Below are 120,827 nucleotides of genomic sequence, written 5' to 3'. Positions count from 1 at the left end.
CTGAATGAAACAAGTGGTGCCCAGCCAAAGGACATAAAATTGAAAGCTGACTAAAACACCTGAGGAGGGGAAGGAAGGTCTGGAAGTGCCTTTCCCCTCATTTTCTCACCCGTATTTGTCAATTTTGAGACACCCCACAAAGTTGAGGGTGCAGGTTACCACCATACATGTGCTGGGCACAGTGGGGGGCCCTTTGGGATTCACTGGAAGTTATGTCATTCTTGTTATTTTTTAACTTACCTGATTCACCTGGTTGAGTCCTTTTCTTCCTTCCTTCCTTCCTTCCTTCTTCCTTCCTTCCTTCCTTCCTTTCTCTCTTTCCTGCATGGCTGTGGGATCTTAGAGCTCCAACCAGGGATCAAACTCGGTCCCTCTTCAATCCTAGCATTTTCAAACTTCTTTCTGGGGTCACTTTTTTTTTTTTCCCTCCATGGAGAACACCTTCTAGTATTTCATTTGGTATGGGTTTCCTGGTGAAACCAGGAAACTGGATTCTGCCAGGTTTTGTTTCTCTGAAAATTTTTCTGTGCATTCTTTATTTTTCAGGGACATTTTCACTGGGTATAGATGTATAGGTTGGCATTTATTTCTGTTAGCATTCTGAGGATGTTATTCCATTGTCTTCTGGTTTCCATACTTTCTGTCACTCTTATTGTCACTTCTTTGAAGATGACATGTCTTCCTGGGTACTTTAAAGCTTTCCTCTTTATTCTCAGTCAGCAGGTTTACTATACTGTGCCTGGATGTGTTTTTCCCTGTATTTATCCTTTTTGTTGCTCACTGTGCTTCTAGAATCTGTAGCTTGATATCTTTCATCAGTTTCAGGAAAGTCTCAGCTCTTATTTCTTCAGATATTTTGGATGCCTCGCTCTCTGCTCTTCATCTAGAATCAATTAAAAATATGCTTGAGGGCTTCCCTGGTGGCGCAGTGGTTGAGAATCTGCCTGCTAATGCAGGGGACATGGGTTCAAGCCCTGGTCTGGGAAGATCCCACGTGCCGCGGAGCAACTAGGCCCGTGAGCCACAACTACTGAGCCTGCGCATCTGGAGCCTGTGCTCCGCAACAAGAGGGGCCGCGATAGTGAGAGGCCCACGCACCGCGATGAAGGGTGGCGCCCGCTTGCTGCAACTAGAGGAAGCCCTCGCATGGAAACAAAGACCAAACGCAGCCAAAATAAATTAATTAATTAATAATTTTAAAAAAAAGAGTAGCTATAAAAAAAAATATATGCTTGAGGGCTTCCCTGGTGGCTCAGTGGTTAAGAATCCGCCTGCCAATGCAGGGGACAGGGGTTCAAGCCCTGGTCCAGGAAGATCCCACATGCCACAGAGCAACTAAGCCCGTGTGCCACAACTAAGCCTGCGCTCTAGAGCCTGCGAGCCACAACTACCGAGCCCGTATGTCACAACTACTGAAGCCCATGTGCCTAGAGCCCATGCTCCACAACAAGAGAAGCCACCACGATGAGAAGCCCACACACTGCAATGAAGAGTAGCCCTCCGCTCGCCACAACTATAGAAAGCCCATGCGCAGCAACGAGGACCCAACCCAATTTATTTATTTAAATAAATAAATAAATAATAAATATGCTTGATCTTTCCACCGTACCCACACGTCTCTTATGCTTTTTATTAGATTTTATATCCTTTGGCGCTGTTTCGGTCTACATAATTTCTTTTGACCTGCCTTCTGGTTCACCGATTCTCTCTTTATCTTTAGATCTGCTGTCAAAACTATCCATTGAGTCCTTAAATTTAGTTATTCTATTTATTTCTTTTAGAATTTTCGTTTGTTTGTTTTTGTTTCCAGGTCTCCCCCCGCCCACATCTGTTAATCTTGCCTTTTGCTCCTTGAGTACATTAAATGTATTTCTTTTATTTTTTAATAATAAATTTATTTATTTATTTTTGGCTGCGTTGGGTCTTTGTTGCTGTGTGCAGGCTTTTCTCTAGTTGCGGCGAGCGAGGGCTACTCTTCATTGAGGTAGCTTCTCATTGCGGAGCACAGGCTCTAGGCACACAAGCTTCAGTAGTTGTGGCTCGCAGGCTCAGTAGTTTTGGTGCATGGGCTTAGTTGCTCCGCGGCATGTGGAATCTTTCCGGACCAGGGTTCAAACCCTTGTCCCCTGCATTGTCAGGAGGATTCTTAACCACTGCACCACCAGGGAAGTCCAAGTGTATTTCTTTTAAAGTCCTTGTCTAATAGCTCCATTATCTGCACCTCTGTTGGGTCTGTTTCTATTGCCTGTTCTTCTTCATCACATCTTATTTCCTGATAATGCCTGGTTACTTTTGATTGAGTGTTGCACATTTTATATTTAAGAAATCATAAAGAACTTGATGATTGGATGACACGCTGATGATGTTATCTTCTGTTGGAGCAGACTGCCAGGCTAGGAGCACAGGCAATAGTCAGGTCACCTTCGTCCTGACGGGTTGGGATCGCTTGAAGCTGAGCTTTGCTTCTTACGGGGGCGTATCTCCTTCCTGCTCACTCTGGCTCTAGTGTATAGCTCTTCCAGGGTCCAACCCGAACCTGAAGGGTTCACTGGCCACCCTTCTTACCACAGCCCCTGGGTTCTGTAGCAAGTTTTGATCAGCTTCTCAGCCTCACAGCTGCTGTCTCCAAATCAACAGACACTCCTGGTGACTCGTCTCTCAGACTGAGCCCTCTTCTGGGTCTTAGCCCCACAATTCCTCACTGTCTTGGTAGGAGTTCTAAGAGGTGTATGGGTTTTGTCTTGATACTGTTCCCAGCTCTTTACTTCTCAGCAGAGGGTTGACCTGAACCCTCTATTCCACCATCCCAGGAAATGGTGCCACCTCCCTCTTTTCAAGAGTATGAAATGCAACCTGTACTTGGGTTTATACTCCAAGCCCTTGGGAAGCACAGAAGTATTCCTGAGAATAGATATGACCACATTATCTTTGCATGTAGGAGTTCCTGATTTAGAGTTAGCAACTCAGAATAGACACCAGGTATGCAGGCTGAGATACCCTGCCCTCTTGGGGAGAAGACTAGAAAAGAGACACAAGGATTTACTGGAGCTGTTAATGACACCAATGTGTGAGAAATATTACATTGACTTACTTTTTTAACTGAAATGAGATATGCTCTGAGATACCACTTGCCCACTTATTCAGTGGCACAGGGACCACTCTGGGCTCCAGGTGCAGCATGGCCGTGATGAAGGTCAGTTAGGGGGCCACGTGGGGGATCAGGGCAGCCCCCCAAATTGGCATTGGGTGGGAAGGAGGAGGGGAGGGAGGCGGAGCCAGGTGTGGGGTGGCTGGGGCTCCCTGGAAGGGGCGCTGTGGGAGGGGCCGGAGGTGGAGGCGCAGGAAGTGTCCAGGATGACCTCACATTATGGGGGGGCGGGGCAAGGGAGCCCATCTGGGGGAAGAGGAGGAATTGGCTAAATTGACTGGCCGTCTGAGCACAAGGGAATTAGTGGTGTGGCAGCGTTGGCAGAATGGGGGGCAGTGCTCTCTGAGGCTCATGTTCTGCCTTCACACCGGCCAGATCCTGAACTGCGGCTGACATCACAGAATGCCCACTGCACAGAGGCTTACCCAGAGGGACGTTTAGCATCCTCATCTAGGTCAGGGGTGGACACCATCTATGCTGCCGTAGTAGCTCAGGGCTGGGGCAGCTGTAGGATGGCCATGGAAGCTCCACCACAGGCCCACGGCCCGAGGCAGAAAGGAGGAGTCGCCGAGTGGAGCAAGACTCCCTCTCCTGCATCCCCCCGACGCGGACTTCGAGGCGCACACCTGTTCCCCCGGAGCCCCCCCAGCCCCCGCAGTCCCCCCTCCCCTCAGAGCCCCCAGCACCTGGGAGCCCCCTTAGTTGCAGCAAGTTGTGTGGATGGCCTCGTGGCCCCTGGAGCAGGGCTTAGGTTCTATCCCGAGAGCAGGAGACCCATCAGGGGTAACTGTGGAGGTGGTCAGGCGAGGGTGTCCAGTGGGAAGAGAAGGGCAGGAGTCACGGTGCTCTGAAGGCACAGTTGACGAGCGTGGTGACAGGCTGGCTGTTGGCGTGAGAGGAGGGGTCACTCCGGCGTCAGCCTCAGTAGCTGAGTACACAGTAGGGCAGCTTATGCGGGGGTGGGCTGAGGAAAGACCACCTTGCAGTGGGAGGAGTTATTTTGGTGATGTGGATTTGGGGGTGCCCATGAGACACCCGGGGATTTATTGAAAGCTTCGAGATGCCTGGGTGGAGGGAGGCCATGGCAACCTGGTGCGTGTTTAAAGCCGTGGGGAGGAGGCCCAGGGCCGACCCTGGACAGATTCCCACCTTCATGGTCAACCAGGTAAAGGAAAGCTCCTTAGGGGGTCAGGGTCAGCTGCCGAGGGGCCGGGGGCTGGGGGAGGGTGCCAATTTAGTGTGGAGCCTGGCACCCCTCACTCACCTGAGCCCCTCCAGGCGTCAGGAGGGACCCTAGCAGTGGGTTTCTTCAACATGTGTTGTAAGATTTGTCAAAACAAAGCATTTTAACTCCATCAGCCTCTTCCCACTCCAGTATCTCCCTATTATGCGCCCCCTGTGGCATGGAGCACAGGCAGCTGCGGGCATCACCTGGCATCTGGCTGTGGAAGAGCTGAGTTAGGAATATGCCATCTTAACTGCATTTGGACAGATGTTTTGCAATATTTCAATATAAGTAAAAAATTATATCTTCCTGATTTGCACAAATATGAAGCACATTGACTTTTGCCACCTTATATTTATTTATGTTTTGGCTGTGCCGTGTGGCATGTGGGATATTAGTTCCCCGACCCAGGATCGAACCCGCACCCCCTGCACTGGAAGCATGGAGTCAACCACTGGACCAGCCAGGGAAGTCCCCCACCTTAAATTTACTTGTTAAAGAACTGGGGGAAATTTTAAATACTGAAATATGAAACAAAAGTGCTGGAGATGAGCATTGAAATCAACAGAAATTATTCAGACATTGAGGCACGAAATACAACCGAAGAATGTTGAGATCACACTGTTCATTAAAAGGAAGAGACCATGTCAAGTAGAAGTCACGGACAGGCTCTTGAATTGTCAGGTGATTCAATTAATGGAGACGGGAGAATGAAGAGAAGAGTTGTGGTTTCCTCCCAGATCTGATCACGAGGAGGAGTGAGGCCGTGGCACCACGAGGGCCTTGACGGCCTTGATGGCTCAGAGCGCCTTGTCCACAGATCCTTGAAGATCTTCAAAGACTCGTCACTTCACAGGAAAGTGGGAGCTCCTCGTACATGGAAGAAACTTGACAGAGCACTTCCCAAATTTACAATGATTCAAAAATGCATGGGCATAACCAATAACACGTTATAAATACCAATGATATAAAAGTGTTAAATTGTGGTTGAGAGTCCACCTGCCGATGCAGGGGACACGGGTTCGTGCCCCGGTCCGGGAAGATTCCACATGCCGCGGAGCGGCTGGGCCCGTGAGCCATGGCCGCTGAGCCTGCGCGTCCAGAGCCTGTGCTCCGCAGCAGGAGAGGCCGCAACAGTGAGAAGCCCGCGTACCGCAAAAAAAAAAAAAAGAATTGAAAACATACCTGTAGTATGACATAATTGTATTAAGCTAGAAATTGCTAACAGAAAGATACCATGAAATTCTCCAAACACTTAGAAATTAACCTGTTCACTTCTAAATAGTTCATAGGTGAAAGAGGAAGTCTCAGGGGAAATTAGAATGTATTTTGAACTAAATAAAATGTAAAAATTTATGGGCTGCAGATAAGGCAGTGTTTACAGGGAAATTTATAGCACTAAAAGCCTACATAACAAAAGAAGATTGGTCTCAAATGAATTAACTAAGCATCCACCTTAAGAAACTACAATGGCGACCAAAAAATAAAAATAAACCCAAAGCAAGCAGAAGGAAAGAAATAATAAAATAAGCATACATATCAACAAAATTGACAATAGCAGAGAAAAATCAGTAAAACCAAAAGCTGGTTCTTTGAAAATATCAAAATATTGATAAATCTCTAGCAATACAGACAAGAATAAAAGAAAGGACATATTTTACCAATATCAGGAAAGAGAGGGTATCACTACAAGCCTCAAAGACATGAAAAGGATAAGAAGGAAACACCACAGACAACTTACACACACACAAATTTGACAACTTAGATGAAATGCACCAATTCTTCCAAAACTACAAACTGACAAAACTCACTCAAGATAAACTGGATAGCTGGGGTAGTCCTTAGGGTGTGTGTGTTTTTCACACCACCAAAGACTTGGTTCTCACAGACCAGGTGTCCCACAAGTTTAACTGAATTCTGACTCTGTCACCCTGGAGATAGCACCAGCTTCCACAGGTTAAGGGCTCAGTCCCACAAGACTGACACCACTTCAGCCGCCAATCCAGGTTCATCTGTGCTTCTGACGAACTGACTACAGATCGGAGGTTCCCACGACCCCCTCCTCAGGTTGGATTCACTTGCTAGAGCGGTTCACAGAATTCAGGAATCCAGTTTACTTACTAGATCGCGGGTTTATTATAAGGGATATTAGAGGATATGAATGAACAGCCAGATGGAGAGATATGTATATAAGGCGAGGTTTGGAAGGGTTCCCAATACAGGAGCTTCTGTCCCTGTGGAGTTTAGGGCCTGACACGTGGAAGCTTTCTGGTTCACCAACCTGGCAGCTCTCTGAACACCCTCCTTTTGGGTTTTCATGAAGGCTCCAACCCTCTAATTATGGTCGGTTCCCCTGGAATATATATATATATATATATATATATATATATATATATATGGGGATAGATTGTTATATCCCCATCTTTAGGGGATTTCCAATAGTCACCTCTTACCATAAACCCAGTAGTGGTGGAAAGAGACTTGTTATGAATAACAAGACACCCATTTCACTTCGTGGCTCTGAGGGATTTCAGGGACTGAGGCCAGAAGACCAAATATTGTAACGAAAGATGCTCCCGTTACCCTTAGGAAATTCTAAGGGGTTTGGGATGAAGACCAAAATATATATTTATTATAAATCACAATATCACAGTCCTGTGACCATAAAAAAAAAGAATTTGTAGTTACACTTACTGAAAAAGAAATCTCCAGGCCCAGATGGCTTCAATGGCAAATTCTACCAAATATTTAAAGAAGAAATAACAATAATACTATGCAGTCTCTTCCGGAAAACAGAACAGGAGGGACTATGTCTGAACTCGCACTTTGAGAGCAGCATTATCCCGAGCCCCACACCTAAGGATGCCAAAAAGAAAAAGAAAGTTACCGACAATAGCCCTCATAAGCCAACTGCAAAAATCTTCAACAAAATATAATCAAATCAAATCCTGTAATATATAAAAAGAATAATGCATCACAACTTACTGGGATTTATCCTGGGAATGCAAATTTGCTTCTTTAGTTGAAATCTGTCATTACAATTCATCATGTTAATGGTCTAAAGAAAAAGATCACACGCCATGTCAATTGATGTGAAGAAAGCATTTGACAAAATCCGACACCCATTCATGATAAAAACTCTCAGTAAAATGGAACAGAGGGGAACGTCCTCAACCAAATAAGGGTCATCTACAAAAACCTACAGCTTACATCACATGTAATGGCAAAAACTGGACATATTCCCCCGAAATTAGGAACAAAACAAAGAAATCTACTCTTACCATCCTTATTCAACATCATACTGGAAGTCTTAGCGACCCCAGTGAAAAGGACATAAAAATACAGAGATTGGAAGGGAAGAAATAAAACTGTCTTTATTCACAGATGATCTGATTATCTGTGTAGAAAATTCCAAGGACTCTGTAAGAAAAACTTGTAGAACTAATTCACAAGTTTGGTAAGGTCTTAGCATGCAGGATCACAACAGAAAGATCATAATTAGAAACCAGAAAATTTTAAAATAGCATTTACAGTAGCGCCAAAAATCAAATACTAGGTATAAATCTCCAGAAAACATGCACTGGATCTGTATGTTGAAAACTACAAAATCCTGAAGGAAGAATTTTTTTTAGCTTTTTAGAATTATTTTTTTAATGTTAAAAATTGAAGTATAGTTGATTTACAATATTGTGTTAGTTTCAGGTGTACAGCACAGTGATTCAGTTATACATATGAAGGAAGAATTTTAAGACAAATAAATGGAGAGGCATACCATGTTCATGAACGGAAAGACTCAACATAGTAAAGATATCAGTTCTCCTTAAATTGATCTACAGATTAATTACAATTCCAACCACAATTCCAGCAAGACTTTTTGTAGACAGAGACAAGCTGATTCTAAAATTTACATGTACAGATGGAAAAAACGAGAATAGCTTAAACAATTTTGAAAAAGAAGAATAAAGTGTGAGAATCACATTACCCAACTTAAAAACTCACTCTGAAGTTGCAGTAATGAAGACAGTGTGGTATGGGTGAAGGATAGACACACAGATGGACAGAGCAGATTAGAGCCCAGAAATAGGCCCTCACTCCTTTGGCGAACTGATTTTGACGAGGGCACAAAGGCAGTTCAGCAGAGAAAGAATCGTCTTTTCAATAAATAGTGTGGGAGCAACTGGATATTGATGTGAAAAAAGAAAAGAATTTTGATCTAAACCGTATAATTTATGCAAAGATTAACTTTAAATGGGTCATAGGTCTAAACATAAAATCTAAAAATATAAAATGTTTAGATTAAAACATAGGAGAAAATCTTACTAGCATGGAGTTAGGTAAGGAGTTGATAGATTTGACATGAAAAACAAAATCCATCAAAGGCAAAAATATGTATCCTAACGTTAGTAGCACTGTCAAGAGGGATAGTTGTTTGGAAAGCAGTCTGACAGCATCTGGCAAAATTGAAATGATATATGATCTTTGACCTAGAACTTTCTCTCCGGGGAATTGGGCCATCCCACAGAAAGGAGCATCCATGCTGAGGATGCAGGGAGAAGGGTTTAGCTTTGCCTGCGGTGGCAGAAACGCGGGGCCACAGGAATGGCCATGCAGAGAGTGTACTGGACATCCACTAGCATGGCCCCAGAACCGCATGAGGCTGACCCCAAGCTCTACGCTCTGGGAACGCAACAGGGAAGCTGCCCAGGTGAGGAGGGGGCAGAACCGTGTGTAGTAAAGAGCCGTGTGATGAACCAGCGACAACCAGTATGTGCACAGGCCAAGCGCAGCGGGCTCGAGGGGAATCCTACGTAGATGCAGGAGGTGGGTCAGGAGAAACAAGACACCACCTCACGGGCTTTCTTGGAGGGGGTCCTGCTGCAGAGGTGGGAGAAGTCAGAGTGTGGAGCCACAGAATGGAAAGGCAGAGGCCGTGGGGTTTTTTGTTGTTTGGGTTTTTTTGGCTGCGCCTCGTGCGACTTGTGGGATCTTAGTTCCCTGACCAGGGATCAAACCCAGGCCCTCAGCGGCGAGAGCTCAGAGTCTTAACCACTGGACCACCAGGGAAGTCCCAAGGCCCTGGTTTTAAAACCACAGGAAAGATCACACTTGGGCGTATCTGCAAATGCACATGTATGGGTGGGCACTTGTAACGGGAACTGATGGGGAAGACAAGCACTGGGCAGGGCGGGTGCTGGTCACTGAGGCATGGCGGCCCCTGGCTCGAGGACATTGCGGGTGCAGGTGGGGGTGGGGATGGGGGGGCATCGGGAGCCCAGGGGGCCTGCCCACTCCTCCTAGGTGGTCAGGCCTCAGGCCGTGGTGCCCTCCGGGGCCTGCCAGGTGGGGTCTGCTCCAACCACAAGGACCTTGGTTCTGCCCAAATCCCCTGAGGCCTTTAAGAGGAACAGGGTCTTTTAGACTAAAACCCCCTCTGTTTCCATAGTCAGTGGGTCTGGACACATAATAGCAGGTGGTTAATAAATGTAGCGGAATGAGGGACACTTAGGGTGTCATGGTGTTCCGGGCGCGGGGTGGCAGGGGGAGCCCACAGGAAGGCGCCACGTGGCTGAGGGTCCACGAGAGGCAGCACAGGACCCCCTGTGGACAGGGCGCGGGGACGGCCACCAGCAGCACAAGGAGAGGTCTGGAGGCCGCCTGGAGAGCAGAATGGCCACCAGAGCCAGTGGAGCACTTGAGAAAAGCTCCTTGTGTCCCCGGGCGCCGGTCCTGCACGCGGCGGCCTCCCCGTGCCCGGAGGCGGACGTCCCGTCCTGGGCAGGCTGCTGGGGGCTGCTCTGCTCCTGGACCTCAGGACGGAGGGCCCGAGGCTCTGCTCCCAGACCTCAGGACGGAGGTCCGCTCGGGGGCCGCTCTTTTGCAGCCATTCAGCACCTCCCAGCCCTTGTTTCCCTAACGGCTCACGTTTGGAGACATTGCTCTTCTCCAGGAGGCTATAAATAGAAAACTTGTCTTGAGCTCCTGGCTCAGCCTGACTTACTTCTGCCTCAGAACTGCAGGCGTCAGTGTTGGATATCTGCTGTGAACGCTGGGTTTTATAAACACGGAACCTGGGAGGAAAGACAGTCTTTTTCCTCCTATATCGCTGTTTGAGGACATGACCATGTGGCCAGTGAGTCTGGCCGGTGGCCAGCACTGAAGGACCAGGAGTCCGTGTGCCCGCGATTACCTCCAAAACAGGACACTTGGGCAGCTGTTTGCCAAGACGTGGTTTAAAGAGGTCCAGAACTCGGTCGGGAACGTGGTCTAGAATGAAGTCTTTTATTCCTCAGACTGTATTAGTAGTTGTCTCCATAATTCTGTGTCAACCAGTGGGAAGTTAAAATCTGTAGAGAAAAGTTATAAAGAGAAGAGGACGGACGCTGGAAAGTGTGTCATGTGCAGGCAGGACGGGGCTCCTCTGTCCCCAGACAGGCCTGTGAGAACGCAGCCCCACAGGGGAGTTCCCGGAGCCCGTGCCTCCGGGGAGCGCCGCGGGCATCCTGTCCACGAAGCGGAGCCTCCAGGGCAAGGAGGGGACAGGGGTGCTGAACGCATATGCCAGGGCTGGCCTTGCAGGCGGCCTGGTTCAAGTCGCTGCTGTGTTGCGGCTGTCGCCGCCCTGCTGCCGACGACAGGGCGGTGGCGGGGCTGGACCACGTCTGCGCCTCGTCCCCACTCAGGGGCTGTTGGGAGCCAGGCTGCTGTAAATGTTGTGCTCTCATTTCCCTGGGATGGACGCTGGGTCGTGTTCAACCAGTGAGAAGCCGCCAGGCTGCTCTGGGGCTGGGGTGGGGCTTGCAGGTTCCTGTCCCCGGGCCGCGGTCCGTTTTACCTTAGCCAGTCTGATGGCTGTGGAGGGCATCTCGTGTGGCTCTGAGCTGCCTTCCCTCACAGCTGATGACATGGGCGTCTTTCCTCGAGCTTCTTTGCCAGCTGTGCCCATCTTCAGGGAGGTGTCCAGCTGTGTCTTTTGCCCGCTCCCTAACTGGAATATCTGCTTTACTGTTGAGTCTCCGGAGCTCTTTCTGTGTTCTGGAACTAACCCTTCGTTGGGTTATGTGCTTGCAAATATTTTCATCCGCTCAGCAGGGTCTTTGGCGGAACACAAGTTGGGAGAGCTGGCACGGTTACCACGTTGTCGCCCAATCTACGAACATGCTGTCTCTCTATTGGGGCTTTTGATTTCTTTTATCAGCATTCTGTAGTTTTCAGCATGCAGTTCTGTCTACATTTTGTTACGTTCAGTCCTAAGTGTCTTATTTTCCAGGGCGTCACTATAGCCGGGGTGGTGTCTTCATTTGGTTTCCACGCGATGATTGACCATTGTGAGCATGGAGGCGCCTGCTGACGCATGTGTGGGTTTGCTGAGCCCACTCTGTCCTTCTACACGTGCTTTTGTTGATACCCTGAGATTTCCTACGGTCAGCCATGTCCTATGCAAAGAGGGAGCTTTATTTCTTCCTTCCCAATAGGTCTGCTTTTCCTTGCCTTATGGAAGCAGCTAGAACTCATAGGGCTGCCCTGAAGGGAGCAGAGAAAGCAAACTCCTGGTCCCACTGCAGCCCCAGGGGAAAGGCTCACGTGTCCAGTCAGGCCCCCGGGGCATCGGCTGGGAGGTGAGCTGAGGCCCACCTCACATGACTCAGACATGGCATCGAGCGTGATTTACGACACAGGGCGGGTCCTTACCAGCAGTGACAACGATGCAGCTAGCTCCACGGATGGGAACGGACAGTGAAATTGGATGTGGCACCATGGGACCAGGTAATGAGGGCTTGACGGCCAGAGTGAGTGACCTGGGCTCAGTCCAGCAGCTGGCGGAGTTCAAGACAGACGGAGAGAGACAGAGACAGATGGAGAGAGACAGACGGACGGAGACAGGAGATGTGGCGGCAGAGGGAGTCTTCTTTTGTGACTCTGTCCCTTTAGAGTGTGACCTGGGGGGATACTCGTACTGACCAGCCGCAGCCGAGCCTCTGGACGCGGGGCGAGAGTGCCTGGGGCCTGGGCTGTCCTCGTTGGGTCTCACACACCTGAGGCACCAGGTTCCTGGACTCTCGCCAGGGCCACGATAGGTGGCACACGGTGCCTGGCAGGGCTACGCACTCACGTCAGAGCTCTGGGGTCAGGACGGAGTTCCTTTGGTTTAATTGGCACTTTGGACTTCCCAGGTACCAGAAGCTCTGAAGTGATGTATGGTCACGGAGATCTTCGCTTCTCTTAGACTTGGTTTTAGGGGTTGAGAAGCAGCAGGCATGTCCTCGGGACCTGCTGTCCTGGCTGCAGCTGCGACCCCGGCAGGGAGCGGACTCAGGAAGCTGGGCGGGGAAATTGCCACGTGGGAGCTTGGGCCTCCTGCCCATGCTGGCACCTCTGGGAGGGACCGAGCAGGCGGAAGGGAGCCTCTGCACCTCTGGACCTTCCCCGGCTTGCACCCTCGTCCCCCCCACCCCTCTCCTCGCCAACACCCCTCCTCAGCAGCCCTGACCCCGGCCGCACCCCCTCGCGGCCGCCTGGCCCTTGGGGTCCTCTCTTGTAGTTTAAAAATAACCTCCTTGCAGAGCCTCCCCGAAATCCAGCCCCCCGCACTCTCTCCAGAACCCCAGTGTCCAGCCGCCTGGTGGCACCACACGCAGACATCCATGCAGCTCGTGATGAGCTCAGCGGAAACCAACTGTGAGGACAGGCCGCCCCGCGGCGGCGAGGAGCTCCAGATGGGCTGCGTCCCCGGACGCCCGGGCACAGCTCTCGCCTCGGCCCTCCAGGCCCCGCAGCTCAGGTGAGGAGACGCGCGGCCTCCTTCCCGTGCTCTCAGGGTCTGTCCCCGCACCGTGGGTCCCCAAGCTGATTGCTTGCCAGTGGATAAGCTCGTGGGCTCCAGGCCTTTGGAAGGACCAGCCCCGGGCCCTCCTGTGTCCTCCTTCATCCTCTTCCCTCCGCCCCGAGGCTCTGCCCTGTTCTGTGTCCAGCCTCCCGAGTCCATGAGCGGCTCATGGATTTCCGGTGTCTCCTGTGACTCCATTAAAACACGTAAAGGCTCTGCATTTCTCCTGAAATACACTTTAGCTGCTTCCTGTGCCTGTTGGTATTGTCACGTCTAAGTATTCCTAATTTCCATTATGATTTCTTCTTAGACCCATGAACTATTTAGAGATGTTTCCAAATGTATGGTTTTTTTTGTTGTTGTTTGTTTTTACATCTTTATTGGGGTATAATTGCTTTACAATGGTGTGCTAGTTTCTGCTTTATAACAAAGTGAATCAGTTATACACATACATATGTTCCCATATCTCTTCCCTCTTGCGTCTCCCTCCCTCCCACCCTCCCTATCCCACCCCTCCAGGTGGTCACAAAGCACTGAGCTGATTTCCCTGTGCTGCGCGGCTGCTTCCCACTAGCTATCTATTTTACGTTTGGTAGTGTATCTATGTCCATGCCACTCTCTCGCTTTGTCACAGCTTACCCTTCCCCTCCCCGTATCCTCAAGTCCATTCTCTAGTAGGTCTGTGTCTTTATTCCTGTCTTACCCCTAGGTTCTTCGTGCCATTTTTTTTTCTTAAATTCCATATATATGTGTTAGCATACGGTATTTGTCTTTCTCTTTCTGACTTACTTCACTCTGTATGACAGACTCTAGGTCTATCCACCTCATTATAAATAGCTCGATTTCATTTCTTTTTATGGCTGAGTAATATTCCATTGTATATATGTGCCACATCTTCTTTATCCGTTCATCTGATGATGGACACTTAGGTTGTTTCCATCTCCTGGCTATTGTAAATAGAGCTGCAGTGAACATTTTGGTACATGACTCTTTTTGAATTATGGTTTTCTCAGGGTATACGTCCAGTAGTGGGATTGCTGGGTCATATGGTAGTTCTATTTGTAGTTTTTTAAGGAACCTCCATACTGTTCTCCATAGTGGCTGAACCAATTCACATTCCCACCAGCAGTGCAAGAGTGTTCCCTTTTCTCCACACCCTCTCCAGCATTTATTGTTTGTAGATTTTTTGATGATGGCCATTCTGACCGGTGTGAGATGATATCTCACTGTAGTTTTGATTTGCATTTCTCTAACGATTAATGATGTTGAGCATTCTTTCATGTGTTTGTTGGCAGTCTGTATATCTTCTTTGGAGAAATGTCTGTTTAGGTCTTCTGCTCATTTTTGGATTGGGTTGTTTGTTTTTTTGTTATTGAGCTGCATGAGCTGCTTGTAAATTTTGGAGATTAATCCTTTGTCAGTTGCTTCATTGGCAAATATTTTCTCAAAGAGCACAGAGGGGACAGACAGCGTCGTTTCCAGGTGGGAAGAGCATGAGCTTGGAGCCCTCCGGCTGCATTTGCCAGATCAGAAAAGCATGAGTGCCTGTCAGTGCGGGACTTTAATAACATCCTGATGGACCCACGAAATGCACATTCACAGCCATTAACAGCAGACACACCTAGAAGGTAATCATGAAGATTTTGAAGACTGGTAAATGAAAAAGACACTCAGTGACGCTGTGGGCGGGGGAGTGGGTAACTGTGATACAGGACCACCTGGAGGCGGCTTGGCTGGACTCCGTGAGGATGGGCCAAGGGATGGCGGGAGAGGGCCAGGCCTCCCGGCTGAGACCTGCATGGTGACAGGACCCTCCCCCGAAGGCAAGAGACCTTCGAGGTAAAGGGCTCGGTTCTGATCCTGACCTCTGACCCGGGCAGCGACACCGCAGTTCTGCCTGCTGCCCGGCACCCACTCTGCTTTGTGTCCGTAGGCAGTTGGGAGCCCTCGTGGTCTCTGACCTGCTCTGACCCTCGCCCGACCCGACCGCAGTCCATTTGTAGAGACCAGGCGCCGCTCCGGCAGTTGAGAGGCCGGAAAGGTGAGCATCACCTGCACCCTCGTCCCTTGTGGCCACGTTGGGGGTAGAGGTCACCAGATGGGCGGTTCCGTCCTTCCTGGATGCGGCCAAGACGACGCTGACCCCCCAGCATCGACCCTGGGCCGGGCCCCTGCAGCCCCTTCTGCCTCCGTGGGGGGAGGGCTGCTGCCAGAGGTGCCCGTGTCCACGTGAGGAGCCCGAGGTCGGAGCTTAGACACCTGGCCCCGAGGAGGAGGAAGGACAGCAGGAGTGGGTGGAGAGGGTGCAGGAGGAAGAGCAGGGGGAGACGGACAGAAGACGGAGCCAGTGGGGAGGTGCATGCAGGGTGACGGAGGGAGGAGGAGGTAAGACAGGAAGAGGGGGAAGGACAGGAAAGATGGATGGCGGCAGCAGCGGAGGGCGGCGGGACGCAGGAGCAGTAGGTGAGAGTGGCTGAGTGGCTGAGGAGTAGGTCTGGGTGTCGGGAAATGGGGAGAATGCAGAAGGAAGGGTAGAGGCGAGTGGCCAGTGGGGACAGTGTAACAGCTGACGGAGGAGGGGGAAGGATGGAGAAGGGATGCAAGAAGTGGGCAGGAGGCGAGGGTGCAGGAGGAGGTGAAGGGTGAAGGCTAGGGGTGCGAGGGAGGGGAGGGGAGGCGTGTGGATGGAGGGGAGGCGAGCGGAGCAGGGCAGGGTGCGGGGAGGTGCTCAGAGCTTCGGAAGCCCCACAGCCTGGCGCCCTCTCCAAGCCCTGCGCTTGTGCCCTGCGTCCTCGAAGTACCCTGTCCATCGTGCCCCAGATCAGGGGCACTGCCAGGTGAGGACGTTTGTGATCGGCCTGTGGGCCGGGCTGGGACACGGGGCCTCATCCTGAGCAGTGCCCTGTCCCAAGTCCTCTTGACGTGTCACTGGTACAACACATCCCAGCCGTGTTCCCGATGGGTTGGGCCTTCTGCAAGTGTCCGGGAACGAGTGGGTCCCTCTGCGTGAATGGGGACCGTGAGGCCCTTCCCCCATCGCCTTGTTCAGAACTGTGGACCGAGAGACGGTCTCAAGCAGCACAGAGGCTGCCTGAGGTCAAACATGTCCTCCTCTCCCCAAGCCACACCCTCCTGATCAGCTGCGGTGTCGTCTGAGCTGATTCACCAGCCAGCACCAGCTTCAAGTTCAGTCAGCTGGAGTAGGTGTGAGCATCTCGTCCTAGAGACCCCCGGTCCCCAGTCCCTGCTCTGCTTCCCAAGTGGGGCCATCCTGGGTGGGCGCCCGGTCCTGGGAGGAGCCTAGTGGGCAGGAGCCCAGGGCCGCCCTTGACCAGGAGCGCCCCTGCCACCTTCAGGGTCTCCTGGGGCTGAGACTGTGGGGAATCGGGCTCAGAGAGCTCTTTTTCTTCAATTCACACATCACCAAATTTAGCTGTTAAAATACACCGATCAGTGGTTTTCAGAGTATTTACAAAGTTGTGCAAGCGTCACCACTGTGTCCACATTTCACCACCTCGTAACAAAGTCTCGTATCCATCAGCGGAGAACCCCCTAGCCCCTCCCCCAGCCCCGGAGACCACTGATCGAGTTTCTGTCTCTATGGATCTGGCGATGCTGGACATTTCAGATCAATGGGATCACTGTGGTCTCTTGTATCCAATTTCTTTCACTGAGCATCATCTCCATCCATGTTGTAGCCCGGATCAGCATTCCTGTCCGCAATACAGGAGGGTTCTAATTTCTCCGCGTCCTTGTGTTACTGGTAATAGCCATTCCGTGGGTGAGGAGTGGTGTGTCCTGTGGCCTTGTCTCTGAAGCTGGGTAGACTTCGGAGAAAGGTCTATCCATGTCCTCTGTCCATTTTCTAATTGGTCTACTTCTCTTTATTGAGTTCGGGGTTTTTATATATTCTGTATACTACGCCCCTTATCAGGTGATTCACAAATATTTTTCACTTTCTTGATGGTGTCATTTGAGGCACAGAAGCTTTTCGTGTTGATAAAGTCCAGTTTATCAATTTTTTTCTGTTGCTCGTGCTTTTTTATTTATTTATTTTGTGTGTGTGGCCATGCTATGCAGCATGTGGGATCTTAGTTCCCCGACCAGGGATGGAACCCGTGCCCCCTGCAGTAGAAGCACGGAGTCCTAACCGCGGGACCGCCAGGGGAGTCCCCTGTTGCTCACGCTTCTGATGCTTGAGCAAAATGTGATTCCCGCAGGAGCCCCTCTGCAGCCGGCAGCCACCCTCTCCTCTCCTCAGCGCCCAAGGCCAGGATCACAGCTCACTGCGCAGCTCAGCACTTCGCCTGGGCCTCCTGGCCCCCTTCTTGCCCCTCATCACCTCACTGTGACAGGATTTCCCAGGCGGCTCGGAGGGGAGTCTGGAAGCGGAAGTAAGTGTTACGAGGTGTGGGTGCGAGCCATGACCCGCCACCCCGGCGGCGTGGTTTTCTCCCCTCATCAGACAGACGGGGGAGCTGCCGACAAGGAGCCAACTTCAACTTGCCGGCCCTCTGGAGCTCTTTAGCACACTGGGATATTTGGATATTTTTGTCTTGTAGCGTCGCACACGGAGAAGCCGGAGACCCTGCTGGCCCTGGAACGAGCAGAAATAACAGCCAAACACAAGTAGGTGAGACCCCGGCAGGGACGGTGAACACGAAGAGCAGGTGCAGCCCAGGCAGGTATCAGAGCCAAGGACAGGCAGGTGAGGCCCGGCGGGGATCAGAGCAGGTAGATCAGGTGAGGCCCAAGTGGGTATCGTCACCAGTCGGAGCAGGTACAGCCCCGGTGAGGATCGTAGTCACCAGCAGCAGGTGAGGCCCAGGTGGGGAAGCATAGCCAGCACAGCCAGCAGGAGCAGATATGTCCCTGGTGGGATCAGAGCCAAGGAGGGGTGGGTGAGGCCCAGGTGGGGCCCATCGCCAGGTATGCGCAGGTGCGGCCCGGTGGGAGCCACAGCAGCAGGAACAGTTATGTTCCAGGCGGGGATCCCGGCCAAGGCTGAGAAGGCAGAACCCAGGTGGGTATCCTCACCCGGAGGGGCGGGTATGGCCTGGGTGGCGGTCACAGCCAGTGGGACCAGGTGGCCCAGGCAGGATCCTAGCCAGGTACGAGCAGCTCCCACTCGGGCAGGTGGGTCTCGTGCTGTGCTCCTGGGACGCAGGGCAGGGGAGGTGTCCTGCCCCTCCTTTGGCCACACCTCTGGCCTCTGTGGGTTTCAGGGCCAGGCAGGGGCTCCGGTGGAACCCGGGGAAGACGCTGATCGCTCGCTGTACAAAGTTGCTGACAGGCTAGGTTTTCTGCCATGAAACCTGATGGCAGGTGTCCCTGCCATCAGGATGCCCCTCCTTCCCACCTCGGGGCAGGTTTCCTTTTGCAGAAAGACCTCTCTGGAGGCAGGACCCATCGCCCCAGCTCAGGGCCTCGACCCCCGGTGGCCACGGCGGGTCAGGGTCTGCACTGGGCTGGAGCTGAGAGGACTCGGGGAGGCGGCGGGGGCAGGGCTGGGCGCTGGTCCAGGCCTGGGCCTCAGCCGCGTGGCCTCCATGCCTGGCCCTGGCCTCTGCCTCCGAGGTCAGAGGGAGGCTCAGCCTGGTTAGCAGACTCTGCAGAGCGTGGCCACAGGGTAAGGGGCGCCTGGCCCACAGGTCTCCGAGGCTCTGGCCCGGAGGACAGTGAGAGGTGTGGCCTCAGGCGCTGCAGGGACGGGCAGGGGGAGCAGGCAGGACCGGCCTCAGAAGCTCACGGGAAGGAGACAGACGCAGGCGGAGTTTGCAGCTGAAGACGACCTGACCCCTCGGTCTGGGGCTGGGAGGAGACTCGGGGTAGAAGGCCGTGCCGGGCCACGGTGGGGGAGAGAGGAGAAGACGTGCATGTACCTGGACGGAGCTGGTCTGCAGCAGGGCTAAGGGTGCTGGGCTCCTGGACGGAGGCATCCACTCTGGAGCAGGGTGGGGTCCTGGGGAGCGACTCACCTGAGAGCCCTGAGCGGGGGCCTCTGCGCTCCAGCAGGGCAGGGGCCGGGAGGGCATGGAACAGAGTGGGTGACCAGCATCGGCAGGAGGTGGGGCACCTCCTGGGGCTGCTGTGGGGACGCAGCCCATCCCTGAGCCAGCACCCTCCTGGGGTCAGCCCTCCCCTCCGCAGTCTCCTGGGCTGACACCTGGGGGTTGATGGGGGCAGGTGGGGCCTTCTGGGCACCCGGCCGGGTGCAGGTCCTCACGCTCTGCTTCTCTTGCCTTCCAGTCAGGGGAGCTGCGTAGCCTCAGCATCCAGGGCCTCAGCATCAGCGGCTGCAGCACCCACTCGGCGAGGGTAAGAGCCATCCATGCTGCACCGGCGGGAGTGGGGAGGACGTCGTGGGTGCAGCTTCGGTTCCCTGCCGCCCTGACCCCAGAGCCGTCAAGGGGTCCTCGGGCTGAGGGGTCTGCGCCTTTCCTGGCCCTTTTGAGGTCACGCCCATCAGGGCCACCCTAGGAAGCTGGCAGCTGGGCCAGCACCACCATTTCCCATTTTCCAGCAAAAAGCCCAGGAGATCGGGCGCGCTGACAAGTGGATGAAGATGCTGACGGATTGGAGTAAATACCAGGGTGGCGAGAAGGCAGCAAGCTGAGCATCCTGACCCTGAAGGGCGCTGGGCTGGGTGCCCCACAAGGCCCGGGGAGAGTCCGGTGCCAGGGCCTCAGCCAGCCCAGCTGGGGACCCCGCAGGAAGGGAGCGACGGGGCCACGGCCCGCTCTTCCTTGTGGCAGACCCAGCCCCTCCGGAGCATCCTCCAGACGCCTCTCGTTCTCTCTCCTCCTTGGCATCCCCTGCGCCTGTCTCACAGCTGGCTTCTCTCCCGGAGATGCGCCGGCGGGTCTACAAAGGAATCCCCCCACAGGTGCGAGGTCAGGTATGGTCTCTGCTGTTGGACATGGAGGAGGTGAAGGTGGAGAACAAAGGGAAATACCAGGGCTACCCTGGTGGTGCAGTGGTTAAGAATCCGCCCGCCAATGCAGGGGACATGGGTTCAAGCCCTGGTTCAGGAAGATCCCACATGCCGCGGAGCAACTAAGCGCGTGCGCCACAGCCACTGAGCCTGCACTCTAGAGCCGCGAGCCACAACTACTGAGCCTGCATGCCACAGCTACTAAAGCCCGTGTGCCTACAGCCCGTGCTCCACAAGAGAAGCCACTGCAACAAGGACCCGCGCACCACAACGAAGAGTAGACCCCGCTCGCCACAGCTAGAGAAAGCCTGCACGCAGCAACGAAGACCCAATGCAGCCAAAAATAAATAAATAAATAAGTTTTGTTTTTTTTTTTAAAGGGACGACCAGGTATGGCCCCTCCACCTGTGCGAGGGCCGCACCAACAGGCCAGGACATCAGGAGCTTGGGGGGCTGGGCCTCAGGGACCCCTTGCCCATTCCCAGCACTTTCCTGGCACCTCCCAGGCTTGCAGGCCCTGAGGCCCACCTGCCTGGAAGGCCCCACCCACCCCCCTGCTGCCCATCCCACTTGGCCCAGTGCAGACACTGTGTCCAGATACGGACACATACCACGTGGAATCAAACTAAGCGCTCCCAGACAGTTGGGGGGACAGAGTCACACGGCAAGGGATAGAAACCAGGGGGAAAAGAGCAAGGAGACACCCACAGAAGCCATGAAAGGAGAAAGCAAAGCCAAACCAGATGAACGACAGGCCTGCGTTCAGCTGAACAGAAGGACTGAATCCCGACAAGAAGCAGGTCTTTTCCCATGGCCCCAGAGAGGTCCCTACACCTGGCCTGTTCCCACAGCCCAGCAGCCCCTCTCCACCAAGGGTACCCCCAGGTCACATTGCCCGGGGAGGGCGCTCTGTGTGCCCAGACCAAGTAAGACCGGCAGGGGAAATGTGACAGTGGTCATGCTTCCACAAGCAACCCAAGGACGGGTAACCCACGAGGCTAAGAATGTGGCGGACACCCACTAACTGTGGGGCCACAGCCGGCGTCACGCTCAGTCCGGAAGCTCTCAAAGGGCCCCCGGAAGCCGGGCAGATACATACAGAGACCAAGAATGTCCCTCCGTATGAACATAAAAAGTTCTGAAACGGGAAACACGCATGTCCGTTAGGCCTAAGGGAGCCCCAAGGATATGTTTTTCGCCTTCTTAACCAGGGGTCTGAGAAGGGGGGGTGTCAGGGCCGCGGGGCTCTGCATTCCTCATGGGCTGTTTTAGCGTCTGGGTGTTGGGAGCCCGAGCCCCCAGCAGCCCTCCCGTCCCCGTCCCCGGGGGCCCTGAGTCAGGCTGGTGCCAGATTCACTCTTGGGAAACAAGGCAATGAGCCGCCCTTACTGTCCTCGCCTTGCCCCGCCTCGCCCCGCCTCACCCCTCGTGTCCCCGCCTGTTGGCGGTGGGACTCCGGCGGGGGTCAAGGAACAGAGGCCCAACCGCCCTCTCCGCCTCCCCACGCACCTGGGAGCCGCCTCCCTGGGGCGCTGTCATCCTGGGAGGCCGCACGCAGCGGGCGGAGGAGGGGTCCAGCTGGCCTGGACGGTGCCTCCCTACAGGGCGGGGGTCTGGACCTTGGACGTGGGCGTCACTCGTGACCCGCCCTGGCTTCAGAAATGCGCACAGTGAGGCTTCCGCAGAAACAGCTCAGCTCCCGCCGGCCTCCTCGCAGCGCGCGCTCTGTCCGGCGGTGGTGGTCGTGGGTCCGGGCTCCGCCTGACGCCTGCCCCGCCCCTTGGCCCCGCCCACAGAGCCCGAAACCGCAGGCCCGGCTGTACTCCCGGGACCTAAAGCAGATCGACCTGGGTGGGAACCGCGCCTTCCGAAACCGCGTCATGTTCCGGGAGCGCTATGGCATCAAGCGGGTCCCCGGGGCCCCGCGAGGGGAGGCGTGGGCCTGGGTCTGAGGCTGAGATGGCGGGTGCCCGACCCCCGGCCTGGCGGTGCCGCCTGAGCCTCGAGGGGCGCGAGTGGGCACGTGAGGAACGAGGGCGGCGGTGTGGGGCACGGGGCGGGGGGCGCGCGGGGAGAGTGGGGACCGGTCTGGACTGGCTCAACAGGCCCCAGAGGGCTCCGCGGGAGGGGAGGGGCTCCAGGCAGCAGAGACCAGGCTGGACCCGAGCCCAGGTGGAACGAATGGAACGAATGCGGGTCGGCGGGGTCAAAATGACGCCCCATCTTGATGTTTTTAGTTATATATTTCTGCTCTTTTAGACAATTTCCATCATTTATTTTTTAAAAGTGTGACGAACACCCAAATTCCATCACCCAGGTCCAACACTAGCGACACTGTCCTGTCCTGCGTTCACCACACACTTGACCAGCACAGGTGTTTTACAGAGAACCCAAGATGTCTGGCCTCACCCCGTCCCTAGGTTCTCAGTATGCATTTTAAAAGCAGGGATTCTTGGGCTTCCTGGTGGCGCAGTGGTTGAGAGTCCGCCTGCCGATGCAGGGGACGCGGGTTCGTGCCCCGGTCCGGGAGGATCCCACATGCCGCGGAGCGGCTGGGCCCGTGAGCCATGGCCGCTGAGCCTGCGCGTCCGGAGCCTGTGCTCCGCAACGGGAAAGGCCACAGCAGTGAGAGGCCCGCGTACCGCAAAAAAAAAAAACAAAAAAAAAAAAACCAGATTCTTGGGAACTCCCTGGCGGTCCAGTGGTTAGGACTCGGCACCTTCACTGCCGAGCGCCAGGGTTTGATCCCTGGTTGGGGAACTAAGATCACAAAGCTGAGTGGGATTTTGCCGGGGGGTGGCGGGTGGGGACGGGACGGGACGCGAAGACACAGGGATTCTTATGAGTGCCCTTGACCCTGTTGCTACACCTGAAGCATTTACCGTAATCCCCTAATATCCAGCCCTAGTGGGAGCCCTAATATCGCGTCTCCCAACGCTCCACTCCTTTCTGAACAACCTGTTCCAATCTGGGTAACTGGGTATGGGGCAAAGACCCTGCCGGCCGGGGAGACCTTGTGGGTGGGCAGGAGAGCAGGTTCGGCCGTGACAGGTTCGGGGCGTACATGAATAGCCAACAGATCAAGCTCGCTCTGGACCAAGAGATGCTCTTCAGAGCCCTGACCCCGGAGAGAAGAGGGGTCTGGCCAAGACGGCGCCGGCAGCATCAAGGCAGGCGTGGGCTGTGCTGCCCGAGCGGTCGCCCTGGACCTCCCACGCTCCTCTCGTGACGAGATTCCTCTACCGAGGAGACTCCACGGGCCCGAAGCTGAGAAGCCCCACGCCTGCCTCGGCCCGGAGCGTGGCTGTGTCTCTGCTGACCTCCAAGGCCGGGCCCAGGGCGAGCCAGCCGCCGCTGGCCCTCAGAACCTCCATCACCCCACAGTCCCCAGGCTGCAGGCCTCACGCAGACAGGAGCCCAGGGTGTGAGGATAAGCCCGGTGAGCCCCACCAACCCACCAGCCCTGCCCATCTGCAGGCCTGGGCACAGAATCAGGGAGGTTTCCTATAATGCACCAGATCGTAAATATCTTAGGCTTCAGGCCCAGCCACTGCTGTCTGAGAACACAGCCTATTGGATACACAAACGAGTAAACACGGCTGTGTCCCAACTTCTGGTTCCACCTTAAACCTCTGGCTTGTTTGCAGGGCAACTCACTTGTTGCATTAGAAAACCAGAACGCCAGGATGGGGTGAGGTCATGGACACTGGGAAAGAGGCCGGTTAGGTGAGAGAAAAGACACCTATGAGAGAAAGAACTATAACTAAATGTAAAACTTTCATTCTGCAAAAGATGCTGTTAAAAGAATGAAAAAGCTACAGAGTGGGAGAAAATATTTGCCAATCATATATCTAATTAAGGACTCATGCAGAATAAGAACCAAAGTGCTGGTAAGGATGTGAAGCAACAGGAACTCTCATGCAGCCCTGGTGGGGATGCAAATGGTGCAGCCACTGTGGGGGACAGTTGGGTGGTTTCTTACAAAACTACACATATTGGGACTTCCCTGGTGGCGCAGTGGTTAAGAATCCACCTGCCAATGCAGGGGACACGGGTTCCATCCCTGGCCCGGGAAGATCCCACATGCCGCGGAGCAACTAAGCCTGTGCACCACAACTACTGAGCCTGCGCTCTAGAGCCCACGAGCCACAACTACAGAGCCCGTGTGCCACAACTACTGAAGCCCGTGTGCTCTAGGGCCCACGTGCTGCAGCAATACAGACCCAATGCAGTCAAAACCCACTACATATACTCTCACCATGTGACCAGCAGTGATGCTCCTTGGTATTTACCCAAATGAGCTGAAAACTTAGACCCACATAAAACCTGCATGCAATATTCACTGCTCTGTTCGTGATCGTTAAAAACTGGAAGCAACCAAGATCATCTTCATCAAGGGAATGGATAAACTGGGGGATTCCATGAAATGGACTTTGATTCAGGGACACAAAGGAAGAAGCTATTGATTCACTCAACAGCATGGATGAGTCTTAGACATATTTTGCCAAGTGAAGGAATCCAGACCCACATGTGATTCCACTCACAGGGCGATCTGGAAAAAGCACAGCCCCGGGAGGGGGAGGGTCAGCGGCCGCCGGGGCTAACAGGGTGGGATCTTAGGCCGGAGCACGGATGCGGCGGCCCCGCCCGTGTGCGAAAACCCAAGGGGCTGTACATCCCCGAGACTGAACTGTGATGTGTGCAAACAGAAAAAATAAAGAAAATAAAAACTTGTCAAACTGTATACCTGGGATATTTATATTTCATTGCATGTAGACTTTACCCCTGAAACTCGAGTTTTGATCCTAAAAATGCTGTATTATTAATCAGAAACTTGGCAGGGATGAAGGTTCCCAGTAATCAGAACTCTTGTGGGGCCCCCAGGGAGGCAGCTCTGCTCCACCTGCTCTTTCCAGAACATTCCCTCGAGGAACACCAGCTGAGAGGACCCCACGGGCTGCCCACAGTGGGGTCTTGGGCCAGCCCCCTGGCCTTGTGCTCTCCCAGGTCAGGCACCCCAAGCCTGACCTCACGGCAGGACCTCCAGACTGTGCCAGGCCCCATCGCCCCCCTCGCCTCGTCTGGGAAAGGGGACCCAGGACGGCGCCCAGAGCCTCCGGCTCGGGGCTGCTGTGGTGCTGGCGCCTAGCTTGCTCAGGGGCTCTCCAGCCCACAGGGCATCTCAGGGGGCCCTCCAGGGCAGTGTGAGCTCGGCCAGGCGGGAGCCCATCCAGGAGCTGAGGTGGTAGTGTGGAGGGGGCAGAAGAGGCCTCCGGGTGGGTCCTCCATGCACATCTGGCTCTTGCAAGAGGTGGACACTGCCAGGGCATGAGCCAGGTCATGGCGATCCTGCAGACGTTCCTGGGTGAGGAGGACGCCTTCTGGGCGCTGGTCCAGCTGATGACTGACGAGAAACACGCCACGCATGGTAGGTGACCACCGAGGACAGCCGGAGTGCGTCAGGGCCAGGGGTCTCCCTGCAGAGCTCCCCCAGCAGTGGGCTGGCGGGGACCTGGGCCCAGTCTATGTCCCCATCAGCGAAGGGCACGGGCTTCCCGTGCTGCCCTCTGGGTCCTAGAGCCATGGCCCTCAATCCCGGCCTCGTCCAGGCAACTCTCCCTTCCCTGCTGGTCCTTCTGCCTCACACCTGCCACCCCCCAGCACCCTCCGAGCCCACGGCCAGACGAAGCCCCGGCGGCAGCAACACCCCCTCCCGTGCCTGCAGCCTGGCTGCCAAGCCTAGGAGAGGGCCAGGCACACCCCCGTCATCCACCCCGTGGGCTGCACTCCCTGTCCCTCTGTACTGGGTCCCCCACCCCCCGCTGCGGCCAGGGCAAGTGCCAGGGCCGGACGCCTGCCCACCCCTCAGCCCAGGGTGCCAGCCGAGCTGGGCCTCCAGGAGCAGGGCCTCTGCCCCGGCCGCCCCGGCCTCACAGGCTGTCCTGCCTGGGAAGGGCGTGTCCAGCCAGGGCTCAGGAAGGCCCTCTGCACGCTGGGGTCACCGCCGGGGGCGCCTGCGGTATTCCACCCTCGCTGGACACAGCTCTGATTTGTGGGGGTCCGGGGGCTCCTCGGGCTTCTTCATCCCGGGGTTCCCAAAACTGCTGAGACTCCAGGCCCACGAAGAGCACATTCTAGGCAGAGCCCTCCCCCAGCTGCAACGACACCTGGTGAGTAGATGCATCGCCCCCGCAGAGGCGCTGTCCCACAGCCACCGCAGGGGCTTGGCCTCCTGCAGGCTTCATTCTCCTTCGCGGGGTGGGGGTGGGGGGGTGAGCGGCGAGCTCGTTTCCAGCCGAGCACGCAGGCCCTGAGCCCGTGCCCTCCATCAGGATGAGGAGCAGACATCCACGGGCACTGACACCATCCAGTGGTTCTTGCAGTGCTTCATCGACCGGGCAAGGCTGCCCAGGAGGCTGAGGCCCGGAGGTGCTCCCTGACCCCCTCCTGATGCCTGGGGAGGACCCAGCCCCACACCCCAGACGTGCCATGCCCCTCCCGAGGGGCGTCCAGGAGCAGCCCAGAGCATCTCGAAGTCCCAGCCGTTTCTGCTTTGGCTGCCGTCAGAAGGCTGGGTCAGCCCGGGGGTGGGCAAGCCAGCGTCCTGCTCCACAGAGGTGTTCCCACCGAGCGTGGACAGGCTCTGTTGCCCCCAGACTAGGGGTCGTGCTGGCCAGATCCTCAGGACCTTGAGTCCAGGAGGCACGGCCCCACCGGGACGAGCCCCACCAGATGAGGAGCTGCAGGAGCTTGTCTGATGCAGCCCGGGCGACTGCAGGGGCCGGAGGCCGGTGGCGGGTTCTTACCCTGTGCTGGGACCACCACCGTGCCCTGCTCAAGCTGCCCCTCCTGGGCCTGCTGTCCCCACAGACCCCCTCTGTGCTGACCCTGAAGCTCTGGGATGCCTACATCATGGAGAGCAAGTCCTTAAGGTCCCCGAGCGTGGCATGCAGGCCGCAGAGGCAGGCTGGCCAGCACAGGAGCCCAGAGGTCGCCCTCCGGAGCACGCCCTTGGCAGTGGCCCTGCCCATGGCTCTCCCGGGCACAGCAGACCCGCAGGTGTGGTGCCCAGCGGAACACAGCCGCCGCCCACGGGAGGTGCCCCAGGGTGGGGGGCTGAGTCTTCCCGGTGGGGCCCCCGCTGGCCTGATGGCATCCACACCCCCAGAACGCCCCCTGAAGCTGCCCCTGGAAGGCCTGCAGGAGTTCCTGCAGGACACACTGTCCCGGGCCTGGGCCCTGGAGGACGACGCGGTGCTCAGGCAGCTGCAGGCCTCGATGGCCGAGCTACGCAGGACGAAGCGGGACCTGCTTCCCTCAGGGGCACTGAGCAGCGGTCTCCTCCGGAGTCACCCTCTGGGGCAGTGAGCGGTGGGGCGAGCCCCAGGCCTTCCTCCTCACCCCCTTCCATCTGCTCTTCTGCTCTAAGACTCGGCCGACCAGGCCAGGGCTGGGCATCAGGACAGCCAGGGGTCAGCAGCCCGGAGAGCTGCTCTCAGTGTTGGGCTGGGGCGGCCACGCAGGGTCCCACCGGCCCATCCTGTGCAGGCCGAACGGCCTGGTCGAGAAGCTGACCTGGTCTGTACATTTCCAGCAAAACCTGAAGAGTTCCCCACGAGGCCCCTGGGCCTGGAGCGACCTGCCCCAGCCCCCAGGCCTCTCCTTACCCCTCCCAGCATCAAGACGCTCCCCGGAGAAGATGGGCTGGCTCTCCCTGGCCCACCTGCCCAGCACGAGCAGCCCGGCCCCTCGCCCGGCCCGGCCATCCTGAAGGCCAAGGAGCAGTGGCACGAGGGGGCCACGGCCGCAGGCCTCCCGCTGGGGACCCCGGAGGCTCCAAGTCTGGCCTGCCTGTCCCCAGCCCAGGACAGTCCTCAGGATCGGCTGCAGCCACAGTGATGGAACTCCCTCCCAAGCCTCTCAGTGAACCACGAGGCCACAGGCAAGTGGCCCCCAGACAACGGCTTTGAGCCGGAATGCTGGGTCCTCTCCCCTTCAACACCTGCCTGGGCCACCCACAGGGCCGCACGACAGGCACGGCCCTGCAAACCCACTGAGGTCCCAGCCACTGGCTCTGCCCAGCCCACTGAAGATGGCACTTCCAGACCCACGACACCCCACAGGGCAACTGCAGCCAGCACCCCTCCTGGGGCAGTGACCAGCACGGCCGCGATGGAGCTGGGGCAGTGCCCCAAGAGCAAGCCCCGCACGTCCCCACAACCCCCAACCTCTGCGTCCACAAGGAAGCTGGACATTCAGGGGCCTCCAGAGAACAAGGTGACTGTGAGCACAGTGACCCCGAGGCCCTGGGAAGCCAATGACACGCCCTACTTCTTCACGCCGGCCTTCCTTGAGGACAGGACCCCCTCACACAGCACAAGGCCCTGACCCAGAAGCACCTGGCCTGGCCTGATTTGGGCCCCGGGAAGGCAGGGGCGCTGTGAGCACCCCGACAGTTGGGATGATGACTAAAGGGGCCGCCCTGGCCAGTCCAGAGTTCTGCCCAAGGCAAGGTGAGCCCTCTCGGAGCTGGATGTGGCCACCTGGGGCCTGGATGGGCCCCACAGGCCGCTTTGGTGACCTGAGGTGGCCCTGGGAGCAACAGGCCACCTCCAATGAGGGGATGGCAGGGGCCAGCGGGCCACCCTCACACACATAAGGAGGCAGGGCCAGCGAAACGCCGGACCCCATGCAGCCACGTGGTCCCCACGGGGCAGAGCAGAGGGTGCCACTGGACCCGACAGGCTGTGTTCCTCCCTCTGCCAAAGTCAGTTACTGCCTTCCAGGGTCCCCAAAACTCAGGAGATACGACCCCACCGGGAGTCTGAAGAAGCTCCCCGCCCCCCAGCCATTCCCTACGAAGGCCTCCCTCCCAGGGAAGGGACAGTCTTTGGTCTCAGTTTCCCCTCTTGCTGGTTAAAGGTGAATAAAGTTTCGTGTGCTAAGTGGTAGACGGGCTGGTTCTCACAGCACCCAGAGGTCTCCGGAGGACGCACCCGGGGCCCCCAGAGGCAGAGAAGCTGCCGGATGCACGAAGCTGAGGTTCCCGCATGCCTCCTGGGGCGTCACTCGCACCGCAGCCTCCCGACCTCAGCCAAATGCCAGGGTCAAGACATGAAATAATTTACTGCGACTCAGCCTGTGCCCAGTGGGCCAGGACGGGGCTGGAGGAGAGTGACAACTGGGGGCCGCCGGCGTCAGTTCACGACAGTCTGTGCAAAGCGTCCCGGGAGGCCCGCGGTCACTCTGTCCACCGACCTGGGCTGGCCAGGCTCTGGCAGCACCTCCTTCCTTCCCTGCATCCTCAGCCCGCGTCTCATCTGGCACCTCCGCCGGCACCCGCGCCGCTGTCAGGAGAGCAGGCACCTGCAGCTCAGGCAGCCAGGGCCGCCCTCGTCAGGCGGGCTCAGCTTGCGCGCCTTGTGCTGTCGGATCTCGCGCACCAGCGTATAGAAGGCATCCTCCACGCCCTGGGAAGAGGAGGCCAGCTCAGGGGGGGACCACTGCCTCGGCCTCGAGCAGAGCCCCAGCCCCTTCACCCCACCCCGCACACGGGGAGCTGGACCCTGCTCCTCTCCGGCCCCAGGGGCCACCCCGTGGAGGCCCGTCCTCAGCAGCTCCCCCGCGGCCCACTGAGGGGCTGGGGCTGACCAGGACCCGTGGGGCAATCTGGGGGCACAGGGGTGGGGGCCCCAGGGTCACCGCTCCGGTCTGGCTCAGGGCAGCTCTCTCCGGGGACCTCCACCTCCCCCGGGAGCTGTGTCGGCCCAGACCCGGGCCCTGGCCTCCCTCGCTGCCCTGCCATCCGGGGAGACTTACAGCGAGAGGGGCTGCTGGGTCACAGGGGTCCCGGAGGGTCCCAGAGGGTCCCGGAGCTGGAGCCAGAGCCAGAGCGGCTGCCCTGCGTCAAGGGAGAGGGGGCAGTGAGTGCGGCTCCCGGGCGGGGCGGGGCGGGGCCCTGGCTGGCTGCGGGGGCAGGGGGCCTGCTCACCTGGCGCGTCTTGGCCGACGTCTCGATGTAGGGGATGCCGTAGCTGCGGGCGAGGTCCTGGGCCTGCCGAGACTCCACGGTGCGCGCGGCCAGGTCACACTTGTTCCCCACCAGCACCATGGGCACGTCGTCCGAGTCCTTCACCCGTTTGATCTGCTCCCTGCAAGGGGGAAGGCGTGAGCCGGCGGGCAGGCTGCCCGCGGCCCCTGAGGGAGGACAGGAGGCCCCTGAGGGCTGGCGGGCAGCTCACCTGTACTGGTGGATGTCCTCGAAGGACTTGGCGTTGTTGATGGCAAACACACAAAGGAAGCCCTCCCCGGTGCGCATGTACTGGTCCCGCATGGCGCTGTACTCCTCCTGGCCCGCCGTGTCCAGGATGTCCAACAGGCACGTCTCCCCATCGATGACCACTTGCTTCCGGTAGGAGTCCTGGGGAGGACACTGCTTAGAGACAGCAGGCCCTCCGGGGACGGGACCCTCCCTCGCTCCTCTCGTGCCCCCCAGGACCTACGACGAAGAGACCCCTTCCTGCAGAGCAGGTAGAAGACAAGCCCGTGCCAGGAGCCAGGCTGTGGACAGGGGCCAGGCCAGCTCACCTCTATGGTGGGGTCGTACTCATCCACAAAGTGGTTCTGGATGAGCTGGATGGTCAGGGCGCTCTTCCCCACGCCTCCAGCGCCCACCACCACGAGCTTATACTCCGTCATTGCTCCTCAAAGGACCACAGCACAAGGCACTGCAGTGGTCGCTTGTCCCACCTGCCGAGGAAGCGGCACTCAGCACGGCCAGACCACGCAGGGGAGGCCCGCTGAGCTGCCTGGGCCAGCCTGCCCAGGCCCAGCCTGCCCTCTGGGCCCGGACATCCAGTTAACAGGGGCGGCAGCCAGAATAGTGGCCCAGCCGCTCACCTGTGGCACCTCCAGCCCAGAGGTGGGAGGGGGGGGTCCTGCCTCCAGCTGCATTTAATGACTGTGTGAGAGAAGCAGGGAGCCGGCCCCCCAGAGGCAGGGCTGACAGCTGAGAGCGTCTCCCAAGCATGCACCCGAATTAGAAGCTGCTGGGTAGGCAAGAAGCCTGAACTGGAAGCGCCGTGGGCTGACGTTACCAGCGCCCCCATGAGAACAGGCCTTGCCACAGTGGCGGACACAGCAGCGTGCCCAGACAGGCTGGTGGCAGCCAACAACCGGCTCCAGGCTCCCCCACCCCCGGGCATGCTGGTGCATTTGACAAGTATTCACTGAGCACCTACTGCATGCCAGGTACTGCTCCAGACACACGATAACGAGCAGACAGAAAGTACCCCTGCCTTGGCAGGTTCGGGCTACGCTCCAAAGAAAACATCCACATAAAGGAAAAATAAAGGGAAACCCACGGGGCCCCACTGCCAGAAGAACTTTGGAGAGCATGAGGAAGGTGAGGAGGTGGGCAGGGGGCCAGGGCTCCAGGAAGCAGAAGCCGATCACAGGAAAAGACCCAAAGGAGGTGTGGAAATAAGGAGACAGGTGAAAAAGGAAAAAGGCTTGGGGCCAAGGCCCCTAGCTGGGGTGCCCCCAATTTGTGACGCTTAAAGAAGGGATGCTCTTGTGGGGACAGTGGGCAGTGACTTCCTAAACCTCAGATTCGTCTGGTGTATGTGATGGCCGCCCGGTGCCCGAGCTCTTCGCAGGGGTCCTTGGGTCTCCGACGGGTGGGAGACCCCGCCTAGCGCCATGGTCACGGGCGGGCCTCCGCTCGGGGACACCCAGTGCACTTGTGGGGCCCCGGAAGACAGTGCCCGGGACACGGAGCCGAAGGGGTTGGTCTGGGTGAGGCAGAGCGGACCAGCCGCCGCCCGCAACCCCCGCCGCAGCGCCCCGCCCGCCGACGCCCGCGGCTCACCTGCGCCCCCGCGCGCCCTGCGAGGACAGCAGGCCCCCTGCCCGGCCCGGCCCTCGCCGCCCCCGCCGCACTCACCGCTCACTGGCACGACTGCCCCCGGGGCCGGGGGCGGCGGCGGGGGCGGCGGCGGGGGCCGGGGTCGGGGCACTTGGCTCGCCCGGCGCATGGGCTCCGTCCGCGGCGGGTGCGGCTCGGGCTGCGGGCGGCGGACACCCGACCGGGCCGCGCACGCCCCGCCCCGCGCCCGTCCGTCAGCCCGGCACAGCCTGCCATTGGCCGCGCGCACCGGGCCCCGCTCTGCCCCACCCCGGTTGGCCGAGAGGCCCGCCCGTCAGAGGCCTCGGCCGGGCGGGGCTTCCGGGAGCTGCGCGGAGGGCGGTTCCCGCCCGGCTGGGCCTCATGGGGCCCGGCCTGAGGGGTTGGCTCCGCTGGGGACGGGGTCCGGGGGAGACAACTTCTCCGGAAACTGCCCGGACTCTCCCGGGAACAGTCGGGACTCGCAGTGAGATAGAGACCCCGCGGCGAAGCGGGTCCGCGGCCGGGTGTAGACTGGGGCGGGGTCGCCGATGTCCGACTCGAGCCCCTGCGCCGCTCTTGGAGCCCAGCGCCGGGCCCCTGGGCACCTTCACGGCGCGCACAGCTGTGCCCACGCCCCCCTAGGCCGTCCCTGCGCCGTGCCGCGCAGCACACCGTAGGGGTTCCGGAGCGGAGGGGACAGCCCGAGGGCTGAGCCTCAGGGAGGGTGGAGCCCGCGGGGTCAGCACCGCAGACTCCCCCGGACCCGAGGCCGGGGAAAAGCGGAGGGGCTGCCGGGACGCGGGTCAGGTGCAGGTGGCTTCGGAAGGGGCTCCTCCCGGCTCCCAGGACACCTGGCAGGTTCGGCGGGGTCCTTGGGCGCGGCTCAGCCATGCGCCCAGGGCCAGGCGGCGCAGGGCGCCTCGGCTGGGCGGGGACGTCTGAGCCCGCAGAGCAGCGAGTCCGGCTCAATCTTTTTACCCAGTGCGGGGGGTCTTGTTTTTCACTTACGTAGTGCGCAGCCCCGCCCCGAGCTCCGCAGAGGGCCCTTGTCCCGCGCTCCCTGATCTCCAGCTTCCCCCAACTTCGGCAGGCCCTGCCAGACTACCCGTCCACCCAGCTTCCCCAAAGCCCGGAGCCCAGCCCTGCAGGAGCTCACCCTGAGGCCCAAACGGTACCCAGGAAATCCAACCCAAAAGCTGCCATAGGGGGTTGAAGACTCCCCCACCCCAAGCATAAATATGCACATTGTACTTCCTTTAGAGATTCTCAGAAGTACATGATTTAACATTTAAAAAATTTCAAAGTAACGCATAAACACATTCTCCTTGTTTATAAGAAAGAATGGTGCATTACACGTAAGGCCAAACCTCCCCCTCTGCTCAGCCGGCACCCCCTTCCGTTCCTACCCGTTCCGCGCCGTTCGGCCCCCTCCCGTGCCAGCTCCGTGCTATTCCCCAGGAGCTCACCCCACTGCAAGCCTTGACCTCGGCGGGCCCCTGGGGGGGGGGCCGCCCCCGCCCCAGGCACGGCGCCGACCCCACGTGCCGTGGCTGTGTCCGGTTTGCCGTCCCGCGCACTGCGCCGCGGCCACGACGAAGCCCGGCTCGCGCCTGACGCGCGTAGACGCGAAGTAAAGGCGGATAAGTGAAAACGGGTGACGGCGCCTCTCGCCGGCGCGGACACTCTGGACTCCCCTCCAGGAGTCCAGGTCTGCATTTCCCTCGTCTTCTGAGGGTCCTTTCCCAAAGCGCTTCCTTTAAATCCCGCAGGGCCTTGGCCTCAGGGACGACCCGACACGGGCGCCTACCACCTGAGAAAGGTGGGCGCGAGTCTCCACCCCAGACCACCTTTGCGGAAGCCGACACCTCGCCTGCCTGCGCCCCGCCGTCTCGACCGCGTCTCACCTCCCCAGCTGCCCTACCGGCCCCGGGGGCGCTCCCGCGCGTGCGGGGCGGGACACGCGCGAACCTCCCAACCTGGTTGGCCGCCGCCCCGCCCGCCCTCCCGCCGGCCCTAGCAACCGTTGCTAGGGGGCGTGGCTCGGCCTCGCGGAGCTGGAAGATTCCCGCGGCTCATGAATATTTGCAGATTCAGAGAAGGCCCCGCCCCCGTTGCCTTGGCGCCCAGGCCCCTCAACCCCGCGGCCGGAAGAACAACCCCAAGTCGAAGAGAGCGCCTGGCGAAGGAGGGCGCCCGGGACCAAGACCCCGAGGCTGGGGCACCGGGGCCGACCCCTCAGGTGAGAGCCGAGCGCGCCTTTGGGTCCGGGGCCGCAGGCCTTGCTGTCTCCTCCCGTGTCGGGGGGAAACTGAGGCCGGGGATGGAGCAGAAAGACAGTGAGGTCCCAGTGATGCCCCAATTGTCAGATCTGGTCCCCTGGGGACCCATCCCACAACCCCTGGCCCTGCTAAGGGTCTCGTGGTCACCGGGACAGGAGGGACCCCAAGCCCTGCCTAGGGACCCACTCTGGGAGTTTCCATGATGGGGACCTAGGAGGGGAGAGGCCCTACCCTCAGAAGGGATAGCAGGTGGAGGGGACCCAGAGAGGTGATGAGCCCGGCCAGGAGCTGGTGTTAGTCTGGGCGGTGGAGAGAGAAAGGCCACCACATTTCCAACTTCGGGGGCTCACGGAGTGGCAGGGCAGGATGGGATCAGGGCCATGAACAGTGTGGACGGGTCCAGGCCAGTGAGTAGATGTGAAGGGATAGTGTCTCAATGGGAACCTCAGCCTCCAACCCAGGCCCTGCTCCTTGGACCCCAAGACCTTTGGCTAATCTGGACCCATACTCTGGGCCTAGTCATGGGCAGGACCTCAGGTCAGCTGTTCTCAGGCACAAAGGGAAGAGGGTGGCCCACTGGCATCGCAGGCCACAGTCTGGCCAGACCATCCCTTTCCCAGAGCCCAAGGCTAGCAGCCCTGGGGAAGGTGGGGGCAGCATCTTCCTAGGGGGCCTGGTGCTGGGGTCCTCCTTTGAGGCTTAGGGCCGTTCACCAGCTGGAGAAAGGCAGGCAGCAGAGGAACTTTCGGAAAGAAATCCTGGCCAGAAATTCCGTGAGGCTCTTCATGAGGCTCCCCTGCATGGCCTTCACCTCCTTGGGTCCTTGGTGTGTGGTCACTTTCCAGACAAGGGCACGTGGAGCCCGGGCAGCTTGTCCCAAGGCCCAGCACTCCCTCCCACCCTCTCTGTCAAAGGCTAGCTGATCACCCCCGCCCGGGGGAGGATGAATCTTGACCATCCACAGGCGGTGACAGACAAGAACAGTGGCCAGAAACTGCATCTGCCACATTCACTGATTTTGGGGGGGATATTCTTGAGCCCCTGTTCTGCACACTGGACATGGCAGGTGAGTGTCCTGCCCACACAGAGCTCACTTGCTGTCTCAGGCAAGGCACTCGCTCAACTGAACTGAGGGCTGTAGAAGGGGGTCGGTCTTATCAGGTAGTAAGTCCAGGAAGGTCGGGAGGGAGCACAGGGGTAGGGGTTGGCGAGGCCCCGATCCAAGGTGGAGGGAAGAAGCCAGGATTTCCATACAGACTTCTGGCTCTACCCTCAGAAATGATTCCAGGGTCTGGGGCCAGGCACAGGCATCTGTGTCTTTAACGAGCAATGCCAGGTGAGCCTGGTGCAGGTGGACCACCTCCTGTGGGCCTGGGGGTAATGCCCAAGAGGGACAGGGTGCCTGGGAGGCCAGCCCACAGGGGATGGTCCAGAGCAACAGGCCGGGGACCCCTTTTGGAGAGGGTAAAGTTGGGGATGGAGGGAAGTGGGGATTTGAAGACCAAGCATTTGCATTGGATGGACCCAGAGGCACCCTAGCGTCGGTCACCCATATGGCTGTCTTTCCAGTCAGCCAGGCCAGGTGCCCCATCAGGATGGTTGAAAGGACCTAAGGGCCAGCGCCCAGGCTGGCATCTGCTCACTTCTGGGCCCTGTGGCCTTGGCCCAGCCTGTCCCAGGTCCCTCGAGCATGGTGACCTGGCCAGGAGGCCAACCTGACTGTCTCTCCCGCAGGTGCCGCCTGGGACCACATGCTGCCCTCTTGCCTAGATGTTTGACCCACGGTGGGAAAAAGCAGCTGCCTCCAGGTGAGGGGGTCTCAATGGGCTCAGGGGTAGGGGGGGAGTGCCTGAGACCCTGGTCCTGAGCCCCCCAGGGTCGGAGACCATCAGGTGGAGAAGGACACACAGCACAAGGCCTGAGGCAGAGGCTTGCTGCTGGTTACAGCAGCAAATGGGCGAATGGGACCTCGAGGCAGCCCCCCTCCCCGGCCTACATGGGGCCTCAGAGGGCAGGCCGGAGCTGGCACCCCACGTGGACCCTGAAGGACGGGCAGAAGCACAGGGAGGGTGGCCTGCCCAGGCCAGGGGTGTGAGCCCAGGCTGAGGGAGGAGACGGCAAGGCCCCCGGGCAGGCTGGGGCTTCACCATTACAGCCTTCTCCGGGCCAGAGGTGGGCTCCGGCGGCTTGTTGTGTGCGTGCATACATCAAGGGCTGCACGGGGTCTCGGCTGGGCTGTGGATCAGAGGAAGAGCAGAGGCTGATCAGCTTTGCCCTCTGCCTACACCCAGCAGGTTGGATGTGAATGGACCAGGCCTGGGACAGAGCCCATGGGCCTTGGCCAAGCATAGCCAGTGTCCAAGTGCGGGCGCTGAGCTGGCAGAGCCGGCACAAGCCCCGCCCCAAGAGCAAGGCCCCGGGCAGCCGAGGCGGCAGCCACAGCAGGCGACTACCAGAGGAGCACCTGTCACCTGCCCGACTGGTGAGTGCGGGGGGGCTGGGCTCGGCTGCAGGGGCCCGCGTGGCTGACAGATGCCCTCGGCTCGCTGGGGCCCCTGCGCCTGCTCCACCCTTGGGCCGACCCCAGGTGCTTGGTGACACAGACGTCCCCCAGGCTCTCAGGCCGCAGAAGGGCCCGAGCCAGGCCCAGCCTCAGATTTGCTGAGCCCCTACCGTGCGCTGGGCTCCAGGGACCCCTCCGTGAACCAGAGAGAAGGCCCCTCATTCCCGTGGGAAACAGGGTGACAGCCCATCCAAGCGCGTGGCGCACAGACAGGGAGCCACGAGCAGAGGAGGGAGCAGGCCATCTGCAGGGCGGGGCATCCTGGGGTCCCACTGACCGCATCTGGCGCAGTTGTTGAAGCCTCTCTCCCAAACCTGGGGTGCGGTGGCAGCTGCTTCCCACCCCCACACTGGGACCCAGCAGGTTCTGCAGAGCCCTCTCGCCTGCAGGTTCCTGCCCAGTGACCCCAGAGAGCAGCCCTGCACCTCCTGGTGACCGGACCCCTTCCCTTTCTGGCCATTGCTCTCGCCCGTCATTGGCCACGCTAAGGGCCAGGCGCTCCCCAGCACCCCTCCAGCCCGCACAAACACTTGCACCCAGGTGAGGGACCCTTGGAGACCCTGGGGTGACGCACCCACCAACACTCGACAGAAGGAAGCCTGGCTGCCTGAGGTCCCCACGCACTTTCCTGACCAACTCGGAGAAGGGTCCACGAGGTCTGGTCACTGCAGGTGGACAGGACACTCCCGCCGGCCCCCTCCCCACACCCCCCAGCAGCCCCTGTGTGTCCGCCCTCCAGCCAGGCCTGCAGCGCCCACAGTACCCAGGGTCCTGGTCCAGCGTGGACCCGTCACGTCAGGCCGCCGGCCCCCGCTGCTGCATGGGCTGGGTGCTGGGGACACGCCTTGATCAGAGCTACTCCGTCCACCCTGGGACCTCCCCCTCCCCCACCCAGCTCCTGGCTGGGGAGAGAGCCTGCCTGTGTGAGCGTGGCCCAAGCACCTCAGGACCACCCTTGCTTCCTAACATATTTGAGTCCGGTGCCCACCATGCCAAAGCATGGCTGCTGAAGCATTTCCCTCGGTCACTGGAACCGGGGGTCTCAGGCCTCTGTCCTCCCAGACCCTCTTGCATGTAGTCAGCATGTGGCAACTGGTTTCTCCCTGAGGCTGAGTCTTACTGAGTCATCCTAACTCCAAGCCCTTCTTCATTTTTTCTTTTACTGGTTTGAGCTGAGAAGCCATTTTATTTTCCAAGCCACGAGTTCCAGGACCCCTGGGCTCTCTCCACCAGCTCTGAACTCTGCCTTGTGTAAAACCTCATCAAATGCAGTGAACTGTGGCCAGCTCACTCTGCCCACAATTGCCTGGCACCTCTCCACCCCCATCACAGGTTCATTGTGTGCGTCTTCTGCCATCCAGGTTACTACAGGAGACCCTTTTACCAAAAATTCCATTGTCACATGACCTGGGTCTCCATCTTTCCAGCTTCAGTAACACTCACGTCACACGCCCCCCACCAGTTCCCATCCAGTGTCACATCGTTTCATCATTTTTGTTATGGTAGCTATTGGAGCTGCACCTAGATCCCAAGTTTTGTATGAGTCAGCTATTGCTATAGTGATGCTACGTAACAAGCAACCCCCAAACTCATCAGCTTACAGTGCAGGTGTACCGTCCATGGGTTTGAAGGAGGCTGGGGCTCGGCCACGCTGAGCAGAGCTGGGCTCCCGGCCCCAAGCTGCACTGGGTCTGTTCCATGGGTCTCGTTAGGACACCAGCACACCTCAGGTCACACCCTTCTCTGGCAACGGCCCCACCAGCCACACAGGATCACAATCTCCACTCCTGTCACATCACACTTATCGTCCAGCTGGAGCCAGTCGTGGCCACAGTCAACATGGGGGAGGCAGGGAAACGCCTGCCCCCTGCTCCAGGCTTGCAGCCAAAAGCAGGAGTTTCACTGGGGGGCGGGGCGGGGTGTGTGTGACTTCTGTCCAACTCTCAGGGCTGACTCCCCACCGACCCCTGCAGCAGGCCCTGGCCCAGGTGGATGACCTCCGATTGGTGAGCGTGCTGGAGCTGTGTGTCAACACCCATGAGAACAGCCTGGGGAACTTTGGTGAGAGCCCCTCCCCATGCACACCCTCCACTGTCATGGCCAGGCCGTGCTTGAAGGCTCGGCCTGCTCGGGCCCTGCCCACCAGGATCTGGTCTTTGGACCACTGCACCCACAGACCTGCCCTGCACCCCACTCTCCAGGGACTGATAACCCTCTCCCGGGGCCCTGGGAGCACGGGACACTGGCTGGGGGGGCTGTGCTCTGGAGCCCAGTGTGTGGTCTGGCCATGCCTGCAGTTCCCCGTGGGAGGCGGCCCGGGGGCAAGACCCCGCAGAGTCCCGTGGCCCCGTGGCCTTCTGTGTGCCTCTGCCCCCACGGGGTGCCTCCTGCACCCTCCCCTGCTGGCCTGTGTCATTCACACCGGGCCTCAGACGTCAGCATGTGGCCCCAAGGTGCCCCTGGGCCTCAGAGCAGCCGTCGGGCGGCAGGGGCCGAAGGGCGCTGACGCCTCTGAAGGTGCAAAGGGCAGCAGGGCCTGCGCTGACCTCTCTTCCTGTGGCCCCACAGGGCTGCACCTGCCCAACCTCAGCCAGCTGAAGCTGAATGGCAGCTGCCTGGGCTCCCTGAGGTGAGTGTCCACCCCCCGCGGCGGTCACGGGGGAGGGCGTGCTGCCGGCCTGGGTGGGGTCCTGAGCATCCCACTATCTCCAGCTCCCGGCCCTAACGCCCACCCCTGGTCACGTCGCCCACCCCTGGTCAGCTGGAGGCCCCCTGAGGGTGACGCCAGCCACCCGGAGCCTGCAGTCAGGGTCAGGCTGGTCACACCAGGTTTTGTGGCTGACGAGGTCTCCAGGGACCTCCCTGTGGTGCCCAGAAGGCGCCCACTGACCTTTGGCAGAGGACCCCCAACCCGCGAGCCTGGGCGGCTCATCACCGACCAGCTTCTGGATTTGGGGCATCCCCCCACCCTTCACCACAGCCCAGGGCTGTGTCCCCGTGATGGTGGGGCCGTAGCTGGGGGTTGAGCCGGCCCCCATCAGCGCAGCAAGACGAGCAGAGGAGCATGGCCGCTACTGCCCAGCCGGACCTCAGGCCCCACGTGAAACACAACAGCATCTTAATAGCTTAAAAGACAAAATGCAAAAATCAGGACAGATTAAGGTTTTTGCTTACTTCATTGGGCTGGAAAGAACAAAGCTGAGGTAATATCAGAGTTTATTGGGTGTTTGAACAAAATGGGTGTCAGGAAAACCCTGCTGGGATTTTTTTTGTTTGTTTGTTTTTATAAATTTATTTATTTTTGGCAGCGTTGGGTCTTCGTTGCCGTGCGCGGGCTTTCTCTAGTTGTGGCAAGCGGGGGCCACTCTTCGTTGCGATGCGTGGGCTTCTCGTTGTGGTGGCTTCTCGTGTTGCGGAGCACGAGCTGTAGGCGCGTGGGCTTCAGTAGTTGTGGCTCACAGGCTCTAGAGCTCAAGCTCAGCAGTTGTGGCACACGGGCTTAGTTGCTCCACGGCATGTGGGAATCGCCCGGACCAGAGCTCGAATCTGCGTCCCCTGCATTGGCAGGCAGATTCCTAACCACTGCCCCACAAGGGAAGCCCAGCCCTGCTGGTTTTATGCGGCCAGACAGCCGTCTTGGGGCAGTGGGAGGCCAGTCCCAATTCTAGAAAGTTCTCCTGATGTTTTAAATGGGCTGTAAGTATCCAGTCATTTCCAGAGGAGATGATAAAGGTATTCATTAAGCAGCCTTGCATGGTTTTTCCTATTTGTACTGCTGTTTGTCAAATAAACATCAAAAAGAATTTGAAAAACACCTGAAAGCCTAGAAGTGGAAGCAAAGAAGATCAGAGGCCGCGTGGCCCCCGTAGGTAGGGAGAAGCAGGCGGATGCCAGCTTCCACGGCTCCTGCATGGCTCCTGGGCCTGCAAGGAAGGGTCTGGAAAGCAGGTTCTCAGAATTGCCTTTAGTACCTATACATGGTTCAGCAATATTCTGACAGAGACGTCAATACTTCAAGTTAACAAAGACAAAAAAAATCATATTTACTCCTTCATTATTAAGGCTTACAAATTAGCTCAAAGAACAATAAAATATACAGAAAACATATAAAGGATGGAAACTACAAAGAGAAGTGGAAGGTTAAAATTAAGTATTTGTTACCATTTGTAACAAAACAAAATATTTGATTTCAAAAAAAAAATCAATTCCAAGAAAAAATTAAATCATTATTCATATAAAACATGTGTTCTGTTCCTTGATAACGACAGTGAAAACTGTAAGGAATCTTTAAGTTGTCTGTTAGCGAATCCTGAAACTTGGCCAAATGTTGTTTGCAAATCTCCACGGAGTGACAGTAAACAAATATTTGTAAAAGGAAGCTAATTCAATATGACAGTGCAATGAAGTAGTATTACAGCTTAGCTGATGACAGAGAGAGTCAAGACATTAAAACGTCAGGCAGCGTTATGAGGACTGGAAAGTAATTTTCATGTGATGGCTGTCACTTCATCCGAAGCTGAGAGAGAATTCAGCCCCTGAAAGTGTCACTGACGTGAGGACAGATGGGGCTGGTTTCCAGGCCAGCCTGCATCTGACAAGAGCATCCTTCACCAGGACCACTGTGTGGGGAAACCACAGTAACAATCTCTGAAACTCAACAACTAACTTGGAGATCATTAAAATGATTGAAGGGACAGTTCTCACTACAACTTAATTGTGTGTGTGTCCCCTGAAGACTCTCCACCCTTCCTCCTCCCGTGATCTCAGACCATGGTGGCTTTCACTTAAACAGAAACCCCTCATTTTGATTTGTTCCAGCCCATCAGTTCTGGCTGGTATAGTGGGTGTTTTTTAGGAGGTTTGTCTGCACCCCAAGGTCTTGGAGATATTCTACTTTTTCTTCTATTCACTTATGGTCTCACTTTTCATTTTGGGGTCTTTAATCCTACTTATCTGTGAGGTTGCTTCCACTCCTGATATGAGATGGGGACCCAGTTCTGTTTAGCACCACCTGGTGAGTTGGTTTTCCCAGCATCGTCTACCCCAGGCCCACGCGGACACGCTGGCGGAGTGAGGAGCTCTCCGTCATCACAGTCTTCATTGGTGCGCCTTTGTGTTAATCTGTAACATCTGTTACCCTCATCGTAGTTTTCCTTTTTCCAAACTGACCTAGCTATTCCTGAGCACTTATTCTTGCATTTGAGTTTTACGATCAGTTTGCTGGGTTTCACACACCCTTATCTTTCAGGATTTTGTTTTGTTTTGTTTTGGAATTTTAAAAAGGCACATGCTCATTTGGGTTAATTTTTATGTTATATACATCCATGAATATGGTATAGCTCTCCATTCATGTGTGCTTTAATGTTTTTAATAGAGTCTTTAAACTTCTTCTGTAAAGTCTATAGGTTAGAACGCTTTCAGCTGCAAGTTACAGAAACCTGCAGCCAACCGGCCTGAGCAGTGAGAAATTGTTTATCCCTTAAGTGCCTAAGGACCACGGGGCAAACCCTGTTCTAAGCACAGAGGATATGTCAGGGAACAGAACAGGTGAGAATCCCTGTCTCTGAGGGCACACAAGGAGCCCGGTGGCGGCTCACGCAGCCGGTGGCCCCCATCCCCATGCCTGGGGCTGCTGCAGCCACGTTGGTGGGCTGAGGGAGTGTGGTAGCTAGTCTTCTAGGGTTGCTGAACAAAGCACCACGAACCAGGTGTCTTGAACAGCAGAAACTGACTCCCTCAGGTCTGGAGGCCACGAGTCAAGATCAAGGTGTATCTCCTTCTGAGCCAGAGGGAGAACCCAGCTCACTCCTCGCTCCTGGGGCTTTGCTGGCCACCTTTGACGTTCCTTGGCTTGTAGACTCATCACCCCAATCTCTGCCTTCAGCTCACGTGGCCTTCTTCTCCCTGTGTCCAGATCCAAATTCCCCCTTTTTGTAAGGACACCAGTCATATTGGATTAGGGCCCACCTCACCTCCACCAATTACATCTTCAGAGACCCTGTTTCCACGTCAGGTCACATTCTGAGGTCCTGAAGGTTAGGACTCCAACATATGAATTTGGGGGGGGGGGGAGGATGCAATTCATTCCATAACAGGAAATGTGCCTTCCTGTGTCCATCAGTAAGAACAAGAAGGTTCCCAGCATTCTTCTGTGTTTCTTTGGCCAGAACTGTATCATGTATACACTCTCTTATACCAACCACTAGCAAGGGAATGGAATTATGATTGGAGTGGGCTAACCAGGACCCCCACCTGTGCACCCTGCTGCCACTTGGGACAGGGCAGGACACCAGCCTCCTCTGAAGGCAGGGCTCCCTGAAACCAGAACTGAATTAATTCCCACGTACTTATAGTATTTTTATAATCATGGATGAGGGCCTGATTCTGCTGTATTCTGTTTGATTGTTGCAAATTTAGAGAAACACTATGCTGATTTAGAATAGATTTAAAAATTTTTTATTTTATTAACTTTTATTGGAGTATAGTTGCTTTACAATATTGTGTTAGTTTCTACTGTACAGCAAAGTGAATCAGCTATATGTATACATATATGCCCTCTTTTTTGGATTTCCTAGAATAGATTTTTTAAATCAATAAAACAATTGATTTTTATAAATGGGTCTATTACCTCTGGCAATAGTGTACCTTTGTTTTGTATTTAACATTATTGCCAAACTGTCCTATTAATTCAAGTAATTTGTTAATTCAGATGGGTTTCCATACTGATGGTGATGTTATCAGCAAGTTGGGAGTGCTATCTTTCACTCAAATCCTCCTGCTCCTTTTTCTTGTCTTATTGCTTTGGCCAGGATCTACTAGCCAGTACGATGTTAGACAGCGGCAATGACAGTAGCAGGCATCCATGGTTTGTTCCCGATCTTAACGGGTATGTGTCTGGGTTCCTCTGCATCTATTGACATGATCATAAAATGATATTTCTCCTTTAGTCTATTTATGCACTGGATTTCACTGACAGATTTTGTGATGGTAATTCATCCTTACATTCCTGCAGTAACACTACTTGATGAGTTATTTTTAAATCACTGTAACCTTAAAATAATATTTGCTTTGCAACTTTCACATCAGTCTTCATGAGTGATAGTGCTTTAATGCCCCAGTTTGTACTTCTCTGGTCCTGGAATCAAGGACTGACTCAGACGGGGCCCTCCCTTTTATTGTTCTCTTCAACTGCTTAATTTTTTGAAACTTCCTGTACAGGAAATTATTGTGGAAGATAGAGATTGTCTATTCCATGATAGATCTTATTTTTAAAACGGATCCAGATCCGGGGACTTGGCGGGGGTGGGGCGAGGGGTGTTAATCACTGTGTAATTTCTTTAGTGGTCATTAGTCTAGTTTTCTTTCTTTTGGCACCAGCTTTGTCTAGTTTTCAAGAATGTTGGTATATAGTTTGTTCATAATGGTTTTTGTTGTTTTAAATTGCTGCTATAGCCATAATTATTCCTCTTTTTAAGTTCCATACATTTATTTGCATTGTCCCTCTGTTCATCCTTGATCAGTCCTGCCAGAGGATTGTCTATTAAGTTTTTAAAGAACCAGCACTGGGCTCTGTTAATCTTCTCTATGTTTTTTCTAGTTATTACTGGTTCTGTTCTAGTCTTGATTACATCTTTCCTTCATGTCCTTTTGTTATTTGCTGTTGTTCTTTTTCTGGCTCCTTGAGCTGAATGCTTAGCTTAATTGTTCTACTCCTTCCAGTTTTTTGATAAATATATTTAAAGATCTAACTTTCTGGGGCTTCTCTGGTGGCGCAGTGGTTAAGAATCCGCCTGCCAATGCAGGGGACATGGGTTCCAGCCCTGGTCCGGGAAGATCCCACATGCTGCGGAGCAACTAAGCCCGTGTGCCACAACTACTGAGCCTGCGCTCTAGAGCCCGCGAGCCACAACTACTGAGCCCACATGCTGCGACTACTGAAGCCCATGCGCCTAAAACCCGCGCTCCGCAACAAGAGAAGCCACCGCAATGAGAAGCCCGCGCACCGCAACTAGAGAAAAGCCCACGTGTAGCAACAAAGACCCAATGCAGCCAAAAATTAAATAATTTTAAAAAATAAAAGAAAATAAAAAATAAAAGAATCCTGGAGGGCAACTAGCAGAGGTTTGGCACGTGCAGGATTGTAATCTTTACAGAAGTGAAGAGAAACAATAGAACCTAACAGTTGTTTAAAGGATAAGGAAAACTTGTCAGACATAAAAGAAAACTTTCATCTACAGATTGAAATAAAAAACGGAAACTGAATCGGCAACCCTGAAACGTATCCTAATAAAGTTCCTGGACTTCAAGACACAGATCATATTGGGGGCAGCCAAGGAAAGAGATCAAGTCTTCCTTTAAGAAGAGAAAAAAAAGGACGTTTTCCTCAGACTTCTCCATAGAAACACTCAAAGCCAGAAGACAGTAGAATGATGTCTACACAGCCCAGCAGAAAGACGGTATGAATCAAGAATTTCATACCCAGCCAACATTTTGGAATGAGTAAGAGATTAAGGAAAACAGTTTGATTAGCCCCTCTTGAAGGAATCGTGAGACGCAAATTTCAGCCAATTAAAAGATGATTGAAAATGCATTGAAGGCAATAGACTGGGGAGAAACGTGGACTCTCTGTAACTAAAGGTGGAGATTACGGTAACAGAACAAAACTTAAAAAACGCAACATACAGGTTAATCGGTGGATGAGACGTAACCGAAGGGGAATTTGTGAACCAGAAGATGGGCCCCAGCGACGCAGAAAGGTGAGGCGGGCCAGGAACACCTCAGAGGTGAGGAGGCGCCTTCACTTGGACCAGGGGAGCAGACAGAGCCTCCAAAGCAGGAGGAAGAGCAGATGCCAAGACCAGGGGCACCACAGTGCAGGTGCGGTTCAGGACCATGGGGAGACCAGAGCTGCTGGAGCCGGAGCAGGGAGGGCAGGAAGGCCAGCAAGGACCAACGTGTGCCACCTCATCACCACAGGGAAGCCCCTCACCTCAGCGTCTCCAGTGAGTCAGCATTTCCAGGCAGCATTTCAGACCCTCACTCCCAATCTGAATGCCCAAGAAGCTATTAATAGTATAATTAGGAATATAGCAATACCTCCAGCATGAAAGGGAAAAGTCAGGACAAACCCACAGGACCCCAGAGGAAGCAGACAATGCCAGGAGGGGAGTAAAACGTCCAGGCACCTTCAGTGAATGTTCTGAGAGACACGGAAGAAGACGTGGCTTCTTTGCACCCTCAAAACAAAAACAAAACAGAGGGCTTCCCCGGTGGCGCAGTGGTTCAGAGTCCGCCTGCCAATGCAGGGGACACGGGTTCGTGCCCCGGTCTGGGAAGATCCCATATGCCGTGGAGCAGCTGGGCCCGTGAGCCATGGCCGCTGAGCCTGCACGTCCGGAGCCTGTGCTCCACAACGGGAGAGACCACAACAGTGAGAGGCCCACGTACCAGAAAAAAAAAAAAAAAAAAAAAAAAAACAGAATGCCATGAAATAAGATCAGAGAACAACGAAGGGCGCTTGGGAATTAAATGTATGAGGGCTGACAAAAAATGTCACCAGCATTGTTGGAAGAGAAGGGAATCTCCCAGAAAGCAGAGGAAAGGCAAAGAGATGGAAATGGGAGAGAGAAGGAATGAGAACAAGCTCCTTCTCAGAGACCACACGTGAGAGGCTGAGCTCCAGATATGAGAGCAGAGACTGCGAGGAGAGAAAATACAAAGGGGAATATCCCAGAAGCTGACAGAAAGGATGTGCAACAGTGGGCCGGTGCCCGGACAGGAGACGAGGGTCACCCAGGCTGAGAGGACCCCGCGGGCAGAGGTGGGGCCCACTGAGGTCGGGGGCAGATGGGAGAGCCCCGGCCTGCCCACTGGCAGGGGAGTGGCCGCCAAGGGAGGGTGGCACAAACAAGTCCCAGGTGCGGGCAAGGGGAGGGGCTGTGACACAGGGAAATCATCCACAAAAAAGGCCGGGAGGAAAAAGGGAGGGAGGACATCCCGGCTGACGCCGCTGGGCAGGGGACACCCACTACAGCGGGCAGCGGCCGTCTAGCACGAGGGCAGCTCCCGCGGCCAGGCCCGGACCCTGCAGGGGTTGGATAAGGTGCCCAAGACAGGCGGCTGCAGCCAGGAGGGAAGACAGGGGCCCGGGGGCTCTGGAGCCCCTTCCTCGGCCTGGAGGCCACCCAAGCCAGTCACAGCTGTCCCTGAACCTGGAGACAGCCAGATGTGGGTGGCGGCTGGGCAGGAGGCATGGCACAGGGCCTTCACAGCCACTGAGACATGACCCTCCGCCCCAGGACCGCACTGACCAGCCAACCCTACCCTCTGCAGGGACCTGGGCACCTCCCTGGGCCGCCTGCAGGTGCTGTGGCTGGCTCGCTGCGGCCTGGCTGACCTGGATGGCATCGGCTCCTTCCCGGCCCTGAAGGTGGGTCTGCGGCGCTCTGGGGAGTGCGGGGGGAGGGGGGCCCGGACTGAGCCCCCCCCGTGCCCCCCAGGAGCTCTACCTTTCCTACAACGACGTCTCGGACCTGAGCCCGCTGTGCCTGCTTGAGCAGCTGGAGGTGCTGGACCTGGAGGGCAACTGTGTGCAGGACCCGGGGCAGCTGCGCTACCTGCAGCTGTGCCCGCGGCTGGCCACGCTCACCCTGGAGGGCAACCCGCTATGCCTGTGGCCCGGCCCCGGCCCCGCCCACCAGGTGGGCACCGGGCGGGGAGGCGCTCTGTAGCTCCAGCCTCTCGGCCCGGGCACTGCTTTGTCCACCTGAACTCCGGCCGGGTCGCAGGGGATCCCGGGACACATGCCTAGGGCACACCCGCCTGTTGCTGGGGCTTCTTCACTAGGAGCTCGTTCCCATGTTGCTGGAGGCCCGGCGGCTGCCAGCTCGTCCTCCTAGGCCAGGACCAGACTCCGAAGGGCCACGTGTACACCCCAAGAAGTCTGTGCACACGCCATGGGGAACCACGCGTGTTCTGTACAGTCTCCACATAGAGTCATGTACACAAGCACACACGCTCACATACACACACCCATGCAGGCCCCGTGCAGAGGCAGCCCCACCCCCTGCAGCGCTGCTCGTAAACCGGGGGTCTGTGCACGCCCCCCCGCACTGCCCGTGCACTCCCAGAGCTCACACGCCTGCCCGGCTACTCGTGGTGCCTGTGCACAGCGGCCGCCCACTGGGCCGGAGCTCTGAGTTCAGGGCAGCTCCGCAGGCCAGAGGGCACCCCTGGACCCTGGCAGTGAGCCCAGGGAGTGACATCATGCATGGGTCCCTGCAGTCCCTGCTGTCCCAGAGTGACCCAGGCCTGGCCCAGGCCTGGCCGCCTGGGCAGAGAGAGATGGCATCCCCGACCCCCAGCTCCCCTGCACTGCCCCCCAGCAGGTCTGGGGGCAGCAGCTACAGGGCAATGCTGGCCTGATGGGCCCACCAGACTCAGGCCTGCCACCCCCACCGCAGGTGCCCCAGGGCTACAACTACCGGGCAGAGGTCAGGAAGCTCATCCCCCAGCTGCAGGTCTTGGATGAGTTGCCGGCCACACACACACACCTGCCGACCTCCCGGAAGCTGGACCACGACTGGCTCGTGGTGAAGGAGGCCATCAAGGAGGGCAGTGTCCTGGACAGCCTGCTCCCCGGGCTGGGTACAGACGGAAGCTGTCCAGGGCCCTCGGGCTGGGGCTGCCCCAGGAGAGGGCTCCACCCCCCCCACCCCTGGCCCCGCCCACAGGTCTCTCAGAGCCGGAGAGCGGCCTCGTGTCCCTTCTCAGCCACGAACCCCCCCACCCACCCCCACCAGCCCCATCCCCAGAGCCCTGCACACCCACCCCCAGGCCAGGACACCCTCCCTGTGAGCAGTCCTGGTGGGGGCCTCCCCAACCATCCTCAGGGGGAAAGGAGGGCCAAACCTGCCCCCTGGTGGCGCTGGGCCTCGGGCACACGGATGCTGGGTGGTGGGGGGCCCTGCTCCGTGGACAGGGTTCAGCTGGGGGGATCCTGGGTGGCCGGCTGGCGTGGGCCTTGATGACCTCTGATTTTGACTGTTGTGCAGGTTCTCCCCACGGATCCCCTGTTTGGAGACGCAGCCCCGAGCTAGGCTCACCTGAGACCCAGCGCAGGGCCCCCAGGCCCTGGCCCCGCTCCCTGCTGGTCCCCGGGGGCCCCCTACCTGCAGGCCTTCTTCCCCAGGGCCCAGCCCCAGAGGACGACGCCAGCAGCCTCACCCACGGTAGGCGACCCACCTCGGCGTGAAGCTGCCCTGTAGCCCCTCAGCCCTGAACTAGGCCCAGCCGCACCCTCTTCTTCAGGTGCCGGCCGGGTCCTCTGTGGAAACCCCGCCAAAGGCCTGCAGGAGCGCCGGCACCAGTGCCAGGTACAGCCTGCTCCCCCCAGCAGGCCGTGCCCCGGCCTGAGGGCGCCTGCCCCAGCACCTCCCCGAAGGCCGTGACCCTGAACCAGCCCGTCCCTCCCCAGGCTGGGGTGCACCCAGAGAGGCTGCCGCCTCCCAGGCCCGAAGACCTGGCCGCCCGGCCCTCCGCGCCAGGGCCTGACCCTGCAGACAGCCGCCACCTCCTGGCCTCGGCCAGGCTTCCGGCCTTGAGGGAGCTGCGCCTGCGGTGGGTTCTCCCCGCCCCCCAGCCTGGCCCCGCCGCCCTGTGTGTCCCTTCTGGCTGAGACCTGCCTTGGCTGAGTGCTCGCTGGTCCTCCTGGTGGCTGGAGGGGCTGGTCACGGGAGCCCAAGGCTGGGGCACCAGCCCGAGCCACACTCATCGGGGATTGGCTCCAAAGGAGGCGCAGGGCTGCAGCCTCTCTCTTTCCCCGCACCCCAGTCCCCAACCCAGTAGGTGCCTGGAGTCCCGGGAGGAGGGGGCTGCCGCCCCTGGGGGCCCACAGAGGGGCCCTGAGGAAGAGCAGGACGAGGCTGGGCCCACGACTCGCCCCCGCCCCCCGAGCCTGGCCCCAGGTACCGCGCGACCGCGGCTCTGAGATGGGTGGGACGGGGAGGTCCTCTCTGGGGGGTGGGGCCTCACGACCAAGGGGTTCCAACCCCAAGTCCCCCTCCCCTGAACCCATGGGACCATGTGGCCACCAGGGCTGGATGAGAGAGAGAGAGAAGGCCCTCCGGAGGGCAGTGTGAGCAGAGGCCGGAGGGGTCCTGGATGAAAGAGCAAGTGGCCCAGGGGTGGGCGCAGTGAGGGGCCAGGACCAGCAAGCAGGGCAGGCCCACCAGAAGTCCTGAGGGGAGCCTGGCACAAGGCCAGCCAAGGGAGCAAGGCCACCAGGTGGGCAGGAGACCAAGGCGGGGGGTGGGGACTGCCCTTCCTCTGCAGACAGGGCCTGTGCTGGGCTCGGGACACAGAATTAAGCCAGGCGAGGCCCTCCCTCAGGGACACTGGCTTCAGAGTGACCATGGCTGAAAGGAGCAAATGCAGGGCCTTAAGGCAGAGAGACCCCTCACCCAGCAGGCCCCAGGGAGGCTTCCTGGAGGAAGGGTCTGAACCGACTGGCAGAACAGCTGGGTGGGCAAACCCGGGGAGGGGGCATTGTAAGCAGGGGCCACAGAATGTAGGCTGCAAGATTGGCCCAGTGACCCTCCGGGGTGGCATGGCACTGGGGGCGGGTGCACATCAAGGAAGCCAGGGTGGAGCAGGGATAGGGCAGGTCAAAGCTCTGCACTTCCTGTGCTGGCTGCGGCTTGCGGGGAGGGGCTGGGGAAGGTGGGCTATGAGACAGCCAGGAGGGGTGGAAAGGTGGAGGGGGAGCAGGCAGGCAGCCAGGAGGAGTGGCTGGAGGGGTGACAGGCAGTGAGGGACAAAGGGGTGCCAGGACCTCCTACTACAGTCCGGGGCCGGGCGGGCTCTGGGTGACCACAGACACACCCACCCAGCCTGCCCTCAGGTAGGTGCCAGGGCCTCGCTCTGTAGGGGAGGTTTGGGAACTGCCCCAGGGCCACCAGCCTGTGAGCATGCCCTAGGGGACGGGACCCAGTGACCCAGAGCTAGAGCCCAGACTTCCCCAGAGGTGGGTCCAGCTCAAGCAAAGGTCAGAGGTCACAGGGCCGAGGGGCCACAGCTTCCCTGGGGAGCACAGGAAGTGGGGCAGTGGGGTGCTGCCTTGGCGGGGGGGGGGGGGGTGAAGGGCTAAGGGGAGGAGCCACAGTGGACACTGCAGCCCTGCCCATGGTGACCACCCCAAGTGACTCCTTGGGGGCCCTTGTCTGACATGCCGTCTTTTTCCTTCTTTTCCAGAGCCTTCCAGGACCCTGGGCTACAACCTGACCCCCTCTCCTCCCAAGTCCCTCATGCCATCTGACAGGGGCAGCAGCTCCTGGGGGTCCACAGATATGCAGTTTCGGGGGCGTCGCCTCAGAGCCCTGGATAGTCTGGGGCCTGGCCTGGGTCAGGGGCTGGCTGCAGTGACTGCTCTGAGAGCCCTAGAGGTGGCCTCAGGCCCCAGCCCTCGAGCCGAAGGCTGTCCAGGCCCAAAGCCAGCACCAGATCCAGCAGCCAGACCCCCAGCCTCCAGCGCATGCCGCACCTGAACCTCATCGCCCCAGCCCAGCCCCACCCCTAGTGTACATCACTACCCGCTGCCAGGCTGTCCCGGGCGGCAGGCAAGGGCCCCAGGGCGATCGTGGGAGCCCCCATGTGAACTCTGGCCTCACAGAACCCAGAGGACCTGGGCGGGTGTGTTGGGGGGTGGGAAGTGAGCCTGGTACAGGAGAGGACCCTCTTGGTAGAAGGAAGTTAGGAGTTGGGACCACCAAGGGTGGGAAGAGGGAAAGCCCAGGAGAGGATGGTCCAACTCACCACCGCTGGCCCAGCTGCCCACCTCTTCCGTGTGGCCTGGCCTTCCCTGGAGGAGCAGGCCTGGAAGAGAGCAGACTGGGCCCAGGCCGAGGTGGCTATAGCTGGGCCCTGTCCATCCCCTGGCCAGCCCTCCAGCCGCCCCAGGGCTCTGAGCCACCCTTGGGTTGCCGTGGTCCCGAGCAGAGGCGCTTGCCCTAGGCCAACCAGGGTGCGACCACGCCTCCCATCCCTGGTGGACTTGTGGGGTTCCCCGCGCGGGGATGGGGTGGCCAGCTCCCTCCTCTTGGGGCCGGATACCCGGAAACCAAGCGAATCATTTTCGACTCTCAGGTGTACAGAAATGCGGTTTACTTGGTAGGCGGCGTTGGTTCAATAAACTATGCAGCTGGCACCGCCTGCCTCCGGCGCTTTCTCCCCGCCCCGCCCCGCAGCCACAGTCGTGGAGACGCGGGAGCACAGGCGCCGGTGCCGCCGCCCCGCCCGGCCCTACACCGGCCAGCGCGAGTCCGCGGTGATGGGCGGGCAGCTGAGGAAGCGGAAGCCGAACCTGCTCTCGGCCGTGCTCTGCACCGACAGCGCCACCATCGGACAGCCGCGGTCCACGCTCTTCCGGCGCACCTGGGGGGGCGGAGCCTGAGTGGCCGCAGGGCGGGGCCGGGGCGGGGCGGGGGCTGCCCGGAAGCCCGCGCCAGCGCTCACCCGGAGCTTGTGTTCCTTCCTAGCCTGGCAGTCCTCGAGGCCCAGCGCGGCCTCTGCGGGGGACAATGAGGGTGTAGGGTCGGCCGGCCGCCCCCTTCTCGCTGTCCGCCCCTCCCTCCACGTCCCTCCCTGCTGCGCACCCACCGGGGACGGGGACGGGGCTGGCGGGCAGGAGCTCTGGGTGGGTCTCGGCGGCGCCCTCGGGCCGCGCTGGCCCCTCTCGCTGGCGGAGGAGCTTTCTGGTGCTCAGGCGGGGCAACTGGACCCGCGTCCTGGGGGGAAGGGCGGTGAGGGGGGTCGTGAGAGACAGAGCCTGTCCGCGGGAAGGGGTGGTTCCGGAGGGGACGGGGCCAGGGGAGGTGGAGGACCTGAGGGGAGTCCTGAATAGCTGGAGGGTGGTCCTGGCAAGGGCGGGCCCTGGGGAGGTGGGGGACAGTCCTAGCAGGGGGTCTGGGGTCTTTGTCGAGTCTGGGCCTGGGGAGAAGGTACGGACTGGGGGACCCGAGGTCCTCACCCCGGCCTCCGGCGCCCGGCCCGGGCCTCCTGCACCCGACCCTTGCGCGGGGGTCGAGGCAGGGGCTGCTGCTCCGCGAGGTCGGCACCGGGCCGGGCCTCTGAGAGCGGGAAACGGTCGATGGACAAGTCGGTGTTGTCGGCGAAGATCCTGCACACGGGGGTCACGCAGTGAGCGGCCTGGTGCTCGCTGAGGACCTGCGGGGCCGTGGGGGACACGGTGGTCACCTCCACCCTGCAAAGCCCGCCCTTCCCACCACCCTCGCTGGGATCCGCACTGACCTCGCCTTGGGGGTTCAGGAGGAGGGTCACGCAGCCCCGGCTGGAGTGGAAGTGGACGGGCTCCTGGCCCAAGGAGGAGGGTGGCTGCCGCTTGGTGCTGCTGGGCGCCTCGCCCCACACCTGGGGACGGCGTCGGCGGCCGGTGAGGGGTGAGGGGCCGGCGGCGGGGGGGCCGGGGCGGGGCCTCGAGGGGCGCGGAGAGCAGGGCGCACCGTGATGTGTTGCCTTGGCTCCAGCAGCGTGCTGGGCGGGAAGCGGTACATGCACACGGGGAAGTCGTGCACCAGCTGCTGCAGCACGAAGCCACCCAGGTCGGCCGTCTCCTCCAGCGACTGGTTGAGGATGCGCACGAACCTCCGGCGGTGGCTCACCGCCATGATCTTCAGGCAGGAGCCCGTGGGGCTGGGGCTGGAGCGCGGGCAGGGGAGCTGTGCCGAGACGTTCGGGCCCCTCCCACCGGGGTCCCGCTAGGAGACCTGCTCCCGCCCTTGCGCTCGGGGCTGGCTCCCGTCCTCACCTTGGACAGCGCCCGTAATGCCGGGGATGGGGATCCTCACGGGACTCAGGCTCCTGGCCATTCTTGCCCTGCCTGTCCGAGTGGGTTTTCCGGAGATCCAGGGAGAGGCGGCCTGTCCAGGAGAGGAACCCCAATATGGAGGGTCCACTGGGGACATCTCCGGTGAGGCCAGACCTGGCCCACTGCGCCCTGAGGCTCCACGTGGGAGAGGAGCAGCATGAGGTGAGGGTCGGATCGCAGGGGAGACGGCTGGACCCAGGAGGCTGCGCGAAGCAGAGGAGCGCCTGGCAGTACTTGCTGGGACGTGGGGGAATGTGGATTCAGGCCAGAGCGCAAAGGCGGTGGCAGTCGTCCTCCAAGACCACCTTAACCCCTAGGGATGTGGCTGGAAAGGCCCCAACTGCCTCAAACTGGGCTACTGTGAAAGCCCAGAGGGTGGGGGACACCCTTTAGGACTTTGGGCAGAGATCACAGTCCCGCGGGGGTGGGAGGGGGAGAAACCAGGGGAGCCCCGCCCACTCCACCTTCCCACGTTGCTCGACTGTCCCCGCAGAGGCTCTGTGCCTGTGCCTCCTTCTGCTCAGCAGTGTGGCCTGGCGCCTGGAGAGGGTCCCCTGTCACTTTCTGCACATGGTAACGTGCAGCCAGCAGGCAGCTGCTGGACTCAGAGTCGGCACCCCCGGAGCTGCTGGTGCCCACCAGGGGCAGGGAGCTCCACTCAACGCTCTTGAGACGATGCTCCCTCTGCTGGCAGTACAGCTCTGAGTTCCACTGGTCAGGCTGTGTGGCTGGTGGGAGCTCCGGGAGCGGCGGGACCCGGGGGTGCCTGCAGGCCAAGATCAGCTCGCTGCCCGTGGCTTCAGCTCCTGGACCCCAGCCCTGCCCCCATCCAGCCTCCATAAGGAGGGCAGGGCACACCAAGTTGTGGCCCCAGTCCCTAGGATCCAGCCTGGGCAAAGGGCTCGTGGCTGGACAGAGATGGGCCCAGAGCCCTTTCCCTTCTAAGTGACCTGTCCAGGGACACTAAGGGGTGGAACTTGGAGTTTGGTCCATACCAACCAAGGCAAGCCCTCCCCTCCCCTCACCCCTAGGGAGTCCCCACCCAGTGCAGTTACTGTTGATCTGAGCTGGACTCGAGGTTGGTGAAGAGGTTGGGGTACCGGTGGGCGATGCTGTTCCAGTCCACATTCTCCAGCCGGAAACCCTGGCCAGGGAGCAAGAAGCACATGACCTGACCCTCCCGCAGGACTGCAGAGCCAAGAACACACCTGGAGGGCCTCGCTTACCACCCCAGCAGTGGGGGGCCGATCGTTCTCAGAGAGGTCACTGGGGCCCATCAGGGTCTCTGCCGTCACCACCTGCAAAAGGGGCAGCAGGCTGGGGGGAAGCGCTCCCCTCTGCCCAAGGTCACTCTCCCCTCTGACCTCCCCAGTGCCTGAGGCACACACTTGCTAAGTATCAGGTGTCAGGGACTACAGGGCTTGTAGCTCCTCCCTGCCCCAGGCCTCAGTCCCGGTTCCAGAGGCAGCCTGAGGGGGGCAGGCCTCCCAGGCAGCCCAGGGACCCGCAGCGGAAGCGCCAGTCTCAAGGGGACATGCTAGCTGTCGGAGGGAAGACCGAGGAGGGCGGACTTGGGGGTGGGGGGGCGCCCAGAGGCCAGGCTCACCTCCACACTGCCCGTGGAAGACCGCAGCATGCGGCCCACCCAGGAGGAGCGGGCCAGCTGCAGGAGGCAGGACTTCTGCAAGGCCTGCAACTCTGCCTCCAGCTGCCGCAGCGTGTTTCTGGTCTGCAGCAGCCGCTCCTCCAGGTGTGCCTTCTCCTGCTCGGGGAGGGCGGGGCCTTCTGCAGACCCTGCCGGCCAAGGCCAACCCCTGCCTGCCCCCTCCGCCCCCCCGTCCGCACCCCACTCCCTGATCCCACCTGCCCCTCACCAGCTGGGCCTGTCCCTTCTGCTCTTCCAACTCCAGAGTCAGCTTTTGGACCTGGTTTTGCAAGAGCTCCTGGCTGCGCGAGCTCCTGGGGGAAAGGGCAATCTCAGCAGCCCCCACCTCTGGGTTGGCAGCCAAGGAGAGAAGGAGGGGCTCCTCTTCACTGTCTTTAGGGGCCTGAGGGCACAGAGTGCAACTGGGCCAGGCCAGGTCAGGCCCTGAAGAGGTCTGGGCTGGAGGTGGCGTCCAGGTTGGGTTCAGCACCCACAGACATGTTCGGGATTAGGGTCTGGGTGGCTTTACAGTATATTAACTTCTTCAGGGCTGGTGGGGGGGGGAATCAGGGCCAGGTAAGGACAGGGGCTAGAGGCGAAGATCAGGGCCAGGGTCAGGGCTGCGGTCTTGGCAGTGGACTTTGGAGTCAGACATGAACTCGGAGTTAGGGTCGGCACGGGCACTGGGCAGGCGGGGGACCAGCAGTATATGCTGCTGACCTCTCGGCTGGAAGCCCAGCCACGTCCTGCAGGATACGGCAGTGTCGGGCCTCCCGGTGGTTCTCGATCGCCCACCGCAGGGCCTGGATCTCCAGTTCTCGCTGCCTCCACAGCAGCCGCAGAGTGCGGGGGTCCAGGGACTCCGGGGCAGACCTGAAAGGCCAGCGCACCTTCCGCTTGGTCAGGCCCTGCTCTCTGGCTGGCCTGGCCCAAGCGGCTGACCTCCCCCCTCCCCTCCTTACTGCGGGTTGACAGAGGAGACCATCCTGGTGGAGCTGGGCTTGGTGTCCTGAGGGCATGCAGGAGCCCCACGGTCAGGAGAGGCGCTGGCTGGGGGCCCCACGTGGCCGCTGACCAGTTCTCGGTCCACCAGGGATGGGAAAGCCTTTTCCTCGGCATCTTCAGCCTCCTGACAAGACTCAGGGGCCATTCTTGATGTTGAGGGAGTTCAGAGGAAGGATGGTAGGGCTGCCCTGGGTCCCGTGTGTGGGCACCCCTGCAGGGCTCTCCTTACGTGGCCAGCGCACGTGCGTGTGTATGGCAGCCCCAAGATGGCACTGCTGGTTCACAGGGCGTCACTCTCCGAGAAGGGGTGTGTGTGTGTGTGTGTGTGTGTGTGTGTGTGTGTGTGTGTGTGTGTGTCTGCCCCACAGGAAAGCACACTGCCAGTCACGTGGGTGTCCACACCTGCGTGTTTCTGACCAGGCCAGGGCAGCAGGTCACCCCCACCCCTGGCACCGTGTCACTTGGGTGTTCGTTCACACATTCCCTCTCATCTCCCCCCTGTCACCCTTGCCCTCCAGAAGCTGTAATCCTGCCCCCCGGCCTAGTGCAAGTGTCCCCAAAGGTGCTAGTCCTTTGCCGGTGATGTCCCTGTCCCCCGCAGACCCAGGGCCCTCCCCCGCAACACTCACCTGAGGCCTGAAATCCAAGCAGGCCTGGGGAGAGAAACGCTCTACACTGTTGCCATGGATACCAGCACCCAGAAGGGGAGGGGCCGTTTGTTACCAGGAGCCTCCAGGGAGACCCCAGACCGGGGCCCTGAGTGGACCCTGGGCCCCCTCCTTGTCCAGCCCGAAGGAGAAGCTGTGAGAGGCTGAGCTACTGCCCAGCTAACCTCCACAGGCCCAGAGGACACAGAGTGACCAGTAGGGTCTGCCATGGTCCCCAGCTCAGCCCAACACCTCCAACCGACGCTGGGGCAGGTTCCCACCGTCCCTCCCCAGCCTGACCACGGTGATCAGTGGGTATTGGTGGCATTGCTGCCCTGTGAGTGTGTCCACAGGCCAGCAGGATGGCCTTCGTGAGAATATAAGGTAAATAAGAAAAAAACAATCCCTGCCTTCAAAAGGACTCACTGGGGCCTGAGCTGACTGGGGAGGAGGGAGAGGCAGGTGAGAGCTCGGAGAACCTGGCGGAGGGGCTTGCTGAGCTCTAACCAGCAGTGGAACCCCTCCTGAGTTCCTCCTATGGCCTCTGTGCCCATAGCGGCTGGTGCCCATTTACCTGACCAAGAGAGAAGCCTCCCCTTCCCCTTCCCCCATCCACCTCCACCACTCGAGCAACTGCAGGGAGGCCTGGGGACACTTACATAACGATGACAATGGTCCCCTCACCCGCGCCTCTGGACAAAAGTGAGGCCCCAGACCTGACCCATTAGACTCACGCCCTCCAGTATTTGCCCCCCCACACCTTCATTCCTTCACCATTCATTCATTCAGACTTTCAGCTTTTGCTCTTGGTAGGGCTTGTGGTGGGAGGGAGGACACCACCCCCCACCCCCGCCCATGGCCGTCTGATTGGGCGAGTACAGCCTCTGGATGCCCTTGCCGCTGGGCCACACAGATATAGCATTGAGGCTACGAGGGGCCCTGGCTGCTGCGCTGGCTTGGGGTCTCCTGGCAGGACTGGCCTGGTGCAGGAGCGTGTCCACAGCTTGGGCAGGCATCGGGCCCCACTGAGGGCAGGAAAGGGTGGGGGGAAGGAACCTCAAAGAGTCCAGGGCCTTTGTCCCAGGCAACCTCTGGGCGGCCCCCTCACCCACCAGGATTGTCAGCCTGGCAGCAGCCAGAGAGGAACAGCGGCCAACCAGCTCCACTGCCTCCCGCTAAGAGCCGACGCGGGCCCATCAGGCCGGGGTAAGGGCGGTTCTGGCTCCGCGGCTCCGCTGGGCGCAGGCCGGGCTCGCGGGGTCCCAGGCCGGCGCCCCCTCCCTAGGCGGGAGGCTCCTCAGACTGGGCGGCTTCTGCGGAAGCCAATCATGGAGCGCGACCAGGCACCTGCCCCACGCGCCGCCTGCGACCGCGGTCTGGGACGCGCTTCCGTGTTGCTTTCGGGCTTGGGGCGTGCGTGGACCCGGGCTCTGTCCGCTCCGCTGCTCCCCGGAGCCCCGCCCACACCTGGGCGCCGCCGGGGGCGGGGCGGGCGGGGAGCCAATGGGGAGGGCCAGGGGCGAGGCTCAGAGTAGGTGGCTAATGGGCGTCGGCATGGGGCGGGCAGTGCGCGTCGCGGAGCCAATGGAAGTGTGCGGGGCGGGGCTCTCCGGCCGTGGGCCAATGGGGTGGCGGGCCGGGGCGCTCCCGCGGCGCTGTAGGCGGCAGGTTGCGGCGGCGCCCGGCGCCTGGCAGCAGCCAGTTCGCGTCCGGATTCCGGAGGCAGGCGAGCGTCCAGGTGAGCTGCGCCGGGTCCCGGAACTTCCAGAGCGCAGGGAGCGGCCCCGGACGGCGATTCCGACGGAGGGGCGCAAGCCAGGCCGGCGTGGGGGCCGTGCCGCACCTGCACCCGCCCCGGGCGGGGACAGCGGCCTCGCGGCGATCGCGGGGACGGGCGGGAGTGGGGAGGGGCCGACCGTGCCGGGTGCGGTGGGTCTGGAGGGCCGAGGTCTGCGGGCGGACGCCCCGCGGGAGGGGCTGTACCCTCCGAGCCAGGTGGCTGGGTCTGGTTAATGATTTGCCTTGTTCCGGGAGTGGGGCGGGGCGAGAGCAGGCTGGGAAGTGGGGAAGCCTCCGAGCGCTGCGGGAGGGCACACTGGTTCCCCCTTTGGGGGGCACTGGTCTTTGCTACCCCACCCCCAGGAATGCGCGGCCTGCAGGTGGGGCTGGGCAGCAGACGCTGAGGGGCAGCAGTCCTGAGCCAGTTCAGGAGGTGAGGGGCAGGCCTCAAGGAGGAAGAGCGGGGCCAGGCTGTGTTGGGGCCAGGCAGGGCCTGACCCTGTGGCCTTCACCCTCCCTGCAGGACAGGGATGCTCTCAGGGCTGGCGGCCATGGAGCTGAAGGTGTGGGTGGATGGCATCCAGCGTGTGGTCTGTGGGGTTTCAGAGCAGACCACCTGTCAGGAAGTGGTCATCGCACTGGCCCAAGCGATAGGTGAGTCCCCTGAAGCACGGATGGGCCCAGCAGGTGCACCTGGGGTGCCCCGAGGAGGGTGGGGCTGCTGCTGATCCCTCTTGCCTGCCCCCAACTGCACAAGCCAGGTGGACAGACGGTAAGGAATGTGGGCTGACTGACCCCTCCCCCCTACCCCAGGCCAGACAGGCCGCTTCGTGCTTGTGCAGCGTCTCAGAGAGAAGGAACGGCAGCTGCTACCCCAGGAGTGTCCCGTGGGTGCCCAGGCGACCTGTGGACAGTTTGCCAGCGATGTCCAGTTTGTCCTGAGGCGGACAGGACCCAGCCTCGCTGGGAGGCCCTCCTCAGACAGCTGCCCTCCCCCTGAGCGCTGCCCAATACGAGCTAGCCTTCCCCCAAAGCCTCGACCAGCACTGGACCGTGAGCCCTGCAAAGCACTGCCCTTCAGCCTGGGGCTCCCTGGGCTGGCCCCCGGCCCTGTGCCCCCTGAGCCTGTGGGTCCCGTAGCACCAATGCCGGGCTGCTGCGCGGACCTGCAGGGCTTGGAGCGAAGGGTGCGCCGGAACGCAGCGGAGCTGGGCCAGGAGGCCTTCTGGGAGCAGGAGCTGCGGCGGGAGCAGGCCCGGGAGCACGAGGGGCAGGCCCGCCTGCAGGCGCTGAGCGCGGCCACGGCTGAGCATGCCGCTCGGCTGCAGGCCCTGGACGCCCAGACCCGCGCCCTGGAGGCCGAGTTACTTATGGCCGCAGAGGCCCCTGGGCCCCCCTCACCCACAGCGTCTGTCGCAGAACGCCTGCGCCAGGACCTGGCCGCCCAGGAGCGGCAGAGTGTGGAGGTGCAGGGCAGCCTTGCCCTGGTGGGCAGGGCTCTCGAGGCTGCTGAGCACGCCCTGCAGGTGAGCCCGCTGGACCCCGCACCCCTGCCAGTTCCTCCATCGCAGGGTGGATTTGGGTGTTGGTCTCAGGATCAGACGAGGGAGAGCGTGAGGCCGTGCGGCTCCACGGCCGTGCGCCTCTGAGGGTCCCGTGTGCCTCTGAGGGTCCCGTGTGCCTCTGAGGGTCCCGTGTGCCTCTGAGGGTCCCGTGTGCCTCTGAGGGTCCCGTGTGCCTCTGAGGGTCCCGTGTGCCCTAGGCCCAGGCCCAGGAGCTGGAGGAGCTGAACCGGGAGCTGCGTCAGTGTAACCTGCAGCAGTTCATCCGGCAGACGGGGGCTGCACTGTCCCCGTCCCCACGGCCGGACGGGGCTCCCCCTGGCACGCAGGTCAGAGCGGTTCTGGAGGGCGGCCAGGTTGGCGGGAGGCCCAGCCCAGCTCCAAGCTAACCCGCTCTTCCCACAGGATCTTCTGCCTCCGTCCAGAGAAGAGCCCCTGCCGGGAGCCCCCCCAAGTCCAGCCCTAGTGTCCAGCCTGAGCCCAGAGAGTATGTCTGTCTCCCCCACTGTGGGTGGGATGAGGTCCTTCTGTGGCCCCCGCAGCCCTCTCAGCCCATGTCTTCCCCACAGTCACCCCCATGAGGCAGAACTCCTGGAGGTAGCAGCTCTCGCCCCCGAGTGGACGTCCAGTGCCAGCCCAGCCCTGGCTCTGATGACGTGAGCAAGGGCAGCCAAGGCCAGCCCAGCCTGGATGACAGAAGGCGAGCTCGGGGCCACAGAGGACTCCTTCCACCATGCAGTGGGAAGCCCTGGTACCCTGGGTCTGAGGTGGGACTCCTCGGAGCCCTAGGGCTTCTGCTTCAGTGGGCAGGGGAAGGCTGAGGACTCTTGCTCTAGGCCTTGTCAAATCTGCGCAGACCCCTGGAGAAGCACGGGGCATGGCCAGCCCAGAAATCACTAGGCCCCAAAGGCCACAGCTCCTTGCTGGGGAAGGGAGGTGCACGGACCACCCTGTGTTCAGCCTGTAGGTATGCACTTGCGTGTGGGAGGCATCCTTCCCCACATCCGTGTGTGTGCAGGTGCGCGCACACGCGTGTGTGTGCTGCCTTCCCACCCCGACACTAAAACCTCAATAAACTGCCCCACGTGGCTTAAGTGTGTCCCAAGGCTGCAATGGGCAGGGTCTGTGGGGTCCCTGCATAGTCCCCTGAGCTGCCTGGGGCTGGCAGCAGCCAAAGATCCTGAGATGGGGGTTTCCCAGGGACCAGTCATCAGTTGGTCTAAAGCTGGAGCTCCCAGGGGCTCACATTTCAGGCTGCTGTGTCCACCCACCCCCTGGGGGGGTGGCCCTTCCCTGTTGGTGTGCGGGGGTGGGGGGTGGGGGGGGTGTTTCTCTCCTTGGCAACCTGAGCCTGGGGTTGGAGTGGTGCTGGGTGCCTGAAGCAGCCTCAGCACTGACCTGGGTTTCTGTCTGGACCCCTCCTCCTCCTGGCTTCCCTCTCTGGCCTGCTCCCCACCAGCAGCAGAAAGCTCTGCCCGCTCTGGGGTGGCTCCTGGATATGAGGACTCGAGGACGCGCCAGACCCGTCCATCAGGTTTCCTGAGTCTGAGAGCTTGCGGGGACTCCTGGGTCTGCGAGGCCCAGGGAGCTTTGCTGGCCCCTGGAGGGTGTGCCGCCCACCTCCACTCCCCAGGTGGGCATGAAGCCTCAGCTGCATGCCTGCAGCCTTGAAATTGGGGCAGGGCGAGGTCCAAATCACAGCCCTGGTCCTGGGGTGGGCCACAGGCTCCCAGCTCAGAGAGCTGTGGCTGGGATGGGAGAGCTCTGCCGGTCAGAACCTGGGGGCTCTGAGGCTTGGGTGCAGCCACGTGTATTGAGGAACAGGGGACGGGACAGCCTAGATCACAGGGGTCTTCGTGCTTAGTTTGGGGGAGGGCAACTTTGGGATGGACTCAGCCTTCTTCTGGGGTGGCCCCTGAGCCGTGCCTGGCATTCCCCACTTCCTTTGGGGCCGACAGTAGGGGACGTGAAGTCCTGAGTGCAAGGAGCAAGGAAACCACCAAGCACATAGCTTATGGGAGTAACCAGGAGCCGGTACTTCCTGCCTGAGCTGCAGCAGGGATGGGAGTGGCTGCACGGGCCTGGTGGCAAAAGGGATCTGGCCCCGGCTTCCTCTGTGGAGCCCCCAGCCCATCCCCTCACCTGTCCACACTCCTTCCTGACCTGTGACTCCAGATAGGGCCAAGCACAGGCCACACAGGGTGCAGCCTGGAGTGCACGGGCCAGTAAGGCCTTGCCCTGGGTGGGAGGACTGGGGACTGTCCGAGGGGCCTGCTCCCTTCACCTGTAGCCCCCACCTGTGCTCCAGAGGGTTGGATGGACCGCTGGGCACCAGCCCTGAGCCTTAGCACGGCGTCATCTCCCAAGCTGAGCACGTAGGCCAGCAGAGGGCAAGGCCAGGTGCCATCTAGGGACCACCCTACACACACAGGGGAAAGGGGAGGACCAGCCCATGCCTTTCCCAGTGTCATGGGCTTCCCCACTCCCCAAAGGGCGGCAGACACAGAACTGGGCGGACTTAAGGCCCCCGGTCTCCGTGTCTGTTTTCAGGGAACACCCGTTCCTTCTGAAGTCACTGGCAGGGACCTGCCCCTGGCCTGAGGCTGCCTCTGAGGACGCTGACAGCCCTCTCCAGCTCAGAGAGGGTCCTCAGGCAGAACCTTCCTCTGAGGCTGTTCCAGGTGAACAAAATTCCACACCCCCCGAAAGTTGCCAGAAGTGCTTCAGATCACTAAGCAAATCCTTGAGTTGCTGAAGTTTACTTTTGAGTTTTAAACTGTACTTTGAAAACAATGATGTGAAAGGTGTTGAGGTGACGAAAGGCCCAGCTCCCATCAAACCAGTGGATGGCAGGGCAGGACCCTGCCTGCTGTGAGTACCGGGCAGCTATCCTCACTGTCGCTCCACAGGGCCAGACTGGGTTGGGGGGAAGGCACTGGTGCCCCGACTGGCCTCAGAGTTCTTGCTTGCCCCCCGCCCCGCACAGCAGGGCCCTCCAGGGCTGGCTGAGAACACCAGGGTTCACAGACGGCTGCCCAGAGTAAGTCATCACCCAGTGGCAGCAAATCAGCTCTGTTGGTTCTCAGCCCCAAAGCCACCAACAGCCTCCCTGCCACCTGCAGAACCTGGCCCTGCCAAGCCTGCTGGGTGTGACACTCAGCACACCACATCGACCATCAGTTAGGACAGGGTCCCTCCAAAGGGGAGTCCGAGTCCACACAAGGCCCCGACTAAGCCTACCTCCCCACCAGGCTGCCCCAACCATCAGCCCCCACCACCTGGGAGAGGGGACAGAGCCTGCTGCTGGCCTCCTGGCGTCTGCAGGCCCAGAGGCTGCTCTGGGCCGGCTCCACAACCACAGGATTTTCACGGTGAACTCAAGAATCCCTAACAGGAAAGCGGGCCTCCAGGAGCCCCCGCCCCTGGGAGGGTGTGTCAGGGGTGCCACAAAAGGGTCTTCAGAGCCCCGCCTCCCTTAGCGGCCCCGCTGAAGTGGCAGAGTGCACAGAAAAGTCAAATCTGTCACCACTGTCCTCAAGGAAGTCCTCAGAGGTAGCCCTCAAGAGGCTGGTTCTGGAGGTCCTTGTCCCAATGTCCAAGGGTCGAACCCCGGCACCCGTGCCTGCCCAGGACTGCCTTAAGCTTGGCGACATCGGGAAGGCGGTCCCAGGAACCCTGCACATCCTGACACCCTGAGACACACAAGGGAAAGAGAGTTCCCTCCAAGAGGGCATCTGGTCCAACCTGAGCCCCCTCGTGAGGAGGACAGCGAAGTTCCCTGAATGTCCCCCGTTTTCCCTCAGCCCACTGCTGGTCGCAGAAAAGCACACCCAGTCCACGGGGCGCCTTTGCCCACCACCCGCCTTGGCGCGCGCCCTCTGACCCGATGTGGCCGTCCCCTGCCCTGCAGGGTCACAGAGGGGACGGGGCGGTCGCGCAGCCCAGAGACAGATCAGCCGCTGTCACACGCACAGTGGGTCCGGAGCAGCGCAGTGTGCGGTGGGCAGTGGCTGCCCTGCGCCTGGAGGGACCGCCGTGCGGGCGGAAGGGTCGTCCCAAGCCCCCGACCCTTCCCTCCCCTCCAACTTGGCTGTCCGATCCCGCTGCCCTTGCCCGGTCCGAGCTCCCGCCCGCCGGCCTGGGACCCCTCGCGCGTCACCTGCGACCCCGGCACGGGGCCGTCGCCGGCTTTCTGCCCAACTTCGGCGGCGGCCGCGGCCCCCTCGCGCCCCCGCCGGCTCCGCGCTCCGCGCCCGGCCCGTATGCAAATGTACAGGTCCCGCAGCCAATGGCCGGCCGAGCCGGGCCCGCCCTGCCGCGCCGCAGCCACTGTGTGAGAGCCGGGGACGGGACGCCGCGCCCACCGTCGCGCGGCGCCTCGCGGGCGCGGCCGGCGCGTTCCTCTCCGCACGTCGGCCTCTGGGCGGGGCCGCCACCTGCCGGGCGGGGCCTGCGGGCGCCGCGTCGCCGCCTGGCGCCCGGGGCAGCTCCCCCGCCGGCCGGTGCAGGTGGTACGACCCGAGGCGCTACCCACGCCGGCCCCGGCGGTGGAACAGCCCGGGCGCTTCGGCACCCTCGGCCCGCGCGAGCCGGGCCCCTCCCCGGGAAGGCCGGGCTCCGGCACACGTAAGCCGGACCGTGCCCTCGCGACCACCTACTGGCCGCGCCTCCTGCACCCACTCCGGGGCGGTCTGGCTGGCGTTGAGGGGGCTCCGCTTCTGCCTGGTTTGACCCGCGACACCCGCGGGCCGGCCCTGGGGACTCCTGGTCACTCCTGTCCGGAGGGGCCCCGGCACGGAGCGCAGGGCCCTCGGCAGCTTGCCCCCGTCCTCTGACCTGTCCTGTCCGGGCATTGAAAATTGTAGAAACCAAGGGAACGGAGCGTTTCAGACCTGGAGTCATCCGTTTCTGGTGTAGCCCCAAGGTAGCAGCCAGGGGAGTCGTGGCCCTGGCCCCTTCTCTTCACACTCCCCTCGCAGCCTCCCTGAGGCAGAATCATGGGTCATCCGGACCCCTAATCAGGCAGAGAGGTGCCCGAGCCCCTCCTGTTCTCCACCATCCAGTCTGGAGAGTTAGGGTTAGGTTTAAGGTCCTCTTAAGACCTTTGTGTCCCCTCCAAAGTAAGCAAGAACTCTCCCGTTTGCCCACCTCCCTCAAGTCAACCAGAGTCTCTGGCACCTGCCTCAGAGCCTGGCCCTCCCTGGAGGACCCCATTCTCCCTGCTCCAGGCAGCTACAAAGGGCCCCTCTGCCCCCGACTTGGCCCAGGGACAGTACCTCCTCAGCATCAGCCACCCCGGCTGCTCTCCTGCAGCCCTCCTGCCCCCCAGCTCACTACCCCACTCTTGTCCTCCCCGGAGCCCACTTAAGCCTGGGCTGGAGCCCACCAGTTGCCACAAAACCAGTGTGGGCCCCTCCTGCACCCTTCCCACCATCTTGGTCATTTCATTTCTTCCTTCAAAACTGTTGCCCGGGTGGCCGAGTGTGGGCCTCCAGGGAGACATCTGACCCTGCCTGGGACCTTGGGAGCATGAAGCCTGAGTATAGAAGTTCAAGTGCAGGGTGTTGGGTGTGGACCCTGTGGGCAGGGCCTGCACCTTCAAGACTGGGCGTGATTGGGGGCGGGCAGACAGGCAGAGGTTTGGAGGGGAGAAGTCTGGGATTCGGGGACAGGGACAGGCCAGAAATCAGGGTGACTCCCAGTTCCTGCCTTGCCCTGCTGGAACGACCTCCAGCAGTGCCCCCTCAGTCCTGCTGGTTCCAAATGCACCCTTTATATCACCCTCTGAAGTGTACTGAATGGTGGTCCCTCAAAAAGTTATGTTATATCCAAATGCCTAGACCCTGTGAATGTTACCTTACTTGGAAAAAGGGTCTTTGCAGCTTGATGAGGTCATCCTGGATTATCTGAGTGGGTCCTAAATCCAAAGACAAGTGTGCTTTTAAGAAAGCTACAGACACACAGGGAGGAAGGCCATACGAAGACCGAGGCAGAGATTGGGGTGATGCTGCCATAAGCCACGGAAGACTGAAGGACCAAAAAACCAGAAGCAGAAACAAAGGATTCCCTCTACAGATTTCAGAGAAAGCACAGCTGTCAACCTAGATTTTGGACTTCTGGCCTCTTGGACTGTGAGAGAAGAAGTTTGTGGTTTTAAGCCCCCCAGTCTGTGGTCATTTGTTGTGGCTGCCCTAGGACACTGATACACCTGCCTTCCTAAGTTAGGGATCACAGCCCTGCCTGTCTCCTTTCCCCGGCTCTGGCCCTGTGTGTTTGTGCAGGACTGATGGCAGGGGACGGGGCTGACCTGGGCTGGACAGAACCAAGGGAGCTCCCTGTCCAGCTCCACCCTCCTGTGCACACGAGGAGAGGAGCATGCATCCTGTGTCTGGGCCTGCCTGGGCCTGCGAGGGGCAGGAGTAGGGTGTGCCAGCATGCACCAGGGCCCAGTGAGGGCTGCAAGGTACAGGTTTTTTTCTCTCTCTCTCTCTTTTTTTTATTTATTTGTTTTTGGCTGCGTTGGGTCTTCGTTGCTGCGTGCGGGCTTTCTCTAGTTGTGGCGAGTGGGGGTTACTCTTCGTTGCGGTGTGCATTCTCATTGCGGTGGCTTCTTTTGTTGCGGAGCATGGCCTCTAGGCGTGCAGGCTTCAGTAGTTGTGGCACGCGGGCTCAGTAGTTGTGGCACATGGGCTTAGTTGCTCCGCGGCATGTGGGATCCTCCCAGACCAGGGCTTGAACCCGTGTCCCCTGCATTGGCGGGCGGATTCTTAACCACTGCGCCACCAGGGAAGCCCTGCATGTGTTTATTATGACAATCTTCCAGCAGGCCCCAAGAGCAGCTGCAGATGAGGGTAGGAGGGGCTGATCCTGCTCCAAGGGGGCTCCAAGCTGCTTGTCCAATTCCTTCCCAGGAGCTTTAGTGGCGTGCTCCCACTCACCCAGATTTGGGATCCTCTGCTGGGCGGTGTCCTCATATCTAGTGGTCTTTGGCAGGTAGGCATGTGTGTGCAGAAGGGCCGACACTGGCTGAGACCAAGCTGAGAGGGAGGGGGAGGTGCAGGGTGTTTACCATGCTGGACCCCACCCATCCAGCCCTCCATATCACTATTTTATAGCCAACGAGGCACAGAGGAATTGAGAAACTCTTCCGAGGTCACAAGATCCATACTTACGCTGAGAGCTAAAGTGTCCGGATTTGGGTACCTGGCCTGGGTGACACCCAAGAGGTACTATGCTGTGCCAGCGCTACACACACACACACACACACACACACACACGCCCACAGAGAAGATTCCCTCCAGAGTCCCTCACCTCTCTGGCACCATCCATTCTTCCTTTCTGCAAAGTCCTTTCCGGATCCTGTAAGCACGCGGGTTATTTCTCCCCTCATATAAAGAAAAAACAAAACAACCTTCTTTCGGTGGCCTTCTTCCCAGCTGCCTCCACTTTTGTTTCCCGCTTGGTGCTCGCCGGCCGTCACTCTGCTCGCCTTCTCGTTAAACCGCCTCCAGCTGCCCCGCCCCCCAGCGCTGCTATCCTCCGGGTCACCGGTGACTCCCACCTCTCTCCACACAGGCGTCCTCCTGGATGCGCCTTCTTCCCCTGGCTTCCAGGAACCCTTCCTGGTTTCCCCTTTTACCTGGCATCTCACATCCAACTCCTCAACAACCGCGCCCCCCTCGGTTCTGTCTTCATAATCTACCAGGAGCGGATCGCTTCCCGCACCTGCGCTGCCCCACCCCAGCCGGCACCACGGGGGTCCCTGAAGGGGGGTTGGCCAAAGAGGCCTCCCCACTGGTCCCCCGGGCCCGCCTCCGCTGCTCCATTCTGTTCACCCGCTGCCGCCCGGGGGATCCTATCAGCCAGCGCCTGTCACCCTGCTCAGGACCCTCCCGTGCCGCTCCCCGCCCGGGCCCACTTCGCGGGCCTCCCTTCTGTGGTCCCGGCAGCTTCTCCGAGCTCTCCCCACGGTTGCTCCCTCCGCCATCACGTCTCACCCGCTAACTACCACTGGCCAGTCCTCCTGCCCCCGGAGCCCCGGATTCTGCCCTTTTTATCAGAGCACGAATCAGCTTCTCACACACCACGCGGCGCAGAGATTCGCAACGTTCATTGTTTATTGTGTCTGGACAAGATGGGACACGGGACTGGGGAATCGTCCTCGCTGTGCTCAGCGCCTGGCGGAGCCCGAGCAGAGGGTCCATCAGTGTTTGGTCGGAGTGAACGGACGGCACAAAGCTGCTCGTCACTGGAGCGCCACCAGGCCGTCCCGGCACGGCTCTCCGCAGCTCACGCTTGGCGTCTGAGGGATGGGAGGGGGGGTGGCGGGAGGGCGGGGCGGGGGCGCCGCGTGGAGCCGGACCCGGGTTGGGGGCGGGGCCATCGCACGGGGCGGGACCCTGGCTGGGGGCGGGACCCTAGGTGTGCCAGGCTTCCGCTCCCATTCGCCCTGGGCGACGGGCGTAGGGTCGGACTGTACCAGCTTCCCGACGGAGGGGCAGTCCCATAACAGCCCAAAGGCAGGCACTTAGAAACCTCAAGTTCTTCCGAGCAGCTTGTCTCTTTGGACTGTGATAACGCTTTAAACAGTGTTTCCAAAGCCTCGAGATCCCCAAGCTCAGGGAGCGGCTCTCTCTTCCACCTCAGGCCTTTCTTCCCCTCCCTGGTCCCAGTGGTTCCCGCCAAGGGCGGGGTGGAAGGACCCCGGAAGCCGGCTCCATGCACTTCCGGGTCGAGGAGCGCGCGGCGGCGGCGGTGGCGGCGGCGGCGGTGGCGGCGGCGGCGGCGGCGTTCGGGCCTAGTCGTGGTTCTCGTTCGGGCGGCGGCTGCTGCAGTGGCGGCGAGCGCCCGGTAGCGGCCGGCGGGGCGTGAGGTTCCGGGTACGTGCTGGGCCGCAGCTTCCCGGGTGTCTGTTGCGCCCCGGCCGGAGGGCCGCCCCGGGCGTCTCGCGCTTTGTCTGCGGCCTGCCCAGCGGTGCGAGGCCTGCGCCGCACTGGCCCCGGGCTGGCGGGCGGCGGTGACCGCCTGCGGGCGCGGGAGGCCTCGCGCAGAAGCTGGGAGGCCCCGGGCTTGCAGGCGGGTTTCCGGGGGGGCGCCTTCCTAGAGCGAAGTGTGACCCTTTGCTAACTCGTTTCCAGCTCCTGGTCGTCTTTACTTTCATTGGCTTCGCCACTGTTTCGACAGGCCTGTTTGGTTGACGGGATGGTTTCCCGTTCTTTAACTCACGTAGTCTTCACAGCAGTCTCTCGGGACTAGGTATTGGCCTTCCTGTTTTACATACATAGAACGGAGCCCGGAGAGGTTTAAGTAACTTGCCAACGTCACACAGCTCCTGAGTGCGGAGCCAGGGCACTGTGTTAACCCTAGCCCTGATTCCTGACCCGTGTTTTTTTTTCTTAATAACAAGGATTGTTTTACATTTTTGTCAACTTTGGCGTTTATATGCTTACTTTGTTTCTGCAGCAGCAAGATGGTAGTCAGCCTGTGAGCCACATTTTGGCCAGTGGTCACTTGGACAGAACCTGAGGCTGAAGTGAGGTTTGACTTGGGACATAGCACACCTTCCCTCTCCCTGGACCACTCGGTATTTTTTCTTAGGAGAAGAATGTTGTGTCAGAATGACAACAGCTGGTTCCTTTTTTTGCGCCAGGCTGGTGGCAAGGCCATGACAGGGCCAGCCTGGCTTTGGTTCTCTTAGCAGCCTCCCAGCATGGATTCTTGGTGTCTGTCTCAACCCTGCCAAGACCTTGCTGGGCCCTAGCTTTTTGACTTCCGTTGCAGTTTACAGTTTCGAGGTCTTGTAGCCTCTGTGGCAGACGATGAATGAAAGTTGAGAGTTGGCCCCGTGTGAGACGTTGGACCGGGCAGGCTTGCTCAGGGCCTGGTGATGGGCAGTTAGGTTCTGGTCCTGGCATAGCTGCCGGTGACCACACCGGAAGGTCTTTTGGTTCCTTAGTGATGGTTGGGATCGCAGGTGCTTTGAGTCCCTGAATTTGAAAAGAGAGGGAAATACTCTTTCTGGTTTAAATTTTTCCCCAGGTTCCCTTAAATCTGAAGGCTCGGCAGGAGCACCACAGTGCTGCGGGCGCTGCCGAAGACGGCCAGCAGCCGGGGGGCTGTGGGCTTTCCCGCAGAAAGGGCTTCCTGGCCGTTGGTCTGGGACATATGAGCAGAGGTGGGGATGGTGGATCTGAGCAGGCGTGTCTGAGCTGGGGCTGCTGGTGGGGCCAGTAGGTGCTAAGCCAGGGTCCCACTCGCACAGTGTTCTGAATGCAGGTTTCCTTACAGAGGAAGGCGGGGGGGCCGGGGCTTGCTAACGGTGGTCTCTTCCTTCGTGGTCGTACAGCGCTTGCCCTGGAAAGCACCTTCAGAGGCTAGCCGGCTCTTTTCCCTGGGCGCTGCCATAAGTTACTGTGTACGATGATGCAGGAAGGGAGGGCTGTCGGGAGGCCTGGAGGTTCTCCTCGCAGCTGTGATGGAGAAGCACAGGGCTCTCGGGACTGATCCCCACAGGTGCAGGGACACGGGGAGTCAGTCATCCTGATTCCGGAGTTGGTGTCTCAAGCAAGCCAGACCCCATCGTGGCCGCACTGACCTCCTACAGCTATCTGAGCCAGGCCCTGCCACTGCCCCTGGCAGGCAGGCCTAGGTCTCAGTCACCAAGGGAGAGGCCAGGGGTTATTTGTTTGTGCTTTTGACTTTTTGCGTGTGAACTGTCCTTGGCTGTGCTCTGTCGTCTCTTTGGGGGGTTACATTTTCTGTTTTTTTCCTCGGTAGGTTCCTGGGTGTGAGTATTTACCTCCCTCATAGACTGTGCTTCTCCAGGGCAGGACCCGTGCTGCACACAGTAGGGGCAGGGTAAGTATGAGAGCAGGTGTCCCAGAATGACAGCTATAGCCAGAGGATAATAGGTCTTCTTACCTGCAGTGGGCTGCAGCCATCATGCTCAGGGGAAAGGTGTCATCCCTTTGGGCGGACAGTGGCACCACGGTCTGTGCGTCTCCAGCGGAAGACACGGTCAGGACATGGGTACAGGACAGGGAAGGTCCCTGCTGTGTTGCTGACTCACCAAGAAGTGGGGTGCAGACCCTTAAGTTGAGTAGGACTGTTGCTGATTTTCTTAACCTTGGCCTGTTAGGTAGAAGAAAGGTGGTGGCTTTCAGGGATTAAAAATTTCAGTTGGCTGCTTTCAGTAGAAGCATCATATGGCAGTTTCATGACATTGACGTGCCCTCGCTATTTTAGAGAGCATCGTCCCAGAATCGGGCTTTGTATGGGAAGTGAGGCGTTCCGGGGTCTGAACCTGGCCTCAGCCCCATCAGGGGATCATTCTTTGGGAGCATCTGTACAATGGTGGTAGTGACGGCCCGTTCCCTTGTTTCTGTGATGCATGTGTAATACACAGTGTGTGGCCCACAGCCCATGGGAGAGAAGTCTGCATGTAGGATCCAGGAATGAGAGCCTTTCCTGGCTTCTGGGCACGCTGCTGTCAGCCTAACCCCCTGCCCCTGGATCTTGCTTTGCGCCTCTGCCTCCGGTCTTTCCTGTGACCCCTTTCCTTTGACAGTGTAGACTGGACTTGGTTGGAAGCACACTGTGCCACCTGCATGGGGGCAGTGTTTCCTCACTGTGTGTCATTGAGGTGTTTCCTCTCGGGGTCACTTGGGAAGTGAGTAGCACTGATCGGAAAGGAGCCCTTACTTGGAGACCAAAGTCAGAGGCCCTGGTGTGGGAGGGTAATTGTGTCCCTCTACGTCTGTGAGGTCATTGGTCTAGATCTTCTGTGTTATCCTGGCGGTGGCCTTGCAGAGTAGGCACGACAGGCACCCCCACTTGGAGATCAGGAGCCCAAGAGCAGGTGGACTTGGCAGCCAAGAGGCGGAACCTGACCTCTGCTGCTTGTGGTCCCGTGCTGCTCCCGGGCAGTCGGGTGACTTGGCGGTGCCCTGTGGATGCACTGGGGCGAGGTCAGAGGAACCTCCCAGCCACAGTCAGGTGTGTGGAGCCTGGGCTGGCCAGCCAGGGCTGAGAGGGAAGTGCCAGGGGAGTGCGGGGAGAGGGCCCTGCTTGGCACCAGGGCCTTCTGGTGACCATCCCCCATTGAAAGCGCTGCTTTGCCTCAGCTTGTGATAAGCCGTTTCCTTCAAGCCTGGCCTCGTGGTACCTGGGGAGTGTTGAGGTGTGGTAGGTGTCTGACTGAACAAGAAGATGGCCAGTCTGAGGCTCAGTTAGGTTCGTTATAAGTTGGGATCTGACTTTGAACGTGGTTGTAGATAGGAGCCAGTCTCTTGTGTGTGTCTGCACAGTTTTTTTTTTTTTTTGTCTGCACAGTTTTGAGCGTATTATATCTCCTGTGCTACGGGTGGACACGTGTCACCAGGACGTGACGTGTAGAGAGTGACTGTTGCTCTCTCGGCAGGGAGCTTTACGTAACGGTTGGGACAGCGGGGAATTACTTGACCCTGGTTTCTTTCAGAGCTGAACTCCAATGTCCAGCAATGGATGACGACAGCCTGGACGAGCTTGTGGACCGAAGCCCAGGGCCCGATGGCCACCCGAGACTCCGTCCTGCCGCCCTGACCAGCGATGCTGGTGAGCCGCCCTCCCGCCGCTCCACACGGAGCTGGGGAGCAAGTGTTCACGCTTTGCTCTTCAAGTGCACAAGCGGCACATTGTTTGGTGTTTATTTTTAATGCAATCAATACAGATGTAAATCGAGCAAAAGATGCTGCTTTTCCCTCCCCACGTCCCCATGCGGCCCCACCCCCCCATCCCTGGGGGCAGTGCTGGGCGCCCTGTGGGCAGGTGTCCTCTGAACACCTCTGTGCATCTTCCAACCTGCCTCAGCCATGACGCTGCCCCCCGGGCCTGTGTTTACCTGTCCATCTAGAAGAAAGCAGTGATGCCCACAGTGGGGGCTCTGAGGACGACACGTGCACTGAGCACAGTGACGGCGAGGATGAGGCGGGGCACCTGGAAGACGGATCTGGTGAGAACGCTGGCGTTCGAGCGGCCCCGCGTGTCCCCTCTCTCGTGACAGGGATTGCTCTTATAAAACGGCTTTGTTCAAGTTGCCGTCTTAACCGCGCTGGCCACCTGGGCTGTGAACACTGGGGGTGAAACTCCCTAGCACAGCAGTCTGGCAGTCCCCTGCAGTGGGTCTCGTCTTCAGCTGGCAAGCTGGCTCGCTTTGATGTAGTTGGGCTGATGGCATAGTGGATAGGTCTCTTCTCTGGTGGCGGCAGGAGGTTAAAATGCCCGAGAATAGGAGCAGTGCGAAGGGCGTTGCCAGGGAGAATGCAGCTGGACTGGACCTGCGGGCAGAGCGGGCCCCCAGCCCCTGCTGCAGGGCAGGGGTAGCATGGGCCGAGGTTTGCCGGGACCTGGGACCACCTGACCCCAGGGGCCACCTGGGCAGGATGGCGGCGCCTCCTCTCGCTCTTGATGGAACCCCTGAGAGAACTGGCAGATGCACGGAATGACTTTATTAAGAAACTCCCAGGTTGTTTACGTCGCTTGATGTTTGTGCCTCTGAACTCCTGCATGGGGAGATAGTGCCGCCTGAGGACCTCACGGCACCTCCTTCCCTGGCCTTCCCGGGCATCCTGGCTGGTACGTGTCCTGTGGGGTCCCCAGGCTGGACTGCCTTGTCCCAGCCCCTCAGAGGGAGGCGTGCTCAGCCCCCTCCCCATGTGGCACCGGGCTTTGGAAGCTTGGCTTACGGCTCTTTTCCTTCTGGCAACAGCCATCCGCTCAGGACGTGTGTGGTCCTGAAGCATCTGCGTAGTCTTTTTATGACAGTCCTTGGACTCCTGTGTTTATGGACATTAGAATGTTTCAGGAAGGTAACCCCTCGCGTGTGGGACAGTGCTTGTGGAGGAAGAACACTGACACAGCACATCAGTGTGGGTTTGCTACCGCGCGTGTGTCGGTAACATATTCTTCCAGAGTTAGATTTTGACTTCTGTGCAGGCACGTGAAGTTCTGTGCTGAGTTTGCAGGTCACGTTGTGGCTCTTCGCTTGTTTCTGCAGATGGGCTTGGGGCTTGGGCACAGGCACGTGGCCTTGACCAGGCTGGAGGCAGAGGACGTCAGGTCTTTGTCACTTCATCCCTCGAGCAGAGGTTTGAGGCTCTACTGAAGGCCAGAGGACGGGGGCTGCAGGCTGGAGGGCAGGCGGGGGCCCAGCCGGGGCTCTCTGCCCGAGCTAACTGCCTAGCAGCAGAGACAACGGTGTAAAGGAGCAGTTAGGTCAGGTGATAGATGCCAAGAGTGTGTTTACGGGGACGTCATGGGAATGGGGAGGCCTCAGCCCCTGTGGGCCTGGGCTGGTGAGGAGAAGCTTCCAGAGAGACACATCTAAGCTGTGATCTGAAGGGCAGGAGGGTTAGCCGGGTAATGGGGGACATGGGCTGGTGGGGAGTGCCGTGCAGGGACAGCTGGCGTAGAGCCCAGTGCCCAGCAGGCCCGCGGGTGATGAGGAGGTGCCCAGTGGCGGGCAGGCACCTGGAGGCCACGGCCATAGCTGATGGGCAGTAAAACTCCACCAGACACCCCTGGTTTTCCGCGCCGGTCGGTGAAACTCACAGGCAAGGAGCGTATCTCTGTGGCTGGTGAGAATTTAAGAGGTCTCAAACGTAGTGTCTTCAAAGGGAGTTACCTGCATCCTTACGGGCCTGGTATCTGCCACGTCCCTCTTCTCTCCGCAGCTCTTTCTACTCATCTTTTTGCTTTTCCTGCACTAGTGTTGATTCCTGAAAGTCACTTGCTTGTGTCGCTGTTTGCTCAGTTTTCAACTTTAGATAGGTATTATCTGTTCAAGTCTTAGGATGAAACATGAGGACTTGGGACTCTGACCCGCTGCCTCAGCCCGCTCTCCAGGCGGTGCACATGCGTCCTGGTCTGCTCAGCTCGCAGCCCCTCCCTACTCGGCCTCATCTCAGTTGCTCCCAGCTCTTTCCAGTGTGGTCCTGCCCTCCTTGTGTGAGCCGTGCCCTCACCTGCGCTGGGTTCCCAGGCATGCTGTGCTGCCAGCTGCCACGCCGGGCTGGCACCCATGTCTGCACCTCCTTTGGCCTGGTCCTTCGTGTGGTTGGGGCCTGGTCCGGCCGCCCCTGAGACGGGGTGAGGAGGCGGGTGGCCCAGGGTCTTGGCACCTGCCTGTGTCTTTAGCCGCCTCTCCGTTGGTGGTCGCTGCCCCTCAGGCACTTCAGAGGCGTCCTCCGTGGGTGGGACACCGCGGAGGGGTCAGGTGGCCCTCCGATGGCCAGCTCTCTGCCTTCCCTTCAGTTCCTGAGCCTTCTGGAATTCCGGAGGAAGAACCAGATCGTCCAGCCTCCACGCCCTTAGCCAGGCAGGAAGCCGAGCAAAGTCATTCTCCAAGATTTTGTGGACACCAGTTTTGTTAGTTTTCTCTTGGTTTGTAACAGATTGTCTCGAACACAGCAGCTGAGAACTGCGTGCTCTGTGGTTCCATGGGTCTGTAGTCCAGACACCGGTGGCCGGTCCTCTGCTTGGTTCTCACCTGACTGACATCAAGGGTCACACGGCTGCCGTTCCATCTGAGGCTCAGGGTGCTCCCCTTGTCAGCAGATTTCAGATCCCTGCGGGCATGGGGCTCCAGTCCTGTCTCTGGCCGGCTGCCAGGGGAGGCCGTCGTCACTCAGCTCCTGGGAGCCACCCCTCAGTGGATAGGCCGCAACGTTGTACAACCAGCCAGAGAAAACTGCTCTTAAAGAGCTCATTTGGTTATGTTCTAGTTTCCCTTTGCCTTGAGACAGCAGAGTCTCAGGGGTGTGTAAGAACCCTGCCTGCCACACCCCTAGCCTGCTTCTCTTGTCCATGTGAAGTAGCGTTATTTCAGTGGAGTTCAGTGGGGAGAGAAATCTAATGCACCTGTTGACTCTGCCTTGGTGAACTGGAAGTGTCTCCTTCCTTTTCTGCTGGCCTAACCCCAGCTTCAGAAGCTTTCAGAAATTGATCAGGACTGTTGTGGCCAGCTTGCTGGGTTAGGAATTTATGCTCTCTAATCCCTGAAGCAAGAAAAATGAAAGACCTGTAGGAGAGGCCTTTCCTGAGGGCCGTGGCTCACTGACACTGTTTTGAGAAGGGTGTTGACGGCACGTGGCACCCTCTGGAGGCCACTGCACTGAGCCGAGAGGCGGGCTGGCCCTTGGAGGCTGCCTGCCTCATGAGGGTTCTGATTCGGCTCCAAGTTGGGGGGGTGGGGCTGGTGTCCCCTGAGCTTGGAAGCAGCTTCGGGTTAAAAATGCCCGGTGACATCTGTCCTGGTGGGGCTGCAGGAGCGGGTCTGTCCCTCGTGTGTGGGATTCGGGACCCTGCTCACCCGAGTGCGGCTGCGGCCTGCATGCCTCCTGTACTCCGGTTTGTGGACTTGTAACATTGCCTCTTTGTCAAGGTTCCGAGGATTCTGAAGAAGACGGCGACGATGTGGACACGTCAGCAGCAGCAGTGGCTACTCGGGGGGCGCTGGAAGCCAGCGGTGCATTTAACTCTGATGATGATTTGGAGAGCTGCCCGATCTGTCTTAATGCTTTCAGGGACCAGGCTGTGGGGACACCCGAGAACTGTGCCCACTACTTCTGCCTCGATTGCATCGTGGAGTGGTCCAAGGTGCGTGGCTTCTCTTCGGGTACTTCCTCCCTTCGGGCTAGCCTCTGTGTGTGTGTGACCCAGCCTGTGGCTGGCCTCTCAAGGGTCTGGGTCTCTGCTCTACAACAGGAGTTGGAGCCCCAGGTGGCGTCCGAGCTTGATCTCTGCTTCGTTCGAGCTCTAGGCCCTCAGGGTGCTCGGTGAAGCTCACTGTGGGGTGATATGCTCGTGGAGCGCTGGATCAGGAGGGTTGTTTATGGGCCGGTGCCCCTCGGGGACCAGAAATCCTTAGTGGCCCAGGGGCAGCCTGCTCAGGCCGAGTTGGCCGGTGCTTACATGCTGAGGGGTCATCTCATAGACCCAGGAAAGCCTGAGTCGTGTGACTAGCAGTAAAAGCACATGGGGTTCACCAGATGGTGCAGTGTTGCAGGGTGAGCTTTAGAAGCAGTGCCCCCTCCCTACTTTCTGAACTTTGTGAAAAACCTCAAAGAAGTAATGAGTCAAAGGACGCGTGGCCCACAGCCCCGTGCCTTTCACCGTCCTCGAGGACCAGCGGCCCTGCCTGATTCTCTCCTAGTCCCACCCTCACCAACTCGGACCCCGGGAACGCGGCAGGTCTCGCCGCACCGTGCCTGCCCTTACCCAGCGAGGGTGACAGTAACGGCGTTGCCTCAAGCACCCAGCCTCTTCTCCTCCGCCCCCTGCTTGCTGGCCAGTAACCCAGCTGTCCCGCCACCCCTTGCCCTCCTCTTGTCTTCTTAGCACTGACTGGCCCTCCAAGAGAACCGCTCCACGTGGCAGGGATTTGATTTCTGTCTCTTTTCTTCACCGCTGTATCCCCAGCCGCCTAGCACAGGGCCTAGCCTACACAGGCATTCTGCGAATTAGATTTTTAATGGAAAAGGAAGTTTTGACTTCTAAATGAAATTATTTTCAGATGGTATTAATAGTGAAAGTCATTCTATAAGGTTGAAGTATGATTTTTCTTTCTTACAGAATGCCAATTCCTGTCCAGTTGATCGAACTATATTTAAATGTATTTGTATTCGAGCTCAATTTGGCGGTAAAATCTTGAAGAAGGTAAGTGTAGGCGCCCCCTTTTGTGCATTACATTGGTCCCCATCTCATGGGAAAACATGCCTTCAAAAGGCAAGTTGCTTTCCTGAAATATTAGTTACGTGTGTTTTAGAAATCGACTAAAAGGCCGTTTGCGGCCATGAACATGAAACCCGGTGCTGGAGGTGGCACCGTGTGCCCGGCCAGCCTGGGCTCTGCGTGGGAGCGGTTTCCCAGACTTCCTCCTCTCCACTCCCACACGTCTTTTCTGCATCTCCGAGCTTCTCTCCTCTTGAGCCACGGCAGCCACAGCAGGCAGGGAAGGTCAGGGTGTGGACCCCAGACCTGGGAGAGGGGGCCAGCTCTCTCGGAACCAGACCTCGGAAGGCGCGTGGCAGGACCGCGAGGGCTGGGGACGAGGTGTTTTCCTTGCTCTTAAAAGTGTGCTTTTGCTCACCTGCTGTTTGGGGACTGGGAGGCCTCCATACATCGTCTTCTGTTGAGGAGCAGCATTGGAAAGACTTGTTGAGGGAGTTCCCTGGTGGCCTAGTGGTTAGGCTTCCTCGCTTTCACTGCCATGGCCTGGGTTCAGTTCCTGGTCGGGGAAGTTCCTGCAAGCCACACGGCTCGGCCAAAAAGAAGAAAAAGAAAGACTCGTAGAGACTTGCCTTACATCTTCTCAGCGAGTCTTATAGCCGCAGATGTGCCTTTGTATTTGCAGAGCCAGGGATGTGTGAGGACTCCGGCTCTGGGTGAGCTGACTTCTTCTGGAGTCTTTGCCGGGGCCGGCAGCTCCCGTCCCGTCCTGCTGGCGGAGCCTCCTGTGGCCTGCCCTGGGCGCTTTGCTCTTCTGCCCGAGGTCTCTGGGGAGCGCCGGCAGATTCCCCGCAGGCAAGCTCTGTTTCCTTGAGTGCCTGCCTCTTGAGTCCTTGGCCCCGAGCGCCTCCTGTGTGGGAAGGGGAGGTGGGTGGAGGGCCCGCTTACACGCCAGCAGGTCCAGTTGGAGGAGATCCGAGAGCGGCTCAGACCCAGCACAGAGTCCAGGAGGCCGTGGGAGGGCCCCGAGTCCCTGGCTGGTGCGGGAACAAAGGCAGAGAGTGTGGCTCAGGCGAGTCCCCCGTGGGGAAGTGAGCTGCAGGGGCTGTTTCTCAGTGGGACTCATGGGCAGGAGGCCGAGGCAGCCTGTGGAGGTGGCTCGGGCTGGCGGCAGCGACGAGGAGTAGCCGTGATCGTCACGGGGCAGCGCATGTTAGAGTGTCATTTGGCAGTCACGTTTCTGTGCTTTGCTTGGTCCTGGGACAGTTCTCGGGGAACGAGAGCCCGGCGCTTCCCTGTTCTCCACCCGCGGGGTCCGTGCAGCGTAGCCCTCATGTTTGGCTGTCTCACCTGCCACTCCGCTCTGGGGCCCTTCTGTGGGTCAGACTTTTTCTGTTGAATCGTTTTTTTTCTCAGGGCTAACTACCCTGAGATGGTTAGAAAACATAAAAGTCACTGGTGCTTGTTAATTCAGAACCTCTGGGCCCATGGAGCCCGTGTGAATCTGCTCTGGGTCCATTGCAAACCGTGATATAAACGGCTCTGGGATTTGGGTCCCTCTTGCCATGTGCTGAGCATGCTGTCCTGTCCCCAGATCCCAGTGGAGAGCGCCAGGCTTGGGGAGGACGAGGATGAAGACCCGACCTTCTGTGGGGTGTGCGGCAGGAGCGACCGGGAGGACCGTCTGCTGCTCTGCGACGGCTGCGATGCTGGGTGAGCCCCTCCCGTCGGGGGCCCTGAGCTCGGCTCAGAGCTGGTCTTGTTGACCCGCTAGAGGGACCTGCCCAGCTGTGTTTGTGCTCAGCGCCACCTGCCCCCCGAGGGTCGTCTGCTGCATCCTGGGCTCCGCATGCTTCGTTCCCCCCCCCACCCCCCGCATCGTTGTTTATATCCTCCACCTGTTTCCAGACGATATCCTGAGGCCGCTTGCAGAGATGTACCTAGTATCTCAGGACGAGGGGGAGAGGCAAGAAATGGGGGTGTGGGCTGGCTGGGCCAGGGGCGGACACGAACGGGACCCACCCTTTGTGCGAGGCCAGGGGCCGGGGCAGCTTCACACGGCAGGACAGTGGGACGCGCTTCCAGCCAGGCTGCCAGCCACCCCTGTGTCCGTGGAGCCCCTTTCATTGTCATTCCGCAATACCATTGGGTCCCCTGCTTCTCGTCAGGCCCTTTCCTTGTGCTGGAGCAGCACAAGCCCTGGAGGACGGGCACCTGTGGGGCCTGTGCTTGTCCCAATGCAGACCCTGCCTGGGCTGCCCACCGGGGCCCACTACCTGCCACCTCCCTGCACTGAGACAGCAGGTCACCCTCCCCGGGCTGGCAGCATCTCCCACCTTCCTCCGAGCCCCGCCCTCGGTGCTCACACAGCTGAGAATGCAATGCGTTCCTCCCTCCTTTCTCACCAGTCTCAGCCTGCATCCGTGTTTGGTGACACGGTTGCCTGACCTTGCTGCTCCTTGCCCCTTTGGAGTCCCGGAAGTTGGCCGTGTCTGAGCGGGTCCCCTCTAGCCTGTTGTCGGTCTGGGGCTGGAGGGCAGAAGCAGAGCCTTGGGTGACCTGCAGACCCGTGTGTCCAGCTCACGGCTCTTGCTGTCACACTCCATGACCGAGTGGGGCCACGGGGGTGGCAGCATTCAGAACGCTGCTCACACGCAGACTGCACCCTTTTCCCCCGTGACGGTGGCTGCTCGGGGCCTGAGAAGGAGGGCCTGGGACAGCTGGGTGCTGCCTGAGAGCCCACACGTGGTGGGAAGGAGAGGCCTGGTACTGGCTGCCACACCCCTTGGCCTGGCCTGGCCTTGCCTTCTTGGCCTGGGTTCCCTGTGCCAGACGAGCCTGTGTGCCTTCCAGTGGCCTTGAGGAAGCTGGGGAGCCCTGGATGAGGCTGTCGGAGCTTTCACTCACAAAGCCTCGATTTTCTCTTAAGCTTTTATCCCTTTTTTTTTTCTTTCCTTTTTGCCTTGCTGCGTGGCTTGTGGGATCTTAGTTTCCTGACCAGGGATTGAACCCGGGCCCTCAGCAGTGAAAGCACCGAGTCCTAACTACTGGACTGCCAGGGAGTTCCCCCCCTTAGGCGTTTTTTCTTTTTTTTTTCTTTTAATATTTATTTATTTATTTTTGGCTGTGTTGGGTCTTCGTTTCTGTGCGAGGGCTTTCTCTAGTTGCGGTGAGTGGGGGCCACTCTTCATCACGGTACGCGGGCCTCTCACTGTCGCGGCCTCTCTTGTTGTGGAGCACAAGCTCCAGACGCGCAGGCTCAGTAGTTGTGGCTCACAGGCCCAGTTGCTCCGCGGCATGTGGGATCCTCCCAGACCAGGGCTCGAACCCCTGTCCCCTGCATTGGCAGGCAGATTCTCAACCACTGTGCCACCAGGGAAGCCCCCCCACACCCTTAAGCTTTTAAATGGAGCTTACGGTCCTTTTTTTTTTTTTTTTTTAAATAGATTTTATTTTTCAGAGCAATTTTAGGTTCGTAACAAAATTGAGTGGAACATAGCATGCATTTTTTTTTAAAATTGAGGTATAGTTGGTTTATAGAGTTATATTAGTTTCAGGTGTACAACAGTGATTCAAAATTTTTATCAGTTATGCTCTAAAGTTATTATAAAACATTGGCTCTACTTCTCTGTGCTGTGAAGTGTATCCTTGTACCTTATTATATACAGAGTAGCTTGTATCTCTTAATCCCACCCATACCCCTGCCTTGCTCCCCGACTCCCCTCTACTGACTGTTAACCACTACTTTGTTCTCTATATCTGAGTCTGTTTCTGTTTTATCACATACGGTGGTTTGTTTCATTTCTACATTACACATATAAGCGATAACATAGAGTATTTGTTTTTCTCTTTTGACTTATTTCACTAAGTGTAACACTCTCCAGGTCCATTCATGTTTTTGCAAATGGCAGAATTGCAGTCTTTTTTATGGCTGAGGGTGTGTGTTTGTGTACACCACTTCTTCTTTATCCATTTGTCTGTTCATGGGTACTTGGGTTACTTCCATATCTTGGCTTTTGTGAATAATGCTGTGAACACTGGAGTGCATGTATCTTTTTGAATTAGTGTTTTCATTTTCTTAAGTACCCAGGAGTGGAAGTGCTGGATCATATGGTAGTTCTATTTTTAGTTTCTTCAGGAACCTCCATACTGCTCTGCATGGCAGCTGCACCAATTTACATTCCCACCAACAGTGCAAGAGAGCTCCCTTTTCTGCACATCCTCGCCAACATTTGTTATTTGTGGTCTTATTTTTTTTTTTTTGCGGTACGCGGGCCTCTCACTGTTGTGGCCTCTCTCGTTGCGGAGCACAGGCTCCGGACGCGCAGGCTCAGCTGCCATGGCTCACGGGCCTATCTGCTCTGTGGCATGTGGGACCTTCCTGGACCGGGGCACAAACCCGTGTCCCCTGCATCGGCAGGTGGACCCTCAACCACTGCGCCACCAGGGAAACCCTATTTGTGCCCTTTCTGACGAAAGCCATTCAGACAGGTGTGATGTGTTGTCTCATTGTGGTTTTGATTTGCATTTCTCTGATGATTAGCAATGTTGAACATCTTTTCATGTGCCTTTGGGCCATCTGTATGTCGTCTTTGGAAAAATGTCTGCTGTCTTTTGCCCATGTTTTAATCACTTGTTTTGATATTGAGTTGTATGAGCTGTTGATATATTTTGGATGTTGATCCCTTGTTGGTCATGTAATTTGCAAATATTTTCTTCCATTCAGGAAGTCTTTTCGTTTTGTCAGTGTTTCCTTTGCTGTGCAAAAGTTAAGATTTAAAGTTTAATTAGGTCCCACTTGTTTATTTTCGCTTTTATTTCCTTTGCTTTGAGAGACAGATCCCCAAAAATATTGCTGTGACTTATGTCAAAGAGTGTTCTGTTATTGTTTTCTTTTAGGAGTTTTATAGTTTCCAATCTTACGGTTAGGTCTTTAATCCATTTTGAGTTTATTGTTGTATACAGTGTGAGAAAGTGTCCTATTTCATTCTTTTACATGAAGCTGTCCAGCTTTCCGAGCACCACTTATCGGAGAGACTGTCTTTCTTCAACTGTATATTCTTGCCTCCTTTGTTGTAGATTAATTGACCATGTAAGTGTAGGTTTATTTCTGGGGTCTCTTTTCTGATTCATTTTTCTGTGTGTCTGTTTTTGAGCCAGTATTGTACTGTTTTGATTACGGTAGCTTTGTAGCATAGTCTGAAGTCAGGGAGGGTGATACCTGCAGCTCAGTTCTTTCTTGGGATTGCCTTGTCTGAGCCTACAATCCTTGATTATGTTAATTCTTTATATCAGGTTCTGTTTCAGGGAGTTCCCTGGTGGTCCATTGGTTAAGACTCCACATTTCCAGTGCAGGGGGTCAGGTTCAATCCCTAGTCAGGGATCTAAGATCCCACATGCCGCATGGTGTGGCCAAAAAAAAGATTGTTTCAATTTTAGTAGTGTTTTGTTTGTTTGTTTGTTTTTGCAGTACGTGGGCCTCTCACTGTTGTGGCTTCTCCCGTTGCGGAGCACAGGCTCCGGACGCGCAGGCTCAGCGGCCATGGCTCACAGGCCCAGCCGCTCCACGGCATGTGGGATCTTCCTGGACTGGGGCACAAACCTGTGTCCCCTGCATCGGCAGGCGGACTCTTAACCACTGCGCCACCAGAGAAGCCCCAATTTTAGTAGTCTTAACAGTGACTCGGGGATTTTTGCAACTTCATCAAAAATATTTTTTGTTGTAAAGTATATTTATAAACTTATTTGTTTTTTTTATGTGCTTGAATTGAACAGATAAAACAAGTACATGAAAATTGTGATAGACCTAAAACATTAAAACTGGTAAAACATATAGTGACTCGTATGCTTCTGAATATCCTCACTGCTAATATTTGCCATTAGCTAAATTTTCTTACAGTTAAGTCTTTCAACTAAAGTCACAAGTCTACAAGTCTAAGATCACTGTTACTCATTTTTCTTTAATAATGGGAGATGCAACTGAAATTTTTTTTTAATATAAATTTATTTATTTTTTATTTTTGCCTGTGTTGGGTCTTGGTTGCTGCGCGTGGATTTTCTCTAGTTGCGGCGAGTGGGGGCTACTCTTTGTTGCAGTGTGCGGGCTTCTCATTGCGGTGGCTTCTCTTGTTGTGGAGCACGGGCTCTAGAGCACAGGCTTCAGTAGTTGTGGCTCGCGGGCTCTAGAGTGCAGGCTCAGCAGTTGTGGCGCATGGGCTTAGTTGCTCTACAGCATGTGGGATCTTCCCAGACCAGGGCTCGAACCTGTGTCCCCTGCATTGGCAGGCGGATTCTTAACCACTGTGCCACCTGGGAAGCCCTGTTCCTCATTTTTAAATGAGTAACTCACAAGCCTGTCTATAGATACATGAATATGCCAGGTTCTTTCACTGTTGTATGAAGCAAGGTACAGATTATCTGTGGGGGGTTTTGCCTTGGTTTTTTTTTTTTGGCCGTGCTCCGTGGCTTTTGGGATCTTAGTTCCCCGACCAGGGATTGAACCCGGACCCTGGCAGTGAAATTGCCAAGTCCTAACCACTGGACCGCCATGGAGTTCCCCCATTTGTGTTTTATGTAGCGGTATTTATTCTCGAGGGAGGACCTCTCTGTGCCGCATGGCTGTGGCTCTCCCGGTGGGAGGAGGTCATCCTTGTGCTCAAGTGAGCGCTGCAGGCCGGTCCTACTGGGCGATCATGGGGCTCTTCTGGGTTTGAGCCCTCAGCCATCTCCTCCGTGGAGGGACTAGTGGGTGCAGACTGGCTGGGCGGGGTGCCTGTCACCCCCGCCAGCCTCCGCTCTCAGGCCCTGGGGCTTGGTGGCGAGAACAGGGTTGAACCGCGCTCAATCCTGGGGACACTGTCAGAAGCTGCCACTCAGTTCTTGGATGTTGTTCCTGAGACCATATCCTGGAGGATCTTCTCAGGCTGAAACCTAGTTGGGGTTCTGGGTGCTCCCCGGTCCTTGGTGCCAGCCTGCCGCGTCCCAGAAGGAGCAGCCTCCCGCCGTCCGTCCCGGGGTGCTCGGGTGAGGTCCAGCCAGGGGGTCGGGGCAAGCTTCGCCCTGTGGGTCTGTCTTGGACCCTCAGGCAGGGCAGGGCTGTGAGCAGCACACGGCCTCAAAGCCGAGTCCAGCCTGGGCTCGGGTGTTCAGTGTGGGCTCGGCGCTGGTTTCCACCTGGCCTGGCTCGGCGCCATCTCGGACACGGGGGTGGAGTTTGGAGGGTTCCGGCACCGGCGGCCCATGCTAGCGGTGGCTCCTCCAGCAACTGAAAAGCAGATGCTGTTGGGTGGCGCTGCCGTGCGGGGTGTTAGTTCCTCGGAGACTGGCCTCCCAGGATGGTGGCTGCCACCCCGCCGCCGTCAGGGTCCAGCTGCCACTCTCTTAGCTCTGTCCCTCCAGATGGTACGTCCCCTGGGGAGAGTTTGGCGGCCGTCAGGGTCCCCTTGGAGGGCAGAGATGCCCAGAAGCCTGCGGTGGGGGTCCGTCCACCCAGAATGCCAGTGGGAGAGTGAGAAGACAGGTATCTGCAGCTCCAAGCGCGCAGGCCCTCTGAGCAGGCGGACTCCCCCTTGGCCTCGGGTGGGGGCATCCAAGTCAGTCCTGGCAGAGCTCACGGTCGGGGAGGGGGCGCTGTGTCCCTGGTCAGGGCCCCGCCCTCATGACTTCACTTAACCTTCGTCACCCCCACAGGCCGTCTCCAGGTGCCGTCACGTTGCGAGGTTAGGGCTTCCACACGTGGATTGGGGGGCCACGAGATCACAGCAGGGTGTGTTGTCAGGAGGCCTGTCGTAGGGCTCGCTTGGCTGGGACAGTGAGGCTGGGGACACCGTCTCGTTTCCTAGGTACCACATGGAGTGTTTGGACCCCCCTCTCCAGGAGGTGCCAGTGGACGAGTGGTTCTGTCCGGAATGTGCTGCCCCCGGGGCCGCCCCTGCTGCGGGTAACACACTGCCCCCCCTCAGGTGGCCCGGACCCTTCCTGTGGGCCGGCCCCTCGTCCCAGGGAGATCGTGTCCGGCTCTCCAGCAGGGGCGGCTTTCGGTTGCACTCCTTGGGCGGGGCACGGGCTGGAGACAGGGGGTTGGCTGATGGGGGTCGAGGAGCCCAAGCTCCAGGGAGACACCCCCTGTGCCCCGTTTCCCAGAGTCCTCCTACCAGGGCCAGGGCTCAGCGGAGTGCATGTCAGCCCAGGGTGTTTTCTTCCAAGACGCGGGTCCCGTGAGCGAGGAGGAGGTTTCCCTGCTCTTGGCCGACATAGTGCCCACCACCAGCCGGCTTCAGCCACACGCAGGGAGGACCCGGGCCATCGCCAGGACACGGCAGAGCGAGAGGGTCCGAGCGACGGTGAACCGGAACCGGATCTCCACAGCCAGGAGGATCCAGGTGGGTGCTGGTGGCCTCGCATCCTGGCCACGTGCAGGGAACAAAGCCAAGTGGGCCTGAGGCGGCGGAAGCAGTGGAGAGCTGGCCCTGGGGGTGCTGGGCAGTCGGGTCCGGCCAGTGGTTGGTGGCCCGGCCCATGGGTGCATCGTGGAAGCTGCCGGGGGTCCCCTGCCTTGCAGCTGTCACCTGCCAAGGCCGTAGTACTGAACTGAGAGGAGCTGAGAGGACTTCATGGGGAACGTGGTCCCGGGACCCCACCACAGATGCCCACAGTCCCTCCTGGCACCTCCACCCTCCACTCTGAGGCCCGCAAGCCCTCCTTGTTCTGCATCCTTGCCCGGCCTGCTCCTCGGGAGGCCTTCCCAGACCCCACTTCCCACTGGGCCCTTGGGGAGCCCCCAGCAGCCTGCTTGATGTCTGCTGCTGCCAGGCTGAGGCGTCCAGCCCCCCGGGGGCTCAGGGGGCTCCTCAGGGCTCCCTCGAGGGGCCTGAGGCGGCTCCGGCCCCCCTGACCAGCGCCGTCCCGTGCTGTGCAGCACGTCCCGAGGTACCTCATGTCTCCTCTGCTGGACGAGACCATCGAAGCTGTGGCCGCTGGGCTGAGCACAGCCGTGTACCAGCACCCCGGGCCGCGAGCCCCTGCCCGTCGGAGGAGGAAAGCAGGTAGGCCTGGCTCGGTATCTGGCTTCCAGTGGTGGCTGCCATTCCTGTAGCCTGGTTTCCGCAGACCATCGCGCAGAAGGCCCTGCAGGCCCAGGGGTCTGGGTCTGGTCCTTCCCGCTGAACCCCCCAGGGTGCTGTCCATGCAGCAGCGCCCTGCATGTGCATCAGGGTGGCACAGCCTCCCCGAAGTTGATCGGGGAAGAGCCCCCAAGGACCTTGTGGAAGATTCGCAATTTTCTCTAAATTGGGCAACACACAGGTGAAGTCCCATGCCTGGCTTTTCTGGGTGGGAACAGCTAAAATGATTAATTCAGTGTCTTTGCTGGTTTTGGCGCTGTTCACGTTTTCTAGTTCTTTTCTGTGTTAGTCTCGGTAATTTTGTCCCAGTAAGTTCCGTTTTTCTTTGGTAGTCGACATCCCTGCCTGGGGAGAAGCTTTCACCCCAGTTTAACATCCTTGGCGATTTCTGGGTCTGTGCTCCATTTATATTCATGGGTTGGAATTCTCCGAAGAAGAGCTTTCCTTTTTCTCCTTGACTATTCATTTAAACCAGTAGATGTGGTTTCCTGTTTTTTCAGTGGGTTGCAATCTGTGGTCTTTTAAAAATCAACATTATTGAGACATACGTTTTCTGTGATGAGCACACCCACTCTGGGCATATGGTTCCTGGTGAGACCGACAAGGCTTCCATCCGGTGCCCCCACTCCCCAGGCAGCCCCTCCAGGCACCTGCCGTCCTGTCGTTGGCGCTAGCTGTGCCATCCTCGGTTCTCACTCGTGAGGTCTTGAGTGTGTGCTCTGGTTTGTCGCTCAGCACAGTGATTGGGGGCCTGTGTAGTGGGTGTCTGGGGTTAATTTCTGTTTATTGGTGAGGAACATGCCACGGCACGAACCACCCCAGCTTGTCCACCTGCCTGTGCCGGGCATCTGGGTTGGTTCTGTAATGAAGCTGCTGTGAGTATCTTTCCTGCAGGCAGGTGTTTCCGCTGCTCTGGGTCGGTAGAGAGCAGTAGACTAGTTGGTGCAACCAGTGAACGTGTGTTGGAGGTGACTCACCCCCTGCACTCCCATCAGCAACGTGCGTGTTGTAGCTGTGCCGCGTTCTTGCCCACGCTCGTCCTCCCCACCCCCAGCGGGCGTGTGTGTGTCAGGTTCCGCTGCCCTGCGTGGCCCCGCCAGGTGCCGAGCGCATATGTGCTCCCGGAGAGCCCGCGCCCCCGAAGAGCTGAGCACAGAGAAGACACCCAAGGGCCGCCGGTGGGCGGTCCTGGTTCGCAACCCCGTGTAGTGGTTGGAGCCAGGAGCTGTACCCCGAGGTCACGCTGATCACTGCCTTGAAGTTCAGGATGAGAGAGGTTTTGCTTCTCGTATTTTCTGTCTGGATCTCCTCTCATGTCCAGGATCTCAATTCTCAGTCCCAGTAGTTGCTCCCTTGCATTTCACAGACCCGTCCCAGGATAAGAGCTGGACGTGCTGCAGCTCCTGGAGAGACGGGCTCACTTCTCCCTTTGTCCCGAGTAGCCCCCACGCTTGGCTGTTACATCTTTGCTGTGAATATTTCACACTTTAAAAAAAAATTTTATTTATTTAATTAATTTATTGGCAGCTTTGGGTCTTCATTGCTGCGTGCGGGCTTTCTCTAGTTGTGGCGAGCGGAGGCTACTCTTTGTTGCGGTGCGCAGGCTTCTCATTGCGGTGGCTTATCTTGTTGCGGAGCACGGGCTCTAGGTGCGCGGGCTTCAGTAGTTGTGGCTCAGGGGCTCTAGAGCGCAGGCTCAGTAGTTGTGGTGCACAGGCTTAGTTGCTCCGCGGCATGTGGGATCTTCCTGGACCAGGGCTCGAACCCTGGTCCCCTGCATTGACAGGCAGATTCTTAACCACTGCACCACCAGAGAAGCCCAATGTTTCGCACTTTTTACAGACGTAGTCACACTGCGGAAGTGCAGGGAGACAGGAACAGCACCCTGTGACCGTCTTGGCATGGCCTGGTGACTCCTGGCCAGGGCTGCTTCGTCTCTCTCCACCCCCTCCCCCTCTGTTATTTTGAAGCAGATCCTCATTTTGTCTCTAAGTGTCTCACAATATGTTTCTGGAAGAGGGAGTCTTTCTTTTGATTGAACAACGAGGCCGTTGTTACACTCGAGGAGATGAGCAGTGATTGCGCAGCACACGGTGAAATAGCTGGTCGGCGTTGAAAGTTCTAATTGTGTCACAAATTGTGATGGAATTAAAAAAAATAGTTTACTTGAATCTCGAGCCAAAGGAGATCTGTGTTGCACTAGTGGCTGCCTGTTAAGCGTCTCTGTGTCCTCTTGACTGGGGGTGATGCAGGGTCTCCTATCCCGGCGCATCCCTCGTGGGCAGGTCTCACCTGCTCCGGCTGGGCGGCTGGAGCCCCGAGGCTGGCTCAGGTGCAGGTGGGCGTTTCGTTGGGTTGGTGGGGTGTTTGAAGGGTTGCTTGGGTTGGGGTTGGGGGTCCTCCCAGCGGGCAGCTCCGCCAGGCTCTCTGTTCACAGTCAGGCAGCCCCGGGGCTCAGGTCTCAGATCCATGAAGTGACGGAGGAGGTGAAGGAGAGGCTTCCTCCTGACGGGCTGCTTCCAGGAGTGCAGTTTCCGTGGACAGCACGGGCTCGCTGGCGCCTCCGTCTGTTTCCTTTGTTGAGCAGTTCTCAGAACCCCCGAGCTGCTTGTAGCATCCTTCAGTGGAGATCAGGTAGGGCTTTTAGCTTCATCGCGAGATCACAGATTCAAGTGTAGCGGAAGTGCTTTAACAGCACACGTCTTCTCAGAACCTGCTGTTTCTCTGCTGGGGTTCTTGAGAGTTCGGGGGTGCTGGAGCATCACAGAACTAGGGCGCCCTGTGGCTGCCATGGCTCGTCCCCAGTCAGCCCGTAGCGCCCCAGGGTGGCCGAGGGGGACGGAGCGCTGCTGGGTTTGCAATGTAATCCTCAGGATACGTTTTACTGGACACGTACCGTGAGGTCGTCTGTTTTCAAGCCTCTGGGAGAGTGCTTCTCCGGGGTGAGACCACCAAGTGGATACAGAGCTGGGAGCCAGTGTTTCCTTTTACTTTTGATTATTAGGGTTTGTGTTTTCTAATTTAATTCTGTTTCATAATTGTGTAAAATAATCTGCCGGTTCTAATAATGAGGTTTACAAATCAAAGTAGGCTCAGACCTACTCTGTTTTTGCTTTGCACTGCCTTCCCCCTCCCCTCCTCTGTGACGAAGTATGTAAAACCCTATAACAAAAAAAAATAAAAAGAGGAAGGCCCCAGGCCGGGATGGACAGTTGTCGTCCGCTGGGTCCTGGGGGGGACACCTGGGGTGGGGCGCACAGTGAAGTGTGCGCTGTCAATGTGCTCTTTGTAGGAAGACGGAGGAAAGTGTCGGGAAGAAAGAAAACCCAGTCCAGATCATCTGTGAAGAGCAGGAGCTCGGGGACGAGGTCCAGGAAACGCCAGGGCCGTGTGAAGAAGAGTAAAGGGAAGAAGATAAAGGTAGCGTCGGATGGGGGATCACGCTGGGCGAGCTTCAGTCCTGTGTGTGGGTAGATAGTGGGAGTCGTAGAAGGACCCTTTTTTTATAATTACTTAGAGATTCACAGATAAATATGCACGTTTCTGCAGCATGGATTGAAGATGGGGCTGAGGCAAGATGTGTTCTGGGCCCCGCAGAGCGGCTCCTGGGACCGCGGGGGGCGCAAGGGGCTGGGCTACAACCCGTCAAGGCGCTTGTTCCCTGGGGTGCCGGCATCCGGTGTGAGCCAGGTGGGGGTGAGGCCCAGGCGGGGTCCTCACGTGTGATGAGTACACGTGACCCTCAGGCTGCAGGATTGTGGCTACTCGGTCGGCCGTGTTTGGTGCTGCGGATTCATAGTTGGAATGGAGGCTGTAGATTTCAGCCCTGTGGATCAGTGTTTCTCCCTCTGTCCCCTGGGTTCAGAATGAAGCCACAGCTCGTTCCCGCATCGCACGGACGCTGGGCCTCCGCAGGCCAGCCCATGGAGCCTGCATCCCCTCGGTGTACAAGCCTGCAGACCCCTCTCTGGGGCTGATGCGTGCAGACATCGGGGCAGCCTCTCTCTCCCTGTTTGGAGACCCTTATGAGCTGGACCCTTTCGACAGGTGACTGGAGAGGGGGAACTGGGGGGGGCTCACTCTTTTCCTAGGCCCGTGGGCATGTCGCTCCTGGTGGAGGCATGGCTCAGCCTCAGAATTCGCATTTGTGAAATTCCTGCTTCCGAGTTGTTCTCAGAATTCTGTACCTACTCGTCCCCTAATTTGGAGAAAGATCTAACTTGCTCACCTGTCCCCCACCCCGTCCCCGCCCAGAGACTCGGGCAGCTGCTGACAGAAAACCGCTGCACGGGGCCTGGGTTCATTGTTGAGTCACGGGGGCTGCCGTGGGGGTAGTGCTTAGCCCGCCTGGGCCCCGCGCTGCTGAGAGGTGGGGGGCGGCCCCCGGGCCTCGGTGTGCAGGGTCACGCCGTGCCCTCTGGCACGTGTCCTCCTCCAGCAGTGAAGAGGCGTCTCCGAGCCCCGCTTCCCCTCTGAGCGTCAAGAGGAGGGTCCTGTCCCGGTCAGCCCTGCGCTCGCACCAGCCTGTGGCCAGGCCCGTCTCCATGGGGCTCTCCAGGTGTGTCCCGGGGGACAGGATGGCCGGGGCGGTGGTGTGGGGTGGGGCCCCAGGCATGCAAGGACCGTAGGCTCCATGTTGGGCTGGCGCTCTGCCACCCGGCACCCACGGCCTCTCCTGTGGCCTGTCCTCTGGCTCTCGGTTGAGGAAGTGCTGCGGCCAGTCCCAAGCCGAGGGCACAGGGACGAGGTGACAGCCCCAGAGGCTGCTCCGTGTGCCTAGCTCTGCTGTAGAACCCACAGCAGGGAGGGGCCGGGCAGGGAGCCACGCTTTTCTCTGTTTGACCCTCCAAAAGAAAGACTTAACCAACTCTACCAGTCGGCGTTGCTCACGAGCTCCTGCCTGTCAGTGAGTGGAGCCGGGGCCAAAGCCTTGGACGACTCCACCCCCCCACCCCATCTTCCTTTAGTCCGAGCTGCCGGGTGGGTCTCACCCCTCCCCTCGGGGCCACCGCCTGCTGCCTGGGTGTGGGGGCGCGTGGGCAGGAGGGCCGTGACCGCTGGGCCTGCCCCGGGTCTGCCCTGCAGGAGGAGCGCTCCCGCCATGGCGCCCCAGCCGGAAGTGGATGCGGACCCCGGCCCTGACCTGCTGGGGAGCATCCTGTCGGGCCAGAGCTTCCTGATGATGAACGGCGCCGACATCGTCATCCACCGCGATGGCTCCCTCAGCGCCAAGAGGGCAGGTGAGGAGCCCCTGCGCACGGCCCGCCGTCCCCACCTCTGCGCGCCTGGAGATGAGGACGTGCGTTCCTCCAGGGACAGTCGTGTGGTGTGACCCAGCGGCTCTAGGGTTTGCTTCCGAGTGTAGGTGAGGGTGCTGAGGGACTGAAGATGCCTGTCCCATCGCTTTCTGATAACACATCCGTTGGGGGAGTTACCAGGCAGCCCACAGGCCCTCCTTGCCGTCAGCAGCTGCTGTCTGTTCTCACAGCCCCAGGAACCAGCGTGGAGCCCTCTCCACGGATCTGGGCCCCAGCGGGATTCGGGCCTGGGGGGATCTGGCCATGGAGGGCAGGGTAGGCTGCATGGGCGTGGTCATTGGTAGACCCTGTTTTCAAGTGTCCATCACGGGCTCAGGCTCCTTCTGATCCACGAATAGCGTGAAGATAGCGTGTGAAGCAGAAGGGGCTGGTGGGCAGCAGCAGAGCGAGCCTCCAGCCCCGTCCCTGTGCCCAGCCAGAGTGAGCGGGAGTGGAAACCGTGCACCGTTGGGAGGGTGTTCTGAGGAGGGTGGAGCTTTTTAAGGATGGGGGTGGGGACTGATGGCTGTTTGCCTTTTGTCTTTTAGCGCCAGTTTCTTTTCAGCGAAACTCAGTTGGTCCATCCAGAGGGGCAGAAGGCGCCGGGTCGGGGGCCTGCCTGCAGCCCAGAGGGACTCAGTCAGGAAGCGGGCCAGAGAGCTTGGGGTCCAGCTGTCCAGGCAGAGCTACCCCAGGCACACCCCCGGCCCCGCCCACCCCCGCCCATGTCCCTGCGCTCACGTTGGGGGCAGCTGTGAGACTGGACTCCTTGGTGACCCTTCAGTCAGGCCAGGCTCAGACCTTGTCCAGCGTGAGCAGACCCAGCTTAAAACAAAGTGACGGCCCCCGATTTAACGGCGACAGCAAGCACCCTCCACCTCTTAGGTCTGCGGCATTGAAGACCTCGAATGGTAGCTCTAACTCGCCTTCCGAGAGCACGGTGCTGGGACAGGCCCCGAGACCAGCTCCCAGGAGGACGGACATCTCCGAGCTCCCCAGGATACCAAAGATCAGGAGAGACGACAGGCGGGTGGGCGAGGTCCCTGCTGGCGGGCAGAGTGTCGAGATTCCCAGCTCCTGCATCAGCCGGCTGACGGGCAGGGAGGGCCCCAGGCAGCCTGGCTGTGGCGCCAGGGCGGAGGGTGAGCCCAGCAGCAGGGGCGCTCAGGAGCCCAGCACGCGCTCGGGGGGCGGCCCCCAGCCCCCTGCCCCGCTGGGCCCCTCCCGGGGGAAGGGTGTCGGCTCCACCTTCGAGAGCTTCAGGATCAACATTCCTGGGAACACAGCCCATTCCGGCAGAGTCCTCAGCCCCGGCTTCTGTAACACGTTCCGGCCCGTGGACAGCAAGGTGCAGAGAAGAGAGAGCCCTGTGCCCCTCTTCTCCGTCAGGAAGACGAAGCAGCTGAAGAGCGAGATCTATGACCCCTTCAACCCCACGGGCTCTGACTCCAGCTCGGCCAGCAGCAGCCCCGAGCACCCGGGCTCTGGCCTCCTGCCCTCTGAGATCACACGCACCATCTCCATTGACAGCCCCAAGGCCCCCGTGCTGCCGCCCGTGCGCTGCGTCACCTCCTACACGGTGCAGACCGGCATGGGGAAGGAGCCCGAGCCCCCCCAGGGGCCCTGCGGCCTGCCCGAGCTCCAGGGCGAGGAGGAGCCCGTGGCACAAGCACAGAGGCCGTCCCCGCCAGAGCCCTGGGGGGACGAGGACCCACCACCCCGTAGCTCCTTCTTTGGCTCAGAGGGGCGGACGGTGACTTGTGTGACTGCGGTGGAGCCGGACGCCCCACCCAGTCCGGACGCCCTGCCCGCAACCACCCACAGGGTCGTGGAGCTGCGGTCCCCCACCCGTTCCCGCTCCAGGTCCAGCTCCCGCAGTGGGAAGAAAGCCCAGAGGCCGAGGGTCGCCACCAGGGAGCACCGGAGGGCCCGCTCAGGGTCCCGCTCGTCGCGCTCGGGGGACGGGAGCTCGCGGTCTGCGTCGCCACCGGCAGGTGAGGACCAGGCCAAGAGGCACCGGCCCAAGGCCCGGGATCGGAGGTCTTCCAGCGACCGCTCCAGCAGCCGCGAGCGCGCCAAGCGGAGAAAGGCCAAGGACAAGAGCAGGGAGAGGAGGAGGGGCTCCTGGGCCCGAGGCCGGCGGAGGTCCCGCTCCCGCTCCGGCAGCCCCGGCAGCTCCTCCCACGAGCATCGCGAGGGCAGGAGGAAGAAGAGGCGGAGGTCGGGGTCCCGGTCTCGGGGGAGGGAGTGCTCACCCCACAGCAGCCTGGAGAGAGCCCGGAGGCCCAGGCACCCCCGGGAGAGGAGGGAGCGGCCCGACAGGGAGAGTGCCGCGCGGCTCCGAGACAGGCGAGGCTCCTGGGAGAGGAGGCGGCGTAGGTCCAGGTCACCCAGCCCCGAGCACAGGCCCCGGGAGCACCGGCGGCCTCGGTCCCGTGAGAAGCACCCACGGCCCCGCCCCCGCTCCCCGGAGAGGAAGTTGGCTCCGAAAGAGGCTTCTCCGGCACCCCTTCCCCAGGGGGAGCCCAGGCTGGACAGGGAGCCCCCGGCCAGGCCCCTGGCCTTGGCAGGAACAGATGCCTTGCTGGAGGGGTCTGAGGCCGACAAGCCCCCCACAAAGGTCCCCCCAGTCCTAGAGGTGCCAGCCGAGTACCCCCCCGAGGATCTGGATTACGGTGACTCCGTGGAGGCGGGGCACCTCTTCGAGGACTTTTCAAACGAAGCCATCTTCATGCAGCTTGATGACATGAGCTCCCCGCCCTCCCCGGAGAGCACGGACTCCTCCCCAGAGCGAGGCCTCCTGCTCAAGCCCACTGGGCCCCCGGCTGGCCAGCAGCACGACGCTGGCCTGGCCGTGGCCATCATCCGCAGGGAGGTGTCTCGGATCCACGGTGAAGATGTGGTGCAGCCCCTGCCCAGGATGGAGGGCCCTCGAGAGGAGCACTTGCTCCAGCAGGACGCGGCCGAAGCAGCCACAGCTCCCTGCGCTCTGGGAGGCCAAGCCATGGGTGGGGCGCCTGCGGGGAAGGAGGAGGGTCCCTCTCAGAACCCCCTGCTGCGGGCTAAGGCGCTGGTGAAGAGAGTCACCTGGGACCTCCAGGAGGTGGACAGCGGTGCCCCGGCTGAGGACAGAGGCCTGCGTGAGTAGGCGCTTGGGCGGGGCGGGGCAACGGGGCGGGATACAAGGATGGCTCAGAGCGACCACCACGGAGTCTTCTCCCTGGATGGCTCACGGGCCTCCTTGGTCATGCAGGGAGATGGCCACGGCCTGACCTGTGGTCCTTGCTGCTGGGATGCTTTTCTGGAATTTTCCAGCCAGGAAACAGCCTTTTGGCGTGGCCACAGAGCACCCACCCCCCTGTGTTGGCCCTCAGGGACGCCGCTTCACAGGCCGCAGAAGCCCCGGGAAACCGAGGACACGGGCCCCGTGGCTGCGTTCCAGCAGGCTCCCTTCTCTGAGCCCCCTCCCCCTGGTTATGTGCTTCCAGAGCCTGTCTTTCCTGATGCTGACCCTTCTCAGGTGGGCGCCTGGCCTGCAGGGATGTGGCGTTGGGCTCAGGCCACTCAAGCTGGGCCGGGTTGGGGCTGAGGGCCTCATGCACCAGCCCCTTTCTGCTGGGGCTTTTAGTGGTTCGGGAGTGGGGGTTGGGAGCACGTTGCCTTGGGCACTGGGCACCGAGCTCTGCAGGGGCTGAGCGGGCTGTGCTCTCGCCCAGGTACAGAGCCTGAACCTGCCCCCCACTCCAGCTCTGCCTTCGAGTGTCCCACCATACGCACCTGTCAGCCAGCCCGCGGTCCAGTTCCTCTTGCAGGGGAGCCTGCCTCTGATGGGCTGCGGGGCGGCCCAGAGCCCGGCCCCGGTGCCCACCGTCCTGACTGCAGCCTCAGAGCCAGCTGGTCATGCTGCCACTGTGCCCACCGCTGCTAACAGCTCCGAGGAGAGAACAGCTGCTCCCAGGCCAGCCTCGGAGAAGACCAAGAACGAGGAGGTGAGTCCCGCCCCTCCTTCCTCCAGGGACTGGCGCCTGTGGGTGGGTGGGTGGGTGGGAAGCCAGGGGCCAGTGGTCTCACAAGTGTCCCCCCCAGTACATGAAGAAGCTGCACGTGCAAGAGCGGGCTGTGGAGGAGGTGAAGCTGGCCATCAAGCCCTTCTACCAGAAGAGGGAGGTGACAAAGGACGAGTACAAGGACATTCTGCGCAAGGCTGTGCAGAAGGTGGGTGTGGGGTCCGTGAGCCCAGAGAGAGGGGCTCCGGCCCCAGGGTCACTGGGCCACATCCTGGGCGCAGCTTCAGGCCAGTTGTAGCCACGCCTCATTGATGCTTCGGGGGTATAAAATGCTGGTGTTTGTGAGGGGCTTACGACTGTGTCCTCGTGACTTTAGTTAAAGAGGCTAAGTGACACAAGATGTTTAACCCAGCTCATGGGTAGGAAGTGAGACCCTGAGAGATGGACATACCAGCTGATCTCAGTGGGACCCTCAGCAGCCCTTGAGGGGGGCAGAGCAGGCAGGCGCACGTCAGGCTGCCTGCTGTCCCTCATGGCGTGGTCCCCAGGGCTCCATCCCCACGATCCCTGACCACGCGGGTTTGCAGGGACATCCGGGTAACTGTGCCCCACTCCCCCAGATCTGCCACAGCAAGAGTGGGGAGATCAACCCCGTGAAGGTGGGCAACCTGGTGAAGGCCTACGTGGACAAGTACAGGCATATGCGCAGACACCGGCGGGCCGAGGCCGGTGAGGAGCCGCCTGCCCAGGGTGCCGAGGGCTGAGGCCTGCCCGGGGCCCTCCTGGCTGGAGTAGCCGAAGCAGAAAACTCCGGGCCACTCGCCCTCCCGTTTCCAGGGTTCCTGTGATCGCACGTGGTCCGTGCACCTGTCTTGCTCACAGTTTAAAACTGGACTTTTCTATGTACATTATAGACACACACTGTTCCCCTCGTGTTCTAATTTATCAGAAACGGATTATCTTTAGAAATGTCTTGATTGGCTCAGTACTTGAAAGGCAAAGCCTTTGGTGATGAGAAACCAAAGGTGGGGCGGGCGGGCGGGCGGCGCTTCTCCCACAGGCAGCCGTCTGGCCCCAGGATCCCTCGTCTGCTCGCTGTGTTTTGTGAGTAATTGCTCGGGTTTACACTTGGGTCCGCCTCCCAAGCAGAGCAGTGTTGGCGGGTCTCGAAGGCCAGGGACAGGCCTTGGGCGCAGCACAGATGGGGAGCCCTATTCACGGCAGAGGGGCCCCAGGTGCTGCCCCCTCTGGGGGCAGGGGGGACACGTGTCCTGAGGGCCCTTGCGCTCTTGGAGCAGTTTGTTGGCTCTAAAGCATGCCCTGAGTTTCTTCACTGTGAAGTCAGGAGAACGGGTGTGCACAGGAGGCCTACGTGGACGGGGCAGGGGGCTCCCTTCCTGGGCCCACAGGCCACGGGCTTCCCGTGCAGTGGGGTGAACCTCGCATCCACAGCGCCCCTCCCAAGCCTCAGTCTCAAGCCTGCCCCTGGTCAGGACACCAGCACTGGTTCTTGGGATCTTTTTATTAGATCGGGAGGGGCTGGGGGCCCAGCCTAGCCGGGCTGCTCCGCCTCCATCAGGAAGTGCTCCAGGAAGTGCTCCAGTTCATCATAGAGGCTGTTGCAGCTGGAAAGGCAGAGGCTGAGGCTGCCGCTGTCCAGAGAGGACGCGCCTTCGCGCTGCACGCCCTCCAGGTATGCCCGGCACAGCCATGGCTCCAACTGTGGGGAGGGCGCGGTCAGGCGGGGGGAGGGCTGTCTGCAGCCTCCCTCCCTCCCTCCATCCCCCCCCCCCCCCCCAGGGATCCTCCACCTCACCTTCACCAGGACCAGGCTCTTCTCCTTGGGCCTTCCCACTGACAGGTCCTGCCCAAAGCCCAGATAGATGGTGTAGTGAGGGGAGCCCCGGCGCCGGCAGGCCTCAAACTCCCCCAGTTCTGCAGGACAGGGCTTTGGTGAGGGGGGGTGGGGGGAGGCGGGGAGGCCCTCAGCCCCAGGGCAGGTGCATCACTGACCTTGGAAGAAGGTGCTGAAGTCAAAGATGGGGGTGTCGCAGTTCCGGGGCAGCAGGCGGGCGGGGGTGGAGGAGCTGGCCGAGCCCAGGGGCCCTCCCACCTCCCAATAGACCTTACACTTGCCCAGGCGCCGGGCCCACAGCCTGAGACCGCGCAGTTCCAGCTGCAGGCCTGGGGCTACGTGCTGCAGCAGCTTCTCTGTGTAGTGGAGCTGCTTCTGGTCGGGCAGCTGGGCGGGGCTGGGAAAGGCTACTCGCTGGTGCTCTGAAGCGCCACCACCTCCATCGGGGGGGCCATACAGGAGCACACAGCTCGGGCGCCCCACCACCGCCTGCAGCACTGTTCGGCCCTTGTACGTGATGGTCAAGTCCAGGGCCCCCAAGCTGGGCAGTGTGTGCAGACCGAGCTGTGAGCAGGTGGGACCAGCCACGTGCAGAGGCCCTGCCATCAGGGTGCAGGCACTGGGGGAGGCTGTGGTGCGGGGCTCCGCCTCTCCGGGCTGCCAGGGGGCTGGGGGTGGGCCCGTGTCTGGAGAGGAGGGCAGGCCTGAGCTGGCACCCGAGCCGCCAGCTCCTCCCATTTCCTTCCACATGTCCCCTAGCTCCTGTTAGCTGGGCCTGGGGCTGTGGCGCCACATTTACTGTGGCGGGCACAACTCCCAAGCAGGGAGCTCTGGACCTGAGGAGGCTCAGCTGTGCCCAGCAGGGATGATGGCCCACCTCTGGCCAGCACCGTCCCTGCTGGGCACCCCGCCTCCCCCGGGACTCTGCTGTCCTGCGTGTCCCTCCCCTCGGCACACAGAATTCTGCAGGGCAGAGCATCCCCCTCCAACAGCCCCTCACCAGGAGCCCCAGGGGCTATCGGCTCCACCCCACACGCAGCTTTCAGCACATGGTCCTCCAGGGAGCTCTGCTGCAGAGCCTGGATCAGTAGGTCCCCAGCATCTCCGGCTGGGCTTGGGGCACAGGGCTCAGGGCTCAGCCCGGCCAGCCCATCCTGCAGGAGAGGACAGACGGTCCCAGCATAACTCAGCAGCTCCCCAGCCCAGTGAGAGGGGGCGGCCCCAAGGTGGGATCCAAGAGGGCAGTGACCTTACCCTTGTAGGTGGGGCATCTTCAAGGGCCTTGTCCTCCCCCTGGCTAATAATGCCTGGGCTTTCTGAGGGAGAATTAGGGTTGGGGGAACACTGGACTTGCGACTCCGGAGTGGGACACCTAGGTGGGAATCCCTGGGCAGCTCCTCAAAGCTCAACCGCACTTCCCCTTCACTGATCCCAACAGGCCCATGAGCTTCCTCCCAGCAATCCCCAGTCCCCGCTAGCCGCGCCACACGCCCTCACCCCGGCCCCGCCATCCCCCAGCAATCTGGCACCAGCCTCTCCCATGCCAGTTTTCTAAAACCGAAAATCCGACCCAGCGGCTGCTCCCGGGACAGAGCCAAGTCTCCCTGCCGGCAGCCCTGGCCGTGGCCTCCTCACCTCCGCACGCCGGCCCGGGGGTGACCATGTACACCTTATGAGGGTCGGTAGGGTCCCCCGAGTTGTCTTGCAACATCACGAAGCGCCGCGTACAATGCAGCGCGCAGCGGAAGTTGGTTTTCCAGGAAGCTCGGAGCGCACTCTCGGCGGTCGGCCGGGCACCTGCGATGCTGCGGAGAGGCCACCTGCCGCGGGCCACAGCCCAGGCCTGGGGAGCGAGACTGAGTGGATTACGCGGCCCGGACACTCGGGCCTGGGCCTGGACCGGCCCTCCCCCGCCCCGGGCGGGGCTGGGGTCCCACCTTGAAGATGCGCGAGTCGGCCTCTCCCAGGTCCTTCCGCGCAAAGTGCTTCCAGGGCACGCGGAAGCGCGTTCGGGCCGCGTCCAGCCACCGTAGTCCCTCGTAGCGGCCACTGCTGACCTCGCCCAGAAGCCAGTCTCCGAAGAGCACGCGCGGGGTCCCCCTGCGGGCGGAGCAGCCGGGCGTCAGGGCGCGCGCGGGCCACCGGGGGCGTGGGTGGGGTCGGCGGCGGGCTCACCCGTCGGGAGCCACGGCCATTGCTCCCTCCGCAAGGGCTGGGCGTAGAGAGAGCGGCGCGTCCTCCGCGGCGAGGGCTGGGGTCGCGGGGGCAGTCGGGGGATGGCGCAGGCGAGAGGAGGGTTCCGCGTGAGTCTCCGCAGGTAGTCCCGGGTGTTGGGGTCCCAAGTGTTGGGGTCACAGATGGAAGTTGAGGACTTCTGGCCACGGTGTTGCCCAGGTGAGTCCTGGCCAAGGAGGCGATGGGTGTGGCTACAGATGCGGCGGGGCCTCGGGGCACACGAGGGGCCACAGGTGTCGAGCCGGCGTCCGGGCTGGGCCCTGCGGGGGCGCGACGGGAACGGCCGTAGGAAAACGAAACCGCGCGCTGCGGGAAAACGAAACCTAACCCGCCCCACCCCGCGCGTCACCGCGATCTCCGCCTCCAGGTCCCCCAGTTCCGGACCCGTGCCCCTCGCCGTCACCCGCTCTGCCCGCCCCCTCCTGGTCACTGCTCCGCGGAGCGAACCTGGGGTCCGACGCGGCCGTCGCTGCCTTTCTCGCTCCGCGTGGGTTGGGAGTCCCGAGTACCTGGTACTGGCACCGCCGGCGCGGGAAATTTCGGCTCCGCTGGGGCTCCGGAGCAAGCGCTTTTATGGAGGCGGGGGCCGGAGGCGGGGCCGGGGCCGGGGAAGTCACGTGATCCCGCGGGCGGGGGCGGGGGCGGCACTGGGGTCCTGGCTGCCGCAGGGCACAGCCCCTTCGGAGTCCAGCCGCTCCCCTCCCTCACCCAGCGCTGCGGGGGGCTGGGGCGCCAGCAACCAACGTGGTGGGAGAAGCAGTGGGATAAGCTGGGGACCCCGGGATCAGAAGCAAAACCAGTCAGGTCCCTGAGCGGACGAGCGGGTGAGGGGGGTGCGTGGGAGGAGATGCAGCTGTGCTCTTTGGGTTCTTACCAGTGACAGTTGTCCAGGCAAGAATACTCAAATACTGTCGAGATTAAAATATTTGGAAAGGAATCGGAAATGCCTTTTCGTGAGGAAAAAACGCCAGTGATGCATAAGGGACAGTGGCGGTGGTCGGGGCTGAAGTCCTGACTGAGGGTCGCCCCTGAGGAAGCCAGTGGAGGGGGCTCGGTCCCCAACTCCGTGGCTCTGGGTCGCGTCCACAGCCTCTGTCCTGTGCACCCACTGGCCCCACCTGCTGCCCGGGGCCCAGGGCCTGCAGGCCACTGTCGCACTGGGCCAAACCACCCGCCTCCACCCCGCACCGCCCGTCACAGCCCAGCCACCTGGACCACGTGCCTCCGAGGGCACCCCAGCGTGTATACTGCCCTCACTGTAGCCCACAGATGCAGGAGTGTGACCCCCCGGAAGGTCCCCGGGCCCATGCTCTCCCAAACGAGTGTCCTTGAGGGTGGCTCCTGGCCACGTGGCTCCTCTGCCTCCCCCAGGGGAAGAATCTCTGTGTTGTTGGGTCAGCTGTGGTTAGACAAGGAGAGGAACTTCCTGGCCACCAGCTGGCACCGAGCCTGGGAAGCCCCGCGGGCGCAGCAGGTGGTTTACGGGAAACAGCACCCAGTGCTCTGGGCAGGGAACGACCCCGCCCACCCCTCTCCGCCCCCACGGCGCCCCTGGCGGCCCCTCTGAGGAGGACTCAGTGCAGGGCTGGAGCAGATGGACCACGTCCTGACAACCCCCACTGGCAGCCCCTTGGGGCAGACCCCACGCGTCCCAGCAGATCCGAAAATGTCACTTTATTCTGAGCAGTGGAGTGGGGGGAGAGCCACCAAGCCGACTCCAGTGATCCAGACTCGCCGGGAGAGGAGGGGCGGCCACGCTAGAGGTAGATGGAGTCGGAGCGAGGCGCATCCTGGGCACCCCCGCGCAGGCCCACCTCTGCGCCCTCGTCGCCGCTGCCCTCGCTGCCCTCGTCGCCAGCACCGTCCACTTCCGAGGCAGGCGTGTTGAGGACCACCACGTCGGCCTCGGCCCCGATGTCCTCGCCGAACCACACCGCCTTGTAGCCACCCTCAGGCCGCCGCTCCTTGGTCAGGATGGACCTCACAGCGGCCGGGCCGTCCCCATCCAGGGCCACCGTAGGGGACTCGGCGACTCGGCGGAGGGTCTCCGGGCTGGCGGGCTTGGGTTCTGGGGGTGCAGGCTCTGGGGGAGCCAGCGGGACGGGACTGGATGAGGGGCTAGGAGCCGGCGCCCAGCTGGCCTCGTCAGGGTTGTTGAGGAAGGCCTGGTTGTCAAAGCCTTGGGGCTGGGGCTCCTGGGGGGCAGGCGGGAACCAGCAATCAACCAGACCAGGCCTGGGCTCAGACCACCCCTGTTCCCCCAGAGACAGGCGGCTAGACGCTCTGCCGCTCTCTGCCCTTCCCCCCATCTGTGGGCTGTGGTGTGTACGCCCCGTCCCTCCTCACCTCCGCCCCGCATCTCCCGGGTGGACTCCTGGCCTCCACGCTGCCTCTCTCTCCATCCTGCCGCTTCTCCACCGCCCCCCCCGTCCTCTCTCCTGTCCTTTCCCCCACCCCGAGGGCCTCACCAGCGCTTTGCCACAGCAGCACTTGAGTCGGTGGCCGTAGTGCTTGTGGACGAGGACTATGAGGGCGATGAGAGCCAGAAGGAGCAGCGCGCTCAGCACCCCGCCCAGCGCCGCCATATCCACCACCGAGAAGCGCAAGTCCTCAATGCGTCTTGCACTGGTCCCAGGCGTCCCTGCTGGCAACACCACTGCCCGCTTGCTGTCCCACCGCAAGCACTCCCGGGCCAGCCTGGGGCAAGCTCGGGACACCCGAAGAGCAGGCTAGGGCTGGCCACCAGAGATGACGTTTGGAGGAGTGGGCGCCACTGACCCCCGCCAGGGAGCCCCGATAGGCCGGGCTACTGGGAGCGGGGAGGGGGTCAGTGCCCACCAGTTCCAGGTGGGTGGTAGGGGGCCAACATGCCAGGCAGGGAGCTGAGGGTAGCACGGGGCCCGTGGGCTGAATGGCCCTGGGAATTGGGTGGGTCGCTGGATCCTAAGTCTGGCCTCCGCCCCACCCTCCACACATCTTCCCTAGCTTACCTCCTGGGGCCCCCCAGGACCTGTCTCTTTGCCAGACCCCCCTTGGGGTTTCGTGGTCCCCATGGTCGTGCTGGGCCGACCTGGGGTAGACCCTACCCCACAGCGACCGCCCAGAGTCCTGAGTCAGAGAGCATGAGGGTAACTAGGGTAAATGGTGGTGCTACCTGTAGGCCGGGGGGTCCTGCTGGGTCCAGGGGACGTTGGCAGAGAGGTTCCTGGCTTTGAGGTCTGTGCTGAGCCCCCACTGGGTGAGGCTGATGGCAAGGAGAGGCTGGTTCCCACACTGGGGGGCCCCCCAGGCATGGAGGAGGCCGGAGGCCTCAGAGTTGTGCCTGAGGAGGGGTGTGGGCTGCTGTCCCCACCAGAGCTGGTCGTGGAGGACCCCCAAGAGGGCTCAGGGGGCCGAGGGGCTTCTGATGTGGTGCCGCTGGAGGCTCCGGTTGTTCCTGCTGTCTCTGGGGACGTGGGGGGGCCTGGGGCCAGGGCCAGGGCTCAGGCTCGCCACTCCCCCTAGCAAGAAGCCCTCCCCGAGTCGACCCGGGGTCCCTGGGAGGCTCACCTGTGGGGGCGGGTTCCTGTTCTGAGACTTGAACCTCCACGACCGTGGTCGCTGTGCCTGAGGTCACCGTGTTCCTGGCCTCAACCTGGGCGGGAAGGGGGCTTGTCCCTCCTGGGCTCCAGCTTGACCCCTGGCCCTCGGAGATACTGCCCGCCTCTCACCTCTGCATAGAAGACCCCGGCGTGCACCAGTGAAGCGCCAGTCAGCATGGCCTCCCCGTCCATTCTGAAGTTAGAGTTGTTGGTGACCCGATACGTGATGGCCAAGTTGAGGTCCTGGACGTGGCCCCAGTGAGTCCTGAGCCCAGGCTGCTCCCCAGACCGCTCCAACCCCCCCCACAGCAGGAGGCCGGGCAGACCCAGGGACCAGGCGGTGCCTACTGGGAACTCAGGATCCTGGGCCCGGATCCTCAGAGGCTGGGAGGGGGCAGCTGCATCCTTGATGGCCACGCCCACCCCAGAGCCGAGCGCCACGGTGCCGCGGTACAGGCTCTGGGGGAAGCGGGGCGGCCTCCCACTGGCGGCCTGGGCCTCCACCGTGACCTGGGTCACTGAGTACCTGGCGTGATCCGCCTGCTTGCCCTGGGGGTTGGAGAGGCCGCAGTGACCAGCAGGTCCTTGAAGGGTGAGCCCTGTAGCCAGGGGCCCAGGAAGGGCCCGTGGAGACCTGGCCCTGTGCGGGCACCCACCTTGACCAGCAGAAGGAAGGTCTTGGGGCTGGGGATGCTCTTGGTCATGGTGAGGTTGCCTGTGTTGGCATCAATGGAGAACGAGCCATCCTCGTTTCCTGGGAGGACGGCGGGAGGGTTTGGCCGCAGTCCCTTCTGGAGGCCTGAAGTCCCAGTGTCACAGCTGGTTCTGCCCATGTGGGGACGGGGTCAGGGTGTTGCATGGAGATAGAAGTTGGGGGCTGGTGCCCACTCACCCCCGATGATGCTGTACACAATGGGCTGATGGATGCCCCGGTCCCCGTCCACAGCGTAGATGGGCCCAGGATGCAGGATGAGGGGTCCTGACTGCGGGAACAGGGAGGGGAGGGTACGCCGTGGAACTGGTGCCCCTCCCGCTCCCCTCAGGGAGATCTGGAGTAGCCCCAGGGGGCAGTCAGGGACCCAGGTCGGTCCCTGGGGTCCCTCATTGGGTCCCAGGGGCCTGGCTGGCTCTGCCCTGAGGACAGCTGGACCCTGTTTCCTCATTTGAATTTCAGAGGCCCTGTGTCCCACTTGCCACCACGGGGTGGGGCAAGATTGGTTTACGAAAAATCGTTCACATTTGCTTGAAAATCACAACCCACTCTGACCCCCTGGCAGCCAGGCCCGTGCTCACGCTGCCCTGGTCCTCCACAGCCCCCGTACCAGTGTGTGGCCTGTGGGCACAGCCCCGTGGTACTGGGCTTCGAGGCAGACAAAACCGTCAGAGTATGTGCAGGGCAGGAACCAGGGGGCCCGCAGGTCGGCGGGCCGCACCTCCAGGACCAAGGTGGCTGTGGCCGAGTGGCTGGGCTCCGCGCTCTCCTCTCGCGTGTCCTGCAGCCCCGCAGCCCTGCCGTCAGGCCTGGGGGCCTGCGGCTGGAGCGGCTCGGGTGGGGCCGTGGGCGCCCGGGATGAGGGCGGGAGTGGCCTGCTCACCCGGACCAGCAGTTGGAAGGTCATGTTCGGCCACCTGTCGAAGTCCAGTGACCGGTCCAGCCGCAGCTCTGGGCGGTTCGCGCCCACCAAAGAGAAGAAGCCGCTGGCACCCTGGGGAGGTGGGGGACTCAGCCTGGGACCCCGGGAGGATGCGCAGAGGTGGGGATACCCAAAGGGGAGGGCTGGGGGCACTGACCGGGGTCACTTCCTGGAGGGTGTAGAACAGGATGTCATCTTTGTCGAGGTCCTGGGCCTTCAGCTCTGTCTCGGGGATGACGACGGCATTCACTTTAGTGTCCTGGGGTACGGAGGGGGGTCGGTCTGGCCACGCCCGTGTCCCCAGGGTGAGACCCGCCAGCCACTAGCCCTCTGCCCCCCCATCCCAGGCGCCAGATGCCCCAGGTGGTGTGAACTGCTGCTCCCTTCCACTCACCTCCGGCACCCTTTGGACCTTGACTACAAAGGGGAACCTGGGCGGGTTGTCGTTGACATCCAGCACTGACACAAACACCCTCAGGCTGGTCACCTGGGGGAGGGAGGAGGGTCCCCGGCCCAGCGGCGTGAGCTCATTCTAGGCGCTGGGGTACAGTTCCCAAGGCAGCTCTCTGCCTGGGGCTCCCGCTCCAGCAGGCGTTACAGACGAGGAACAGAAAGCAATTTTTTTAAAGCACAGAAGGTGCGAATGCCCTGGAGAAAAATAACGCAGGCACTGGGGGCGCAACCAGCAAAACCCCAAATGAGGAAAACGGCAAAACAATCGAATTTCTTCAAGCATAAGTCTCACGGAAAATCAGGACACCATATGTTGAAAGAGACGTGAGAAAAACATCAACCAGCTGCATTGGGTGGACCTCGCTGGCAGGAAACTGCGAAAGACTGCTCTGGAGCTGGGGGGGTGTGGGCGTTGGATGCTGCGCTGCTGAGGAGCCCCTGCCTTTTCCGGACGTGACAACACTACCGCGTTAAGAAGAAGCGGCCTTGTCCGCTAGAGGCTCATCCCGAGGTATTAGTGGGTGGTGTGCTGTGACGTCGGGCGGGGGGCACCCACGGGGCTCAGGGAGACCACAGAGCTGACTGGTGCGAGGGGCCAGGGAGGCGGGCGCCTCTCCGAGCAGGTGACAGGGAGCAGCCGGGGTGGGAGGCTGGGGGCGCGGCGTGCCGCTGGGCCTTTATTCGCTTTATTTGGGAGGGCAGGGACCGCTGCTTGCTTTACCGGATAGGATCGTTCTCCTGCCATTCGGAGAGTGGACTGGGGTGGGCGGGGCCAAGAGGGGAACAGAAGGACCAGCGGAAGATGCTGGTGTCAGGCCCAGTCAGCCGGCAGATTTGCTGGAGGACCGGCGTGGGGAGGGGGAAGTGAGGACTGAGCTGGCAGGGCGAGGCGCCTTTGGGGGGGCCTTGGATCTCAGGGCGGGGGTGTCCGTGGGGTGTGATGTCCGTCCGGGGCCGGGTTTGTGAGTCTGAGGCTCGAGGCACAGCCTGGGCTGGGGGAAGTGTGGGCGTTGCCGGCACAGAGGTGACACTTGAAACACACCACTGGGTGAGGTCGCCAGGGAGTGACCGTGGGCCAGGCAGAGCAGGGCACAGAGGTCCAAGCCGGAGCCCTCTGACATCACGGGGAGGGTGGGGATATGGGGATGCCGGAGGGGGTCTGGGGGGCAGACTCACCACAGCGTCAGCCCTCTTGCACTCCAGGACTGCTACCAGCATTGAGTTCTCCTGCGGGGGGCGGGCAGGTGTGGGAATCACCTGGGCAGCTGGCCCAACCCCCCCCCCCCCCCCCGCCCCATTCCACAGGTGAGGAGACAGAGCGAGAGCAGCAGGTGCTGGCCCAGGGTCCCTGTCATCCATGCTGAGTCCAGAGGGCGGCGGGGCCCAGGCAGCTTCGTCCCCCGAGGGCCCCACCCCCTCAGGGCCAGCCCTCAGCCAAGCCTGGGGGCCCGAGAGGCAAACTGAGACCCAAAGATCCCCAGAGAGCCCTTCTCTGGGGACAAGTGTGGGTGGCCGCCTGGGTCCCATGGAGGGTCGGCCACCCCCGCTGACCCCATGGGCACAGCCAGCCCTGGGCCCGCCATCCATACCTCGTAGTCCGGGGTCACATTGAGAAACAGCTGAGTCCCCTGGATCCGAAATGCGAAACGGGTGGGCGAGGGCCCGAGGGTCACCTGCTGGCCCTCAGGGACGGTGATGTTGAGAAGTAGCTGCCCGGGACTCGTGTTCTCACTGACTTCGAAGGAGGTCTTTTCCACAGAGCAGACTGGAAGTTGGAGAGGAAGGGTTGGTGCCCGCCAGCACCCTGCCTGCCGCCCCGCCCCTCTGCCACTGCCCCCAGTACCCTGGGCCTGGGCCACGGCCACGAGCAGAGGAAGCAGTAGGGCCCAAGTCACCATCTCGGCAGGCGGGCGGCCCCGGGGGAGGCTGTGGGCCCGTCTGGCGTCTGGGACCCTCTGAGCGGCTGTGTTGCTGGCGCAGTCTCTGCCTGGGCGACCTTCGCCCCTGCCGGGCACCGCCCCACTTTATGATCCTTTACAACGACTGCTGCCAACCAACCACAGGACTGGCCTCCACCAAGGGGGCCCCCGCTGGCCGCCGGCCAGGCCTCGCCGGCTGCCAGGAGGGGCAGACCAGGTGGTTACGCCGCCGGAACCGGGCCACGTGCAGGCGCTGACAGGGGCTCAACCCACAGACCCCAAGACAGAGGAACCCAGAGCTGGTGGGCGGGCACTGGGGGCCTGGGCGGGCTGGGGCTGGGGTGGGCCTCTGTGTTTGCTGTACTTGCCCCCCAACCTGGGACGCCCTTCTGCTGGGCCCCTCTGCCAGAACCCTCGTGGGCACAGCTCCTAAGGCGGTCCGGGAGGTCCAGGCTCAGGCCGCAGGTGTTCCCCTCCGGGCCCACCTCCTGTCCCCGAGTTTAGGGGACAGGTCTGGAAGGGAAAGGTTATATGTGTCCTAGGGACTCCCCTGCCTGTCCCAGAAACAAGCCAGCTTCTTCCAGGGGGCTGGGCGGGGTCACAGTGACAAGGATGGCAGTGCTTCGGGGCAGCTGGCAGCTGGGGGGGGACCCTGGGCCCCGACAGAGGGGCATCCTTGTGAGGGGCCCATGGCAGAGGCCCCCAACTGCCCCACCTCCATCTTTCCTCAGCCCCCTAAGCCCAAAAGCTGGGAGAGGACACTGGGTGGGGGAGGGGCTGCTGTGATGGGTCGGTTGGAGCCCTTCGCACCTTCAGGCCCCAGGCCATGCGCGCCTGAAACACCTTCGCAGAGCAACCCTGAGCCCGTGGTCCTACAAGGCCTCCTGCAGCCTGGCACTTGGGGTGTCATCACCGGCCCTGCTCCGCAGGCCCTGCGAGGTCAAGCCACCCATCCAGACTGCGTGCCTGGACCGGGAGCCAGGACTCATGCTCAGGTCCTTTCACTGGGGAGTGGCCTCCTGGGTCCTGCCTGTCGCCTCTTCCTGCTTGGCCGAGCCTCCTTGCCCCCTCACCACTGCCCCCCGGGGCAGGATCTCGGGGACATCTCCCAGAGCCCCTGAATGTTTGCTGTGTGGATACCAGAGGTGCCGGGCGGCTTCCAGGGAGCTCAGTGGATGGGGCAGGAGATAAGGAAGCGGAAAGATGAGGCTCCCCGCTGGCTTCCCAGGTTGAAAGGGCAGCTGGGCATAGCCACGGTCCTAGAATCCCGAGGATGGGTCTCTCCTTCCCTCTGGCAGCCGTGCCCTGCAGCAGCTTTCTCGATGGTACCCAGACGGCGCACAGAGCGGGCTCACAGGGCCAGGGTCTGAATTGCTCCTTTATTGGTGCCAACTGCAACCCCCCCTCCTCCGCCCCCCTCCCCTGTCCAGGCTCCCCTTGGGAGGTTCCTTCTTCCTCAGGGCCTCATCTGGGTCCCCCCAGCAGCAGGGATGGCCGGCTCCGACACCATGACCCCAGCCCTCAGTCCAAGAGGCATCTGGGGAGACCAGGCCTGATCCTCGGGGGGCCTCAGGGGCATCCTGCAGAGACAGCCAGGTTAGGGGTTGGGGTCTTGGTGCTGGAGACCGCTGCCCACCCGGCGAAACTGGGCCTTCTCTGGTCACCAGCGCTGACAGTTTCACCCTCCCAGACCCCTGGGCCATTGCTGTGTCCAGTTGTGCCCGGGACCTGGGGTGCCCCAGGGAGAGAGGCTATGGGGCAGGGGATGGGGGATGGGGGGATGGGGCTGGTGCTCACCAGGCCTGCAGGGTGGGCGCGTCGGACCACAGCAGGCAGAGGCGGCCCTCCGCAGAGTTGGTCCAGGCTGTGCTGTTCTCTGTGTCCTGCTCGCTGCTCCCCACCCCAGGTCAGAATTAGTCTGGAGTTGGGGAGCCCCCTGGCAGGTCCACCCCCATCCCGCCGCCCCTCACCTGCGCTTCCCCACCAGGCCCTGCAGCAGCCGCTGCAGCCGCGCGCTCTCCCGCAGGCGGCTGAGCTCGCTGGTGAAAGTCCCGTCCGAGTGTCGCGGGGCCCTGCGGAGGGGACGCGGAGGGGCCCGGGTGGTGGTGGGGGGGGGGTGGTCAGGGCCGGGGCGGGGTGGGGGCGGGCGGGCGCGGGGCCCGGGGCCGCGGGCTCACCTGGGGGGCGCGGGGCGCGCGGCGCAGCCCCGGAGCAGCGGCGGCGGCAGCAGCAGTAGCAGCAGCAGCAGGGCCCGAGTGGCCATGGTGGGCGCCGGGCGGGGGCTGAGCGGCCGTCGGGCCGCGGCCCCTTTATAGCGGCGCCCGGGAGCGGGAGCGGGGCGGGCGGGGGTCAGCGCCGCCCCGGCTCCGCGCCGCCCGAGCCGCGCCCCATCGATCGCGCGGTAAGGTCAGGGCCGCCCCCCCAGCTGTCGCCCCGGCCGCCCGCCCGCCCCCACCGTCTCGGCGGCGCCCCTCGGCGGGCCCGCTGGGGTCGGGCGCCCGGGGACAAGGGGACCCCCGCGGGGCTGGCGGGCGGGACCTGCGGGGTGTCGGCCCGTGCAGTGACCTTTCCCAGTCGCCGGGCGCGGGGCGGCGGGGGAGCGGCGGGCAGGTGGGCCGGGGGCGGGGGTGGGGGTGGGGGTGGGGGCTGATGCCGCGCAAGAGCCGGGCCTGGGGCGCCTTGGCCTTTGGGTGCATTTTTGGAGGCGGGAGACCTGAGCCTGCTTCGGGCCTTTTACAACCAGCACCCATGAAATCCTTACACGTAAATTACAAATCGAGTAAGGGGACTTCTTAAAAGCCAGTAGTTCTTGTGTTAAACTTTATATGCATTTTAAAGATAATTAGTAGACTTTCTTTAGAGCAGTTTTAGGGTTAGGGAAGAATGCAGCTGAAAGTACAGGAGCTCACACACGCACGTGCCCAGCCTCCCCAGCACCAGGCATTAGTTTGGGACATTCGTTACAATCGATGAACCAGTATTGTACATTATTAACTAAACCCATGATTTACAGTACGGTTCACCTTGGTGTTGTACATTCTGTGGGGTTTTGACAAATGTACAATGACGCGAGTCTGCTATTGTAGACAGTACCACCCAGGGCCCTGCCCTACAAATCCCCTGCTCGCCACCTGTTCACCCCTCCTTCATCAACCCCTGATCTTTTCACTGTCTCCATAGTTTTACCTTTTCCAGAATGTCATAAGGTTGGAAGCATACAGTCTGTGGCCTTTTCTTATCGGCTCCTTTCACTTGGTTATATGCATTTAAGGTTCCTCCATGGCTTGTCATGGCCTGATAGCTCATTCCTTTTTAGTGCTGAATAATATTTCATTGTCCAATGGGCCACAGTTTATTTATTCACTCACCTATTAAAGGACATCTTTGTTGCTTCCAAGTTTTGACAATTATGAATAAAGCTGCTGCAAACATCTGTGTGCAGGCTTCTGTGTGGAAACAAGTTTTCAGCTCCTTTGGGTGAACACCAAGGACCGTGATTGCTGGATCCCATGGTAAGGTTATGGTTTGCTTTACAGGAAAGCAGCAGACTGTCTTCCAAAGTGGCCGCACCGTTTTGCATTCACACCAGGGCGTGTATCTCGTTGTTGTTTTCTGTACATGTATTTGCAACAGCTGCTGCGGCCTCTTCTTGCACAAATTTGGCAAATTAAAACCGCTAAACTTTAACAACATTGACCGATTCATGACATTCATGAGAACACTCAAAATTGTGAGTAGTCGTTTAACCAGTCAGATGTCTTAGCACCTCAAACACTTAAGTGACCAGGCAGATCTTCATAGGAAAGATCTTCCTATTAAAGAAAATTTTTTGCATGCAGTAAAATTGACTTCTAAGAAATTAACATACTGTAAAAAATGAATTTCAACACATGTATGGATCCGCGTAGCCACCACCATAATCAGGATACAGAGCAAGTCCATCACCCCAAAGAACCCCCTCCTGCTGCCCTTTGTGGTCACATCCACTGCCCTGAGCGACTTCAGTCGCACCTGCTCGAGGTCCCCAGCAGTCACTAGCATAGAAGGACAGACCCGGATGGAACCGAGGCAAGGATAGGCGGGCTGTGTCCTGCATGTGCACGGCACAGAGGATTTTGTAACTAGCTGCCTCCATCACGCCTGAATGGCTGTCGCCAGTTGTCTCTGCCACTCAGAATCTCTCCAGAAAAAAAAAAAAAAAGAATCTCTCCAGAGACAGTCCTGGCCTGTGTCCTCCACACCCACGTGTGGCTGCCTCAGCGTTTCATGCTGAAATGCGACAGGTAACGAGGACCGGACCCTGATGGGAACTGGAGCAGGAATGCACGGGTCCGCTCACACTTGCCTGGTTTGGACCCTACTCTGAAACACACAACACAAGCTACATGACTAAACGCCACGTTCAACCCACAGATTTCAGGGAGAGCCCCAGGGATTTCCAGGACATCAACCCTGGCTGGGTCCTCATTACAAACGCACAGAAAAGAGTCAACGTATGTGAATCGCTATTTGAAGCCTCTAATCGGACATCACTCTGTGTGTGGGATCCTCATAATGGCCAATTTCAGGATTCAGGTTTCTGAGGAAGAATATAAAGCTTTATTTATTTATTTATTTTGCAGTACGCGGGCCTCTCGCTGTTGTGGCCTCTCCCGTTGCAGAGCACAGGCTCTGGACACGCAGGCTCAGCGGCCACGGCTCCCGGGCCCAGCCGCTCCGCAGCATGTGGGATCCTCCCGGAACGGGGCACGAACCCGCGTCCCCTGCATCGGCAGGCGGATTCCCAACCACTGCGCCACCAGGGAAGCCCCGCAGCTTTATTTTTTCACGGTAGAACATAGGAGGGAGCGTTTTCGAAGCAGAAGAATTTCTCTCACTGTGACACAGTTTTATTCTCTGAATACTAAAGCACAGAAAATATTCTCTACTCTTTTTTTGTTTGTTTGTTTTAACCAAGATTTAAATGTCAAGTTTAAGTTAATTGTATCTACTCTTAGTTCTACATTAGGAGTGTCCTAGGAAGGTATTGAAAAGAATTATTTCTCTCAAATCTCCGACCACACTGCTCTTCCCTGCCTTCCACAGAACTGCAGGCTCCAGTGTGACTTAGGTTATGTTTGGCTGGATGCTTTCACATTGTGAGCCTGGGACCCACGGTAACAGAGTGCAGCCTTTCCGTGGCCTTAATGAACATCTTCTCTTAAGGACCAGAAAAAAAATAATTTTTTTATTATAGAGAATTATAAACATACAAAAGTAGACAAACGCCCATGTACCGTTACTCAGCTTCAACAATTTCTGATAAATCTTATCTATCCCTGTTGATTTTCTCTATTTTTTTCAAATTAATTTTGGAGCAGGTTTCAGAACTTGTATCATTTTACCTGTAAGGATTTCAGCATATATCTCAAAAAGTTAAGGACTGTCAATTGTCGAGGACCCTACAGAGCCCGTTGATCAAACGAATCTGAGTTAACAAACGCAAGCCAGAAAGAGCGTGGGCTGAGAATGGCTCAAGGGGTGTCGTTATCAGGCTTTGGGATAAGGGCGCAATTGCTCTAAGAAGGGTCTTTCAAAGCAGGAAACTGGCCAGGATTGAGAAAAGGTTGTAAACAGTTTAGGGCTGGTGGACACAGGGAGACAACATTCTTAATATGGTGAAACCTACAGTGCTCTCCTATTTCTTGTCTCCTGCTTAATTAAGATAACAATGTAATATATGGGCGATAACCCCGTATATTACCTCCCAAAGCATCATTATTTTATGTTCCAGATATAGATCTGGAATTTGTGTTGCACATGGTGTTAGGCAGTGACTAAGTTTCATTTTTTCTATGCGGCTGTCCAGTTGTCCAGCGTTAGTTACTGAAAGACCATATTTCTCCACTGCCCTTCAATGTCCCTGTAACCGTGAACCAACCATCTATGTGCGCTTAGGTCTAGGTCCACACTCCCCGTTATATGCCATCAGCCTGATTTTGTCATCCTTCATACTGTCTTAGCCACAATGCCTCAACTACTTCACTATCTTAGTTACGGTACTTTTATGAGTCTTCATAGCTGACAGATCAAATCTGTTCACCTTGTTTTTCTTCAAGAGTGTTTTAGCAATTTTTGACCCTCTGCATTTCCATATAAATTCTAGGATCTACTTGTCAAGGTTTACAGAAAGATACTGTTAGGAGACTAATGAAAACTTCATCAAATTGTTAGATCAATTTTAGAATTCTATGAAATTGCGCTTCCGAATCGCGATTCCCCAATGACGAGTGACGACGTAGGGCATCTTTCACGTGCTTCTTGGTCATTTGTGTACCTTCTTTGGAAACCATTGCAAATCCAAGGTCATGAAGATTTGCCCCTATACTTTCTTCTAAGAGTTCTATAGGTTTATTTTAATTTTTATTATTTTTCTTGTAAGACTCTTGTTTTTCCACCATACCATGCAGCTTGTGGGATCTTATGTTCCCAACCAGGATCGAACCCAGGCCCCCGGCAGTGAGAGAACAGAGTCCCCACCACTGGACAGCCAGGGAATTCCCAGTTGTATAGTTTTAGATCAAATATTTTAGACTTTGATTCATTTTGAGTTAAGTTTTGTATATGGTGTGAGGTAAGGATTGAACTTCATTGTTTTGCATGTGGATGTCCAGTTGTTCCAATGCCATGTATTGAAGAAACTCTTCTTTCCCTATTAAATAGTCTTGACACCCCTGTTAAAAGTCAATTGAGGGATTCCCTGGTGGCGCAGTGGTTGAGAGTCCGCCTGCCGATGCAGGGGACGCGGGTTCGTGCCCCGGTCCGGGAGGATCCCACATGCCGCGGAGCGGCTGAGCCCGTGAGCCATGGCTGCTGAGCCTGCGCGTCTGGAGCCTGTGCTCCGCAACGGGAGAGGCCACAACAGTGAGATGCCCGCGTACTGCATAAAAAAAAAAAAAAAAAAAATTGATCACACCAACACGCCACAACTAGAGAGAAGCCTGTGCGCCACAACAAAAGATCCTGTGTGCTGCAACTAAGACCTGATGCAGCCAAAAATAAATAAATAAATATTTTTTAAAAAGAAATTCAATTGATCACAGATGTATGGCTTATATCTGAACCCTCGATTCTATTGCATTGATGTTTATGTCTGTCCTTATCACCAGTATCATATTGTTTTGATTCCTGTAGTTTTGTAGCAATTTTTGGAATCAGCAACTGTGCCAACTTTGTTTTTTCCTTTTCAAGAATGTTTTGGTTACTTGGGTTTCTTTGCAATTCCATATGAATTTTAGTTTTGGATTTCTTTAAAAAAAAAGTCACTGGAGTTTCACTTGGGAGCGTATTGAATCTGGGGATCATTTGGTGAGAAAAGCCATCTTAACAATATTAAATCTTCCAGTCCGTGAACATTAGATTGACTTATTTATGCCTTCTTTAATCTCTTCCAGCAATGTTTTCTGGTTTTCAGTGTACAAGTCTTTCACCTTCTTGGTTAAATTTTTTACTAAGTATTTTATTCTTTTTGATGCTATTTCAAATGAATTACTTTCTTAATTTCATTTTTGGATTGTTCATTGCTAATATATAGAAATATAACTGATTCTTATATGTCAATCTTATATCCTGAAACTTTGTTGAATTTGTTTGTTAGCTCTAACAGGTTTTTTTTCCTTTCCTTTTTTTTCCTTCCTTATGTATTTTCTATACGTAAGATCATGCTATCTGCAAATAGAAATAGTTTTACTTTTTTCTCTCCGATTTTGGGTGCCTTTTATTTCTTTTTCTTGCCCAGTTGCTCTGGCTAGAACTTCCAGGACATGTTGTATAGAAGCAACAAAGTTGGGTATCGTTGTCTTTTTCCTGATCTCAAGGGAAAGGTTTCAGTCTCATCACTGAGTATGATGTTTTGTGTTTTTCATATATGGCCTTGATCGTGTTGAGGAAATTTCTTTCTATTCCTAGTTTATTGAGTCTTTTTATCATGAAAGTGTGTTGGATTTCATCAAATGCACTTTTCTGCATCAACTGAGATGATTAAATTTATTCCTCCGTTCTATTAATGTGATGTATTACATTGATTGAGTTTTGTCTGTTGAATCACCCTTGCATTCCTGGGATAAATCCCCATTTGGTCATAGTGTATAATCCTTTAAAAAGTGCTGCTGGATTTGGCTTGATCATATTTTGTCGAAGAGTTTTATATGTATATTTATAAGGGATACTCACCTGCAGTTTTCTTTCCTGTAGTATCATTACTGTTGAGCTTTGAGAGTTCTTTATGTATTTTGCATACAAGTCATTTGCTAGAAATGCAATTTGGTGATATTTTCTTCCATCCTATGACTGAAAGCTTTTAATTTTAGTGAAGTCCAGTTTATCTATTTTTTCATTTGTAAATCCATGCTTTTGGTGTCATGTCTAAAACTCTTTGCCTAACCCCTGGTCACAAAGATTTTCTCCCATCTTTTCTTCCAAATTTTTTATAGTTTTAGGTTTTACATTTAAATCTATGATTATATAGATAAATCACTTTGCTGTAAACCTGAAAATAACACAGTATTGTAAATCAACTACAGTGGAAGAAAGAAAGAAAGAAAGAAAAAGAAAGACAGAAAAGTCATCCAGATAAGAAAAGAAGAAATAAAATTGTCTCTATTCATGAACAAGATCATTATCTATGTAGAAATCCTGAAGAAAACCAAAGGGAAAGAAAAAATCCTTGAATTAATAGTGAGTTTAGCAACAACAAAAGATACAAGTTCGGGCTTCCCTGGTGGTGCTGTGGCTGAGAGTCCACCTGCCGATGCAGGGGATGCGGGTTCGTGCCCCGGTCCGGGAAGATCCCACATGCCGCGGAGCGGCTGGGCCCGTGAGCCATGGCCGCTGGGCCTGCGCGTCCGGAGCCTGTGCTCCGCAACGGGAGAGGCCACAGCGGTGAGAGGCCCGCGTACCGCAAAAAAAAAAAAAAAAAAAAAAAAAAGATACAAGGTCAATATACAAAACTGTTTCTGCTCATTGGCAATGAACAACTGGAAACCAAAAATTTTTTAACTACCATTTACAATCGTACCAGAAAACATGAAATACTTAGGTACAAATCTTACAAAATATGTGCAGGATCCGTATGCTGAAAAGTACAAAATACTGATGAAAGAAATCAAGGAATATCTAAATAAATGGAGAGATATACTATGTTCATGAATTGGGAGACTCAGTATTCTTAAGATGTCAATGTCTCCCAGTCAAATTCCCAGCAGGACTTTTTTGTAGATAGAGACAAGCTGATTCTAAAATTCATACATACAAGGGAACTAGAGTAGTCAAAACAATTTTGTGAAAGAACAACTTTAGAGGACCCACACTACCTGATATCATGACTTACTATAAAGCCACAATAATCAAGACTGTACTATTGTTGAAAGGAAAGACACTTGGATAATGGAACTGAATAGAAGTCAAGAAATAGCCCCACACAAATATGATCAAGTGCTTTTGGACAAAAGTTCAAAGGCAGTTCTATGGAGAGAAAACAGTATTTTCAACAAGTGGTGCTGGGATAACTGGACATCCATAGGCAAGAAAAATCAATCAATCACCTCAGCTCATACCTTACACATAAAAAAAAAATTAACTCAAATACACTGTTAGGAGAATGAAGAGACAAGCTACAGACTGGGAGGAAATATTTTCAAATTACATATCTGACATTTTCCCCCCATTTTAGTGTGCAATGACAAGTCTTTGTGATTCTTTTTTTGGGGGGGGCGGGGCTGTGCCGCACGGCATGTGGGATCTTAGTTCCCTGACCATAGATCAAACCCTTGCCGCCTGCAGTGGAAACGTGGAGTCTCACCCACTGGACCACCAGGGAACTCCCTCGTTGTGATTTTTCTTTTTTAAGATTTATTTTGACTATGGAGATAATTTTTTAAAAATTTATTTATTTTTATTTATGTGTCTTTGGCTGTGTTTGGTCCTCGTTTCTGTGCGAGGGCTTTCTCTAGTTGGGGCGAGCGGGGGCCACTCTTCATCGTGGTGCGCGGGCCTTTCACTGTCGCGGCCTCTCTTATTGCGGAGCACAGGCTCCAGACGCGCAGGCTCAGTAGTTATGGCTCATGGGCCCAGTTGCTCCATGGCATGTGGGATCTTCCCAGACCAGGGCTTGAACCCGTGTCCGCTGCACTGGCAGGCAGATTCTCAACCACTGCGCCACCAGGGAAGCCCCTTGTTGTGATTTTTATTGTCATGTCCCCAGTGGCTAAGGACGTTAAGCATTTTCTCATGTGCTTATTTGCTTATTGACCATTAGGATACCCTCTTTTTTTTTTTTTTTTTTTTTTTTTTTGCAGTACGCGGGCCTCTCACTGTTGTGGCCTCTCCCGTTGCGGAGCACAGGCTCCGGACGCGCAGGCTCAGCGGCCATGGCTCATGGGTCCAGCTGCTCCGCGGCATGTGGGATCTTCCCGGACCGGGGCACGAACCCGCGTCCCCTGCATCGGCAGGCGGACTCTCAACCACTGCGCCACCAGGGAAGCCCGGGGATACCCTCTTTTGTAATGTGGGTACAAGACTTTTACATTTGTTAAAATGGGATTGTCTTTCTTTTCTTGTTGATTTGTCAGAGCTCTTTATATATTCTGGATCTGCATCCTTTATCAGAGATCTACATTGCAACTATATTATATCCTTTCCCAGTCTGGACTACCTTTTCACTCTTAATGGTGGCAGATGTCTGAGGACCAGGAGAGAGACCCAAAGCAGATAGGAGGCTAGGCTGGACTCACCACTTGGCACCCAACCCAAGATCACAGAGCCAACCCTGCCTTGGATTTTTGTCTTGTGAGAAAAGAAACTTCCTGCCCTAGTCACTAGTATTGTGAGTTCTCTTGCTCAGAGCTTCAGAAGGGGAGGAAGCCTGCCTGTCCCTTTACTGATCCACATGAAAGGGATGGAGATGTTGAATGCAACTCAGACCTGGATGCCCATCCACACCGCGTCCTGCACACCTTTCCTTTATCAGACCTCAAGTGATTTTGCCCCTTATGAGTATATCATGACATCTGTCTCTTCAGAGTCCTTGTTTTCTCTTTAATACACACACTACCAGTCCCTCAAGCTGGCCCCTGTGTCTCCTGATGTCTTTGAAATCAGGATCCTTGATTCCGGGCAGCACCTCTGCGCTTCGGGTCCATCCTGAGTTTTCTGGCCCTCCCAGGGCGGAGGGAGTCACAGATGCAAACGAGGGGCCAGGATGTGCCTTAGATGGTCCCACCGAGTGATGCAGCTGCATAGCCCACTTCTTGGCTCCGTTAGTGACCAGGCTGCGGGTCGCAGGAAGTCCGTAATGAAAATTCTCACTGCACATTTTCCTTGCATGTTCTTTCTGTTCACTTTTTTTTTTTTTGCGGTACGCGGGCCTCTCACTGTTGGGGCCTCTCCCGTTGCGGAGCACAGGCTCCGGACGCGCAGGCTCATCGGCCATGGCTCCCGGGCCCAGCCGCTCCGCGGCATGTGGGATCCTCCCGGACCGGGGCACGAATCCGTGTCCCCTGCATCGGCAGGCGGACTCCCAAACACTGCGCCACCAGGGAAGCCCCTCTGTTCACTTTTATAATCTGAGACAGACGGTCTGGGCTGACCTCTCAGTCACGCACAGCCATCTCTGCCATGAACTCTGTGCCCCATGGATACAACACAGTCTTACCTGCATGAGTCTGGGACCCTGTACCCAGAGCCCCTCAAGCTCCTACAGTCTTATGTTGGCAGGTGGAGGGTGATGGGCACATGGGGCCCCAGGCTCATCCTTGGGAGGGAGGGAGGGAGAACCACCTCCAGTGCTCCAGGGAGGCCCGAGGTCTAGTGAGTTTGTAGGAGTGGAGGGTGCAGGTTGAGCGGGTTCTCATTTGCGGCTTTTCTCTGTGAAGAAGGAAGTGACTCAGGTAAAACAGGTCTGAAGAGCACGCAGAACTCTGGAGACTGCTAAGCCCCCTGTGGGCTTATCATGGCCTTTCCTCCTGTTACGGCCTTTCAGGCTCTGTGGGGTGAGCTCATTTTCCAGGCTCAGAGGGGTGCACAGCTTGCTCAGGGTCACAGGCTCGGAGGTGATGGAGCCGGAATTGAGGCTGACCACTCAGCTGCTGGGGGGAAGATGAGGGGCGGTGGGTGTGGGTGGAGAGTGACTGAGTGTGGTCCAGACTGATGGAGAGGCTGCTTTGGGTGGGGGAGTGCAGGGCCCCTGGTTGGGGTCTGCAATCATTGCGGGGGGACGCAAAGGGGCCCAAGAGGCTGGGGTGTAGAGGGTGGAAGGGTGAGCGTGGAGCTGGCACCGCCGATCATCAGGGGGCCCCAGGGGGGAGGCTGGGGTGGTGGCCTGAAAAGGCTGTCCTCCCCAGATGCTTGAACCGGATGGAGTGAGAAGTGGCTCCACCTCTGCCTCGAGGGCCTCCAGCAGGGTCCCTGGGGAGGTGACGCCCAGCTTGGGTCCAGGTAGGGACGCCGGGGCTCTCTGGGGCCGGGCGGGATGGCGCTGGCATGGGCGCCCGCGAGTCTCGTGCGATGGTCGGGCCGACCTTCCATCCCCGTCGGTTTCTCGGGGCTCAGACCAGCGCGTCGCCCCCCAACCCTTCCAGGCGCAGAGCGATGCTGGGCCCGCCCGT

General features: G+C 58.9%; 9 protein-coding genes across 43 annotated transcripts; 4 read left to right on the top strand and 5 right to left on the bottom strand.

Moving 5' to 3' along the window:
* The first annotated feature begins 14,831 nt into the window (after positions 1–14,831).
* Positions 14,832–25,763, top strand: LOC116758435. The gene is made up of 11 exons (XM_032641241.1): positions 14,832–14,850; positions 15,131–15,238; positions 15,348–15,426; positions 17,418–17,591; positions 17,760–17,826; positions 19,447–19,515; positions 19,721–19,810; positions 19,841–20,254; positions 21,928–22,077; positions 25,139–25,266; positions 25,381–25,763. The coding sequence occupies exons 1-11, from the start codon at positions 14,832–14,834 to the stop codon at positions 25,565–25,567; spliced, it is 1,485 nt and encodes a 494-aa protein (XP_032497132.1). The 3' UTR covers positions 25,568–25,763.
* Positions 25,764–29,238: 3,475 nt separating this feature from the next.
* Positions 29,239–33,941, bottom strand: HRAS (HRas proto-oncogene, GTPase). Of its 5 annotated transcripts, XM_032640343.1 has the most exons (6): positions 32,076–32,207; positions 30,719–30,880; positions 30,373–30,551; positions 30,123–30,282; positions 29,951–30,032; positions 29,239–29,601 (listed from the first exon to the last, which is right to left on the bottom strand). In XM_032640343.1, the coding sequence occupies exons 2-5, from the start codon at positions 30,827–30,829 to the stop codon at positions 29,970–29,972; spliced, it is 513 nt and encodes a 170-aa protein (XP_032496234.1). In that variant the 5' UTR covers positions 30,830–30,880; positions 32,076–32,207; the 3' UTR covers positions 29,239–29,601; positions 29,951–29,969. The 5 variants fall into 5 exon arrangements, with proteins under 5 accessions (XP_032496234.1, XP_032496232.1, XP_032496231.1 ...); XM_032640341.1 differs by lacking the exons at positions 29,951–30,032; positions 32,076–32,207 and adding an exon at positions 33,866–33,941; XM_032640340.1 differs by lacking the exons at positions 29,951–30,032; positions 32,076–32,207 and adding an exon at positions 33,425–33,469.
* A 181-nt stretch (positions 33,942–34,122) lies between these two features.
* On the top strand, positions 34,123–51,426 carry LRRC56 (leucine rich repeat containing 56). 6 transcript variants are annotated; one of them, XM_032640330.1, is made up of 13 exons: positions 34,123–34,257; positions 36,032–36,105; positions 36,592–36,779; positions 38,834–38,921; positions 39,429–39,489; positions 47,193–47,289; positions 47,360–47,560; positions 48,323–48,506; positions 48,914–49,090; positions 49,170–49,234; positions 49,336–49,478; positions 49,692–49,825; positions 51,111–51,426. In XM_032640330.1, exons 3-13 carry the CDS (start codon positions 36,603–36,605, stop codon positions 51,401–51,403), a joined length of 1,620 nt encoding a protein of 539 aa, XP_032496221.1. In that variant the 5' UTR covers positions 34,123–34,257; positions 36,032–36,105; positions 36,592–36,602; the 3' UTR covers positions 51,404–51,426. The 6 variants fall into 6 exon arrangements, with proteins under 6 accessions (XP_032496221.1, XP_032496224.1, XP_032496220.1 ...); XM_032640333.1 differs by having other exon boundaries at positions 36,589–36,779; positions 38,837–38,921; XM_032640329.1 differs by having other exon boundaries at positions 36,589–36,779.
* A 698-nt stretch (positions 51,427–52,124) lies between these two features.
* LMNTD2 (lamin tail domain containing 2) lies at positions 52,125–58,460 on the bottom strand. The gene is made up of 13 exons (XM_032640328.1): positions 56,350–58,460; positions 56,108–56,260; positions 55,617–55,701; positions 55,349–55,504; positions 54,969–55,040; positions 54,798–54,886; positions 54,207–54,508; positions 53,683–53,794; positions 53,378–53,573; positions 53,166–53,285; positions 52,885–53,081; positions 52,515–52,642; positions 52,125–52,423 (listed from the first exon to the last, which is right to left on the bottom strand). Exons 1-13 carry the CDS (start codon positions 56,535–56,537, stop codon positions 52,158–52,160), a joined length of 2,064 nt encoding a protein of 687 aa, XP_032496219.1. The 5' UTR covers positions 56,538–58,460; the 3' UTR covers positions 52,125–52,157.
* A 229-nt stretch (positions 58,461–58,689) lies between these two features.
* On the top strand, positions 58,690–61,479 carry RASSF7 (Ras association domain family member 7). 4 transcript variants are annotated; one of them, XM_032640338.1, is made up of 7 exons: positions 58,701–58,777; positions 59,182–59,251; positions 59,342–59,472; positions 59,632–60,344; positions 60,581–60,709; positions 60,786–60,867; positions 60,950–61,479. In XM_032640338.1, the coding sequence occupies exons 3-7, from the start codon at positions 59,349–59,351 to the stop codon at positions 60,979–60,981; spliced, it is 1,080 nt and encodes a 359-aa protein (XP_032496229.1). In that variant the 5' UTR covers positions 58,701–58,777; positions 59,182–59,251; positions 59,342–59,348; the 3' UTR covers positions 60,982–61,479. The 4 variants fall into 4 exon arrangements, with proteins under 4 accessions (XP_032496226.1, XP_032496229.1, XP_032496228.1 ...); XM_032640335.1 differs by lacking the exon at positions 59,182–59,251 and having other exon boundaries at positions 58,690–58,777; XM_032640337.1 differs by lacking the exon at positions 58,701–58,777 and having other exon boundaries at positions 58,997–59,198.
* A 7,634-nt stretch (positions 61,480–69,113) lies between these two features.
* On the top strand, positions 69,114–97,482 carry PHRF1 (PHD and ring finger domains 1). Of its 9 annotated transcripts, none has more exons than XM_032639790.1 (19): positions 69,114–69,259; positions 71,157–71,237; positions 72,856–72,971; positions 73,273–73,368; positions 76,798–77,012; positions 77,988–78,071; positions 79,678–79,796; positions 85,925–86,022; positions 86,289–86,464; positions 87,001–87,127; positions 90,498–90,625; positions 91,071–91,252; positions 91,647–91,763; positions 92,291–92,445; positions 93,051–95,642; positions 95,877–96,022; positions 96,219–96,491; positions 96,589–96,717; positions 97,130–97,482. In XM_032639790.1, exons 3-19 carry the CDS (start codon positions 72,878–72,880, stop codon positions 97,271–97,273), a joined length of 4,875 nt encoding a protein of 1,624 aa, XP_032495681.1. In that variant the 5' UTR covers positions 69,114–69,259; positions 71,157–71,237; positions 72,856–72,877; the 3' UTR covers positions 97,274–97,482. The 9 variants fall into 9 exon arrangements, with proteins under 9 accessions (XP_032495681.1, XP_032495677.1, XP_032495680.1 ...); XM_032639786.1 differs by having other exon boundaries at positions 86,226–86,464; positions 91,644–91,763; XM_032639789.1 differs by having other exon boundaries at positions 73,270–73,368.
* Positions 97,483–98,013: 531 nt separating this feature from the next.
* Positions 98,014–101,201, bottom strand: IRF7 (interferon regulatory factor 7). Of its 3 annotated transcripts, none has more exons than XM_032641469.1 (9): positions 101,047–101,201; positions 100,540–100,859; positions 100,302–100,464; positions 100,000–100,207; positions 99,619–99,680; positions 99,365–99,518; positions 98,523–99,050; positions 98,326–98,444; positions 98,014–98,229 (listed from the first exon to the last, which is right to left on the bottom strand). In XM_032641469.1, exons 2-9 carry the CDS (start codon positions 100,557–100,559, stop codon positions 98,062–98,064), a joined length of 1,422 nt encoding a protein of 473 aa, XP_032497360.1. In that variant the 5' UTR covers positions 100,560–100,859; positions 101,047–101,201; the 3' UTR covers positions 98,014–98,061. The 3 variants fall into 3 exon arrangements, with proteins under 3 accessions (XP_032497360.1, XP_032497361.1, XP_032497362.1); XM_032641470.1 differs by having other exon boundaries at positions 100,540–100,922; positions 101,047–101,167; XM_032641471.1 differs by lacking the exons at positions 99,365–99,518; positions 99,619–99,680.
* A 1,052-nt stretch (positions 101,202–102,253) lies between these two features.
* Positions 102,254–108,433, bottom strand: CDHR5 (cadherin related family member 5). 13 transcript variants are annotated; one of them, XM_032641737.1, is made up of 15 exons: positions 108,111–108,426; positions 107,857–108,032; positions 107,444–107,494; positions 106,209–106,301; positions 105,972–106,073; positions 105,776–105,886; positions 105,503–105,673; positions 105,073–105,163; positions 104,837–104,934; positions 104,529–104,729; positions 104,310–104,423; positions 104,149–104,233; positions 103,754–104,062; positions 103,068–103,243; positions 102,254–102,794 (listed from the first exon to the last, which is right to left on the bottom strand). In XM_032641737.1, the coding sequence occupies exons 1-15, from the start codon at positions 108,163–108,165 to the stop codon at positions 102,357–102,359; spliced, it is 2,271 nt and encodes a 756-aa protein (XP_032497628.1). In that variant the 5' UTR covers positions 108,166–108,426; the 3' UTR covers positions 102,254–102,356. The 13 variants fall into 13 exon arrangements, with proteins under 13 accessions (XP_032497628.1, XP_032497627.1, XP_032497624.1 ...); XM_032641736.1 differs by having other exon boundaries at positions 103,754–104,044; positions 107,857–108,429; XM_032641733.1 differs by having other exon boundaries at positions 107,857–108,428.
* Positions 108,434–108,555: 122 nt separating this feature from the next.
* SCT (secretin) lies at positions 108,556–110,449 on the bottom strand. The gene is made up of 4 exons (XM_032641740.1): positions 110,364–110,449; positions 110,157–110,258; positions 109,984–110,076; positions 108,556–109,766 (listed from the first exon to the last, which is right to left on the bottom strand). Exons 1-4 carry the CDS (start codon positions 110,447–110,449, stop codon positions 109,643–109,645), a joined length of 405 nt encoding a protein of 134 aa, XP_032497631.1. The 3' UTR covers positions 108,556–109,642.
* Between the last annotated feature and the right edge of the window lie 10,378 nt (positions 110,450–120,827).

Source organism: Phocoena sinus, chromosome 8 (assembly GCF_008692025.1).
Source record: "Phocoena sinus isolate mPhoSin1 chromosome 8, mPhoSin1.pri, whole genome shotgun sequence".
Lineage (NCBI taxonomy): Eukaryota > Metazoa > Chordata > Mammalia > Artiodactyla > Phocoenidae > Phocoena > Phocoena sinus.
This window is presented reverse-complemented; position numbering and strand designations above follow the sequence as displayed.

Excerpts from the sequence above, each read along its gene's own strand:
- CDHR5 (XM_032641725.1), bottom strand. The coding sequence starts at position 108,165 with ATGGTGACTTGGGCCCTACTGCTTCCTCTGCTCGTGGCCGTGGCCCAG. Across the intron at positions 104,730-104,836 it reads CCTTCCTTCTGCTGGTCAAG|GGCAAGCAGGCGGATCACGC; the intron begins GTGGGTGCCCGC and ends TCCAACCCCCAG. Across the intron at positions 104,234-104,309 it reads CCGGGGTCTTCTATGCAGAG|GTTGAGGCCAGGAACACGGT; the intron begins GTGAGAGGCGGG and ends CTTCCCGCCCAG.
- HRAS (XM_032640341.1), bottom strand. The coding sequence starts at position 30,829 with ATGACGGAGTATAAGCTCGTGGTGGTGGGCGCTGGAGGCGTGGGGAAG. Across the intron at positions 30,552-30,718 it reads AGTACGACCCCACCATAGAG|GACTCCTACCGGAAGCAAGT; the intron begins GTGAGCTGGCCT and ends TGTCCTCCCCAG. Across the intron at positions 30,283-30,372 it reads GAGGACATCCACCAGTACAG|GGAGCAGATCAAACGGGTGA; the intron begins GTGAGCTGCCCG and ends TCCCCCTTGCAG.
- IRF7 (XM_032641469.1), bottom strand. The coding sequence starts at position 100,559 with ATGGCCGTGGCTCCCGACGG. Across the intron at positions 100,208-100,301 it reads CCGACTCGCGCATCTTCAAG|GCCTGGGCTGTGGCCCGCGG; the intron begins GTGGGACCCCAG and ends CTCGCTCCCCAG. Across the intron at positions 99,051-99,364 it reads GATAGCCCCTGGGGCTCCTG|ACACGGGCCCACCCCCAGCC; the intron begins GTGAGGGGCTGT and ends CCTCCTCTCCAG.
- LRRC56 (XM_032640330.1), top strand. The coding sequence starts at position 36,603 with ATGGACCAGGCCTGGGACAGAGCCCATGGGCCTTGGCCAAGCATAGCC. Across the intron at positions 36,780-38,833 it reads ACCTGTCACCTGCCCGACTG|CAGGCCCTGGCCCAGGTGGA; the intron begins GTGAGTGCGGGG and ends CGACCCCTGCAG. Across the intron at positions 49,091-49,169 it reads CGCCAGCAGCCTCACCCACG|GTGCCGGCCGGGTCCTCTGT; the intron begins GTAGGCGACCCA and ends CCTCTTCTTCAG.
- SCT (XM_032641740.1), bottom strand. The coding sequence starts at position 110,449 with ATGGCCACTCGGGCCCTGCTGCTGCTGCTACTGCTGCTGCCGCCGCCG. Across the intron at positions 110,077-110,156 it reads GGCCTGGTGGGGAAGCGCAG|CGAGCAGGACACAGAGAACA; the intron begins GTGAGGGGCGGC and ends GGTGGGGAGCAG. Across the intron at positions 109,767-109,983 it reads GCGCCCACCCTGCAGGCCTG|GATGCCCCTGAGGCCCCCCG; the intron begins GTGAGCACCAGC and ends CTGTCTCTGCAG.
- PHRF1 (XM_032639784.1), top strand. The coding sequence starts at position 72,878 with ATGGATGACGACAGCCTGGACGAGCTTGTGGACCGAAGCCCAGGGCCC. Across the intron at positions 86,465-87,000 it reads CCACAGCCAGGAGGATCCAG|CACGTCCCGAGGTACCTCAT; the intron begins GTGGGTGCTGGT and ends CGTGCTGTGCAG. Across the intron at positions 92,446-93,050 it reads CCTCAGCGCCAAGAGGGCAG|CGCCAGTTTCTTTTCAGCGA; the intron begins GTGAGGAGCCCC and ends TTTGTCTTTTAG.
- RASSF7 (XM_032640335.1), top strand. The coding sequence starts at position 59,349 with ATGCTCTCAGGGCTGGCGGCCATGGAGCTGAAGGTGTGGGTGGATGGC. Across the intron at positions 60,710-60,785 it reads GGGCTCCCCCTGGCACGCAG|GATCTTCTGCCTCCGTCCAG; the intron begins GTCAGAGCGGTT and ends CTCTTCCCACAG. Across the intron at positions 60,868-60,949 it reads GTCCAGCCTGAGCCCAGAGA|TCACCCCCATGAGGCAGAAC; the intron begins GTATGTCTGTCT and ends TCTTCCCCACAG.
- LMNTD2 (XM_032640328.1), bottom strand. The coding sequence starts at position 56,537 with ATGGCCCCTGAGTCTTGTCAGGAGGCTGAAGATGCCGAGGAAAAGGCT. Across the intron at positions 55,041-55,348 it reads CTTCCACGGGCAGTGTGGAG|GTGGTGACGGCAGAGACCCT; the intron begins GTGAGCCTGGCC and ends CCCCTTTTGCAG. Across the intron at positions 52,643-52,884 it reads GCCGGGCGCCGGAGGCCGGG|GACGCGGGTCCAGTTGCCCC; the intron begins GTGAGGACCTCG and ends CCTTCCCCCCAG.
- LOC116758435 (XM_032641241.1), top strand. Across the intron at positions 20,255-21,927 it reads CCCACATGCCGCGGAGCAAC|AGCCCGAAACCGCAGGCCCG; the intron begins TAAGCGCGTGCG and ends CCCCGCCCACAG. Across the intron at positions 25,267-25,380 it reads TCCGGCTCGGGGCTGCTGTG|TGTGGAGGGGGCAGAAGAGG; the intron begins GTGCTGGCGCCT and ends CTGAGGTGGTAG.